The 144,179-nt window shown below is 32.9% G+C and overlaps 4 protein-coding genes and 1 long non-coding RNA gene across 6 annotated transcripts in view; 4 read left to right on the top strand and 1 right to left on the bottom strand.

Moving 5' to 3' along the window:
- The first annotated feature begins 35,537 nt into the window (after positions 1-35,537).
- Positions 35,538-39,551, top strand: LOC108771533 (uncharacterized). The gene is made up of 3 exons (XR_001940643.1): positions 35,538-35,592; positions 38,395-38,529; positions 39,288-39,551. It is a non-coding gene; the product is annotated as an uncharacterized LOC108771533 (long non-coding RNA).
- Positions 39,552-46,889: 7,338 nt separating this feature from the next.
- On the top strand, positions 46,890-82,528 carry Phlpp (PH domain leucine-rich repeat protein phosphatase). The gene is made up of 14 exons (XM_018536845.1): positions 46,890-47,099; positions 68,468-68,625; positions 68,989-69,135; positions 74,567-74,714; positions 76,587-76,712; positions 76,882-77,035; positions 77,174-77,234; positions 77,626-77,880; positions 78,175-78,384; positions 78,608-78,770; positions 79,340-79,623; positions 79,875-80,717; positions 81,138-81,378; positions 82,070-82,528. The coding sequence occupies exons 1-14, from the start codon at positions 46,890-46,892 to the stop codon at positions 82,526-82,528; spliced, it is 3,459 nt and encodes a 1,152-aa protein (XP_018392347.1).
- Positions 82,529-88,007: 5,479 nt separating this feature from the next.
- On the top strand, positions 88,008-108,866 carry LOC108771534 (glycerophosphocholine phosphodiesterase GPCPD1). 2 transcript variants are annotated; one of them, XM_018536847.1, is made up of 14 exons: positions 88,008-88,273; positions 97,383-97,498; positions 97,619-97,821; positions 99,537-99,706; positions 99,857-100,035; positions 100,239-100,376; positions 100,462-100,572; positions 102,225-102,378; positions 102,664-102,817; positions 102,993-103,218; positions 105,125-105,280; positions 105,378-105,805; positions 105,955-106,096; positions 106,436-108,866. In XM_018536847.1, exons 2-14 carry the CDS (start codon positions 97,463-97,465, stop codon positions 106,700-106,702), a joined length of 2,364 nt encoding a protein of 787 aa, XP_018392349.1. In that variant the 5' UTR covers positions 88,008-88,273; positions 97,383-97,462; the 3' UTR covers positions 106,703-108,866. The 2 variants fall into 2 exon arrangements, with proteins under 2 accessions (XP_018392349.1, XP_018392350.1); XM_018536848.1 differs by lacking the exon at positions 88,008-88,273 and adding an exon at positions 95,463-95,741.
- A 5,179-nt stretch (positions 108,867-114,045) lies between these two features.
- On the top strand, positions 114,046-126,925 carry Megf8 (multiple EGF like domains 8). Its single transcript, XM_018536832.1, has 15 exons — positions 114,046-114,250; positions 114,348-114,511; positions 114,734-115,011; positions 115,193-115,377; positions 115,465-115,777; positions 116,301-116,542; positions 116,904-117,137; positions 117,272-117,559; positions 117,801-117,938; positions 118,018-118,262; positions 118,353-118,970; positions 119,244-120,473; positions 120,845-124,778; positions 125,240-125,427; positions 125,733-126,925. The coding sequence occupies exons 1-15, from the start codon at positions 114,046-114,048 to the stop codon at positions 126,558-126,560; spliced, it is 9,090 nt and encodes a 3,029-aa protein (XP_018392334.1). The 3' UTR covers positions 126,561-126,925.
- Positions 126,926-134,771: 7,846 nt separating this feature from the next.
- The window catches only part of LOC108771523 (uncharacterized), an 11,257-nt gene continuing 1,849 nt past the window's right edge, over positions 134,772-144,179 (bottom strand). The window contains exons 2-11 of the mRNA XM_018536836.1: positions 143,564-143,661; positions 142,961-143,107; positions 142,754-142,873; positions 142,400-142,550; positions 142,036-142,165; positions 141,588-141,741; positions 140,955-141,143; positions 140,773-140,892; positions 136,278-140,359; positions 134,772-134,973 (exon numbers count right to left, since the gene is read on the bottom strand). Coding sequence (XP_018392338.1) covers positions 134,772-134,973; positions 136,278-140,359; positions 140,773-140,892; positions 140,955-141,143; positions 141,588-141,741; positions 142,036-142,165; positions 142,400-142,550; positions 142,754-142,873; positions 142,961-143,107; positions 143,564-143,661 — 5,393 coding nt within the window. The remainder of the gene's footprint in view (positions 134,974-136,277; positions 140,360-140,772; positions 140,893-140,954; positions 141,144-141,587; positions 141,742-142,035; positions 142,166-142,399; positions 142,551-142,753; positions 142,874-142,960; positions 143,108-143,563; positions 143,662-144,179) is intronic.

Genomic DNA, 144,179 nt, shown 5'->3' with positions numbered 1-144,179 from the left:
CAGATTTTTCAGCAATTCCTGTTTATTTGAAAAAGTGTAGAAAAAAATCAGGGATTAGTCTGCTTTAGAAACTTATTTTCTTTTCAATAAAAATTTTCTGATTTTTTTCACAATTCTAAAACAACAATTTCTGGAAAATTGAGACGTTCCAGGATTGAACACTCTGACAAGAGATAGAAAACTATGAAAACTATGGTATTTATAATTGATTCTTATTGGCTTTCTACAATTAAGCCATTACCTATAAGCTTTTAGTTTAAGATTAATATTACATTTGTCGTACGACAAAGTATTTAAACCCTATTGATTCTAATAAAATTTTTTTTATTACACTGACACTAAAAATGACATATCACGTTAAGTTTTTGAGAAAATTGCTAAAATAGACGTTTTTAATACTTTTGCATTAGTCATATCTCTCGCTGTAGAGATTTACTATCAGAAACATTTTATATCAAGGCAAAAGGTATTGGACAATGTATCTAAAAATAAAATTAAGAGCCCCAACGACCCTTGGGGCCGTAGTCTTCTTTTCCCCTCTATAATTACACCGTTGGCTGTATTAGCACGTTACTTAAGACGGTTTTAAAATAAGAACGAATACTGCAGCCCTAAGTTTTTTGTGTGCTACTATAAACCTTTAATAATAGAATTATCTAATCGCATTGTACGTGCATCTTTATAGTAGAAATGCGATTAGATAATTTTCTTTATGCATACGTTTATGTAATTATACAAGTTTATCTGCCGAGACTATTATCCAAATAAAATATCGACTAATATAATACGTAGGGTGTGTAATACGCGTTCTGAATTCACAAGAAATTCTAATTACGCTCACGTACTTTGTCTATTAATATTACATCCGTAATATGCGATACTCACATTAGACGTGCGAAGCATTTAGGATTTTCGAATCGCAGTCGGTAGATACGCACAATGTCGCGCCGCGCTTGACTCGCTATCGATTCGGCGTGAAATGCGTCGCGTTATCCGCGCCAATTGTTTCGTCGAAAAGCGCGTCACGCGCGTAATCGAGCGTCAGAGACGAAACAGAGCGAAGCTCTTCGATCATTATAACCGTATTAATGTATTTAATCGCGATATTAATGAGCCGTTTGTTTGCAATATAATTAAATTGCTGCTTACAGTGAATCATAATTAAATGATTACTTCTAATCGGAATGAAGTTGTCCCGTATCCGTCCATAAAAATCAATTTTAGATTAACCTTAATCATATTTTAATTTCTTGAGTGTTTTTTTTTTCCTGTAGAATGTAAACGAACAGAGAAAAAGTGATAATAAATTAATCGCACTGAAGGAATTGGTTTGTCTTCGTCAAAAATAATTCGTATTTTTTCCATGCAAACAAAAGTCGAATGTTGAGTATCTTACAATATGCCAATGAGTGTGTGTCGTAAAATAAAAAATAAATGATTTGAAGACACGCGGTAGTGTCTCAGCGTTAAACAAGCGCAGCGACACTATCGTATTTTTTTACGCGAACCGGTGAGTTGCGAGGGACTGAAATATAATTTACGATAATACTAATAATCTGAAACAATTCAGACATTAAGTTGACATATATCAATATTTATTTCTTATTGTCTTTCCTTTCTCTAGAAATAAAAATGGATAGGAAGAGAGAGGAAAAGCATGACCGTTGATATATGTCAAATTGATACCTAAAATTATAAATTTTTAATATTGTGAGTACGAAATTATTCCTTAGAATTATATTGTGTTTTTTAAAGAAAATGGAATAAATCCAATAAGAATCTATTCCAAACTGTTCCATGATACGTGCCCTGACCTAGAAGAATCTCCGAACTTTTTATTCAAGATAGCGTAAAGTTTTAAAATGGAAAAAATTCATAAAAAATAAGAATTTATAGAAAATATAAAAGTTATTGTTATTATAAATTATTATAATGTAATATGAGTCACAAATTGAAATAATTAATTGATACAATTACTGACTTCAAAAATAACCGTGTAGAGCAAGAATTGAAATTTGTATTAACTTCCAAGTGGTAAGTTAAATTTTAAATTTAATAACCATTAAAACTAAAACAAATTGATTTTGTTTGGTATTTTGAACGCAATATCGAATTTATTTTGTCAAACGAAAACAATTTGAAGAGAAATTAATTTGAAAATGCATAACCTAAATAATTAAAAAAGTTAATTAACATATACACTAATAAAATATCTCTTTATTTTAATGATATCTATTAAGAAATTAATTTATTAAAGAGGGATACTACATGCATATTGTATTACTTTTACATATACGCGCGCGCGCACATACACATTACGTTAATGAGATACTTCTTCGAAATTAAAACAAATTTTAATATGAAAACAGATATTGTAATATGAAGAACAATACGAAAATTTTATATCAATAATTTTATTAATTGCATTTTAAACTTTGCCAATAATATTTTCGACATATTTACGAATATTATACAGATATATATAGAACTCTGTAAAAAATATAATAAATGAGCATACTTAAATTTTTCAAAACAAAATGTTTAATATTTATTTTAAAAAAATTTTTAATACATTTCGTATTGTACATTTCATATTGTAATTTATTATTCATGTATTATATTATCTTGATATCATTCGAAGATCGTGCTGCATACATTACATTAATTTAGTTTTACTTTTTTAATAACAAAAATAAAATACTATAGAAACACATGAAAAATTAAAAAAGTTAATAAAAATTTTATTTGTGTATTAAATGCTGACTTTGTTGAGTTAACTTGAGTTTTTTATTCGAAACTTTTTTTTATAAAATTAATATTCATAGTTATATAAATGGTTTGAATATTTGGACCACATTGTATATGAACAATTTAGATCCAATAAATTTTGCGTTTACACAACATATTAATATATCAATTTATTATTGGTATAACTACTCGTAGTCATTAATGAGATGCGATAGCATGATTGTCGTTTATATTAATCAGCTTATTATTATATTCGATTTATTATTATTAATTATTTTCTCGTTAATTCAAATCTAAATCCATTTCTCATTGATTTGGACACAAAATAAGTTTATTATAAATCTTACTTTGGATGTCCAAGTTTAACAGAGTATTTTCATCAAAAAGTTAAAAAATAACAATCATATCTCTTTTCATGAAATCGTTGTGTCAATATCACTGCACTTTTATTAGCAGTAATAAACGCAATTAGGATCGCTTCTATTGGATTTTCTCGGATTTCATCACGATTCGCATAAAATTAAAACGTACCATGCAGCCAGCAGCGAATATACCAGGACATTCGTTCCAATTAATTTCTAACGAGCTCTTGATTGGTAACGAAACCCTCATTTCTGCACTTCCGTTCCGGCGAGATGCAAATTCACGCTGGTTGCCATAAAAACGGCTCTTATTGATCTTTAAGGATGATAGCAGTTGGTGAAAATCGAGATTGGGATTCTCCTCTTTTTTTTTTTTTTTTTTTTTTTTAATTCAAAGCTTTTATTCGCTTTGCAAGGTGACATATGGCAGATGTTTTATTAAATATTCGTGATATTGAAATTTGCGCGTACTATTGAAATATCTCTAACATATAATATAAATTATACATACATGCATCTAAAAAGCATACCTTATTATTCATATAAAGTAAAAAAAATTTATTAGTATTATTTATACATTATTATCTGAATTTGTTCCTATTGCTTAGAAATAAACTTTTTAATCAAAACGGGTTTGAAAGCAGGTAAAACAGATTTCAAATAGTATATTTGAAAAAAAGCTTCATAACATTATGAATTCATGATGTTATCACAAATCTGCTTTATTTCGCAGACTAAAATTTTATGCAATTCTGATTTTATTATGAATTACGGAACTAAAGTCACAAATAATAGTTAATATAATATTGCGATATGTTCACCGAAGACGAAATATCCGTTAATTTGAAGAATAAAGTTGAATGAAAATTCATTTTATTACATTATATTCAAAATATAACACTATTGAGTAGACTATATTATACATCATAATAAAATTAGAATAGGTAGATATCAGATATCGATAATTCTATATCACTCTAGTGATATAATATGACAAACCGCATTCAATGCATTAGATTATAAATATACGAAAATAAAACACATATAATGTCTTTTTCCAAAACTCCTGCTCTTTGGATATTTAACAGTGCACAGTGTGTTAAATTTATTTTTAGCTATCTCTTAAATAAGAATCGTCTAACAATGTGGAAAGTTCCTAGCACAATTTATTAATGATGCATTGGTTAAACATTGGCATACATTAGGAATATATTAGGCTAATATAGCGCTAATTGTTCTACTACAATAGTAGGTATATTACAAATATCGATTCAATGTCAACATACTCATTCAAAACTCTACAATATAAGATATTCAAATATTTATGACAATCTTTCTTTTACAAAATTCAAAAGTCTATCAAAATATAGTCTTTATCAAATATAAAATATCTTTATCAAATATAAAGTCTGTCTTACAAAATTCAATAGTCTATCTTTAAATTTGAAAGATTAAATACAGATAAAAGATTAAGACATACAGATTATCAAAAAACACAATCAGTCAGAAAATGATTAAGTATGTGTGATATAGATTTATTTAAAGGAAGATTCTAAAATCTTTTCCATTAATGTTGTCTCAGTAATCTAGAACAATTTGGAAATACTTCTATTATAATCTTCATAAAATAATGAATCACTCTTCTTAATACCGTGGCAGTCTTGATAAAACGATGACGAGAATGACGCAGGCCAAGCCGGTTAAGCTCAGCGTTTCAAGCGCCTTTATAATACGTACCTATATGTATTCATAGATATATCACGCAATACTCGATCTTCCGTCTCTTCATGGATAGAAATCGCATCTTCGGCAACGTGGCGTGTTTGCGCGGGGTTAGATCCGGATTACGTTCGACTCGCCGCTGTGTAAACCAAGTAGGATCGGATTAGAATGAGGCTACCCTGACAGGCATTGGACGTAACCGGCATTATACTAACGACGGGTTGATAGTTGATCTCCGCGACAGGGCATAAATGTCGATAACTCCGGCGCGAAATTACCTTCTCATTAAATCGAGATTAGCGGGATTACGGGACGCGACGTTAAACCTGACGTTAAACGAGATTTACTTGGTAAAATTTAAACAGAAAGGAACGGGCGCGTTAAATCTATTATACATATAGGTTGCGCGTGTGTCATGTAATGGGATTTTATTCCTCTAATAATTCTACCTGTCTGCATAGTATGAAAATTTGATACGAGGCTCCAGTACCGAGCTAATTAACCCTTTTAAACATAATCTCACATACATACACACACACAATGTACGTATTACCTAACGGAAATGTTCCGTTTGGCGTAACATTCCGTGCGTTAACATGAACATCTGTTGTTGTGAGATCAGTGAATTTCTCCGAATCTATACTGAAAGAGAAGATCGGCTGGTGCAGTAATTTAGATGGTAAAATGTGGCATAGCATTTATAATTAGCTGCAGCATCCAATTTTTGGTTGCGTTAGCCATCTACAATAGCTGCTACAACTAAAAATTGGCTGTTGCAGCCAATTAAAAATACTATATCCGATATTCAGTCAACCTTCTTCTTCAGTCATGAATTTAAAAAAATTGCGCTTACTTATTTATTTATATTTTTCACCTAATGGGGACTAATCGAAATATATACGTAATACGCAGTATTAAACGCATTTACGATGGTGGAAAGGATTGATCGGCGGGGTTTTCCGCGTCGTTTGACTCCGCTTGACATTTCTTTCGGATCCGGTACGATAGCTCGCTCAGGTATTCTTAAACCGGCGACATCAGCACTCTTACTATGCGCACGACGTTGTGCGTGACGGACTACGAAAGGCAATATCCTTAGAACGTTGTTGGAATTCTTAAATTCGTTTGCACCGACGCGACGCCGAGAGTGAAAAACGTATCGCCGGTACTGGACACTCTCGAACTGTATGTATTTAGTGACAGGCGACAAGTGTTACGTCGAATGCTCTTTTTATCTTGCCCGACTGTTAAGAGCGAGCACCGATCAACTTATGTATGAGAAGACATTAAAATAGCTTTCTCTTAATACAAAAAAATGTAACAAGCAATTGCAATTTTTACCACTACTTTTTCGTGTCATCTCTTAAAAAATATCTCTCATTAAAAGTATTATCTATTGTTTTTATTATCTATTGATAATCATTATTGTCAAGATCTAGAAAATGAAGATGATACCATCTATATGCAGAAATAAAATGCTGCAGAATGAACATTATCTGATAAATAATGTTACGAGTAAATTGGTGACCAATGTGTCATTCTCTTTCCGAATGAAGTTAAAATGATATATAACGCAATATCGAAAACAACGTCAACATGTCTTGCATACATATGATCGTGTTTTTGCCGAGGATTTGCGGACATTACTGTCATCGGAGATGAAAGTCTCGCATCGATATATCCAGTATATCCGACATATCCATGGATTTGTCAGCGTTTGAGCCATCCACGCGATGATTGGATTTCGAATCAAGATTATTTACTATCATGTTACAAATCAAACGGATTTGCTTCAATAGCTAACTCGCCTCAGACTCATAATTACGTAATTTTGATCAAACTTTGTACCATGTTATACAAGAGCGTTAATAATAGTTTGATAAAAGTTCAACGAAGTAAAACGAGTTTGATAAACTACGTTGAAGAAGCTAACGAAGTTTTAAAAAGAGAGAGATTGTCCTTCATTTTAATTTAATAATTAAATTCAATAATTTGCGAATTTTATTTCTTCCTTTTTTTCTTTGAGTGATTTACACCGTTCATTAAAGCCGAGGCAAATTACGTTACGCATTAAAAGCTTTTGCACGCAGGAGAATACGGCGTTATCATCGACGAACTTCCAGTTCTCGATTTACGTCTCATAATTTTCCGTTTTAATTATCATAGCGCCGACCACCATTCTTCCATTTATCCCTTTCCTTATTCTCCCTTTCGTTCCGGTCTGGAAAAGCCCGAGTCTCACTTCCGCAGGGGTTCTTAATAAAATCGGAATTGTTAAGTGGGTCGTTATAATTTGAAAGGAATTCTGAGATCGTTTTGACTGAAATTTGACATCGAAAGATACGAGAAACTGCATTTCTCTTGCATAGAGTAGCTATTTCTTGCTTTTGATGTTTCCCTTATTGCAACTATCTATATGTGTTCTTTATATTTATAAATTATATATTAATTAAATTAATATAATATTTAATTTAATTAATATATATAGTGTTTTATATATATAATTAATATATATAGTGTTTTTAATTTAAATTATTATTTATTTAAAAATGTAAAACTGTACTATGTACCTATATTTATCTTTTTTTAGCCGTGAATACTTTGACAATTCAGGAATTAATTTTTTTTAAAACAAATTCAGAGTTTGAAGATTTACTGTACATATAATAATTTTTAATTAAAATTCTTAGCTATCTAGTCACAAATTGTTATAAATTAAGCAACTCTGAATTGGCTGAAACTCGCCAATAGAAAGTGAATGATTTCTAAACGTTAATTATAAGTCATAAATATCGCGGTAGATCGAGGTCGACAAGTGACCGTCGCGAAATTCTCATTAATCGAGCGAAGCGAAGCGGCCAAAAAGGGACCGATAAATCATGAGTTCGTTAATCTAGCTGCGGAGTTTGCCAATATTTCACGAACGGTAATAGGTAAATCGGACCGAGTCGCGAAATCGAGAGATCGAGCACGACCGTCGAGGGAACCAGCCGCGATCGATTAAACATCGGTCACTATTGGTTCTCGCGCACTTGAGCGGATTACGAGGGTGATCCAAAGAAGGTCAAGTGAGATCACGAAGGAAAATCCAAGGAGCGATTAGGCGATGGCAAGACTGGATTATTCGGACCGACAGCTTTCGATTCGTGGCGATCTGAACGTCGCGTCGCAACGATTGAAATCATGTCGGCTTAACTTTGAACTAAAGCGTTACGGGGAAGATGATGTTTTCTCAATTCTGTTTCTTTATCGTTAGTAGACGTGAAATGGGATAAATGCAAGATTTGTACGACGTAATCTTGTTTACTACACGTACGCAGCGCGAAGAAGTTCTGCAATGCGGGTATTTCTAAGTGCCAAACGTGCCAAATATTTTATTTCGTGGTTTTCTATCTATAGATATAAAATATCAATGAATATCAAGAAATAATTAAATTTTAAATTAAGTGAAATTTAATAAGAAGATATCGCTTTTTTCTTTCAAAAATGACACAATTAAAAAATGTGGTTTATTATGAATGAATTAAATAAATTTTGTTCTACCCCAATCTCTCTGAGTGAACTAACTTAATAATCTTATAAAAAATCATCAAAACATCAAAAAGGGTATTTTTTAAAATTATTAAAAGATTTTTAAGAGTGGAACATAAATGATATTTGCTAATACATTAAAGATACATTCTTTTTATCAATATTATTTGATTAATCAGTTTTTTGTCATAGTGAAAAAAAATGGCCTTTTTCCTTTTCTGAGAAACAATTTTTTAACAATTGAAGTAAGGGAACGATGTATGTATAGGACTTTGGTAATGTAGTAATTCAAGTTTCACATATTGCTATTTTAATATAGCGAATTACTATTTAATAATTTGATATATTGATCCTTATCCAACAAAACATTCAGAATTGTGCATAGTTCTCACAACGACAAATGACCCAAGATGGCAGTCAACGCTATTGTGTCGCGAACAGCTTTAGGGGTGCATGTAGTCAAATCTCGGCGCAAGGCTATTTAGGCTCATCAATTTTAATTGGCTTCGTTTATAATTACGGTATGAGAGGAGTTCGCGATAAAGCTGGTACAACCGAAGACAATGAAGAAGAAGGTCGGAAGGAGAGGGTGGTATAACCTAAATAGTCCACGGGGACTGCGTTCTGAAAAGATCAGGGAAGTGAGTTCAGAACCGACATTGTTAGCTCCTCCCGTACGGTAAGACTTGATACAGATTCTCGCCACAAACAAAAGACTTCTTTCTTTATTCGCCAACGATGATATTTTTGCGGATATTCGATAACGTAATATTATATTCGCCTTTCAAAGTACGTTCGAGATATCAACCACATTTAATTGTAGAGTATTCGTATACGAATAATTTTATCGTATATTAGTAATTTGAGTATACACTAATTTACTTTTAACATAAAAAGCGGGAATATACTTTCGAGGTACATGTGATTGAAAAGATCAGATGAACTCAGTGAACATAAGCTAATTTTGTTACTACTATAAGGATTAACTTGCAAATTCTTCATTTTGTAAATCTCACGTGTGACAGAGCTTTGTTTTCATAAATCTTCCTTTTTAGTAGATCCTTGACTGTTACTGCGTACTGTAAAGGCAATAATTCTCGAGCATGTAACTGCAAGTTCGCAGCTTGTGTTACTATCTTGTGTAACAGCGATGGCTCTTGAAACTGTAACTTGGGAGCAAATTGCGAAGCCACTCACGCGTTACCAGACATACAAGCGCGTCAAATCATTTGACTGAGGCAGGCACATTTTTCGGTTACCGCATAAACACGCGAGGCGCACCCATATGACCGCTTCCTGGGCCTGAAAGGATGGGCACGCTACTTTGCCCGAGAAAGGGAGAGGAAAGAGACGCGTGGGAATAACTTCCTTTATGTCGAATTACGTTTCGGCATAACGCTCTTAAACTATTTTCGAAATGATACACACCACGTGAAACATTCCATAAATTCACTATGTTTACAATGTTTACATGATGAATTGCACTGCGTTTTTAACAGTTATCACAGAATTCTTAAACAAGAACGATCACGTTTTTATCATTAGGATTGTTATATTGTTGTTTATATTTTATGTATACAAACATCTTAATTATTTAACCGCGTGTTATAATAAGACAGTCTCTAATGATCAGTTTTATCGCGGTCTCAATTATCTCATAATTTACCAAATTTTTCATCTCTTTCCACATATAATTTTACAATTAAGATAAAGAGAGTCGGTTGAGATTAATCAATATTGATAAAACCAATCATAAATCTTTGACTAATCCTTCTCGAGAGAATTCTAGGACCTACCGTCTTCAGAATCTCGAGTAGTCGCAACTTCAAAATTTCATATTCAAGAATCGACTGGTGAACCTCGTCATCGAGATCTCCCGATGGTACCTTTGCCTCGATTGTCAGCCTTTCCCAGACATTCCCGAAATTCAATCATTCTCTCCAACTATTCGCCAAGAGCAATGTCAAGAGCGGAAGTACATCATTCCGCTGCCGTTGGTTCCCCTGACGAGGGTCTCCAGTTGGGAGAACGCCGCATCATGTTGTCCTCCTCTTTCTCTGTAAGCTACAACACGTGACGCGAACACGTGGGAAGGAGAGATCGCCGGCAAAGAGACCTTTCTCTCTCCTCCCTCCACCTGGGCACGGACTCTATCTCTCTTCTCTCTTTCCCCCTTTTTCTCTCTCTCTTTCTCTTCCGTTTCTGTCCTTCGGCAACCAACAGGTAGAAAGAGAGACAGGTGGCTTGGCGATGTATGCATGATGCCGGGTGCGATACGACAATCCTGAACTCTGGCCAGTGTCCGTGATGACTACCTCGTGAATCGACGCGTCTGTTCGATAAATGATATAGCGCCGGTTTTTTTAATTGTGTATTTTGTGAAATTAACCGAAGTCTTTATTAATATGATTCTAATTAGATTAGAGTCATTGATTATTATTAATGTTTTATGAAAAATGCGCAGTGTTTGAAATTGTAAATCTTTCAAAATATTTCACTTCTGAACTTGAACTTATATATTGTCACAGTGTTGAAATAGAATCATTGAATAATAAATAAATAAAGTGAATCGAATTGCAATTTACAGTTTGTAACGGTGTATATTAAGAAACAAAGGTGAAAAACGAGATAATTTGTTAGCTCCCGTTTTGTATGAACGAAAATAATTTCTTAATACAATTAAACATCAAAGTGAATATTATCCAAGTGATATTTTAATTTAATGTAAATGTTTGTTAAAATTTAGCATTTAATTTAGCTATTAAACAATTTCAGAAATGTAGTAAAACTTTAAATTAAAATATTTTCTCAATGATACATAAATCCTTGATTATACAAAACAGAGAAAGAGAGAGAGAGAGAGAGAGAGAGAGAGAGAGAGAGAGAGAGAAAGAGAGAGAAGTCATTATATTTTATTATATAATATACTCAATTATCTATTTTTGTTTTAATTAATCTTGAAGATAAAAGTAAATTTAAAATTCACTTTAGAAGCTACTCTTTCAAATAATTATTAATTAATTTTATTAAAAGATATTATATTCTACGGTGTGAAGAATTTGTAGGACTTAAAATATAATCTTTAAATTTTAGATTCTCAGTCTACAGAATACTAAAATATCAATCAACGTTAATCTCCATATTATCAAAATTACATTTTATTTGATTACTCCCAATGATATGAAATAACTACTTTATTTAATTCTGCTATTTCAAAAAGTAAAGTTGTGAATCACACAAATTACTAAAATAATTTATGTATATTTAGATAGAATCTCGAGGAAAACATTGCTATGCCCTCGTGATCTGTTTTCAGTCTCTCCTTTCGATAGATAATAGATGTCGATCCTGGTGTTCTATCAAATTCTGTTAGCCGGAAATATTTGTTCGATAATATTGGCAGGCGACTAGATGGAAATCATCGCGGCTACGGCTCTATTGACAAATGGTTATCTATGGTATTGTCGTTAATCATTATTCTCTCTAGTTAATATTTGTTTTCGTTAACAAGATTGGACAGTCATGGGTTTACGACTCCTATCTGTACCGGCTAATTTTCAGTCAAAACAGCAAATTAATATTGAATTTGAAGGTGAATAGCCTGAGCAGATATTAATTAAATTAATAGATATTAAATTCAATTAACTAAATGTATAAATATATAAGATAGGTGCATATATATATAAAATAAAAAATGGAAATATAATGTAATATTATTTTTATTTACTTTCTTTGTAATTTATAATGATTATACGAGATTATGATTAACGATCATTTGCCTATTTTTTGCTATAGTACGTTCAAAACGTTATGGTTCGTATAACAGCGTAAAAAAAATTACGTTACATAGGAAGCTGCCTCATTTCCATTTCTTTTCACCGTGTGTACATTCACAATTCGCTTGCTCACGTGAGTTCGCCCGTTGATCGACGGTACATCCGAGTGTCCTCCACGCCCTTGCCGCTCAAATTTATACGAAGTATAATACCGTTGACACGCCCCGGAAACTCGCATTTCGTGAGAAAGGAAGTTCGCCACCTTCTCTTCTGCTCTTTCCCCTTTCTCGCAGTATAAATTTTCTACGGCGAACACACGCGGCGATAAACTTAAGATGAATTCTTTTTCGGCTACGGGACGATAGATAAATAGAAAGCGCAGCTACGTGATTCGAAGCCACAAGTGCAACACGTATTCGCATCTTCTTTCTCGTCCTCCTGGTCGTTCCCCGCGGATTACTTTCACACGTTTCACGGTTATGTATCTCGGTGGTGTGTCTGAAAGGTAATTCTCCACTGGGATCAAATTCTCTGATCACTCACGACGTGCGCGCGACAATCAGCGACAATGTGATGCGACGTCGCGAGATCGGCTAAACGTAACGTTTCGACGAGACAGATTTATTGTGTGAGCTCTCTCTCTTGATACGGGACATGAATAACTCATCATACTTACTTAGCTACGAGACGTGTGTTTCGCGCAAGAGAAGCAGGAGTTGGATTTAGAAACTTGAGATTAAACTAAAAAATTTATAACATTTCAAGGTCTTATGTTTTAAAATTGTAAATATTATAATCGATTAATCGATGTGCACTAAAATATTGAAGAAAATGAAAATTAAATTACATCAATGGTACATTTTTAATTCTAAGATGTAAAATATTGATAAAAACAAAAATATAATAATAAAAATTAAATTCTATCAAGAAGTTTTCGAATATAAGCTATATTATTAGTCTTATTACTTTTTTTTTATTAAATCAATATATAATTATGTATAATAATCATTTAAATGTCATTTAAAATTCTAATCTGCCTAACATTTGTGTGATATTTCCATTTATGTATGTATGCATAGACACTTTAACAGATTGCATTACTAGCTATATACGTACTACGGACGGCAGTGCTGCTGAAACGAGCATCCAGGCGTGACATTTTAGGGCTTCCCCTACACACAAACACATAAAAACGACACCGATACGTAGTATCAGTATAGTCATTTACCGACGATCTGTTGCGATTCTACTTCCGTCATGTGGAAATTTTACTATTCCACAACGCATAATCGTTACCGTGCTCTCGCAAATTCCACGATGTCGCTGTCATTCGGTCATGCCAATTATTTCACGTTTTGCACATATCAAAATATTTAAAAAATTGTATTATTTATTTTTAAATTACACGCAATAGAATTTATTTACGTTCTATTGTTTGCTCTGCTAATTACTAAAATAACAATTAAAAATTGTTGAAAATATCCTATACGTTAAAAAAACGTGTTTAAAAAATATGATATTTTGTTAGAATATCACATTTATATATTATTTAATAAAACGCGAATGTTTTGTGTGTTATTTAATAAAACATTGGAAAAATAAAATAAAAATGAAATCTATAAAACGAATAGTAATATTTCGTAACATTACAAAATTTTATTTCTTTGCATAAAAAATAAATTATTTTTAAAACAATGAATATATTATTTGATGACAAGAGACAATTAAGTTTTAATAGCATGAAAATTTATCGTAGAATCAAGGATTTATAAATTATATTAAAGTCAGAGAACAATTTTATGTAATAATTAATCTAATTACATTTTTGATACAAAATATTTATTTATGACAATTTAATCACGCTATTATTTAATGCTAAATTTTATAAACAACATGCTTCATAGATTAACTGTAAATAAACCACGATTAAAATGCTAATCGCCAGTGCATCCAACAATCAAACAATTGCTCCTACGTCATCCGTAAAGCTACGAAGATCCCGCCGATTATCATCCACCAGAGGATTAAAACAACGAACCACCACAAATATTTCGAAGGATTCTCTTCCTCGTCAAGATCCCCATCAGAAACTCGGTCTTTGTGCCGCAGCTAGCAAGAACATCGACGAGGACAACACGAGAGGTAGACTACTGATAAACTGGGAGATGAACGAGAGGATCAGCTTGAGTAGCGGCTCCAGTGTCGGATTGGCGATTCGTCCCGACAGCAGAAAAGGTATCGAGTTTAGCGAGAATTGCAGAAAGGGAATGGAAAGTAAATCGAAAATCGGAGAATATTCAGAACGGAATTGCAAAGCCAAATCGTCAGCATTGTCATCAACCAAATCAACATTGGAGTTGATGAACGTGTCTGGATTCCTCTCAAATGTCGATCGAAAGCACCGTGGAAGTTCCCATTCAATCGAGATAGATACAACGGACGAGAACATCCTCAAGAGCGATTCAAAGTATGAAATCGGTATTCCCAGTCGTAGCGCTGCAACAAGAAAGCAGAGACAACAGAATACGCTCAAGAAGGACAACGCTGATACGACGAGAAGATGGACCAAGGACAAGGCCAGTGAGTCCATCTCCAAACGGCTAGAATTGATTCACGAACTTAATCAAAAGATTTTGGCGAACTATGAACGGTTTCACCAAAGATCAAGGCGTGCCAAAGATACGAAAGAGCAGATTACCAAGAATCATATCAAAGACAATATTGATCCTGAAGAACATGTTTATACGGAGATCAAAAGGAAAAACAAAATCTGTAGAACGAGCGATCGGAAGAACCAAGGTATTCTTAAGCAGGATATCTCTAACCAAGAAACTTGTAGAAAAGATTCCTCCAAGAGAGATACTTGCAGACATGCGAATACTAATAAATCAATCTTATCTAGAAGTTACTACGAAACTATCAAAGACCGACCGGAGAAGAAAGACATCTCAAGAACTACGAATAAGCCTGAACGAAGGATCGTTTGCGAGAATACGAACTTTAGTATGGCGGCTAAGGAAAATTTCTTCTACCAAGTAGACGAGAAAACGCAGCCATCGAAATATGTGAAATTGAAAAACAAGAAAGAACGATTGTCAGAAGGAAGTTCGATCTTCTATGCAAACGAAGACGTGCCTCCAAAGAAGATCGAATCAATTCAGACTCAAGATTGCTTGGAAAATTCCAGATTGTATCCTGAAAGTTGCAATCTGTATAATAACGAGCCGGAGGATGATAGTTTGAAGGAAAATGTGCAAGTTTCAAAAATCGACCGATCCGATCTGCAGAAAAATAATATTGAATCACGGACAGCGAGCGAAGACGCTGTGATAGACGAAAAAATTTTGGAGAGCAAGATTCTGGAAAACTTGGACGAGACAATCGATAAATTCGATAGCGAAAGGACGCAGCTGACGTCGGAGGATAGCACTGAAGAAAAGGACAGCTTCAGCACGGATTCTATACAGAGTGGGAGTCCCTCGAGCGTGAAAGATACGAAGGACGCCGCTAACCTCTTAGATACCTTCAATTCCTCGTGGGACTCGGGAGTCGGGGTGGATGTCGGCAATGGGAGTGGGTGGGTGAGGATACACACGGGGATCGAGAGCAGCCTCGTATATCTTACTCTGGACACCACAGCTAAGGACGTCTGCAGGGACATGCTGCTGGGAGACGACTTGTCTCTGTTTGTTCAGGTAAACGCCAGTCTCCGCAGCTGATTGTCCCGTCAACTTGCGTGCCAACATCACATTCACTTTGTTCTGCAAGAAAATGAAATATATAAAGTATAAATAAAAAGTTCTCGTGGAGAGATATATAATTTCGATGTAATCTTTTACACTATAAATACAAAAAAAAAAATAAATTAAATTTAAATTTAACACATACATATAAAGATTAAATAATAGTTTTGTGGCTCTAAGAATTAATCTAATACAAATAAAATGCCTATACGAGCCCCCCCCCCCTCGCGATTGTTAGTGCGTAAATTATATATTCATAGATGATAAGATATATTTTTTGCAAACAACTAGAATAATACTTTAACAGAACTAACTACTGCGAATGTTTTGACTCTGGATTTGAGTTCTCGTTAGTGTGAAAGTCAAGTACAGATTGAGTCTAGAGTCAAAACGTTTGTTTGGTAAATACATTCTAATTATTTACAAAAATTATATCTTATTTTTTTATGCGAATATATAATTTGTGTATTAACAGTCGCGAAGGTTTGTATTTTACTCTCGTATTGGATATACATATATAGATCATTTTCGTATCTCTGCGTTTAAGTTTTTGATATATTATTACATTATTGAAATTTAAAATTACCGGAATTAACAGTTTTAAAATGAACTCTACCTTCTCTATCTTAAGAATTTTTACTTTTAACTACTTAAGAGAAACTGACAACCTCAAAGAAAATCGAAGTAGTCCGTGTGCTGTGCGTTCCTTGTCGTGAGACAAGCATAGCGCAGTCCGGTTTCTCAAAGATAACGACGTACGCGCGAGTAATCAAAGGAGTCTAAGACTTAAATATCTGGTCGAGTCTGTGAAAGAAGTTTCGGCTGAATGAGAGTACTAAAGCCACCGAGCTGAATACCGAGTTAACTATGCTCTTGCAAGAAGAACGAGCATGCTCTATCCCGCGAACCTTCGGTAGCGAAGACAGTTAGGGGTACTTCATTATCTCATAATTATTAATTAGCTGCAAACAGTTAATTAACAATTACATTCAGCTTTATGCGAAACTAATTGTAAGCAATATCAAATATTTAGCCTCTATCAAAAATAGTAGCATTCATTTATCTTAAGTTTTAAATTAGAAAAAATAGTAGATAATTATTTTTATTAAAATGTTATTTATTAATATAAAGTTATGTAAATGTGAAAAACTTGCTAAGCTATGATTAAAATTATAATTATATTTAATTTACATCATAAATGTGATAAAGATAAAAACAATCTTATACTTTGACAATATTATTATAATTACTTGTTTTTTCGAGTGGGAAAATAAGTTGCCTTTATTAGTTTTTTACTGTCTAATAAATTATATAATTTAGTATCTTTTATGTAAAAATATTCGCATTAAAATTTTTACAAAACATTATAACAAATTAAATATTACAAAAAATGTTTATTATAAATAAAATTATATACTCTAATAGTATAAAATGTCATATTAATATGAAAACATTGAGGCTATTAAAATAATCAAAAATTTTTAAATCAGTAAAAAGATAAATTAATTTATAATTTATATTGAAGTATAAATTAATTTATGAAAATAATATACGAAATTCGAAAAGTTATTATATATGTGCGATATTTATGTTATCCTTTCATTCTCACTTAATTACATAATAATTTTGAAATTATTAATTAATTTAATTACTAAAATATACATATAGAAATATAATAATATTGGATTTGATTTGTAATACACGCGAGTGTTATTGATACGTTTTACATGTATAACTCTAAAATATCTTTCTAAATATCCGGATATCGCTTTATAAATTTTCTTCCTGCACATCATACACAACATAAATATTTGCTACTTAATCCACAATAATTCGTTTTATCTCGACGTTATTGGATGCATTGCGTTTTTACGAAATACTCGTAGATTTTTCGTCCGTATTATTCGCATGGTTGGTGGGTTGGTTGAGCCGCTTTCATGCGTGGCAAAAAGGCAGACCAACACTTCTCGTGGACTTTATCTGCGAATTCTTTCCAGCTTCTACCTTTTAAAATGTAAATTTGTCGAGACTGTACACTCTGAGTCTCAGCATATTCTAAAATATAACTATAAATTATTCCGGATACGTACAACTGATGCTGAATATTTAAGTCTTCATTTATTCGCCAAATGAATGAAAAAATCAAAAAGATGATATCGTGGTCGCTCTATTTGACAGCTGTGAAAAACGTGCTACAAAATGTTGAGCATTTCCCACTTGATAATTCTCGAGTTCATTCATATCACCCAGTACGTGAGATAGACGTAGGTCACGATCGCCACATGCGAACAGAATTTTTCTGTCGACGGAAGACAGCCCTCGAAGTTCCGTGAAAGCAATAGAGCAACCAGCGCGTTCATGAAAGAATCTTTATATTTTCAACGCGCCGGAGATATTAAAGGTTCACCGGCTGCCGGAGGAATCTACTGCTGCAGTGTCGCAATGCTTATCGATGAAGATTTCCTTCGATCCGACCGACACGTCGTTGTACCGTAAACGCATGGACTTATCGAAAAGACTAAGTGACCCAAGTCTACCAATTGTTTTTGTGTCATTGATATTGGTCACTAATATATTATAATTAATAACGAGTTCGATGACATTTTTAATGTCAAGCCCATATATAATTTATGTAGAAAATCGCTTTGGAATTTTATATAAACGGTTCTAATGCTGAGTAAATATCTCAATTCTTAGCTGTCGGTGTTCTGTTAATTAAGTCTGACCACAGGAAAATATGTAATATTACCGCGGTGAAGGCCGTAGAAATGTATGAACCAGTATTGACATGACATCCAATATTTCAAAAGTTGTTCTCTCTCTCTCCCTTCCTCCCTCCCCCCCCTTCTCTCTCTCTCTCTCTCTCTCTCTTTCTCTAGCAATAACATTGACCAATACTGACCTACATCAGTCTAACTGTTTCGCGATAATAGAACTACATGTTCCCTTAAGGCTTTGGATTACTCATTGTAGTTATATTGGATTACAACTTTATTAAGCGAGAAATTACATATAATTTCCTCTCATTGAGATGTTAACTCTCTCCCAAATGCTCTTGATATATCAGCACGTGAATATTCTAGCAAGCATTGACCTGAATATAGACATCGTAATTCCGATAGTTAACCGATAATTGATTATTATCGAAACAATATTGACTGTTAAGATGTGATTAGCATTTCTAAGTACCCATTAGGTTTGCTAACATTATAAATGTCAGCGGTTTTTTAACCATATTTTTTGAAATGTATAAAACAATGATCATGCTTAAAGCTATAAGAATAGAGTAAAAATAAACTATGAAAAGGTGGAAACTTAAAATCCAACATGCGAAACGAACCAAGCATTATTTCGGAGGATCCCGCGGGATTCGCGAAAGACTGTCGCTGCCAACGGGAGAGATCCCGTAGATCGAAACTCCGCATTCGTCCGACTGTTATTGGTCGACGAAAGAGATCGATGCGAGAGTAAAGAGGACCAATCCATGAAAACAAACGAAAGATTCTGCAGATCGTAAAATCTCTCGAGAGATGTTCCACCAGGGTCGGATTGTAAGCGAGAAATCTTTATCTCACATATCATGAATTAAAAGTAAGCGTATCATAATCAAAGTATGGCAATACAGAGCACGTAGATATATATTAAGATTTTTATTGAGATTTTTGTTAACATTTGTAATACTGGAAAAACTTAAGGTTTTCCAAGATTTCAGTCAACTATACATACTTAGATGCACTGAATATTAGATAGCACTAAATATCGATATTGTGAAAGGAATAGGGTTAAAGTATGAAAGATTTACGTGCAAAGACTGAAGATTTACGCTATTTTAGTTCTTCCTGGTCTAAGACTCAAATAATTTAAAAGTCTTCTTGCGTCGGCCCTGCTTCCTTCCCGAGAGAAACATCGTGGCGCTTTGGGAACAAACATGCACGAAGACGGACCGTACGGTAATGAATTCAACGAACGTATATTTAATGCAGGATTTAACGTCGGAAGAAAAATACTTGGTATTCTTGTCGAACGAGAGCTAACCTTCGAGTTGAAAATCATTTACCGCATATGTTTCTTCTTCCATTGTTGTATGTGGTAATACTATTATTTTTATTTATGCACTGTTATAACGGCTAATGCGCTGTATGTTTTCATAAAGAAGTAATCAACTTTGCTTATGGAAAAGATTCGTGAAATGAAATGCTAATCTTCGAAAAGACTGTCTCAACGCATCTCAACGTATCTTGACGCTCCATTAACATAACGAAGGCTAGAGGCAAAACAGCTTGGCATTTATTACGTCTCCGTAAACTGGATCTTGAGGTAATCGCACAAACTTGTCATACGTTACTATTCCGTTTCTAAATACTCGCGGAACACAGATTATTCCACATCGGGATTATGGAGTATGGCACACCGAATTAGAGTGAACTAGACGAGGAAGAGCTCATTTCCTACAATAGTAGTGTTTCGAGCTCTCGACAAGCCTGACACGTCAGTCTCATCTGTCAACTCGTATAGGAACAATGCTAGCACAGAGTCAAGAAGACTTATGCGAGAGCTGTTCAAGTTGCATCTCGGTTTGATCGCGAGACAGTTTTCCCCTCAACGAGAATCGGAACGGGATGGAATGAAATGCCACCGTAAAGTTCTACTTCTCTCTCTCTCTCTCTCTCTCTCTCTCTCTCTCTCTCTCTCTCAACTTTGTAAAAGATATTCATGATAATTAAAAAATAGAAAAACATCTTTTAAAAATTTTCTGTGATAAGAATATTAATTGAAATATATTTAACTGAAAATATCAAAATAAATTGATATAATTAAAGTTAAATAAAGACTCAAAATTTTCATTAATTTTTTTTTTTTGTTAAAAGTTGTTTGAACATTTTAAACTGAGAAAATTTATAAAATTACAGTTAATACAATTAAATTATGTTTTGAGCATATTAAAGCTAATAATACAGATTATTATTAACAAAAAAACTAAATTTTTTATTTAAATAATAAAGAATACGTATAAAGGAAATCTTATCTTTCTTATAAACCTTAAACCATTACTGAGATCTTTTAAAATCTTGTAATTGACACAAAATCCGATAATCTCTAAAAAAAATTTTCTTTATAATAAACTATGAAAAATGTACACTATTTAATTAATTTAATATAAATGGAATATTTCTAAAGAGCTAAACCATACAATTTGTTATACAATATCTAAAAATAAGATAACAAAGATGAAATAAGAAGTTTTGATGATAACGCGAATCAAGGCAGAAAACTTTAGATAATATAATAATTATTTTATGTTTCAACAAGGATACTATTGTCTTTGTATATTGTGTTTAAAAAACATCAAATTAGATTTGATAGAATCTAGCAGTATTAACTAATTGCTTTAATAATCACTCGATTTGAATCAAGATTATTCCAAAAGCATGTCAGATGAACTGCCTTTTCCGTTTCTAATATTGATGGAACTTTTTCTAGTTAACTAAAATCATGATTTATTGCTTCTATTTTGGAAATGCTCCATTTACGAGTTAGTGCACTTAACGAGTATCGCTTTACGAGCAACATTGTTTAACGATTATTGCTTTACAGCTCTCACTATTGCTTAACGAAAAAAATCTCCGGTTTTTCGCTCCTGTGGGGTATTCACCAATAAACTAAAATTCAAATTAAAAATGTCAATATAAGCCGACACTGAATGTTCATGTGTAAATCAATCCGTGTTTTTATTTGCAAATTAGATGTATATGTACGTTTTAACTCCCAAAAGGTCGAATCGTTTTTCTTCAGTAATAATTATTCCTAATACAATAAAACCATAAACAAATTAGAATACTGAGGTCTATAGACAAAAGATAATATATCGTTCTGTAGATTTAAGTTTTGTTTTTGTCTTTTATAATAATTGTATATTTTTGTTTAATTTTTAAAAATTTTTTTAAATAAATTAATTTTTTTTATTAATTTTATTTTTAATTTTTTACAAAACAAGCTTTTTTTTTAATTTTATATTTTTTTTAGGTAGACTAGCTTTTTTATTTTTATTGTTTTTATTTTAATTTTTAATAATTTTTTTATTCTAATTTTGTAATAGAATCGCTTTTTTATTCATATATCCCCGGTTGAAGGGAAATACTTCTTTTATGATATTTTGATGTCAATAAACAATAATATTTTATATACAATAGGATTTTATTAGAACCAACGTCTAAAACGTTATAGAACCAAGTTATGCTTTATGAACCAGTTACTGCTAATGCTCTCGGATATATTCATGCTTTTTTATATTTTTTTATCTTATATCTTATACAATAGTGGCATTTTTTATAGTCTTATTTGTCTTATCACTAATTATATCTTTTAAACTTGGATTAATTTCAGATCTTTAATTTTTTAATATTAAGAATTATTCAATTATTACTTAATGTTAATTCAATTTTTACGATAGACTTTAGTTACTAAATGTTAAATGATGGTCTCTCTCTTTCTCTCTCTCTCTCTCTCTTTCTCTCTCTCTCTCTCTCTCTTTCTCTTGTTTATATGTACATTTTGTATACTCGTATTCCATATTATGTATATACTTTAAATTTTTTTAATCTGCTATGTTAACATTTTTATCTATTTGAATTAATATATACACGAAAAAATTATTTTGTTGCAATTATTGATTTTTAATTTAAATTATTTTTATTTTAAGCAGTGCTTTTGTATAATTACGAAACACTTATAAGTAATATTGACCTCCTTTAGAATTTTTATTATTACCTTATAAAAACTCTATGATCTATATTTCAATTCACATAGCTCGTAAAAGTAAGGAAACGATTATTTATATTTCTAAAGAGGAATATAGTCATACGAGATATGTGATCCTATTCCTAATCCTCTTACACTTCGAAAGGATAAATAATCTGTATTACGGCTACGTATATTACGTTACTTGAAACGAAATTGTGATGGGAACGGACGAGATAGGCTGGCGAGCAATTTGTATTTTTAATTAAAATCAGTCCGGTAGTCGCGTAAATCCGAGGGAAAGCGCAGCAGGAATAAAATTGTCAATCATAACGACGCTGAGAATTGTCTTTCGTTAAGCGAACAAATTTTTACGCGCCGTTGCCTAATTTAATTAAAGGTGCTCGTTCAGGTACACATGCAGTGAACGAAGTGACAATAAATAGATTACAACAGTAAAAGCCGGACGTATTCTCACTTGAAGCAGCAAACGCATAAGAGAAATATTAAAATGTTATAACGCTTTTTTTTTTTTTAATTCAGCTCGTTTATCCTCACTCGGAAAAAGAATAAACAAACCGTCAACTAAGTAAATTATGAAAATATTATGAAGTGGTTTTTGCGTGAAAAATTCTTTAACGGCATTAAAGTTCATTTTAATCTTCCTCAATTCGAGGATCCCGTAATGGCTGGAAAGAATCGCACGAACGTATTTTGAACGTACACATTTGCTACATTTTCGCGTTGACCTATGACGAAGGTAATTCTATTTACCTATCTGTGCTCTTTTAAGAAGACCGCCTTTCCGTCGTTTTCTCATGCCTGCCGCGCTTAATTCAACACAAGGTTAAACTCACCCGATTATGTAAACGAATTTACCGGTGGGCACCTGCCAACACAACGCTATACACTTGCGACAGCAGGTGTTTGCGTTTATACATACAAGTAAAGTCAAGTAACGTATTTGACTGGTGCAACGAACAGGTGTTTAATGACGCCAATAAAGAAAATAGACAAACTGAAGATCCCTTGGCTTTGGCATATTGTCAAACTGAATTGAATAAAAGAGAAAAAGTACTGTAATATTTACGAGGCAAACGAGGAAAAATTGACCGCTCATATACGTACAGCAAAATTGAAAATTCCGGAAAAATTGGCAACATTTCACCTTGAATAAATAAAATATCTTTGTAGCTACAAAGCGAATTGATGTGATGAAACAATCTCTGAAATAAAGATTCTATTTTCGCTGTAATTTTCAATACTGTGTAGAAAGGAGATGGAAGTGTAAAAAGTAAAATCAAAATTGTTTGACGATTAATTTGTCTAAAGTAAATAGCACACAATGGCATAGTAGTTAAAAAAAATAATTTATTAGTTAAACTCATCACATAATTTAAAATAAATTCAATTTATAAAAAATAAAAATCTTATAAAAACTTTAGTACTTTATTAAAAAGATTGAAAATACAGGAAAATATTATTAACTTAATTAATACAATATAATACTCGAATATTGTAAAGCATTAATTGCAATAGTCCAATAAAGTGAGATGTTCAGTTCTCAATTAGTATGTGAACATTATAACGATACTTCATAACTCGATATGACATTTATACTATTCGATAATTGCGAGCGCAGCTGAGAATTATTTAGCTTTCCGCTGCGCTAGTCAAACGCAAAATTATTTCATACCAAACATACGATCCGATTCTAAATACTTTTTAGCGAGAAATTTCGTAGTTTAACATTTATCTCTCTCTCTAATTGAAAGATAATAAATTAATTTCCTGAATATTTGCAAATACAAATTAGAGATTTATCAAAAAACACTTAAGCAAAATTTGTAATTAGTATATCGATCAGTATATCAATTAGGTATAGTCAAAAGAAGTGTTTGTATAAATAGTGTACTTAGTTATTTCTACATTGTTTCTGAGAGAAAGAAAAAGTAATTTAGAAATATAAATCCAATTATACAAGTATATTACGAAATCAAAGTCCATATAATACAAGATCAAATTATTAATTAACTTGCATATATCTACAAATCATAACTGTAATTTTATATAAAATTAAATCTTGTAAAAGATATTACACGAAATTCTATACATATGTAAAATTTGAATTTTATATATTTTTATTCGAAACAAACTTAAATTTGTGTGCGACGCGAACTAATTTTCACGTTTTAAAATTAACGAAATCAACGCCGCAGCAAACCGACATTGCCGCATATAGGGAGCGCTTATAATGAGTTTGTTAATTACGTGTGGGTCTCCAGAGGAATAGAGGTAGCCCAGTTTCCCTTCGGATGAACAGACGGATCGATAATATCGGTTCTATCAAACCAGAATAACGACTTGTCGACATTAACGGCGATTGCAAGTCAAAAATACGCGGTCGCCAACGAGGTTTCGCACTATCTCGACATTTTAATCGCAATTCGTTATCTCTTCGATTCTTTTACAGTATGATAATCTATTATTAATCCCGAGTCTTATTAACGAGAACATAAAATAATTATGAAACTCGTTTTCACACAATATTATCTGAAAAACATTCGTAATAAAACAGTTAGTTTGTATTTCTTTTTTTTTTTTTAGTTGTTTTTGATAAATATAATATTTATGAGTATATATAAAAAATATTATAATTGTAGGCACGAAAAGAAAATAAAGTTTTCTCACTTCAATGTAGTTTTATTGTGACACACTTATCTTAACATTCAACGGTACGTTTCAAATTCGTCTACGGATCATCTTGTTCTTTTCTTAATTTCTACATGATCGCTCTTTTCTTTTTGTTTTTTATTTCAATCATCCTTGTTACTAGACGCGAAATTAATGTACGCATTTTTATTGTTAATGAAATACACTGATATACTTACTATTACTTATCTACAAAATCTCAACAAGTTAATGTTTCAATGAAATTCTTTAGAGGAAGGCTTCATTATAAAAAATTGAGAGACTTAAACAAACAATGTACTTTGCCATCACCTGAAACTCTGAGTAACTATGCCCGTGCAAAATGACTGTGTCGGTGCCGGGAGAAATGAAAGCCTGGTCGAGGGTGGCCAGCAGGGAATCAAAATGAATTTCGAGGCTGAGCTGGCCGATTCCAATTTAACTTTAATTTACGCGAGTGCTGCTGGCTGCAAGTTCATGTGAAAATTCATACCCGACTGGTCGCGAGAGGGTGACTGTCTCCCTTGTTCTCTCCAACCCTCGTTCTGGACGTTACTTACAAGCCCCTAAATCGTAACAAATGAGAATTTTACGACGTGAGGAAGTGTCCGACTCGCAGCCGCCGCCGTTAGACGGATTGATGAAATTTTTCACAGGCACTTCGCGTAAACGGCACGTTCATAATAACGTCATATGAAATATGCAGCCTGTATTTGCATACATTTTGCCATACAGTGTATTACTTCGTCTGAAAAGGATGCGTTCAGTAAGTTAGAAAACGACAAGAAGATATAGGGAAGAAATAAATTTATAACAGAAATTAATGTGTGTCTATTTAACATTAGAATTAATACATTATTTAAGTAAATTACAAGTCAACATTGAATGAGTGGATTAAAATTGATTTGCGATTGAAATAACAAACTTAATTTCACAATGACAGTGATTTAGGCGAAACTGCATATTTGAGTAAACTGACATAACTACAAAAATATAATGTCCCACGAGACTGCTTCGTAACTTACTGTAACAATCCTTTATTGCTGTAATTAAACGCCGGATATATGACATGATTAGAACGCGAATAAAAATGTTAAACTTTAATAAATACAATAGTTATTAGTGTGAATACTATATACAAAATAACTAGTATTACACAATAAATTGGATTATAAATTGACAATTTTCGACAATACTGATTCACTTTACCTTAATTTACTTTATAGAATCTTCTTTTCAATATGGGAAACAAATAATTAATTTTATGTTAAATTATTATATTTTTTTTGTAATACAAGAGTTTTAACTTTAATTACAAAATCATTTCCGATTTAATTTTGTTTTTTTTTACTATTATATTAATATACTTTGCCGTAACTGCATAATGTAATTAAAAATATATTTAAAATTGCTCTTCTCCATCTTTCTTTTTGTGATTACTCTGAATACACAATAAACAAATTAATAATTAATATAATTAAATTTGTTAAAAAATAATTTTAAAAAGTTAAAATGTTGCAATAATAATATATAAATAAGAATATTTACGATATTTTTGAAATTGATTGTTTTGACAATATTTTTGTATTTACACGTAAAATATTGTGTATATTTGGAAAAGTGAGTCGTGTGTGTGTGTGTGTATGTGTGCAATTATATGTTTTAATTAAATTAATCATAATTAACTTGTCAATATATTGCTTCAATATATAGGATGATGACTATTCTGATATATTCCATTTAAGCCCGATTGCACCAACGTTAGTTTGACTTTAAGCAAGGCTTAAAACTTTCTTTCTCTCTTTTTAAAACTGCGAGAGAGACAAAGAGAAAGAGTTTTATATAAGCCTAGCTTAAAATAACGTTGGTGCACATAACGTTAGTGGACGTTTAATAAAATGAATTATTATAAACTCTGAATTGTTATATCAGAATTTATTACTGATATGTACTTTTCCAGATATAAAACTCAGAAATAAATTTTGATTAACTGGTCTCTATGCTAGCATCCATCTCTTCTGTCAATAGAACTAATATTTTAATTAGGGTCCTTATTGGAATTTTATTTTAATTTCCAATCGAACATGCTGACCATGATTTTCTCCTTATAAGAACCTGATTATTATTATATTATAAACAGAATATATTGTATTGTTTAATACGTTGATAAAATCGCAAATTGTTTAAATTTTTATTTGAAATAAATAGCACTCTTAAATATTTTGCATGACTAATTGTCGATATTTTAACGCAATGCGAAGGTAACGTAATACGAAAACAGATAAATCTGAAACTCAAAGGAAGTAAAGAGCTTATTTCTTGGTTCAAGATCCAGACTTCAGACAGACTAGACTACCACTCAGTGGTAGCAATTAATTTATAAATCTGCGAACGTGACGAGAAAGTCGAAAATTAATGCTTGGATCGGTTGAGTGAGATGCTATGTGCAGAAATATGATTATCCGCGCGATGCAAAAGTATTCGAGTCTTTAATTACGCTCTCTTCATTAATGAAGAGTTCTCCTGTCGTGCCGAGTAAAGAGATGGCGTTTCATCTTTTCTCGCTATCTGCGGGACGTTCGCAAACGATTTCCTTTGCTTTCGAATAGCTTTCGTTTCGAATGGCTCTGAGCGTGGTTCTATGTTAAATTACAAAAGGGTAGTCAAAAAAACATCCGCGTGACTTAACGTAAAAATCAACTTCCACGCAGACACTCGCTTTCAAGTTCTATTAGTATAGATACGTGTGCAATGATGTCTGTAAGTTTATTGCAGACTCAATCCTAGATCGTGAATAAACTTAAACTCAGGAATTGAGTAAAATAATTTATCTTGTATGAATATAAGCATTATATCGAAATTGATTAATCAAAACAAAAGAATTTGTTTATTATTTGATATATTCGATACAACGCCTATTTATTCAGGGTGAATGTAAATAATTTTTATATTGATGAGTATATTCATAATTGATATTTTTATTCGATATTAACAACTTTGATTCGCTATAATTATATTGTTATCGTTATATTAATTTTATAAGTACAAACACTTGTCCAGACAAATTATGATATTATAATCGAGGAACGGTATTTAAAATAATTTATAAAATAATGAAATTAAACAATCTATAAGCTTGCATCAAAATTGCTGAGATTATTTGGAATTATCCGGGCCAGAAATTAGAAAATCTGACCCGCCGGCAATGATATATACAAGCGGTCGCATTCGCCTGCTATTTATTACGCAGCATGATTAATCTCTTTACCCCTGCGGCTAACCGGGTTATTATTTACAGGCCACTTTCCGGAATTACAATTTTTTATGGCGCATATGTCACGACTAATGTCTCCCTTTGCTCGCGAAGTGCTACGTGCCGTTTTATCTCACGAAATTAAAACCGTTTTCCAGATTACGGAATTATCGAAAGACTACACGGTGCGTTCAAATAGATGGCTTTAATGCATTTTGAATGACAGTCTTTCGTTTTATTACGAATACGATTTCTCAGAAATTCTGACGGGTACAAAATTATGCAAATTGAGTTCATGCAAATAGGTCATTAATTGGATAAGCTGATATGACATTATATTAAATAATAATTACTATTCAATAAAAGACTATAAGATTAACGTGTTATAAGATTGATATTTTGTAGAAGAAAAATAATTAGAAAAGATTAAGTACATTAATTAAGAATCAGATATCACGAATATGTAATTTTGTATCTAACAATATTTATTTCTTAAAATTTTTAATTTCTGAAAAAATGTACAAATTTTTAACTATTTTAATAAAAATTAAGATACATACTAGAGGAATAATGTATGTATATAGTATAACAATAACACAACACTGAAATATTATTTATTAAATTCATTTTAATTAATACAGAAAGTGACTAATTACATCTGTGTGCTTCAATGAAAAGAGCAAATGTAATATAATCCTTAATTAATTAAGGAGATTTTATGTGGGGATTCTCATATATTAAATATCAAAATAAATTACATTATTTGCTTTATAACTCACATTTTAATATGCAAATTTTTTTATTATTATATTTCTCGATTGACAGCGTTACATATAAGTCTGTATTAACTTTGAAACTGAAATATTATAAACGTTAAAAGTTAATATTAAGAACTCGTGTGAATTGTAGGGAAAAACATGGGTCTATTATAAAACGTATAATTTTTTAGAGAATGTCATATTTTACTACGAGTAACTGAAGTATTAGGTACTGAAAGAGGGACACAGAATTTGCAGTGAGTAAGTCGTGACGGCAAAACGATTTAGCGAAGCGGCAACTCCTGCACGAAGATCGCAGTTGCCGAAGTTCAGCCGATTGCTACCTAAAAGGGGTGTTTGACCAAAAGTACGACTTTTTCCGAGAAAGTTCACGATTGACGTGACGTTGAAAGCCCTGCTCGACGATCCGGCAGACGAGTTTTCCAGGGAGAATCCGTCGTTCTCGACGGCCGATCTGAAACTTGGAAATTGCCGGAAATTCTCAAAACGTACCGACGTTCAAAATAGAATGAAGACTTTCCGCATGAGTATTTTATGGCATCGACGAAATGGTAACGAATTCAAGACGGTGCAAATGAACATAAATAGTTGAGATAGAATCGTGTTTACGAAAACATTTTCGTCGTTTTAATATTTTAACAATCAAATGTGCAATTTTAGAATTTAACTTTTAATTTAGGCAAATATATAAAATTATCTTTTTAACAAAAATACTATCAACATTTTATTATGTCACATTATTGCGCGATATATTTGAATTACCTATTGTCATATTTGCATACATTTCGGCGATTTATATTGCATTTTCTAATAATTTCTTACTATTACTAGGAAAAGTCCTTGTGTGATATAAATTATCTTACAATTTATTTTTTATTATTTATATACAGAGCAGAAAAGAGAACATTTCTTTCTACAAGCATAAAAAGCAAAATTATTTTGATGTGTCTGATCTTCAACAAATTATGTAACATCTTTTTATATAACGTTAAGTTTTCAAGATATTTCCTACTAGTACTTTCTCAAGGATTGCATCTAAAATATATAAATATAATTAAGTTTTACATTTTATAAGAGTTGAACATAATAATTTTTTAATAAAATCAAAATCTAAAATCTTTTTCGACGTTTTTTTAATTAACATGTTTAACTTATGACTAAACAGAGATTGAATAAATTATTAAAAGCAAGGTTTAAAATGTACAACGAGTAACTTTTCTAAAAATAAATTTAACTTAAAAGCGTTTACAATAATAATTTAATTAAATTTAAATTATATTTTAACTTTGCACAATATGTTTTACGTTATTCAAGGATTAAACATCGTACACCTTTTATTTATAATATATAATAATTCAATATCTCTAAATTAAAACTAAAATCTTAACTTTTACATTTTTTATTTTATTCTTAATTTTTAATTGACAGCAATAATTGTCTGTAATTAACGAAAGATTCATTGCGAATTAATTACATACAGAATACGCTTCTGTTATCTGCTATTATCTTTACATTTCATTTTAACATCCTTCGATTTTTATTGAGCTTGGTAATTAATTCCGCGATTAAATTTTTGTTATGATTTTTAATGACATGACAATATATTTGATTTACAGAAGAAACGACTTAGTACAAAAGAAGTAAGAAAATAATGAGATCTAACTGCGTTAAAATATTTTCTTAATTAGCAGAAGTTATGAGCCTTATTTTCTAAGAGAATAACTTCAATTTTTTTAATTCATTGAAGAGCTTTTATGAAATAGCATTACAGTAAATTGTAAAATATGTTACTCACAATATTAATATCAAAATTAGATATCCTTATTAGAATTCTACTTCAATTTTATTGAAAGTTTTTATCAATTATTAAATAATCATCATTATAAAACAAAAATTGATATAAAAAAAATAATAAAATTTATATATAATTTTATCATAGCTTAATTTTCTTTTACAAATTTTGTCTGACAATGAGACTCGTATACTTTTCTTTTTATACTTTTAATATTTGTCCTTTCCGCGCAAATTTCATTCTTTCTTGAATGTGATAATGTTCTTTGTGCTTTTTGGTCGTTGTTAAAATAAACATTTCATAAATTTATATTCTAGTATGGCGGTGAACCAGGCAGAAGGTTGGCGTCTCAAGAAAAGCCGCTGGAGATTCAGGATCAATTTCTTCAAAGACTTGGTTACCAGGATGTGTTCCGACGCGCTCGTCTAGGAGTTGATCCAGAACTCAGACATCTCATCGGCTTTCACGTAGGTTAGTATAAATTATAATAATATATTTTTTACTTCGTGAGTTATTGTAAAAATCTCTTTTGCGCGCGCATATATTTTCTTTTATTTTAAACAAAATTCTTTTATTTTAAATAATTTATTTCAAACGACTTTTTAAATTTATAAGATGTTATTGGAATACTGATACCTTCTATTTTGTTATTTACGTATACTGTCTGTATATATTATTCAACTTACTTAGAAATAACTTATTCTTCTGAATTGGTTTATAAATTATATTACTATCTTATTTAAGAAAATAAGTGATAAACAATTAACTTTTCATTTATTCGTTAATTTATAATTTTATATTGATGAATAGTTATACCGAAGCTCAATTAATTCTAAAAAAACACTTTGTTGTGACGTAAAGGTGTTATTGAAGGATATACATTATATATAAGATGTGTCTTATTGTTAGTGTAGATACATCTTGTATACATCGGATCGCGAATATAAGCTTTAAAGGGAGAGATAGACATGAGTGCAATAATGGCAGAATGAGCATTTGCACTTTCTCTCAAATTTTGACAAGAAGAAACAATTAAATTATAAAAATCATTTTTATAATGAAAAATTAACTGATCAATGGTCAATTTGTGGCTCGCACGTTATTCGTAAGAAAGTTCACTAAAAATTCTCGAATATACTGGTTTTAATATAAGTATTTTAACAAGTTTTGAGTGAAGATAAACTTTTACCCTCTTTCTGACTGAAATCTTGGATACTTGAGAGAGAGAGAGAGAGAGAGAGAGAGTGTGTGTGTGTGTGTGTGTGTGTGTGTGTGTGTGTGTGTGTGATATGATTTGAGCTACCTCTTTCTAAATTAATAGCCGACAACTTTATATAGGATTGCGCAGTCTATTCTTATTATTATTATGCTACGTTTAAAACGTATAGAACTGTTGTCAGTTTCCGATGCAAAGGAAGTACGCAGAAGTAGCTAGCATAATAAAACAGTTTATTTTGAAACAGGAAAACTAACAAATGTCTCCAAGCTTATATTGACCCGATTTTCTCTGTAATCCGATTTACTTTACTCCGTTTACTCTATGTTTACACATATAATGCATCTATGTATATACGCACTTTTATTAAGTCCACGTAAATTCCAATCCCGATAATTACAAAGCGCGTCGGATTTCGTTACATCTCGACTACATTCTCGACGTGCACCATCTTCTGTAAACTAATTGCATTAGTTGAGCACTTCGTCATCTCACCCGTTTCCTCGTCACCCAGCACTCGCGAACAACTTTTGCGAGAATCGCACCTACCTAATTCCCGTCGTCTTAACCTTCATTCGCCAAGTCGTGATGATTAATTAACGAGACGCACGGTTTGGCTAATTATAAGTGGTGTGCCTATTGATTACGCGGACTCGAGTAGTTTAGCGAGATGAAGAATCGAACGTATCTATAGTGACTCGTGTTCTGAATAATTTCATAGAATATTTTTGTATACTCTATAAAATAGAGTAACTGTGGCTAAATCAGGTTAATTTCTAAAAATATCTATAAATAATATGTATGTCTAAAATTAATCTTAAAATGTCTTAAATGATGTTTCAAGATGTCTTACCTCTCAATTTTAACGTACTATCTAACAAGTATTATCAAATTTTGAATCAAATTTATCTTATAATTTATCAAACACATAGTTTCAAACACATTAGTTTTATATTATAAGCGTTATAAAAGAAGTATAATATAAAAGAGTTACTTCTCTAGCTAAAAATAAAGAACGTAATATATCTCTTCGATTTCTTTCCAAGGAAAAAAAGGAGAAACGAATTCGATGGATGGCCACGCTCTGCTGACTCTGGCTATATGATAATCGCGTCCTCCTTACAGCATCATATTACAGTTATTACGAAAGCAAAACTTTCAACCATACTCTACTTTTTCTTTTTTGTTTACCGAGTCATCCTATGACCCAGCGCGACTTTGAAGTTCGACATCGGAAACGTTCGCCTTAGGAAACGTTCGTTCCACTTAAACAAAACGTCCCGTATACGACAGTTGGCCATTGTGTCGACACGAGAGCTGTAAGTAGGTACTTTCGCGAGCGATCTCGCTATACAGGGACACACGAAACGATGGGCAAGTTCGCGCGCGTGCTACGCTAATTATAACGTTATTGCTGCTATTAATGAGCAATTTCAGGGCGCTTCTGTGCGCCGCTCGGTCGCCGGCGATATAAACTCGAAGCGCATTACGTAACTTACGTGGCGCAATTTAGCCGAGTTAATTAAGTTAAAGTGTGTTGCGCGCGGGCGAGTCGCGCGTGCATCATCGTCGTCGTCATCGCAAGGCTGTGAAGGCATTTATTCCCTCGCCTTTTCGTGATTATTTTTATCTTCTTTCGTCTTTTTTTTTTTTTGCCGGTACTTTCGCAAAACTCGCCAACGGACGATTGCTTTTAACGTCCGTAATTACGGTTTTAATGGCGAGATATATAAGGCAATTCTGCGATTTGCTCTTACAGCGTTACGGTATGCGTATTCATCTTAGAAATATAATCCGAGAGAGGTCGGAGTAACTTTCGTGCTACTCTGTTTAAGAGCTACTTGTCCGTCTTCTTAGCTGCTTTTCACGAACGAACTTTGAAAATTACCCCTCGCACTTCTACGGCTTCTGTTTACTCTCGTGTAAACTCGAAATACATAGTTTTTGTGAGTACCGGTAAACCGGCAGTGTTCACATTTCGCCGCTGGACACAACGATATTGGACACCACTGGTGATTGATATTCTGACCTGAGAGACGTCCGCACTCTGTTTTTCGTCGGACTGATACCGGGAAAACTGGCAATCGTAAACACTTTCCGCGCTTCACATTCGGACGTCCAAACGGCGTGTCAGTGTGTGTTTTTCCATATTTTTTATGTTACATATGTTTGTTGTTTATTTGATCGAGATATGCAAAATTCCAACAACCGTATTTGCAAAGATACAAATGTGCAAGGATACAGAAAACAAGACTTGTATGCTTAAAGCTATAAACGCGCACGAAATCTCGAAACGCATCAATTTCAATTTTTAACGATTGAGGTTTTTTAAATCAAAATTTTTTAAATTAATTTTTTAAATCAAAGTTTATATATATCCATGCATCATGGATGTATTCAGGGAAAAGTTTAGGGAGTTTAAACCATCTCCGAAATTTTTTATTATTTTTTTCACACTTTAACATATCTTATATATGATCGCACTAACAACAGCGAATAGCTCTCATTAGCCTTACTATTCTTGTTATTTGAAATTTTCGAGAATTTTCTTTAATTGATATTGTTAATTTTTTTATTTTTACTATGAAATATTTTTTTACTTTTTTACTCTAAATAAGTTTTTGTTGTCACAAAATATTTTTTTTCTCCGCGTTATGCGTAAGTAATTTATGGAATCTCTTTTAAAACTTTATCAGAATGTTCAATACATTAGAAAAATTTTTGCAAGATTTTCGAGAAAAACAAAATGCGTTGAAATATATTAATGAATATTTCATTCGACCAAATGAAAGCCGTCGGTCAAAATTACTGCTTATATATGATACACCGGATATTTATGTATGATACATAACTGTGCTTATATATTTATAATACATAATAGATTTGACAACTTCCCCTAAAAAAATCCTAGATACATGTCGAATAACCACGTATAATAAAAATTGTATTTATTTATATATTCAAAATCTGTTTTTGTTTATCCAATTTTACGGAACATAGGTAAATTCCTAGAATTTTTCCCAGAATTCTTTCTTTTATTCCCTATAGCTGCAAATCATCCACGTGAATATCCGAGATTTCGCCGACATTTATTTTTCATATACTCGTAGTTGTGCTTTATAAATTGGGAGATACGAAAAATTTAAATGTAGAAACTTGGAAAGATGGGCACGTACCACCTAGATGCAAAAAGATTGATGATTGGAACCGTATTTACTGTTAATAATTCAGAAACGTAAAGGTATCGAGCATCAGCTCTCGCACTTGTCTATCGTAGCTTAATATAACCTCTAGCTTATAAATTTCTTTCGTAGCACATATAAATTCTTCCATTTTATACCGTGACTGTAAATCCGGCGGTATCGCACGTTTACGTGCCGTTTGATGTTTCGTAGCACAGAATTGGGGCGGGATTACGGTGAGGTCGCGCACGTTGATGCAGGCGGGGTTGAGCGTTAAAACAGCAAATTTATCTAGCAGGCGGCATACCACTGCACCGACGCCGCCGGCGCCAGCATATTTAACCATAATAACCGCTAACGACTGAGAGTTTCCTGGCCGGAAGTGCCGGAAGTGCACGCTCGCGCCACCGCCGTCACCCTGGCAAGCGACCGCTTGCCTAGCTAAGCTAACGCGTTAAACGCCGATTATCGTGTTCCCATGCTCTTGCCTGTAATTTCCCGAAGCAACTTTCGTCCGCGAAAACAGAATTCAAGTATCGAACGCTAAATGACGAATATAATCCATTTTAGAGAGAAAATAGACTTCGGTTCTTTGCGGCTAAACTTACGATTGATTTCTCGCGATTCGAGAAGATATAAATATCTCTGAACATAAATATTAAGAGAATATCAAATATATAAAAATCTACAAACATTAGAGAGAGAGAATATATAAATTAATGTATTATAATATATATTTATTTATTTTATATTAAATATATATTATATTATATATAATATATATTAGAATAATATTAGAATATGTTTTGAGAAATGATTTAAATAAACAAAATTATATATATATATGTGTATGTGTGTGTGTATATTTCCTTTCCTAAAGTATTGTGAGGTAGGTGAAAAAGCGCTTTTTCTCAGATAGTACATATATATAATACATGCATACATAATCAAATTTCAATTTTAATTTTATTAAAAATTTTTCATCTCCAAGATTTAACTACCAAGATCCAATACTGTTTCAATTTTTCTTTAATCCCAATCGGAGTATAGTTGGTCATTTTTAATTCCAGAGGATCAGTCATGTTCTTTCTTTATTTAATAAAATAACAGAATCTATATTCGCATAATAAATCCCTTTCCCTTTGAAATTGTTGAATATTGTTCGTATCATGGCATTTTCCAGTCGCAATAAAGCTCACGCACGCTGGCTTTAATAACCGCGCACGATTTATTGGATTTTATCGCGGAGATGGTAAAGCAAAGCTCACGAGCATTTCTCGCCGTTGGCGACGTAGTCTGATATTTACACGTCCGCAAGGAAATATCAGACGCTGCCGTGGTAATAATTGCTTTTTTTCTGATAACGGAAACTTTACTTCCTTCACGTTTGTATATGCTTGGTTGCCGTGCGTCGGTCAATTTCTAAATATGTTTTTATAAAAACTTTAAAACTTTTTATTTATTGAAGCGTTTTGAAAACTCTTTTAAAATTAGTTACAGTACGTATAGAATTTTTAGAAAAATTAGACACATTAAAGGTTTCATAATATTTGCATCTTTTACATATTCAATGGATGTAGATACATAAATTTGAAATTAATTTTACTCTCGCGAGAATTTATGTAAAAACGTTATTTTCAAATACGTTAATACCAAATACTATTTGTACGATCAAACACGTTGAAAAATTGTTTAAAAAATGTGTGAAAACTATGAGCGTGATTCAACACCGGATACTTTTTACAAGTTAGCTGTGATGGTTTTACATCTCTCTTCAAAACGTTTAAAGGTCTATATTGCAATGAGTCGAAAAAATAACATTTTGATTCGCATCTCGCATATGGTCTGCAAAACTCTCTGGAAATTTGCGTTTCTGTTTGTGAACGTAACTCAATTTTCCTGCGCGCCGTTTGCCGCCGCATATGCAATGAAAAATTCCATATACCGCAGTATATCGAACAGTTTTGAATAGAATCTGCAAACTTTCTCAGAAATGATGAAGAGAGAAATATAAATATTTTATAATAAGAAATTTATGTTTTGCAATTTTTTTAAGTATCATGTATAATTATATTGACGTAATTTAATATATTCCTGCACACGACATGAAAAAAGAAAAATTTAGATAAATATCACTAGTAGCCTATTTGAAAGAATTAGATTCAATAAAGTGATATCCCATAATGCTCATCCTATTGTAATAGATGGTTGATGTCAACTTATTCCTGATAAAATTTTTCATTATATTATGTGGAAATTGAATCAGAACATTTAGAACGCGATACTGAAGTAAATATTTGCGTTGTATGCAATACGTAGAAGTCAATAAGTCAATTATAATGCTAACATATAAAATTGTTTTACGTATCTTACGGTTAAATTTTCAATTTATTTTTATTAAAGCTTTTTTCTATATGGTGTATACTATATATATTATGTATGTAAATGCTGTTTATGAATATTCTTTTTAACAACCTTATAATGTATGTATTTAATATTTTATAATTTTTATGTAATTTTTATTTTTACGAAAAAAAAATTTTCTGAGTGAAATATTTATTTATTGATATATATATAACAGTTTCTTTAGATTAAAAAGAAATATAAATATTTATGATACAGATCATAAATTTTAATAATAAAATTTATAATGTAAATGTAAATTCAGTAATGTAATTATTTTTTTAATAAATCTGCTCTCTTTTAGCATATCAGAAAATTTATGTAATCGTATCAAGACTTTAATCCTTTGATCTCAAAAAGTCACATGTGTCGCCTCTAAAGGGTTGATACCTGAATTGTTTGCACGTTGATTAAAGTCGCAGTTAGTCACCGTTTTATCTTTTTTCTTTTTTTACCAGGACCCGCATCGCCATTGCCAGCTCTAGTGGGATATACTCGCTGTGGCTATACTTTTGTATTGAAAGGGTTGGTTTTTCCTCAGTGGAAGCGACGACCTTTAGCTGTCATCGGCTCCAGACTCTTCCTTTATCCGGGTAAGTGTTTCATGATAAGTGTTTATGGATTCTGCCAATCCTCATGATAAGAAAATTCAAGACAAATGGAAGCGTGTGACCTGTCCGGCTGGCAACAAATATCTGTGATGTGGAGAAACAACTCCTAAGAATCTGTCAGAGACATTAGGAAACACCCGATAGTATCTATCTTTTCTACCCATGATTTTTCATGAAATTAGCTCTCAATATAGAAAATCTTTAAATTCCATTAAAACATCTTTTAAATGAAAAATTTATCTTCATAGTTATTCTCAGTTATTATCTTAGATTCATTTCTAAAATTGCTGTTAGTTATTGATTTAAAAATCCACAGAATTACGTTTCTTTAAACGAATTAAATTACTTTAGACACGAATTGTGTGTGTGTGTGTGTGTGTGTGTGTGTGTGTGTGTGTGTGTGTGTGTGTGTGTGTGTGAGGAAAAATTAACTTAAAATTGGAAAATTATTATTAAATGTATTATCGGAAAAATTATTTTTCTTGCAAGATTAAGGTGACTTTACTATACAGATTGATTTAAATTAACATGTGTCAATACATTGTTATTTCGTGAAATTGTCAAATAACGCTTATGTAAATAATTGCAAATTCAACGGCAATTTTTTTGAAAAGATAAAGCTACCGAGAAAGAAAATATTACGAAATCAGCCCTATATCTTCCTCTCTTCCTTCTTGCTTCTTTTCTCGACACCCAAAACATCATGATTTATCTATGTCCGTCCTTTATCCTTCTGTTAGAACGATCCTGTCACCGAACAGGATGCGTGCCGTGGATCAAGAATTTCTTCGGCCGAAAGGATTTATCGTCCTGACGTGCAATTACGTCGCCGAACATTCAGATACGCGCGTCGCTATCGCGCGAAAGAAAAATGGCATTGCTTGTAGAACAAGAACTGTATTTACAGCATGGATAAGTAATATAGCGAATTGAAATAAATGAAATATTGATTGTTATGAATAGAATACGCTCTATTCTTGCCCGTCTAATAAACCCATTTAACGAACCCGTTTAATTGGCTGAGAAATACGCATTCCAATATCGAGTTACCATCTCGAAAAAGCTTGTGTACATTTTTGTATAAGACAAAAATTGAATTGTATATTTACATACAGAACATTCTATTCTTGTTTGCTTAATAAACTTGTTTAACGAACCTGTCTAAATGACCAAGAAATATGGGTTTAAAATATTACTATCCTGTATCTCGATCAAAATATCCTGTGTGTATTTTTATACAAAATAAAAATAGAGTCGTACATTTCTGTAAATAGAACATATGCCATACTTGTTTGTTTGATAATATTCAACTACTTAACAAACTTGTTTAATTGGTCAAGAGAAATATGTTTAAAATATTACTACATCAAAATATCCAGTGTATGTACACTTTAATACAAAGATAAAAATTGAATCGTATCTTGTTAGAAATTTTAGATTATATAATATAACATTATATAATTTGCACACACATTTATCTCTACGAAGAGACCCCTGTTTTTACTCAGATATTTCTGCCAAATGACAACGAAGTAGGACGCGACTTTGCTGAACGTGACTGGAATTAAATCGTCTCCCTTGCGAAGCACTCGGACACATTCGGCATTTTCTAAGCCATAAACGTGTGCGGTGCATGAAGTCAATGACAAGATGGCCAACAACCTCTCATTACCTTCGGAACAACGATGACATTTCGTCTGGTTGTGCACGCTTATGGAATTTTGACTTCGCGATTTTATACGTTTTACTCAAATTGGCATGCATTATTCAAGCTACCGAAAAATTAGATGATCGATATTTTATGTCGGCGTATTCGTTTAGACCGTCGAAAATGAATGGAATTATTTAACGGTAAATTGGCAACGCCGCTGCCGTAAGCAACGTAGATCGCTTCATTTGTGATGCCTGATGTGTTAAAATTTTCATCACGTATTACAGAACGTTATTACTCTAAATTTGGATCTTTTTACGTATGAGATATACGTTTTTTTTCCAAAATCTTCTAATACAAGTAATAAGTGAAAATTATTTTATTTTTTTATATCTATGTATATATATATATTAATAATTTTTTGTATCTATAACATGGCATTTATTGGAACTTTTTATATTTATTTATACGCCTGGTTGTCGAAAATGATATTGGCAATATTGTTTCACTTAGCTGTACTGTTTCACCCATGTGGCTTATAACTTCAACTAGAAACTGTTATTTCATCGATATTAAAGCAATCGTGGTTGCCTTCGTGGCAAATAAGTTTGTATATAAGACACACGAAGAAAGTTAATTAGCAATCTAATACAAAAAAGATTGAAAATGAAGAGAGAAAAATCTCAAATTTTTCTTCTCTTTCATTATTATAAATTATATATCATCTTTTTCCTTTTTTCTTTATACGTGATATCAAATTCCTTAAAGAAATTTGCCACTTTAAAATATGAAATTTGTGATATAAAACTTTCAAATTAGCTTTCTTTGTAATTATAATTTGTGATTTTACATTCTAATGTAAACTGCATATTTCATTTGGAGTTTCGAAGTTTCGAGTAGCTTTTGATGTCTTTTGAACAGAAGACACTACGTAGCGAGAAATATATTTTAATTTCAAAAAAGATGCAATCAAGTTATCTTATCCAGTAGAAAAAGCAGCTCTGAAACTGTTGTAAAATTCTTCAATATAATTGATCTTATTCTTATTTCCTCGATTTAAATGTATAAATTAATCGTATTATAGAATCCTACGACAGTAGCAAAGTTGCTTTTTCTTGTGAACGCAATCACTAGCTTTTATCTCATTTATAATCAACATTTATGAATCATATTTCATTATTTGAGATGTAACACTTGGTAGGAGCCCTTGTACAGCGCTCGGCGTATATTAAATGGCGTTCCAAGGGTGACCCGAATATTACCGGACGTTCGCTGGCGGTCGGTACTTCCGATAGTCGATTTTAACGAGCGTATCCCATAAGCGCTCAACGACGCGCTAAACCCGGTCGTCCCGCGGCATCACGTCAGTTAGAGAGCCGCGCTTGTAGCCGCTCCTATGGGAGTCAGGACCTTGATTAAACTCGAGATAGCGGTAACAGGTGTTCGCCATCGCAGACCCATGCTGAATCAACAGCGAGCAACTTTCCCTTAAGAACGATCTCTCTACCACCGGACTTCCCGGTCGTTACTTCTTGGTCATCGCTCGGAGATTCGTATCCGGCAAACGTGACGAGAGGTAGACCATCGTCCTTCGGTGACACAATCTTGATCTCGACATCTGCGTACCCGGTCACGCATTCAAAAGTGTTTTCCCATATATAATACTGTTTCTCTATTAAGCTGATATCAATATATTTTCTCACCTAATAACTGCATACATGTAACTTTAAATTTTGAGTCTTGCAAATAATTATCTACATATAAAATCAGAGATTCCCAAAGTGTGAATCACAACTCATCGGTATATAATAGCTGATGAGTTGAGGATTTATGAAAAAAATTGAAAATATTAAATCACATTTCATTGTTTTGAATATTTGTATTTGCATGCGCGCGCGTCTTTTCATGACTTTGTACATGTGTGAAATTGGATTTGTAACGATGGTAGAAGTCACACACATACACACAAAACAAAATTGTGAAATAAACTACAATTACACAAGCATACAAAAAAATATTTTTTTGTATGCCTGTGTAATTGATTGGAGATGGTGCCATAATATTTTAACGCTCTGAAGTCTCTCGAGTCTAAATTGCTCCATTACGTCACAATTTTTATCGACGGAAAATAATTCTATTTTCCTATATTTTTATAGCCATTTATGGGCTGGTTTTTAATACTTTTTACTATCTCATGAATTCAAATATGTAATACAGTCATTTTTAATCTACTAGCTTGCATATTAAATGACTTTAAAAATACTTGAAAATTGATCTATTTCCATCAATAAAAAACTGTGAGGGAACGACTTGGACATTAAATTCAGAATGTCAAAATACATAAGAATATCACATGATATAATTTCCAATTTGATCAAACTTTTTTTTGTGCTTGTGTTATTAAACTTCTTAGGTCTAAAAATAAATTACATTGATGTTGACATCAAAGCTATCGTCAATAGAAAAAGGAAACATAAGCATTCTTTGCACATACATACATCATGTGTGTATATCTGAGAAATAAATATTGTATTCAATAAAGACTTATACAGTAGGAACAATGTAGTGGTATAAATAAATACTTTATTTATTCATTTCTTTAAATGTTTATTCACGCTAGATAGATTGCAGTTGTTTGTCATTTTTTAAATGTGCGTCACGATTCATGCAAGTTTGGGAATCTTTGAATTAGATTTACATTTTCAAACAATCCGAATATCTAAGAAATGCTTAGAAAATAATGTTATGAAATGTTTTAAAGATCTTTATTTTATTTTTTTGCAATCCGATAACGTTTAATTTATTGTAACAGTTACCGATTTCACGAGATTGCGCGGGGACTTTGTGTACACCCTATGCATCGCTGTTAGGAAATTGCCCACTGCTCGATACGTATCTTGCAAATGGAACCACAATCTAGCATGGACGCAGAATGGCGGATATTCCAGAAACTGACCAGCCTCACCGGCATTTACTGATTTAAGCTGCGGCTACCGTTGGTTTCAATTAGGAATTGCTTGAAATCCTACGATTCGGAAACAAATATTCGGCAATTTCTCTGGCTCCTCTTAGTGCCGTTGACCTCACGTTATGGATTATGGTTCCCCTTCCTTCTATATTTGTGGTTTAATAATCTAAAGAATTATTTAATTTCGAATGCATATTATAAAGAATTCGCATATTAGACAATTTCATGAAGTATTTACTTATTAGCTGCGAATTTTTTTATGGAGATATTTAAACATATTTAATTTAATATTTCATATTTAATATTAAACATAACAATATAATATTAAACATTTTTATATTTAATAATATTACAATTTTTATATGTTTTAATTTTTTGCTTAATATTTACCATAGAAATGTTTCTTAATATAGATTATTTTTGAAAAGTATAGTTTTATGTGGAAATGAAACTGCTTAATTTGTCTGTTTTAAGTGTTCATTCTATTCGTCCTCTATACGTAAAGTTAACAAAATACGTTAAACTTGTTAGAATCTAACTTAATGAGCTACTAGCAAGAACTTCTCGGGGCGTTTAGTTTTGGAACCAGCCCCGGAAATTAGTTGTACAGTAGCGTGGCAGTCTTATTGGGAAACGATGCCAACCGCGTGCGCCGTATCGCTTAACAACTGAAACAAAGTATTGCCAGCCTCAACTATTTTCCAACGCTTGGCACCGCAATTCGAGACCAATGGAAAAACACGGATCGTTTTCGCTCCACATTTCATGAAATAGTGTACATGAAATAGTGTAATAATCTATTATACTATATTTTTAATTCCCGCTGAAAATAGCAAAAATTATTTAAAAATTTATCGCGCTTTTACTAATCTTTACGTTAATCGAAATAAATTATTCAGATTGATGACGGTTGTTGCATTTATATATGCAGAAGATATAAGAGAAGAACATGAGAATGCATGTTTGTATGCGCTAGAGATAATAAGGATTACGTAGAGATAAGACTTGGTCCTTCAGTCTTGTATTCCAGCGAGGAAGCATTAAGGAGGAAAGATGATCTAAATATGTATTATAAAAAGGCTTTGTTGTGTAGTCATTTGTTTTAGCTATATACATATACATATACCACTATTAGTAGTAATATAAATAGTAATATATAATAATATAAATAAATAAATAATAGTTACGGTAAAACATTAAGAAAAAGAAATATTTTCATTAAGTGTAACTTGCAAAATTTATCATTTACAAATTATATATAATCTTCCCTATCAATATCTACAAATTAAAAATAACATAAAAAAGCATCTTTGTTATAGTTTTCGTATTCAACAATATTCGCCTATATTCAGAACGCGATGTTAGCATATATTTAACATAATTTACTATATTATACGTATACACTATAAAATTTCAGACATAAAAGAGCATATTTATCGATAAAAGCGCATTCTGCACACGAGCCTATATAAATAATGTAACATGTATTATTACATAATAGTTACATTGTTGAGTGCAAAATTATACAGTTAGAAAATTTGTGTTAAAGATACACTTCATGTGATCTAGACGATCTATTCAAATTTTTGTATTACCTAATTTAACAGAAGATGAATATGTTGAAAGTAACAGAAATATTATACAAAACAAAATTAACACAAAAAACGTAACACTGACACAATTTGTAAGCATACCGAGGAAGCACATTTTTCAGCAAAATTAACATTTATGATATGTTAAACTAACATTTATATCTATATTTATTTTAAAATTTATGTTTCAAAAAACACGTGTTATTTTCAAAATGTATAAAAAATCCGTGTGAAGCTGGCCCCCCAATATTAAAAAATCGATTTTTTTCTTCATGGATTCGTTTGCTCATCGTTTGCTCACGAATGCTCAGTTGGAATTTTCGTTTGCTCACCCTTAGTTCAAAAGATACAAGAAAATTAAGTATTGGTATCGAATTAAAGAATCGATTTTTTTCTTCATGCATTCGTTTACTCATCGTTTGTTCACAAATCTTTTGAACTAAGGGTGAGCAAACGAAAATTCCAATTAAGCATTCGTGAGCAAACGATGAGCAAACGAATGCATGAAGAAAAAAATCGATTTTTTAATATTGGGGGCCAGCTTCATACGGGTTATAAAAAGTACGTTATTATATTTTGACACTAAAAAATTTTAAATATCAATTAACTCTAAAGATTTAAATTACATAATCACGATATATGAAATTAATATTTAAATATCTCTTAAAAATTCAACATAAACTTAACAAGAACTTGAGTGAACCGTTTTAACACAAATACAAAATATTTTTTTACTGTGTAGATGTTATGTTACTTTTATTTGATGTCGACAGGATCATAACGTTTTATTAATTCTATTAATTTAAACGAGACCCCTTGAGATTGCTAGGAAGAATTCTCCCCTTGAGTCTAATTCTATGTTCGTACAAGCATTTGTTTGTTGATAGAGCGTCGCGCTCTCCGATATTTCATGATCTATCGCGCTTCGAATATTTTGTATCGGATCGCCGGAAGCGTCTGGTACTGTTTTTCCCGGGAGAAGGGCAAAAATTCGATAATACCCAATGGCGTTTGTATCTGCGAGAGCGTACCGGTCGGTGATGGATGTTCCCTGAAAGCCGACGCCGTGGAATGTAACTGGCCGTCATCGGAATATCAATGACCGTCCGGCATTCTCGGCGTAGCTCGACGTAATTAGACTCCGCCGTTGGTCTCCCGGGGCAAGAAATAGAGTCGTCCCGTCGCCACGTGTGCCTAAAACATGTCGAGCACGTAGAAATTCGAAATTCGAAGCGTTGAAGCTTCATGTTGATATACGCCTAATGCGTATCAATATATCTAAAGTATAATGATGTATGTTGGAAGAATAGTGCACTAGATGTATCAGAAATTATTGCTTCTGTCAACCGGCATCTACAAACGAAAAGAAACAACGGTCGCATTGATATCGTCCTGTACCGGCAATTTTTTAATCACGAGCAATTTAGTTGAGAAACTGTGTCACCCAAATTAGAATTATAAAATTTTCTTGAAATAATTGCAAATAAGATATTTGATTTACCTACATTTCTTCTATTATTATTTATGAAAATATTTTACTTTGCATTTTTCACTTCCCATGAGACGGATTAATTTTTATTTTAACTTCTCTGTATTTGTTCTCATTTTCTTTTTCTTAATTTTAATTTTGTTGCAGCTTCTCATTCGCATCCCCGCCTCACTCTGTAACATTTCTCGGTCCTAAAGTTTATTCTATTTTAATTTTATTACCATAGTACTACTTTTGCCGTATTACTTATTTCGTTGTTTATTCATATCTGTTCTTTTTTTATACTTTTTATTTATTTATATATGTTGTTAGGCCGGTATTTATAATCGGCCGGTATTTATAATCTTCATTACAAGAATGTCTTAAGTAATGTCTTAAGCTCTTAAGACGCAGCCCTCTGATTGGTTTGTGACACTTCAAGACACGGTCTCGAATATTTAGAACTGGCTGTGAATACCGGTCTTCGACGGTTTGTCTTAGAATACTATAATAAACACTGTCTATCTATCTATCCCTGTGACATTTCTCGCGCGACAGTGTTGTCGTAGCCGCGCTTATACATACTCTCAATTTATCAAAGGACTGATAAATAACGAGACAAACGCGTTTTCCCCAGCTTGTCCGGAATCACGAGCAGAATGGATGGAACTGAGCGGCGGAGGTGGCGCGGTATGCTATGCGCCGTCACGTCTGGGCAAACTCGTTTTGCGTGTCACTGGGTTTCCCAGGGTCATTCAACAGTGCCATGTGAGCCAACACCCCGAAGAGAGTCACCACCGCGAAACCAGGCATCTGTATCTGGGCTTTCATCATCCTTGGGATCGAGACCTCTGGAAAAGCTGGATCAAAAAGGTAAACGCCTCCTCACTATTCTTTCACACAAAATCGAGAAAATTTCTCGTGACGATTCGATTTGTGACGAAATACAGAAAACACCTAAGGACATCGTTTTAGAAAAGAAAATATGATTTCAAGTCAACCAGAATAATTTGAATTGAACGAAACGTATAACAATGTAACAGTTTTTCTTAGAAATAACAAATTGTTGTAGAATTATTAAAAAATACAATATTATTTATTTTATTATATTATTAAGAAACTGAAAATTAATTATATTGTTTTTATTCATAGAAAAATTAATTACATACGAAAATTATTTACATGAATCATCTTTTCTCATTTTTCAAATTTTCAAGAATATATATATATATGCATATAACGTCTATATATATATATATATATCGTCGATTTCCTTTGCTTTACGTACCAATTTAAGAGATACATTATTGCAAAAAACTCTTGATATTACATCAATTTAGGAAATTATCTGTCTTAATATGTATATTTAAAAAATCCCAATTGTTCAACTGTCTGATAAACTTTCACTACAATAAATAAATATGAAAAGCAACTCACAGTAACGCGTAACGAGACAAGAATAGGGAAATCCATTTTCTAAGAGGTGTATGTACAGTCGCAGTCGACGTTTTCGCTACAATTTCAGTCGCCTTAAAATTTAAGCTCCCACAGCCGATTCTCAAGACTTCTCTTTGGACATACATAACTCCACGAGAAAATGAACGATTCTTATGCAACGAGCTCGGACGAGACTAAATCTTATATGACATCCTGAAGATAAGCGAGATCGACGCTGACACGAGGAGTACACGAATTGATATTTAAAATGCACAAGGATATGTGTGTCTGTTAGTAAGAAAAAAAATTTATTTCCCAGAATATCTGCGTAAATTACTTTGGTTCGTGGTATCTTTATACTATAACGTATCCTGAATCCCCCAACAACCCTTTCAAAAAGGCCTTTGACGCGTGTAAATAGGTCATATGGAGGTGATATTCCGAATAGGTAATATTCCAAAGCATACCAACCATATCTGGAAAGGAATAGATGGAACGTCAATGCAGAAGCGACGAACAGAGTGCAACATGGAAATTATGCCATACAGGGAAGGCGCGGACGGCGCCCGATAATGTCGTTACACGGCGACGGACAGCGCAGTGAATTAGAATTGTGTATTGTCAACTCGCGGTCCGATGCAAATGAGGACAAACATAGGCGTTTTGATGGGCTTTAATAGAATCACCAGCTAACAAAAAGGACAACGGAAGGCTGTCCGATATATCGTATAGCCGGGCAGTCCAATATTCCACAAATATGCATCAGTTTGCTGTGAAATGTCTCTTCATCATATACATGCGCGCTATATATAAGTACACTCGTTTAATAAACGTCGTTGCAGAGAAAAAAGCAAAATATATGCAAAAGTGTTACGAAAACGTTACATAAATAACGTAATGTACCGTTTATAATCAGAGATGTTGCTTATAATTAAATGCATACAGTGAAAGAGGAAGGTTGCGCGAGTTTTTAAAGGAAAGATGTCCTGTAAAAATTTCTCTTCTATCTACGTCGCCGACTTATTTCCGGAGTTGATAAATAGACGCTTAATTTTCAATAACTTTGTAGAACAGTCGGTTTTTCAAAGAGCCTGATGATGATAGTATATGGTAAAAGCGCCAGAGTAAAATCAAAGGCAATCCCCCTTCCTTCATCTCGCGAATCCGGCGATACCGCGACCGAAAAGATCAGTGACAACGAGGGTAAGAGAGGTAGACTGCAGGATGGTCTGGGACTGAAAGAAGCAGAGGGAGACGGGTAGCAAGAGGAATCCAAAATGATGCAAACATTGGCCTAGAGGCACACCCTGAATATGAAATCACGATGAACAAACTTTAATATCCGAATGCAGACGAAGGAGAGGGATAAAAAGGTTGGAAAGAGAAGATAAGAGACGAAAGCACACATGGCTGTTTCTATAACGTTATGACCGAAACGATTGCCAACATCCGCGACATTATCAGCGATCCAGATCGATTCCCCGATATTTTCGATAGCGTAGTCGTAATGACGCAGTCAAAACTATATGTATTTTTCTACGACTTACTCATATAACTCCCCCCCCCCCCCCCCCCCTCCCTTGACATTTCAAACGAAACAACATTTAAACCTCCCAATGATTTGACTCTTTTTCGAGAATATAAAAATGTAGTAGCACATTGTAGCTAGACCAAACAATTCAGCGCGGATTTTATTTCTACGTCAGTATACGTTATTTACAGATATTTGTTAAATCTGTATGATAACTATACAATATTGGAAAACAGATATTTACAAAATCGTAGCGCAATTCAAAAGGGGTCGATGTTCTGAGCAATCACGGGAAAGTCATCCTTGAGGATAGCTTCACTTTACATCTCTTCCATTTATGCCATTGAATTCTTTTCAATTCGAATAAATGGCAATTTGCGAGAAATTTAACATATTATACGTAGAGACGCATGGTAATTCGACAAACATGAGCGAGTTTGGTAGCATTTGCAATCCTCCAAAGCGAACGTGATGCAGCCCAAAACGCGAGATCATGAATCGGATAAACACGTCACTAAATATTCAGCGATCAGTTGTACAAATACGAGATGCGGCTCGTCTCCCTCTCTCCCTTCCTCCCTCTCTCTCTCTCTCTCTCTCTCTCTCTCTCTCTCTTCTCTCTCTCTCTCTCTCTCTCTCTCTCTCTCTCTCCCCGCCCCGCGTCTCTCTCTTCCGTTTGCCTTGAATTATTCAACGCGAGTAGTATTTTGCCGCTTTTCTCCATGGCGCAAATGCATCGCCACCACCACGAACCTGCTGTTATTACATCGACTTGATGCACGGCGATCGCGTTTAATCCGTCCGTTGAATTTTCCACTAATGTGTTGTCGTGCATTGAATGATGAGCAAAATTTCCGGAATGTCAATCCAAATTTTTTACCTTTGAAAATCTTTTCTCTATTCTGTTATTTTATGTCATTGATTTTGCATACAAAATATATATATATATATATATCTCTATATATATGTATAATATATAGTTGTTTACTTTATATATAATAATTGATTTAAAAGTTACGGATTTAATGTGATTATTATACAAGTTTATTTAATCAAATAAAATTTGTTAGCATATATTCAAATTTTCTATGCATTTAATTAATAATTTTAAAGACATTCATTTATTTTACGTATTATTTTTTACAGAAACAGAAACTTATATAATTGCAGATTTATCATTTATTCATGATATTGTCATCCGTCCTTTATTTAGCATTTACTAGCGGAATTTGCTTGCGTCAAACTGAGTTATTTTCAAGCACGTACCAGATAATGAAACAATTTTCTTGAATACGACATGTCGATGACACGATCGAGTGGGCTGTGACATGTTGTAGTGGGACGTCATTATTTACTTAATAGGAATGAAACGTTTTAAACGACTCTATGACAAGTCAGTTTGGTACATCAGCTATTCGTATTTATTGTCTTGACAGTTTTGATACTCTTTATCCATTAAATCAGACAGCTTTTCAATACCGCTTTAATATTCAATTAATTAATTTTCCAATAATTAACTTCTTTATGAGAGGATATTTAAATTTATACCCTTATAAAAGATATATAGAAAAAATTAACGAAGTTAACTAGGATTCAAATTAGTGTGCTATCTCAATGACTGTTCTACTACTCACGTCATTATTCTGATCTTCTATCAGTACCTGATCGATCTTACAGTCTTACACATCTCTACATTGAATTTTTATAATTAGTGTATGCATTAATTGATTAGATCATACAGTCTTTTTACAGTATTTTAAAATACTTATTAACATCATTATTAAATTGCGATCAATTTAACTTTTAATATTTTTATTTCTGTTTATGATTGCATTTCAAATCTGACAGTAGTCGGCTCGCAGTTTATATAACTGGAAAATATAATAATTTAAAGTTTATATGAAAATATTATTAGGGTACAATATCCGATTGAAACCAAAATCTGGTCTCAACTGTATTTAATGTTTCTCACTTATTTATGTTATTCATGTAAGTTCTATATATATATACATTTACGCTTTATATACTAAATTTTTATTTACTAAATAAATAATTACTAAATCTCTGCTTATTTCTCACTATATACAAAATGCAAGGTTAATTTTAAATTAACTTAAGTTTTTACATTTTAGATTCTTAATTTTTAACTTAATTTTATTGCATTTTATTGGTAATCATTAACTTTTAATTTGACTTTTTTTAAAAGGAGACATCTTTTGCCTACAAATTGAATGCCTACAGCACCGTTTATCTACATCTCATTTGCCTATAGATCGATTGCCTACAGCTCAATTGCTTGCAATTTTACACACAAATATAAAATTAAAGTTAAATAAAAAAATAATTTGTATTTTTAAGATAGAGAATGTGTGTTTTAAAACAGAGAATAGTATTTTTAAGGCAGAGAATTGTGTTTTAAAGTAGACAATTTGTTTTAAAACAGAGAATTTGTGTTTTTAAAACAGAAAGTTTGTGTTCTGAAACAGAATTTGTATTTTTAAAAAAGAGAATAGTACATGTAGGCAAACGAGCTGTGGATAATAATGCCATTAATATTTGTAGACAATAATATACATGTAGGCAGTAATACATAATAGGTAAATGTGACATTATTTAAAAAATTTTTACTTGTGCGCAAAAACATGTAGGCAATCGAGCTGTAGACAAATGAGATATAGACGAACGATGCTGTAGACAATCAATTTGTAAACAGAGTTCTCCCGTATAATCATTGTAAACAAAAAACGAGTGATTCTTTAATGAATATGCTGTAAGGAAAAATAATTACGAAAACTTGAATATAAAACAGCCAAATTTTTCTTTTCCTTTTTGGGTTGTTTATTTCGATCTAGAGACCCTATACCAGAGCCTGGACACGAGCGCGATTGTGGCAAAATGCTACGAGAGAGAAAGATATATATATATATATACACTATCTTCGTCTATTAATTCTAACCTTAATGTAATGTATATATTTGTATATTCTCTTTCATTTAAGTTAACAGCGTAAAAAATATTAAATATTAAAAATAACAACATTAAATAAATATTTATAGTAAAAATGGGTGACTGCGCTGCTCCGTATTGTAATAATTCAGCTATCAAAGGATATACAATAAAAAGATTTCCTAAAAATCCTGAACGACGAGTTATATGGGTAAAAAATGTTAACCGAGAAAATTGGGTACCGACAAACAATTCACTTCTTTGTGAAGTTAGTTAATATTCGTTAAAAAAAATTAAAATGTTCTAAAAGTTTATGTATACATTTCTATACGAATATAAATCTATAAGGTTATTGACGTTTGAATTGGAGCGGGAGTTGCCACAAACGACGGACCAATCAAAAATTATCTCTCTCGTATCCAGACTCTGGTATAGGGTCTCTATTTCGATCAAATATTTTTAACTTTTTAATTTTGTTTTCATTAACATAACTTCTAATTTCACTAATTTCATTAACTTATATTTTAACTATGTTTAAAGAAAAATTAACTGACCTAATCTTGACAAAATGTTATAATTGTATCTATTAATATCCTTTAAAAAAAGAAATATGTGATGTCTTAATATTTAGCAAAAGATTTTATTATTATTGAAACTATTATTATTATTGATGTCTGAAGAATAGATATTGTAACATAATATAAGAATCTCATTTCGTTTTACAAAAGAGAATGTCATATTTAACGTTAAATATGCAGAATCACTTGTATTTAGAAATGTTTGCAAAAACTGAAAGCTTATGCAATAGTGAGTCTATTAAATTTGCAAAATTTAAAACGTGAAATCCGATTAATAGGGACATGTCCAAATATTCGATTGCGTTCACTCAACGACGATCGACATTCCAGTCGCGCGGGAAAATTTATCGCACTGCTCTGTTTGGTAAAAACAACAGAAAAAAATGAAAAATAAACAAATATGACTCGATATAACGGATGATACTTTCCAATCTGATTATTCGTACGAGATACGTTCCATTCGAGTTGTGTTCACACGTGCCAATAGAACGCATTGACCACGATGGAACGTTGCATCCACGTAGCCTGCATCCAATTACGTGTCAGTGTCTCATTAATTAATCGTATTCCTCATGTTCGCAGCTAGAGTGAAACATCACCCATTAGATATCTACGAAGTCAATTTTTGCTATGTATCTTAGAATTTTGATTGTTTTATTCATCGCGAATTCTTTCTTTTTATCAATCAATGATTGCCATGATTTCACGAAAATTCTCGGCCCCTTTATTTCGATCTGTCAATTTTACCTGGAAAATGTACAAAAATATTCTGTAGCGCATTTTTCGCTGCTATACAAATATAATCCTGGTTATTATTTACAACTGCAAATATTATTTTACTTCAATGCACTTGTCAGCATATTTCCGTAGGAAAATTGGTCTCTCGCAATGCATTTTACAGCAATTTTTTATTATCGTGATTTTCATTTGCACAACTAACGCATTAAATCGATCTTTATTAAAGACAATTTAATAAACAAAAATGGTTGTTGAACTTTTGTCACGCACAGAGGATTTGCAAATATTACAATTTTAGCAATTTATTTTTAACAATCATACTTTAATGTATGTATTAATATATGTAGAGAGAATAAAATGAACCCAGCATAACTTTTTTTAATAGTACAAGTATGGTTATATTAAAAATAAATTAAAAATAAAAATATTAGCTTTTTAATTATTCAAAAAAATAATTTCAACAATTTTAATTTAAAATGTAAACATGAGAAAGGAAGAAGCAAACAAATTTAATTTTAATTTATACAATTTACAATAATAAACTTCTTAACTAGTTTTATTAAAAATTATTGATTAAAATATTAAAAAATTTGTAATGTAATCAACTTTAAATAATTTGTTTTAATAATTAAACCAAAATTAATCTTCAATTTTAAGAGATTTAAAAAATATATGACGAAATATATTGAACTGTAAAAAAGAACGTATAACAAAAACTATATTTTTTTTCCTTTTATTATTTGAGAAAAAGAGATTGCATAAGAAAAAAAGTTAGATTTACTTTATAATAGTTATTTTCGAGATTAATTATTTTTTGATAGAACTATGAATATAATTATTATTAACTTATATAGCATAATAGCTATAAAAATAGAGTTCCTAGTTATAATTATTTTATTATGCAATTATAATTACAAATACCAAACGTTTTTTTCAGTACATTTTGAATTGAAATTTTTCTCTTTGCGGATTTTACTGATAACTTTTAATTATTTATTCTGTTTTGCATAATAATGTGGAGCGCAATGCTATCGTTATTGGAGATGTTATGTCGCGTAAAATTGATCTCCATCAAAATTAATTTTGGAACAAAGCGAAACTCCCTTTATCCGGAAGAAAAAGTGCACTGTTTATTATACGCGGAAAACTGTTGAGCGCATCACACGTATTCGTTTTACTTAGCGATGTGGTAGCAAAATTCAACGTATCATTAACCGAAAATTATAAGAGGCTCGGGAATGGCAGTGGATTACGAAAAATAATTGCCATACGGAACAGGTGATTAATCTCGCGGTGCCGCTTTTTACGATGTAATCGCGAATGACAACGAGGAAGATTAATTAAATGCCAACGATATGATGCGTGAAACGGTAAAGATAAATCTCATTCGGCGGCGATTTAATGACTGCTACGATGAAAGCGCAAATAATTAATTGATGCATTAAGAGATGAATAGATCACCGGTGCTCGGACAATGCCTAATGGCATTCTGTTCTTGAACGTTGATTATGCAGCGAAATGAAGAATGTAGGACTATTTAAAAATCAACATTAATTGATTCATTATTTAAAAAATTTCATAAATATTGAACGATTAGTTATTTGATGAAGCAATTAATAAAAAGAATTATAGTATTCTGATTGTTTTATAATAATAATAACTTTTGTTATAATCAAATTATATTATGGTTAATTATTAGTTATAGGAAACAACTGTATTTGTTAGAAATCCTCTGTTACTAAAATTTTAAGATAACTTTTTTTTGTACAATACCTAATATCTAAAATTATAATATTAAAAGTGTATAAGAAACACGAATTTATTCATTAATCGATGACCTGTAATTCAAGCAGAACTCAGTAATCTTGATTAATTAATTACTAGTTACCTCGATTATATTCCAATTATATCCCATAACATGTATTATCAAATATGGTGATTCAATCTTCTACGTTACATTATTATAAACGTTTTACACTATATAGAATAAGCATTAAATATATTAAATACTCTACATTTGGGCTTCGATTCATTCTATGTATGTACACGCAAATGTAGTAGGTGTACACTTTGTCGATCTCGTGTGTTTGCAAACATGAAACTAAATGAGTCTATTTGCTGCAGTGTTATTACGTGGAATTAATACTATAATTTGTATCATAGGTCGATTTTTGCCACAAATCCACTCTTAGCTGAGTGCCAAGTACGTGTTTAACTGAAATTTCACCGCAAAATTCTGCGCGTTACGTAATTCGAGCATAAATTAATTTCTCTCGCCAAACATACGTCATGACAAAATTATGAAGAATGTGTAAGCGATCTCTTTTTCCTTCACGTAAGTTGGTGCGATTTTTTACGGTCACGATCGTTAAATATAGAGAGAATGATTCACAGATTTTACCTTTGTTGTACGAAGAATTTTTATCTTCGCATAAAGTCTTACACATCTTCATGGGGATACAGAGTAAAGGAACAGAATAATGTAAGAGAGAAAAATCGGGCTCGAGGGATAAAAGCTCTGTCCTAATTTCTCACGCACCTAAAAAGAGAACTACCTTGAAGGACGATAACGGTGATCAGCCGTTTGTAAGGGATTCGAAATTATAGGGTTCACTGTTTTTAGGCATTTATCACTAGAATCTAAGGCAGGCAGCCTGAAAGATCTAAATTGACACACTTATTATTTGAGTTATCGAGTAAAATAATATTGCAAGCAATGCGTATTAATGTATCATTTACGATAGCTTGGAAATAATTTAGCTTGCGTAACAAACCAGATAAATTACTCCAAAGAAACTTTCTGAGACAGTCGTTTCCAATAAAGTAATAAATAACTGAGCTTCTACTTTTACATTTAAAAAGTAAATTTAGAGATTTAACATATGATATAAAACTTACTTTTATTTCTGGGATCGTAAAAAATAACAAATTGAAAGTGCAATCGCATTTTTTTCTACGATAATTTCGCTTATCTTCTGTTACAATTAAACGAATACGTTTCGTGCTCGATACTTGAAGCCATCTACATTTTGAAACTTATTGGGAAAGATATAAAGTTCAAATAGCTATTTCAGTCGTAAATCTTCGATTGGACCGTCGAGGTCTGCGGCTCGATCTCTTTAGAATCCACTGTAAATCGCGAAAGTTTTCCCTTAATCGCTGAAAGGCACTTCGCAAAAGTTGCTAGTTACTACACTCGCATCACTATTTTCGCCTTTCTCTGTTCCTCGTTCCTCTTGGATTGCTTCTCAATCATTCTTGAAACTGTTCAATCGCTCAGAATAAAAACCATTACATTTAGTTAAACGTCAATAAACGTACCGTTGCGATAACGCTAAAATATATAGGATATTTTGCTACCAAAAATGGATCTTTACTCATAAATATGTCAAACTTATTTTACAAAACTGTAAAATTTAAATTTGTATTGCATCTCTACTATTACATTAATAATACTGAACGTAATGTAATACTGAACGAGAACTGGGAATAAAAGAGGATATAAGTCAACTTTGCACACTAATTTAGTAGCTAAAAAACATTTGACTTTTATTATAATCATAACTTGTTAATAAAGTAATCATTCATAAACAAAACTGAAATACGAAAACTTAAAAATACATTTATATTTTTTTTTTTATTTAGACTCGAGTCAATCTTTTTTATTTGAAATTAAATTCATGAGCCGATATTCTTTCAACAAAATTCAATTTTTATCAACAATTGTAATTTTAAGAACAATTACAATTAATGTTTTATTAAATACTCTGTGCGCGATGCCGCCACTGGCACATTTTTTTATTAAAGTATCATTGTTTTCTACTGGTTTATCTTGTCCATCCTTTGCGTCTCTTCGCCCCACCCGTCCCATTTTCACCCTCAAAAGATTTTCACAAGAGTAAACCAGGAGCGGACGTGCATTCACATGAATTCCACTTGTTAGTCACAAAGGGAAAACACCGACGGCGAGCGAATTCTGTCGCCCCATCGTTTTTTTCGCCGACAAAATAATTTCCGAGGACCCTAAAGCGTCACATACTAACCGTGATCAAAGGAATTTTTATTAAAGCGGCTTATATATTAAGTTCTCACAAGGAATTTTGCTCGTTACGAGCTTTAGTCAACTTCTTTCCTTTGATTTCACAATTTTATTAGGCCTTTGGATATTTAATCGCGCACATAAGTTTTTTTCTGTAAGTCTTTAATAACTGTAATAACGTGTTTAATGCACACAATTGATTAACTAACAATATTGTTGCCTAACTTTTCATTAACCGATAACTCTCAATTGTCGTTTTAAACGATTTGTTCATTGTTAAAAGTTACCTGAAAAGGAACGTGTTTCTATCAAGTTTTACCGGATGGACATGACGGTGGAAAAACATTGTCGTAGAAACTACATCGTGCAAGTGTAGCCTCGCAAAAAGCCACAAACTTTAGTATTAGCCGCGAAGAGGGAAGACACGCGAAGGAGAGAATGAAGAGAAAACAGGACAAGTAAACAGGAGAGGCGTCTTATTCCACCTGATTTTGCAGATCCTTAATTCTAGAACGGTATAGCGCTTTTTCAGGTGGAAAAAACAGGGGCGAAAGAAAAAAGGTTCACGAGAACAGCCACCACGATAATGATGTTCTCGTTACGAGGAAAATCTCCTTCGCCCAAGTACGAAGTCCACCGTATACCGGGTGTCCGACTAATAAGATCGTGCGGTAATGACTCATTAAACGCATCGATTTCTCATCGGGAATGACGCAGGTGGCGAGGGAACCATCTTGACAGTTTTTCACGTATTACCGTGTCGATTGGGAAAAGAGAGCGACACGATCCTGTCCTGTGATCGATCGGTTTTTTCAATCAGATTTTGCAATCGTTTGAGATGCTTCGTGCTTAAGAAAGTCATAGAAATTGCAAACGAAATTGTGAAAGCATTCCACCCTTTTCTAATGCGAGGGAAAAGACTACGAAATTATAAAGTGACTTGTTGCATCAAAAGTATGCAAAAAGAAGAAGATTTGGTCCCTCTTCATTTTTATATGTCCTAATCAAACTTCACTGCTGCAATTTGCATCGACTACGCTATTATTATTTAACGCTCTTGGAAATTATATAGTGAATCCGATTAATTCCCACAAGACAAATAGCCGCATTGACTATCGCTTTTCGGTTCACTGAACGAAATTAACGCGTTTACGGCACAGATGTATAGGTTACATAGAACATATGTTTACTGAATGTCACGTTGATCCTTTGAAGCTTATCAACATGTGCTGTCGCACCAATAATTACACGTATTTATATCTTAAACATTAAACGGTTTTTTTTTGTTTTAATTAGAATAAAATTCAGCTTTTTAATACAGATGACAATGGCATGTACTCGTAATTGTAACACCAATGCAATCTTTTTATGATATTAAAATTGACTCTTAGTACACATATTGGATTATTTGTGATCTTCATGTTTTTTTTATTTTGTACTACAAGTACCTGGATAAATCTCTATCCTTTCTCTTTTTTTTTAATATATAATTTTATAAATGCTTTCTAAAGATATTAAAATATATGTAAAAATGACTTATCAATTTTTGTACACTTGTAAAAGTGATGAAAATTAACTCCGAATATGAACGATCTACATCATATGTACTTATTTAAACTTAAAGCGTAACTATATCTCCTTAAATTTGTTAAAAATCTTGTTTAACAGATAAATGTATATTCCTTCATAACTAATATAATCTGTTCTTATATATATAACATATAAAAAGAGTACATTTAATCAAACATATAAAATCATCAAATTTAATTTTGAGATTGTAACACTATCTTTTGAGAAACGAAGAAGTTAGATTGAAGAAATGCTACGTTGATATGGCAGAATCCTGTAAGAATACATAGTACGCGGATTTTGATATCTTCTCCCTATAACAATAACATTTTAAGAAATAAAAATATAAAATTAAAGAAATATCAATAATATCATAAAATAGAATATTTATAAAAATATATATAAAAATAATAAATACGTTACGGTCTGAAATTATAATAATAAACATTAATTTTCAACCAAATTAAATTAATTTTAAAATAATTAAATTAATTAAATTTAATTAAAATAATTAAATTAATTTTAAATTAATTTTAAAAATGAAATAAATCGCACATGTCAATAAAATATTTTTATTTGACAAAAAATGGAAAGCCTTTTCGTAAATTTTTCATAAATTTACAATAAATTACAAACATTACAAATTACTCTATAACAATTAAGATCTACATTTTAAACGAATAATTATCATTATTTAATAATTTATTATTTTTATTATTATAAAGAATATAAGAAAATTTTTTCTATATTTACTGTGTCACGACGCTTATCTAATTAGATACTCCGATCAGTCCACGATGTAAAAGAAGCTGGCAATCAGTGCGAGTTTTCTCTTCATTTTTTCTCGTGCAATCTTCTCACAATTTTCTTTGAATGAACGGTATCTTGTCACCTCCCTCGTATCCAATTCACCGCAAGTCCTCCATACCCGACTAATCGACCGATCGCCTAGATATCCACCCTCGTCAATTTCTCCCCCGTTCGACTCCCGTCTGCCATAGCGTTTCCGGCTTTTCCGGGACAAAAACGGACGGCACGGTACAGCCGGAATGCATTTATCGAACGCTGAAAAAGAATCCTTATCACGTTATTCAAATATCCTCCTTGCGCACGTTCGATCACGTATATCAAATATCCTTACCGTATCTCTCGCCTTGGCGTACCCCCCGTTACTCTTCGCGCAGAATTTCGAATAAAAGGCTCAACGGAGTCTCGGCACAGGTGTGAGGTAACGTATCCCCAAGACGCTTCCTATATTTCCGCGAATACTTGCTGTATTCCAAAACCCGCTCATTCTCTTTCCCTTTCTCCATGTATTCCCTTCGGTTACTCGCCCGTAAATTATCGGGCGATGCGATATCGTCTACTACGCTCTCTCACAACCCTTATCTTGCGTTCTCGCTCGCGGGGGTAGTTCTCGGGAGGGAATAAACAACGAAACTGGAGTTGGAGTTTATTAGCCGCAACAGCCAGTCATACGAGTCATGATAATGTAACGTGGTATCGGCGCAATTAGCTTTCCTACGACTATAACTGTAACTATAGGGTTCGCGCGTGATATCGCGGTATTTGTCGCATACAAAATCTAACGATCAACATATAATAATATTGTGTGTGTGTGTGTATACACATACAAAAACTATAATTATACATAGAATACCGTATAATTATATATATATAATGCTGTATTTTGTATGATACACATTGCAGAAAATAAAGTATCATATAGTGTATTATCACATTGGAACAAAAAGAATAAGTTTCTCGTCGATGCAAAAACATCGCACGTTTATTCTCGCGTGAGGACGTTATTTATACAGTTGTCTTTCGCTTTGAGTGACTCATTTGGAATGGTTAAAAGCAAACTGAGAAATTTCGCCTTAACGAACGGCGCGTGTCGCTGGTGCCCGTTCGAACAAGAGATTGGATCGACACGCTCGGTCCACCATGAAATGCAAAACCGAGGATTGACGGCATGTTGCAGCTGAAAAAAGTGACCATCAGCAAAATCGTCAAAAATATATATTCGCAACAATTTGTGCGTCGTTCCACGGTGACTTTATGAAAAATAAAAAAAATCAGCGAAATGAAAAAAGACAGATAATCACTTTATCATTTAGAATAATTTTAATGTTGATAAAAATCAACTAATTTCTTCGGCATGCATAACTTCTTCTCCAGAGTGCTTTCAAGAAATTTATTTGAAATTTATTCATCGGGCGATTGTCTTGTTGCCGATAATATCACGCAAGAGTTTTGTATAAATCGTTTGTATCATATTAACTACAGTTTCTTATTTCATGTAAAATTTTAAGCTTAGACAGACGTATTTTCAGTTCAATTAATAAATTTTGAAAGGGTACAAATTGTCGACTTGTAGTTTTTGTAATTTACTTATTTAATTGCAAAGTGTGTACTTGTAATTTACTTATTTAATTCTAAGAAGCTAAAAGACTTAATTGCATTAAGCTATATTTACTATCCACCACGGCAAAAACATTTCTGTTGATGACAGATTTTAACTACAGGTGACATCTTATTTTACACAGAAACTCTTATATAATATTAATATGTACTCTTAATTAATATTATTAAATTCTTGTATTAACTTTGAAATATTATTCAACTAGTAAAAAAATAATAAGATATTATGACGAGTCACAGTGATTAGTTTAATCGATATCTTACTGCCTGAAAATAAAACAGTTTTTACGAAATGCAGGTTGAACTTTTGTTTAACTGAAGTTTTCCTTCCTCTTGGAAAAGAAGAAGCGCGGATGTGCGCGCACCGTTATGTGCATTCCAACGGTACGGGCACGCGAAATTGATCTTCAAATTGGCCATTAGAGAAGTCTTCTGGCCGCATCGCAAAGATTGTGCGATGCGTCCCCGTAATTGAGATAGGAAAAAGGATAAACGCTGATCTCCCGCGAGGGTTCATGTCAACATTATTTTTATTTCGATTGCCGCATATCTACGATGGAAACGTAATACGTTTTGATAATGTCAAGAAAATGATGAAATTGTATCCAAGGATTTTTTCTTTAATTTTTGAATTCTGAGGTTCTCTGAATTGAGAAAATTTTTTCACTAAATACTAATACATTTCAATTTTTATAAGTACTTTAATAGCAGATATTTATTTTGACTATAATAATATTATTTTAGTTTATACGTTTGATTGTGTGCGTTTTCTATAAATAACACAATATATTTATACATATAATTTAAATTTAAAATATATATAAGGTAATATTTACTTATGATATCTTTTACATCAATTTGTAATATTTTTTCTTCTTTCGAATTTTTTTATTGAAACAATGACGTTTCACATCCTTCTCTTGAGAATTTTTTCCTCGTAACTAAATAAAGATATATCTATATAGTCAAGTTGAAATAAGGACTGTCGAGGAGGTCGAGAATTTTCACAAATGCACGTACATGTATCGTGAGTTTGTGTGTGTATTTTCCCAGCGGCTAAATGTCAATGTCAGAGCGGTGTATCTACGTGTCATCCTTTCAAATAATCTCCCGGGGCTGGAACCTGAAGTGTCTAGCAGACACAAAAATTGCGCAATGCTAAGCACCTGAGCGTGCTCTCTTCCGCTTTACGAGCTGCGGGACACGCGACAAAGTCTCCGCTCGGTTCGTCAGTGATGTGCGGGCGGTAGTCGTGAATAATGCTCCGTATCCTGCGAGCAGACGAAGACGACGAATCAACTAGACTAGTGTTTCTCGAGCGTCTTTTTCGGGATAACGTTCGGTTGAAGAATTCCGAATCTCGCAGGATGCAAGCGTACATACATAAGTATTTGAGACATTTCGCATTTAAATGGACAAGCGTTATTTCGCGATTGTGCTCAACTTCAGAAATTGATGGAATTAAGACGCACGTTGGAAAGACGATGTTCAACCTATACGCTATAGGAGGTAGTCCATAAAGTTTCCATTGAGCTCGAAAGTACGTACTTTCGCAAATTTTCAGAATATCTCTTCTTTGCGAGGGTTCAAAACGTAATTGTGGGGAATATTTAATATTTAGAATTAAATTCGATAAATCTAATTATGTGGAAATAATTTTTGTAAAATTTTTATCTTAATCTTTACGAAAAATAAATTACGCAATTCAATTTTTGTTAAGAATTTTTAATGAAAAATTAACATCAACAATTTTGATTAAAAAAAAAAAAAGCGAGTAAAACGTTGTACTGTTACGTGTTTTTATCCAAATAATAATTATCAAAATAAACATAATCACTATATCGAGCAATTAATTAAAAGTCCAAAACATGTCAAAGAAACTTTTGAAAGCGCTTTTGAACGCCGCGTTTCCCTTTAGGCATTGTCCGGGAAATTAATCGGAACATGCGTTGCGGTCAGAATTTTTAACTATCCGCGCAAACCACCGATCCGCGGTTGCCGATAATCGATGAAGCGCGATTTATCTGATTCAACAAACGTATCTGTTATTAAACAAACTAGAAACCATCCCAATCCCAGTGTTAATTTTGCAAGGATATTAAAAAAGAATTGTTGACAAAATTTGGTGACAAGGAAATCGTAAAACTTTTCCATACGCAATAATTTTATGTACGAATTCAATAATTGATGAAGAGTATTTTCTGTGTTCTCTTTCCTCTCTCTTTCAATATAAAATTGCATTGCATTAAATCATCTCTTTGCCTGCAGGTGAGTTTTTTATTTTATTTCTTCGGTTTTAATTTATAACACTCAATGCTTCTTAAATTTTCGGTTTCCAATTGTCACTGGCATGAAACTACGTTAAAAAATTTTTAATTTATATCTGAGCAGTCACTCGTCCTGTTATGCAAAATTGCAAGAGATTCTATTTTTTGAACTATTTGTATTTCGCTGTATGGCGCCAAATATGGTCGAAACGATCGAGCTTTGAAGTAAATTAAATATATCTATGTATTTTGAATCGTAATTTTGAATCGAATACAATTATATTGGTATAATAAATAAATATTATTTGTAAAAGAAATTAATTCTTTTTGACATGTGTAATAAATAATAAAATGTTATGTAATATAAATTGATTTTATAATTTAGAAACATTTAATTAAAGAGAGAGAGAAAGAGTTTGTTTCAGTTATGTTAGTGTATCATTTAAAGCCGCTTACTGTAATTCAAGCTGACTATGTGTATTATCGATCATTATGAGAATTAATGTGCCATGTTATTAAAGGCAACAATCTTAATTATCAACTTTCCCTAATCAGCTACTTTTCATCTTTAATCCTCTTGTGTTCTCCGTAATTGCCATGATCGTTCTCTCCAAACATTTGAGAAGACTTATTTAACGGTTTACATAATTCGCATGAATTTACTCCGCACGTGTCGAACGGTATACGGTGTTAGCGAATTCACGTCCGATGTGCTAACAGTACTCGTTAATTATATCTCATAATAATTCGTGCACTACGCACGTCACTGAATCTATTTCACAATTCATCGTTTTCATAGTGCCTCTGATTTCGCACATATCCTCGATTCACGCAAATTCTCAGAATTATTTATCTTCGTTACAATTCGCAAGACTTGACCCAATTTGATCGCACTTTTAAATAAAAAAAGAAAAAGGAAAAAAAACAGAAAGTTTTCAACGTTGAAAGTGTAATTCTTGCCAAAAAGGGACTCCAGCCCTCCCTTCTTCTCCTCTCTTGGTTCTCTTTCTTTCACTGCGGTTTCCTCCACCTTAGTCCTGGATTATCGCACTGCAGATTAGCAGCAACTAGCTTGATTCATCAGTATCGAAAAAGCCCAAACTCTTTCTCAGAAAAGTTACTTCCCTCGTTAGCCATCGTCAACGAGTGCAGACAGCCGGGACATAGAGCTTATTCTTTCCCTTCCTCTTCGTCTTCTCCCCTTAGTTGCTCCTTCCTATCTCGTCTCTTTACGGTGAGCTAAACGGGTCCGTTAGGAACGTCATTTGATCTCGTTTCTTTCTCGTTTTCAACTCATCGTCAACGTGTGTCAACCACCCGACTTCGCGCGACTTTTTTCATCTCCTTTTCCTCCCGTCCGTTTTCTATTTCTCTCTCGCAGCTTTTTCTTCTCTTTTTCCTACCCCTCATCCTATATTCGGATCCCAGATCGAATGGAAACTCGAGGACGATCAGTAAACTCGAAGTTACGATCGGAAAGTAGAATCGATCGATCGGGGTTCCGATGGGAAATTATCGTCAGGAAATTGGTGGAATTGAGACGCGCGATGGAAGAACAGAGTTAAATCTGGGATACTACCATGGGGGTACTACCGAAAGAAGCGTCAGAAACGTATCGCTTGAACGAATCTGATCACTTTAAACCCTGATTATGAATGCCCTGAGGATTCTTGTGAAAAAGAATCGCTTCTGAATTTTTCGAACGTTTGATTACATAAGACTGTACGTAGTACATACACGTCTAAAACGTAAATCACTTTCTCTCGGAGAATTTGACGTCGCTAGACCGGAAATTAATCATCATGTGACGATCATGCTCGCTCACGCGACTCGAGCTTTTTCCCGCGACACGATATCGCTCTCTTTTCCTCGTAATCTTATTTTCTCTTTCATCAACGGTAGTACTTCCTCTAATGATGTCCCGAAGAAAGGATTTTCAATTATGATAAACTGCATTAAATATAAATAACACAAGAAATTTTATTCTGTGAATACATAGCTTTATGAAACTGCTATAAGCTTCAAACATCTAATAAATCGAAAATAATAATTATTAATAAATAAGCACAGCTCTTAGATTAGAATGATTAAAAATGTATTAAGATAACATTAATTTTTATTTAAAAAAAAGTAAGATACATATATTATAAGAAAAAAATGTTTCAATGAAATTCATTTTTTCCACAAAATAACAAGAAGAAATAAGAGCTTCTTAAACGTCAAAACAAATCTTGCAAAAAAAATCGAGACATTTTTTTGATTATCATATTCTCTGGAATGATTTTAGAACTAAAAGTTTAATATTATTCTAATTCGAGGAAATTTCTATCTTTAAACAATGTTTCTGTGAATCAAAATTTATTTAGCTCTAATTTTTTCATTAAATATAACAATACTAAATATGTAATATGAAGTTTTTCTTTCTTTTTTTTTTATTATGGTTCGATGTGGTGCGCGACGTTCTGCTTTCTAATGACACCGGTAGCGATTTTTCCGTCATATTGTTTTAGGGAGATTTGCGCGCGATCGCGGACGAATCTAACGCCAATAAGAAAGCTATGACTGACGTCTTCATTGTTCTGTTGAAAATCCACTGCGGACAATGAGAGGCTATTCGTAGCCGAAGCAACGAGCAGAACAATACTTGTCGGCACAAATATTGCTCGTGCAGCGCTGCTACTTTACGTTGGTTTCTTACAATGAAGTTCAGCAAGGCTGAAATGCATTATAATCTTTACTCAACGATAAAGTCCAAATCGAGTCATAAAAAACGTATAAAAAGCGAACTGTGAACGCAGAATGAATTATTTCTAGTGTATATTAAAAGAGCAAATAGAAGTCAAACAATTAAATAATTTGATAAATTATAAAATATTATTTGAAAATAAATTTTATTTGTTTTTACTACAATATTATTTTATTTATATTTAAATTTTCAAAGGCTATAAATAAGAAATTTTATTTAGTTAAGTTAATTTTAATTAAATTTTTTTAATCTAGCTTTTTAATTGAATTATATTTAAATTTTATTTTTTAAAATCGATTATATCATTAATTTAAAATGTATCAATTTATTTTAGAATCTATACGAAGGATGTAAAATTATTATTAATTATTATAGATATAATATGTAGTCTTGATCACACACAAGTACAATGCACCCTTAATTTATTTGCACATTTTGGAAAATGTATTAATAATAATGAAAAAAGAGTTTTTTATATAAATATTAAAAAAATGTTTTTCAAGAATAAATATTACTTTTTAATCAAATAATAAAACTTTTTAATTTATTTTTTGTTAAATATATAATATTTAAGTCAATTTGTGAGAATACTTTATACTTTTACACACACAACATTTAATAAAAAATTACAAAATATACATCCTTTCATACATACACAAACGAAAAGTGTGTGTGACTTTACTTGAAATTCGTGATATTGTTTTATTTTATCGCGCACATCATATGCCACTCTTTCTAGATTTGCGAGTTGTTCGTATTTGTACATACACGATCCAATAATAGCGCCATGTCGATTGGGCGTTTTGTAATTTCGAATGCACAACCTTCGGAAGAACAAATCGAAGCGACGTGACAAAATTACAATGTTAAAATTCGTTTGCTTGTTTTGTTCGAACGTTTGCTCCGACGAATGCAGTACTCTCTACGTCTGATTAATAATCGCGCTGCATACCTATATTGTTAAATTATTGATTTTATTATTAAGAGCGATATCTCTATCTCTATCTTACTCTGTCCACGTCTGTAGCTACAATAACGAATCGTTTGATATGAACGAAATATTGCTTCGTAATGTAGAAAGAATCATAACGGAATGTCAATCACTGTCTGCAACCGCAGCATTAATTAAGATAATGCATTTTTGCAATTTTAAAGAATTGACGTTTGATAAAATACAATAATATAAAGAATAAAAATAATAAAGTATTAAATATTACAATACAATACATGGTATTACGATGGTAAGCGAAATTACAGTATCCGTGTGAATAAACTTTTAAACGAGCTATTACATTCTATAAAGTAAATTATGTGGCTTACACATCAAGTGATGACTACATCAAAGTGAACCGTGAATTTTAATTAAATTGCGCGCGCGCGCACACTTGATGCGAAACTTGCGTATTCACGCAAGAATATGCGACGGCTCGGAAGATGGTGCTCGTCGGAGATTTGATTGCTATCATGGAGGAGTGTGACTTTGACAGAGACGACACCATAGATACGGACTCCTTGGAGTTCGAGGTAAACATGACATACATATAGTCTTAAGGTTTATGAAAACCGCAATAATAATCTTACTGTGAGGCAATCACTTAATAATAATCCATCTGCCCAATCAGCAGACAATGGTTTAAAAATATATTTTTATATAAAATTGTGTATTTTTGTTAAAAAAAATATATATATTTTGAAAACGTTGTCTGCTAATTGGATAGCAGCGATCACACTTTCTCCATTTGCTAAAAATAAATTTGGCTTACTTGCGAAACGAAATCTTGTGATGTAATAGAATTATCTTAATAGTGCGTTACATATTTCTAAATCAAATTATATTAAGGATTTCTTTTAATAAAGAGCGGAAAGGTACTTTTATTTATATATTGGTATTAAAGTATATTTCTAATATCATTTATTTAATTTATTTTTTATTATTTATATCACATCGTTTTTTGCGTTTTTGCAGGCTACGCAGCCGTCGACATGCCCCAAACAATTAGACTTAAGCAAGGCAGGCCTTTCAAGGGTTCCCGACAGCACGATTGCTTTTCCAGCAATAGAGGAGCTCGCATTAGGATGCAATCAGTTCACTAACGTTGATAACAATCTGAAGCTTCTGCACAGGTATACTTTCTTCTGCGTCTGCATTAAGTCGCTTCAATATGGAATAATACAAAAACTTTCTTCCATTCATTTTCCACAACTTTTCATTTTCTCTGATTATTATGTGATAAAAAGAAAAGCTAAGCAATAACGTTCGACTTCAATGAGATTAACGAGAGAAAAAGCCGATAAAAAAGAAGAAAAAGGGAAATTAAATTAATCCTTGTAAAATATCGAGTAATTAGAACACGGATAGATTAACTCCTTCTTCGATAGGAGCAAAGAAAAGCGTGTGAGTGTCCGATAACACAAACGCGGCGAAACTGCAAGTAAACTTTAATTGGTAGTTAATTTGTACGTAACTCTTCATTCCTTCCCGTGTAGGTTTCCTAAACTTCATACCGTCCATCTGGAGAACAACAATCTCCACAGAATCCCAAGGGAATTGCTGGAGCTGCCAACGCTGACCTACCTTAATCTTTCAGACAACAAGATCGAGATAATTCCAGTTGACATTTGCCGACTGATCAAGTATGCCTATAATTTAATAATTTATTTATTCATCTATCTGTTCTGTTTATGACAAAGGTAGATTAGATTAATAATCCCCTTTTAAACAGAAAAGGTTTTCTCGCATGTTTATTCTTCGTTATCAGAAGAGACTGATTTTTATCAGACGTAACAATTATCTCTAAAATCTTTTTATCAATTATATGACTCGTTTTCTATTTAAATAAACTTTAATTAAATAACTATGATGCATCGTGCTTTTCATCTCTTTAAGTGTTTTATAATAAAACAAAACATGCTAGAATAATCGAACTTTTTGAAAATTCCGACTTATTAATTATTTTAAAAATTATTATTTTTTTTTAATTATTTATTCTTTAGCAATCACTGCAACGGCATATCTATTTTTTATAATAAATCGATATAGCAGGTTGTATGCATTAATATGCACGCAGCTAAATTTTCCCTCCATGCCTGATTTATGCGCGTCAACCTAGAGGAGTACAATTGATTACCAACACATTAATCACGCGAGCTATTGTCGATCAGCGCTGATAACAGGCTTGTGTGGAAAATCACGCGTGATAATAATCGAATAATGCTGTTAATTGTCTGATTTTCTGAAAAACGACGACGTTTGTTGATATTAGGAGTCGAGAAACATATAATATCGATTATAGAGAATTATATAATATTATAATACATCAAAATGGTTTTAGTCTTTTGTTCCGAAATGAAGAGCTACGTAGTGAGAAATTAAAATATTGTAAATAAGTTAAAATAATAACGAAGCAAATTATATGAGAATTTTTTGTTTCTCGCGCGCGATTTAATAAATCATTTTTTATTTATAATAATTCACAATTTATTTTTAAATTTATAATAATTTTTTTAATGTTAAAATTGTATTATCTACCAAAATATGTTTCAAAATAGATTTCTCGAAATGAGTTCTAAATAGATCCACTATTAGTAGATATATTGTTTTTTTAATTTACTAAACAAATTTTTAATTAATATCTAAGCAAAAATAGAAATAATGAAAAATGATTATAAATAGAAAAATAATTTAGTAATTAATAGTTAAATAATGGAGAATACAGTTTTCTTCTTCCTGTTAGATTTTTCGTAATTGATCTTAAAGTGTCACGATTCTTATATTTCAAGATATTTTAAAGTTTGAGGCATTATCATTAAGTTCGAGACATTATAAAGATCACACGAAACGATAAGCTTCTTATTACCGCGCAACTTTAGACAACGCACTTTAGCAAAAAATCTGATCTTGCGAGAAGGGGGGAGGCACACAATCGAGACGGAGATTACGTAAAGTTTCTCGAAAACCGCTTTCCACCGACCGGAAATGAGGATGCCGGAGGGAGGAACTACGGGGTGTGAACACGACGACGTCGCTGCACGCGCGCACATACGCATGAAAGGTAAAAGTGCTCCCCACATAGATTCGCCGTCGGTGAACTCATAAGCGAATTTATAAAATTTGGTCTTGACGATCGTCATGTAGATTACACCTCTCTGCTTTTCTCTTTCATTAGTTCCACGGTGATAATTTAGATAAATGAAGTCTCATTCATTTGGTCGTCATTAGAAGTGACATAATCGATCCCTTAGTTAATATAGTTAATATAGTTTTAGTGCATCTGTGACCCCTTTTGCTAAATTTAAATAAAAGTTCTATATGTACCTATATTCAGTAGATGATGTCTGAAACGATGATTTCATTTAAATTGATACTTCATTAAGAACCTTTATTTAAATGAATACTTCAAAGATAAAGATTTTTTTATTTTTTAAACAGAGAAGTTTTATTTTTAAACAAAGAAACTAACTATTTTGAGCAAAGAAATTAGCAAATTGCGTCTAACTTTTCATATTTCTTATATATTTAATTAAATCCAGAGACTCTTGTGCTGCCTAAATTATAACTCAAGAATATTTCCATTTTGAAATGTAAGAATTTTATTGATGTTAATTTTTTTGAATACCCCAATTTTTGCGTAATGTAGAAAATTTTACTTAATTAAGGTAATAATTAAGAAGACGAATATTATATAAAATTGTATTCTTGTTTTTCTCGAAAGAAGCCTCAACGCACCGATGCTTTCAATTATAAATCACAGCGGTGTAACGTAATATTTCTGGAAACTTACGTTCGTTTATGAGAATCTCCCGAGATCTAATTGCTCGGGATGAAGCACTCACCAAGTCCAACATAAGTTTCATAGACATTCACCTTTTCTTGGCTCGCGTGCGCCGGTTTCCACCTGAGTCTCGCCGTCTCGCGCCACTGCCTCAACGTACGACTCTTGGTGTTGCCTAACCCCGTTCTACCGCAGGAAGAGACGGCACTTTAAGGCAATTTTGCATGATTCACTTTCGATGATCGCGTCAAACGAAACGCCCAAAACGAGGCAAAAACCGAATCTGAATTTAAGATTATACGACTCGCGCGATAACACGTGCTTCCGTCGTTCCAGGTATAGTTGACCCAGTTACGAGAACAAAGGGTTTTCAGAGATAAAATATCTTACATCGAGGATCATGGAGATTTAAATCTTTATAGGTTTCTGGTATAATTAAATTCAAATTTGAACACATTCGGTGATAATAACGCAGTTAACTCGATCCTTTGTATTAAAATCACTATTTATATCGTAATAATGATTTTACCTCGGCTTTTGAACAATTTGAATATCCAAAATAGTTCTGTATAATTAAATGTACTAAATATTTTTAAAATTATATATACCGCGCGTTGAAGCAGATATAATATTCAGATAGATACAATTTGAATAGATTTCGACGGAGATGCGTATTTGTAGTACGTATCGTATATTACGTATATCCTTCAAACAGCATAATTTGGCAACGTTATTCACGTGGAATCAAGGTATCATATGTAACACGGATTTCACCGGCTTGCCGCCCATCGCTGGTGCATGTCCGGTCTAAGCCACAGCGCATTATCGCTCGGTCCCGCTTCGTACACCGGCAGACAATTTCTGTTCTGTTACATCAGAGTGGTCAGCCAACCCATTCTCGGTTTTGCCTCCCTCTTCTTCCCTCGCCACAAGACGGTATCCTCAAGAGGAATAAGTTTGCCTTTCAACCGACCTCTTTAGTCCTCGGAAGAACCGCCGCGAGTGTGGATCTCCGAATGCAAAAATCGCGCCACGAAAAACCGAGAGGATCGCTTCCGAATCGCCACCGGAAATTCTGTGGTCAGAGAGAAATTTTTTTATCCATAAATTTTTTTATTTGTAGGGACAATCGCGATTGTTTCTATTATTAAAATTTATACATGACCGTAGGATCAACGTTTAAAAATCGAATAGTTATTGTGTCGTAAAAAATCTTTTAATCTGCGAAAATTTAAATCTCACTATGCAATATATACATTTACAAGTTCGATGGTGAAAGTTCTGTATGTGTAATGTATGATTTGCAATTTGCAAAATTTGTCTCGTAAAGTGAGAATGTTGCTCACAGAGAGGATGTATTGTTGTTTACGATGAGCCAAGGTATTCCAGCACTTTGTAGCATTCGGAAAGAATGCAATATTGGGAAAAAAGTCGTCGATTCAAGGGATTTTTAACATCTACAGAGCGTCACACTTTTATATAGGTATGACATACGTTTTTATTCGACACAAACAACTCTACTAAATATAAGACATACAGCAATTAATATAATAAGATTAATCACCCCAGATATTTATGACTTTAATATTTAAATATTTCTTTACACGATACATTATTAAAATATATAACAATAAAAGAATAGAACTCGTAAAAATGAAATCTACGGAATACATCCAGAGTGTTCTTCAAACAACATTGTTTGATGATAACAATCGTATCTACCGAGCGTACTGAAGAAAGTACTTCAGGTACTTGAACACTGCCTCACTTTTGAACGAACGTGTGCGCAGTAACATCAAAAAGCAAGAAGTACCAAATTAGGTAAGAAACAATGAGTGCACGTTTTAAAATAAGGCAACAACAGCCTCGTATAGCAAAACTTTCTTATTTTTAACGACGATAGTAATATATTTATTTACGATCTGTTATAATCAACTATTTAATTTTTATATTCTTGCATCATATCTTTTTAACAATCTGTAATTATTTTCTCTGTATATGCAATTATTTTCGATGTCATTTATTGGAAACTTATTTATAGAAATATTGACAGTATTTTGTAATCGTGAACATTTGTGTTAGTTTTTTTCGAAATATTTATCATTATTTCGTTACTCTCAGATTTTATTTTCTCTTTCTTATGTATTACTAAAGATACAATGTCTTAAATTGTTTTAAAACTTTTTTTAATTAAAATTGTACTTCTTGAATTTTTAATAGTTTATATAAAACAACGTAAAAACTGTCTTAATATCTTTAAGAATCTTCTTTCAAAGCGTTTTTTAAAGGATCGATCATAACCTTACTTAATGATATTAAACAGAAAAGATGCGCGGGAAAAATAAAGCACATTATACATACTGGTTTTAACATAAAAATAAGAATTTTAATCAAGTTTTTTGTCAAATTAAAAGCGTTTACTGATAAGAACTGCTTTATGGCAAAAATCGAAAGTCTGCCTGATGACACAGATGTTTACTGCAACGAAGGTTTTCACTATAATTCGAAACTTTCTACTCAAGTGCACATCCTGTGGGCGGCTCGCTCGTTTAGGTTCACCGACTCGCGTGTCCGAAGCTTCGAAATACAATTCACAGTAGCTAAAAACTTCACTGCTACTACATCCGCAAAAACTATAATTTACGAATCAACTTTTCCAGGTATAGGTTCTTCCTCTATTAATTAATACTTTAAGAAAAAGTGGCAAAAAAGTTCAAAATAATGTTACAAACTTCGATCCTGTAAATAATGAACGAGGTGTTCTCTAATTTTACATTATATATTCAATATAATAAAATCTTTTTATCTTTATATTTTTGTCCTGTTTTAATAATTTATATGTATTTTAATACTAGATTGATTTATGTATGATTATAATATTTTACAGTACCAAAAATGGAAATGCTTTAATTAGAAAACAACAAAAAACAAAGAAAACAAACAAACAAACTTATTTAAATATGAAAAGAGTATAAAGGTTGAGCTTATAATGAGACTAATATAGTGTAGTAAGTTGTAATCCATAAGAAATTGACTCAACACAGTCGAATGTGAAGAAAATAATCGATTATGATTGGTCATCTTCTTTCAGCTTACTGCTTACTACGCAATATTACTTCCATTGTAGACAATCCATAAATAAAACACACATTAATTCAAAGTCAACTTGAACTCTTCGTTTCTTAAATGTTAATTAAGAATTGTGTTAATACTATCAATAATTTTAAATCTATATTAATTTATTCGCGATGCAATCTCTGTTTATTAAATATAACTTTACCATCGTGTTACAGTTTGAAAGAACTGATCCTTGACCGCAATGGCATCAAAGACTTACCGGACGAAGTGACACGGCTGAGAAACTTGAGGAATATTTCCCTCGTCGGAAATTTACTCAATATCGTACCATCCTTTTTCAAGATGCGAGCTCTCACTCTGACAGTAAGTTAAACTATCATAAATAATATAATAAATAGTTAATAATAAATGATTTAATGCAAAAAGAAATCCTTCAAATTAAATTGATAAGAATCATGTTAAGTTAAAAGAATGAAAAATTAATAAGTTACTTATAACAAAATTCAATAAATAGAAATAATTCTATTAAAAAAAACTTTATGTATCGTGTAATACATAAATATATAAAAATCTAGGAAAATATGTATATATATATATATCTCTCTCGAGTACATAAAGAAATTAGAAATAAACTATAAGTGTCTGAAATGTTAGATAGATTACAATGGCAATGATAAAGTGTGTGGGAGTTTCTACACTTTTACAGTAAAAGTAATATTACATACGTGAATTCTAAGCGGTTTTTATATTGATCCTCTTTATTCGACCTTGACCCTTGTAGCTTGGTCTATTCGCACGTGTCTGACATATAGACATTTTATTACTGATCATACTTGTTATTATTGATTATACATGTTATAACAAAAATATGTTTTGCTCGCAATATTATGTTGTATTTATTACGTATAAAAATATCCTCAAAAAATTTTAATGAAACATAAAACTGTAATACTTAATTTTTTAACATTAATTGATGTTGCTATTGTACTTCGTTTTAATAATGTAAGTTATACACATTCATTTACATGATTTTTAATCAATATCTTTAAAATTACAATTATCAATAACATCAAAAAAGTTTCCGCGAAAAATTTTTTGAAGATACAATTAAGATTTTTCATAATTAAGAATATTACTTACGAACTAACATAACTTCATAATTAAAATACGTACAATATGTTTATTATAATATCAGCTCATTTTCTGATGGATTTGTGAAAGAATTAAAAAAGTATATACTTTTCTAAGTTTTAGTTCCACAATTTACAGTTAATTCTTAACCAAGGTTCAACTTTAATCATCTTTTTCTTTGGAAAAGAATTGTAATGAGACGAGGAATAAGGCATGGTCCGATTCACGTTTACAACTTTTAAAAATTCACTTCAGCCTTGTTGTTTAATTGTTAAATATTAAACAAAGACAAATATAATGCTTATGAGCTGCGTTGTGAGCCGCGCGTGAGGAGCATGAATTGGACCATGGCTTGAGTTAAATCTTGATTAAGAGTTAACCACGAGTTGTTGAATGTCACTTAAATAATTTAATATTGGTTTAATTTATGACCCAGTTTTCACCGGGTACAACAAAAAATTGTTATAGACTCATCAAGTGTTCCCCTCCACGGAAATCTTTAGTAAAAGGCGAAAGATTTATTCGTGATTTGAAGAGAAACCAGAGTAACGAAGTGATGCTATAACGATCCTTATATAGATGAGCAGATCAAATTTTACTTGCAAGAAATATTCCAAGTTGAGGGCCCTCTCCTGGCCAAATTTGGAACTAACAGCGTCGTGTCCCTAATAGATAGTCCTTAACCTTAGAACGATATACTGGATTTAGCATACCTGACCTGTTTTAGAGCGTTTTTCAGCAAGGGTACAATGCAACACAGTGTAACAATCGTTACATCTTTGTTGTCAATATTAAAATTAGATAAAATTATTCAGATTATTATTATTACTTGAATGAAGGGCAAACAAATGTGTGTATATTTGTTGATAAGAAAAATACAATTAAAGAAGGAAACAGAAATTCTAGGAAATCATTTCTTTCAAAGATTAATTGTCGACAAAATTAAAGTAAAAAAGGCTTTTCATAAATAATATAAAATTATTCCAACATTGAATTTAGAGAAATAAATATATCGTAATCGAATATCTCAAATTTGTATATATTGGTTCCCAAAATTAAAAAAAATTTTTAAGATATTTTATTTATTTACATAACGATCCACAGGAAGTTCTGTCGAAGACAGATCACGGGAAGTCTTACAAGGACGAAAAAGTTAATCATAATAATTTACATAAGATCAATCTGAGAAACAATCAACTGAAAGGAAATATAATTTTGGGAAATTACGGAGTAAGTTTATATAACATTTACGAAATTTTTATTTTGTTTCAATTCTATATATTTGTTTTTTTTCTAATTCACTAATTTACAAATAAAAAATCTTTTCGAAAAAGATAAGATAAAAAAAATAATTAACATAAAAAATAACTTGATGTTTATTTCTTTTTTATGAATAAAGAATCTGACGCATCTGGACGTGAGCGAAAATAGCATTGAAAAATTGGACATTAGTGCTCTGCAAGAATTGAGAAGTGTACGCTGCGGACGAAATAATTTAACGGAATTAACCCTTTGCGGTCGAAACCTAGTATCGCTTATTGCTGGTAATAATAGTGAGTGTAGATCTTTTATATGTATTGTACAATAATGTATGTACCTTTTATTACTTAGTTAATACAATATTGAGATAAAATTGAAAAATAAAAAAGTAAGGGAATAAAATTGGAATACAAATATTTATTTTTCTACAGGATTGAAAAAATTAATCATCGAACCTGTGCCAACTAATCTGGAGCATTTGGATGTTTCCTAGTGAGTGAATGCAATATAAATTAATATACATGTTAACATCAAATCTAAAAATTTTACAAAACACTATTAAATCCTAATCTTAAAAGTTATTAATCTCGGTTTACAAGATTTTTTAAAGTTTATTTTGTATATTTCAATTTTTTTACTATTTAAAATGTACTTTTTATTTGAGCGCTTTATCCTTAAGCTAAAAACAAGAATATGTAAAATTATAGTCAGTGATCTATTTAAATATAACACTATTTAATAGCAATTATAAATATGTATTTTAGCAAATTCTTTAATATACCATTTAATATAACATACTAATAGATTTTATAATGTATTTTTTGTTATTTAATTAATTTCTATTTGATGTGAAAAATTTGTATTTTTTTTGCTTTGCTCTCAGCAATAATTTAGATGCGTTGCCGGAATGGACAACTGAATTGCCAGCATTGCGCGTCCTTTTCGCATCGCACAACGCTCTCACGGCTCTCCCAGACAGGTTGTTGTCACAACCCTCGAGACTAGAAGTTCTCCATCTGCCTCACAACCGGCTGCAAGCCCTACCACCGCCCAGGAGACCATTGAATATCGTACACTTAACTCTGCAGGGCAACATGTTGACCACGTTGCCAACCAGTTTTTTTACAAATACTGAAAAGTGAGACATTTTATATACAATTTAAATTTTGTTAATAAATATATATATATATTATCCCCATATTTCTATTTTAAAATAACAGGAACGAATAATAATAATAGTAGTAATACAGCATCTATAATAATTTTTAAAAATCATAATCACTTTATGTCAAACCTGAATTGTTATTAAATTCGAATGAAGCTGCTCTTAAATATATTTTATTTAATATAAAATTTAAAATAAAATTATAACAGTTTTTTTCGTAAATATTTTGCACTCAATATAGAGTTTGAACTTCGAACTCTTTTCCAGAATGAAAGTTTTAAACCTTTCCAACAATCGACTCTCCGAACTTCCGTATCGCGAAGAGGCCGGGAAAATTCACCAGGGATCGCACACCTTGGAGAAATTATACATCACGGCAAATTGTCTGACTGATACCGCTCTAGACGCTCTCGCAAAGTTTACGTCTTTGAGGATTCTTCATATTGCTTATAACACCTTGGATACGCTTCCAGAAAGGTGAGGCTATCATTCTTTGTTAAAGATACGGAGAAGAACAATGTTCATTTTATATCAGTTATCAAATAATATATAATGGACGCGAAATGTGAATAGATAATAAAAAAAACATCAGTAACTTATAAAAATCAGTCGTTCGAAAAGTGCGATTCTAGTGTTTATATATATGAGATATTTGAGATAGTTTTATGTTTATTTTTAAAATTGATGTAAAATCTTGCAGTTGCATAGCTGCTTGGAGTGACTTGGAAGAGTTGGTGTTGTCTGGAAATCGATTGCAGTACCTTCCTGACAACGTGGCAAATCTGCGACATTTGCGCGTGCTACGCGTACATTCTAATCGGCTATTAACATGTCCTACCTTTAGCAGAACAGCGTCCTTGAAGGTGAGGATATGAATATCAATGCATATCGAGCAATTAATTCTTTGTATTTATAAAGAGTTGACTTAAAAAGCGAAAAATTGTAGTGACCTTTCGTGATTTATTAAATATACACATGTTAATATATAATACAATCTTTATTAAATATACGTATAAAAGAAAAGAATACAAAATATATTTTATTATGGATGCATAAAAGTAAAAATCTAACAAAAATATGTAAAAACACGTAAAATTAAAAAAATTAAAAAAATTTTTTTATGACATATTTTATTATATAAGCTATAAAAAATTATTTATCTATAAATTTTTAAATTTATTATTATATTAACATTTTAGTTTTAGTATATATTTTTGTTACCATAAAATAATTTTAATATTACAGTTTTGTTATAATACTATATATAAGTGTGATACATTTTATGAAATTACAATGTTTGGAGTGTGCTCATTTTCATAAAATAGAATATATGCCAACGTAAAAATATATCTATAGAAGGACGCAAAAATATTAATAATACATGCAGTAAGATAATAAAAGCACAATAAAATAAAATATTTATTTCGTTCAGGTGTTAGATCTGGCACATAATCAATTGGACAGGGTAAATCTGGCCACACTGGTTCCATCACAACTGCAATTTCTTGATATATCCTGTAATTCCCGACTGCATGTGGACCCGCGACAGTTTCAAGATTATAGATCTCAAAGGCCAATATCTTTGGTGGATGTATCTGGACAGAACAGACCCAGTTTACCATCTCATCCGCATCAACAAGAAATTGTTGCGGCAGAAAAGAACACCGAACAACCGTGGCGATTAGGTTTTTCGGAAACTGCCGGTTCGCGCGAAAAGTAAGATTATTATTTATATTCCATTTATTTATATATTTCATTTATTATATTTCAATTATCAGGAGATGCGTAGTGTCTCCGGCCATGTTCATTTATATTTATTCTCCCAAGATTGATATAAATTATATAGAAAAAAATAGACAAAAAAAAAAAAACATTACCTTTTTATTGCAAGAAATTTATTTTTACAAAATAATATCGCAATATTATCTGCATTCTGATGAACTTGAAAACTTTATGTTTGTACACAGGCTATACATTTCCCAAGTGCGAATACCATCCTTTTGTAACGTCGAAGGTCTGTTTGGTATATTTGATGGTGGTTCCAACCAAGAAGCACCTAGCGCTCTTCAAGAAATGATTCCTCGTCTTTTGCTGGAGGAACGAACGGTCCGGGAGACGTCGAAGGAATACTTGAAATATACCCTGTTGTCGGCACACAGAGAGCTCAAGGAGAAAGGTCAAAAATACGGCGTAGACGCAACTCTGGTCCACATAGTGAAAATGTCATCACAACAGGGATATTCAAAATCCTCGATCAAATATTCTTTGAAAGTGGCTTCTACCGGGGACGCCAAAGCTGTCCTCTGTAGAGCCGCGGGTCCCTTGACCTTTGCCAAGTCTAAAAAGAACCAGACAGTTAAGAATCAACTTGGTAACGCTGCCATGTTCCCGTTGATAGTGCCCGATCCGATGTACGATGAAGTGACTCTGGAAGACGACGATGAATTTGTCATAGTTGCTAATCGAAGATTATGGGAGGTTCTAAGTGTTCAAGAGGCCGTAAGAGAGGCCAGAGCCGAGGCCAGTCCTGTCCTAGCCGCTAAAAGACTTCAGGATCTGGCGCAGGCTTACGGTGCAGAGGACAATCTGAGCATCATCGTCGTTCGGTTAGCGGGACCAAGTCCAGGCGACATGGATCAACTCATGCGTGAACTTAGGCATGCCGTTGGTAAAAACAGAAGTCAAAGTGATAGCGTGTGTCCTTGTCCTTGTTGCATGCCGCCAACGACGCACAAGCCACCAGCTGCCTGCTGTTGTCACGCGAGCGAAGGCTATTACCTTAATGGCGTGTTAAAAAATATTGTAAGCAGGTAAGGAAACACACACACAGAATATTGCTAATAAATATGATAGAAAGTAAGTTGATTAATATCATGAATTTGTCATCAAAACATATAAAATGCATAAAAGCAATATTAATGTCTTTGAACTATCTGATAATCTAATTATATAATTTTATAAAAATTGATGTGACACTTTAAATAATCATATATTTTTGTTATATAAAAATTTGTTAAAAAGTATCTATCAATATTCTACAAAATTAAAACTCGAATATTTTTCATAATTATTAGAATTATCTCTTTTATCGAAAATGTCGAGATTTATTCTTGTTACTTTTATAAAAATATATACTACAATTTTCCTAACAATTGGAAACTAATTTTATTTTTTATAAAGAATTTAAATATGTTACTATAAAATTTGTGGCATTTACTTGGCATTTGCAGATCCAATAAAGTTCACGGTGGTTCCGGAAGATACTTCAAGAATTCTAGATCGACACAAGAGAACGAAAGTCCTCCGTACAGAGACGACCGCAGTTCGCCAAGTGGACAGTCTGATCAAGCCAGTGACAGCACTTTCAAGTCTCGTCATCCATCTGGAAGGATGTGGTCTGGAAGTGCAGCTGCCAGGGCGACAAATAAAGCTCACCAGAGTGTTCTAATGCAGGAAAATGGCATGCGAAAAGTAAAATTGCGAATTTCTTTGTCAATATTATTTCGTAAAAAATATTTTCACAAACGCACACTGGCAAAGAAATGCTAAAAATTATACTTTTTACTGAGGTAGTAAATATGATAACAAAAAATTGATGACAGTTCAATTCTTTGCGCACAATGTGTTCGTAAAATATACATGCGGAAGTGTGATACGAAATAAGCAAGAATGTAAGTTATGTTTTAATATATATACTGCTAATACTGAAAATTTACAGGATAACAAAAAAAAAGTTTAGTCACAAAATTTTATATTTATTAATATCATTAGTAATGTATTTTTAGAAAAATGCAAATTCTGGAATGTTATTATAACTACATCTTATTAAATATCAAAAATATATAATAATTAACATTAAAAATTTGTTTTTTAAAATATATACATGCATATTATTAAAAGATACGTATCAAATACCAAGCTCATTTATCATCATTTTGACACCAAAATAATATCTGTAATATTATTTTGACTCTAAAATGACGGTAAATAATTACCTGGCTAATAATTTGACACATTTTGTAGCTACTTTTTTGTCACTCTGTGTAAGTCATGTTATGTAAACTATATATTTTTAATATTGGCAGTGTATCTCGGAACACAACATATTTGTAAGAGGTAAAAAATACAAAATCTTTATTATTTCAATTTTTTTGTTTCTTAGGTATCACCTTGCCTTCCTACGCAAGAGGATGCTATCTCGGAAAGATCTAGCGCCCTCAGCGAGGAGCAATTTCGTTGCTGGGAGTATATGCTTGAACAGAACACTCAGCTATTATTTGATAAGGAGTTGGACACGTTGACGAAAGCACCATTACACCGCGGCCAGTCAAGATCGACGCCGCAATTGGGGAGCAATCTACCCTTCCTGTCGAAAAGGTTCGGCAGCGCTCGATCTTTCAATCCTTCGTTATCACGACCGCCGATGGTCCGTTTCGGTAGCGGACGAAGATTGCTGAACGGTGGACCAAATGCTGCCTATTTCGGTAGCCTGCAGAGGTTAATGCCGTACAATCTTGAATACGACTTTGCTGTTATCCAAGAAAGAAATGGTATGGACTCGTTGGAGCAAGACGCCACGAGGATGCAGCAGTATTGGGGAGTTGCCACTACAGAATTGTAAATGAAAGTCTAATACAAAGATACTAATTGTAAGTACAAGATAGAAGTGCAAAAAAGCAAAATGTCTACAATACATTTAACAATGAACGAGTTTAATCGGAATTAGAGAAACGTTACACAATGTGATAACGTTTATGTAAGTCCTATCCTGAAAAAGTTGCCTCTATGTTTTAAGAAGAAATTATATTTTGCAAAAAGCACATGCAGCATTTCATTATCGTTGTCATCGTTTTAGATTGCGGAATGTAATTCATTGTACAGCTAAGTCGTTTGTTAAATCGCGATAAATTAATTTGCACTTATTTATGAACAATCCAATGTAAAGTGATTTGTCTCGGGAGGCTTGACGGCACAAGGTAATTATACCTCTGTACTCTAATTATCATTAGCTGCCGAAGTAATTGACCGAATACAATATGCCTGAGCGAAGAGTAAATCGACCATAAATGTACACAATCGCAGTAATAATATCGATCGTGTTGATAACAATGGCAAGTCTAAGATAAGCTATGGAGTTCTTCGAACCTCGTGGAAGGATAGACTACGGGATTTGTACCGTCACTTCGGTAATTCGCTCGTTTATTGCAGCTGATACGCGTACAATAAAGGGACCGCGGAAACCACTGTGCAGCCTTTACGCTACACAAAGCTTGCCTTATTTCTTTATAACGGTAGACATGCGGAAGATCTATATCTACTTTATTGCGGAACGACTTTACGGCACTGAATCACTCCGCAGAAAATGGGTCAAATAATAGAGATCGAAGAAGATCCGTTTCTGATCTTAGAGATCGGAGAATATTAAAAAATTCTTTTCTTTTACAAGACATTATCTTATATTCTTTTAATGGATTGTCCATATTTTTTTTCCAAGTTTTAACACGTTGTTACGATTTAAAACCCTTTAAAACAAGTTATTTTCATTTTGATTTAATTAAGGAACACAAATAATTTCAAAAATTATAATCCAAATTCGTATGATATGCATGTCTATTTATTCTTTTAGTGTGTCAATTTTTTCTTTGTATACATTTTTTGTTATCTTACAAATCTCAATTGTTTGTTGCTCTGTATTTTTATGTTTAGCTTGTTTAGATATCGTTGTGCTTCGTATTTTTTTCCTTATAAAGTTTAGATTGTTTACAAATAGCTTTTGTACATAATTATTACGTAATAAGTACAATTTAATATGTCTCTCTAACATTGTGACACACTTCTACGATAAACTATTGACAATGTTAAAAAACACATGATACTATTGACGCAATCGATGCGATCTCGTGTTTTCTATTACACGTAACGTGTCGATATTAGGCTTATAATATACAGGGTGTCTCTAATGAATCATATCACTATAATTCTGTGTGAAATATTATAATTGTGTTAGAGATTTATCAAAATATTAAATCGTTATTTTATAAAAATAAAAGTTATTACAGTCATATATATGTATATTATACAAAGTGGTTTTTTTAACCTGAAACTTTCAAATATCTCGAAAATTATTGGTTTTTTGGTATCTCTACCTTAATACTTTTATATGTAAAATAATTAGAGGAATCACGTTATCTAAAAAAATTACATAATTCCATTTAAAAAAGTGGAGGTGACCTTCATATCTTTTTAGCGCCCCACTTAGAAAAAAAACAACGTGACTAAAACGTGTCCCCCTCGACACCGTTCCATTTTTATTTGAAACATTTTTGTCTATTGGATTTAGTTTTCGAGATATTTGAAAGTTTCAGGTTAAAAAAACCACCCTGTATATATACATATATATAAAGAATTATAATATAGAATACTTAACTAAAAAAAACATTATTAAATATACCTTAATGTCTGTCAACTTAATATGTATCATTCTTACTTAATTATAGTGTACTAAATATATTATTATCTTATACTAAAAAAAAACAATGATTATTATATTTGACACTATACATACGTCAGTACTAATTTGATAGTACAATAGTGTCAAATTGACACAATATAGTGTCAAATTTAATTATCCTTTTAGTATAAAATAACGATATATTTAGTAGGAGCAGTGGCGACTTACATTGGGTTAAATTTGACATTATAAATTTAACAGTGATACAAAATTCTTTATTACAATTCTTTAAATGCACCAAATCTGTCATTTTATTATAAAGTTTATTGATTTAAATTTTGTATATCTAAAATCTTTCGATGATCAATAAGTTTGTAGAAACTTTTATTTGATTAAAATAATATAATAGGGTTGAGTAGAGGCACTGTATATTTGTAAGAAAGATTAAGTCGATATTACATAAGCAGTCAAAGAGCATGCTTCCGAAAGGAATTTATGTTTTCAGCCCTATAAACATGTTTGCATCATTTAAACATATTCCATTATTTCCCTTAATCGGAATTATGCTCTTCGATGAAAAAAAAAGAATCATATGAAGAAAATATTTTTTATAAATATGAAGAGATACTTTTTTATTTTTTAATATAATTGTATAATATAGAATATACCGGAAGAAAGTGTGTTCCAATAACAGATTTATATTTGTCTGAAATGCAAAAGTTCTTCAATCGTAAGGTAGATTGAGTACATTTGTATTCGTGAAGTAAACTAAAAAAACCTTTATTCTAAAAAAAATACAAGTATATATAGTGAATCATTTTGAATATAAAGAAGAAAATGTTGTTGGTACACACTTTCTCCGGGACGCCGTGTAGTAAAACTGTACCTGAGGCTGGACCAAATAAATCATGGCATGCGGCTATTGTTGTCTCTCAGAACAAATAATAACTATACATTGAAAATAGTGCATCTAAAATTTAACAAAAACGTTTGGCATTTTTATGAATTTGTAATTTTGCGTCAGAAATTTCAGATATTTATTTTGAATATTTAATACTAATACATTTTGAAGACGGAATATTGATCTTGTGACTTATTTATTTGTTTATCAAGTCTCTTACGTAATTTATTTTCTCAATCGCAAGCAAAAGTAATCGAAAACATCTTTTTTTTTCTGTTTCTAATTTTTTTCTTGTTTGTCAAGTTACAAGAAATAAATTCCGAAAGAAATTGCACAAATAAAGGTTAAAGTAAATTATTATATGTTGCAAAGAGAAGATTCTGCAATAGAATGGCATGAATTCGCTACTAATTCTAAAACACGCCATCATTCGTTACATTCTAATTTGACTTCCTGTCCATCGACGTGTCCGACACGGTATCAAATAATCGCTTCCTTCCGTGACTCCATTGCAACAGATGAATTCAACAGACAGCAATATTCTAGACATGCAGCATTTGGTTACGCTCTGTCCATCGATTAAATTCTTCGCGTTGACCTTGGGTGGCATTATCTTATTTGTAGCGTGCTATTACAACGATATCGCTTTGAATTTTTCTGTTCAAGTCACGAAAAGAAGCCAAACGGTAGGAGATTATAGAGAGAATGAGACTTTTTATTTTTATACAAATTACTCTGTAAAAATTGTAAGAATGATAAGAGAGAAAAAGAGAGAGGTGATATTACTTGATGGATTTAAAGTTTAGCTCTTTTCGTATAAAAGTTTCAAACAAAGCTTAATTAGCATAATATTTAAGGTAGAAAATTAAAATGTCAAAAAAAATTATTACAGAATTCAAAAAGAATTAGGAGGATGAATATTTTACAATATTTTTCAACACCATGAATATTTAAGTGAGAGTATAGTTTCGAATCGTATGTGAAAGAGAATAATCTTACTGATTCAGCACGTGCTTTTCCTTGGACGACTCCACCGAGAGCACGATAAGCAGTTTCTTTATCGAACTTTAGAATCTGTTATTTACTGCTATCGACAGCTATTAAATTATGCCGCCAATTTATTAATTAATTAGCAGTAACCAAGAGTTTGCGAGCATCTTGATTATAGAATAACCCATTTATCGGACTATAATATTTTCTTAAAATAAATATCTTCAATCGCATATTATAATATTAATATAATATTTCCATTTTTATTGTCACGATGAATATTCTGTTGCTTACTCTGTGTTATTAAAAATAATAAAACTATTAACAATAGAGAGAGAGAGTAATACGGCACATGTGTTAAAATGTAAAATATATCTGTTTTATATTTAATTATTTAATGTATAACTTGTTAGTAGTATAATAATAATAATAATAATAATAGTAATATAATAATAATAAGCTAATTTTTCAATTAGTTTATTAAAATGATTCTCTTGCGAGATTAAGTTTGGTCGATCATTTTATAGTCATGTACGAAAAGGAGAAAACAAGTATATATGAAGTGAGTTCATCAATCATAAATCAGAGAAAAATATTAAAATGTCCAACTAACAGTTAATAGAATAATCAGAAATAATTAGGCTCAAGGAAAGTGACTCATATCATGTCTATCACTAGTCACATTTTTATTTACAATAATCTTAAGATATCGACATGGTTTCGTAATTTCCTGAAAACATAGATACATGTAAATATATGTATAATCAAACGCGCAAGACACTATAATATCAGCGAACCCGCTATCGACATTTATCGCGAAAATGAAATGCGTAAAGAGAAGATAAATGTGACTTATTGCGGTTGAATTTTTTCTCTCGATAAGCGTCGAGCAAGCTGGAAAACAAGCATGTCGTAAATAAGCATGTCGAAGTGTACAGCTGCAAGAGTACAATAGAGCTTATCGGAATTATCGCTTTAACTGCGATCTCATCGACTCCCGGAGCCGAAACCTGAGAAAAGTGCGCGGTTACATAAGTATTTTAATGACAATATGCGATACAATCGAAGTGTACAACCCGGTATCAAGACATCATCCATAGGTAACAAGGTCTTTTTTCCGATTAGAATCATTAGAGACGTGTTCAATATATCGACGTTCACGATTCCAAGAGGGGTATCTCGATATTTTCGTAATACCGGAACTTTTTTCACGATCTCATTTGGTGTTAGTGTCGAATTATTTCTCTAAACAGCCTCGCAAAGTGGCCCTTATTTATTTCTGTGGATATAGACTATAAATATAGCGTATTGCTCACTCGACCCGACTTTGAGTCCGTTCTTTTCAGCTGCAAAAAAAGAGCTAAGTGCAAGAAATTCAGCTGAAAAACAGATCATTGATTCGGATCAGCAAATTGAGCTAATATAACATTTGTCAATTTTTATCGTACGATAAATTTTTCAAACATGTTAATTTACAGGATAAAAAGTACCTCCCTATATCTTATAATCAATCAACTTTGTCGGTAAAAATTTGTCGTTTAACAAAACGGACAAATGTAAAATATTACCCTTACAATGAGAAAACAAATTTTTGTGTTTATGTGACTTCACATTTTTGTGTATGTCAGTTCTTAACCGTATCAATGTAACGACAGGTATACTCGAAGAGGAGAGTAGGAGGGATGTCAAAAGGAAGGAATGCCAAGCGTTCGAGTGAAGCGACTGAGGAGCGAAAACTAGTAGTACTCGAGCATTCGCACGCATCGGAGCGTTACGTTTCGCGAGAACCGATTACCCGTCTTATCTTTCTTCTTTTTTGTTTCTTGCATTTATTTGCGATTCCCGGTTTGAATTCCGAACATTCTGACCGAGAGACGACCTCGTCTGATTCACATTCTCGGAAAACAGAAATAGACACCGACGCGACGGATCGAAGAGATCGGCGATGATCGATTGTCGTGTCGCAGCCCGGTGCGCAATGCAGCCTGACGGAAGATAGCACGTGCGCGGTCCGCTTTCTATAGGTGAGTGTAGAATGGAAGCTATGAAGAGATAAATTGAATGTAGAAGCTATTGGAGCGCGAGAGAAGAACAATTAGGGAATATTAAAGGAATAATTGAGATAATACAATATATTATTCTCGGAGTATCAGTATTCGGAAGATCGAGTGACAATCTTTACTGAGAGAAAAGTGTGTGTACTCTCTAAGTTTTAATAAATATTATTTCAAATAGTACTAGCCGAATATTTATTAAACCTGTAAATAAATAAATTTATTTATTTGGTACAAAAATCATTAATTTAATTTAACTATCATTTTTTTTATTTAAACATTTATTTATTTATTGTAAAAATTTATCCATCAAGTAAACATCAAGACGTAGTACTATTGAAACAAATATTTGTTAAAATTTACTTTCCTTCTCAGTGGCATATTTCTTTCTTTTCTTTTCTTGTATATATTTTTACAAAAATTATATTGAGGAAGAGGCACATAAAACCGCACAAAGAGTTTATTGCGTTTGTCATGCTTCGCTACGTCAGTACGTTTCGAACAGGTAATTTTTAACACGCTATAAATACGAGAGCGGACGAATTTCTCGTGAATTTCTGGACTTTGAACTGTCATGAGAAAATAGCCTGCAGCTGATCGTTATATAAACAACTTTCCCAAAACTATGTCATCTGACTACCATGATATAATAACATCATATTCCGAAATCCCTGGCGTGTCATCTACCTAATTACGAGATAAATGCGAATAATAGATGTCTGTGTTTGTTCTCAAATTCATCATTTAATATGACTAAAAATAACAAAAATATATTCAAGGTTTATATTATAATTCCACTAAAAGAAAATCGCTTTGGCCTTGCTCTAATATATATGAAACAAGTATAAAAATAAGTATTTAATTCTCTCATTTAATAATTATGTTTTAATTAAATATTTACCTAGATATATGTAATATTATACTTTGTAGATAGATATCTATTTATATTAATAAAATAATTGAATTCGTTTATAGATAACTTATTTAATTCAATTAACATGCCACAATGTCGGTATGATTCTATTTTAATTTTTATTAGAGAGAAAAAATTCTTATGTAATGTAATCATAAAATACGTATCACCGTTTAAAAATATAGTAAAAATTGAATAAAGAAATCGTTCTTCAGCGATAAATAAATTTAATCTTGAAAATCTCTTAAGAAAATAGAGAAATTATCGAATGATTAAAAATGTTTATAAATTCAAAATAGAATTTTAATTATGTTAACATTTTTTCTTTTTATCTAATTCATTTTTTAAATGAGATTATTTGTTTCTTTTATCCTAAGAAATAATTTGAAGAAAGCCGTGAAAAGATATTTAACTGCTACAGAATAAGGAAAATTTTGAACATAAATTCTATGTTGGTATACCTTTATGTGTTAAAATATTTTTGCTGAAAAAGAAGAGAAAGAAAGAATTCTCTGAAGCATTCTACAAAAATATGCTTGTCCAAAGGGCTTACTGTGTATCACTTTTTAGTCATCAATTTTCGTAGGGTCTGTCTCCTTGGGAGGTAGTTTTTCGAAATAGTGACTCGGACGCAATAAAATATAACACAATAAGCATTTTGAAATCGACAAAAAATGTATTTCTGAAAAGAAATTTATCTAAAGAATGTATCTTTTATCTAATAAAAGAAAAATAGCACTAGTAAAAGCTTAGGGCAAGCTAATAAAAAAATTCTCTCTACAAGTTAATAGATAGAAACTATGATAACTTCAATTCAACTTTTATTATGTATATTTTCTTTTTGTATGTACCGTCTGCAATTGTGGTATAACTCCAGATGTCATGGCAGAAAAAAAACAAATTATATCGTAAATTTATGTTTTAAGTACAAAAAGTAATCATATTAGGTAGCAAAAAGAAATACTTTTACAGATGTATATCGTAGGCCATTAAATTATAATTTTAGATTTACAAAACAAGTTTCACAAGTGATTCAAAAACAAAATAAGTTTTAACATATCAAATTATACATAAAAAAAATGCAAGGTTTAATAAATAAAAAAACTAAATATTGTAGAAAAAGTAGTAAACACATTATGATAATAGTCTAAAGATAAATATTTTAAATATTTCATATTTATGCTAAGTTTCTTCTTTCTTTCTCTTCTTTCTTTCATTAAAAAAAATTCGATGCGCGAAAAATTTCATTGGGATACCAATAGAGTGTAAAATTCTACGCAGGTCTTTAGCAATATTTTTTTGAATAAAACAAAAAGAATTGATTAAACTAATATTAAAATTAAAACCAACATTGATAAGAATGATCACGAGAAGTAAAGATTCTCTGTGGAAGTTAAGTAATCGAGAATCTAATTAAAGAACGAGCTTATAACTGCTATCTACTATTTAAAATCAGTAAATTTTTTTTATTTTGAATCGCTAGTTGTATAACATGTGTACTTTCCAAGAAGCGACACAGTACAACACAATGATCATCTCATCCTTGTTTAACATTGGCGAACAACGAAGACGTATTGATACACTGTGTCACACTGTGTCATCTGTGTCGCTTGTTGGAAGGCACTCACATAAAACATCTTGTATAACATTGTAGAATTGTCGAGGATTCTGATATGTTCACATTTAAACAATGTAAAAAATGCCGAGAAAAACATTGGCTACAATTTTTCGCCTAAATATTTATACAATAAACATATTATTGTAATATTTATCTTTACTGTAAATAACATTTACATTTTGTAAATTATATATAAAATAATATTTCGTACATGCAACAACATGCATATAATATGGTAAACGTGTAATTAACTCGGCTTTTTTAATTACGTATATCATTACGGCTATCATTGATAAGTAAAATGTTAATATCTCGAAAACATGTGATTAAATGTGTTTGTTCGTTGCATCGGGCGACGGGCTCAAAGTTACTAATATCTGACGTGTTTGTGCTATATGCATGTAACTTGTTAGTAACATTTGCGAAAAATAGATCTCGCCATGTCGTGCCCGCAATTAATCCGACACTTGACGTAAAACCGATGCGCGTAACGGTACAACGATAAATATTATTTAGACGTCAGGATAATGCGTAAATTGTGATAAATTGTTTTTGAAAGTGATCGTAATATGCTTGATCAATCGCGATGACTAGGACATATCGCTATACATCCTGCAAAAAAGTATGATGAAAATTTACAGACGTCATCAATGAATCGTTGATTATTTGAATAAAGTTAATGCTAACAGACGCGAAAATTGTGAGAGTCTCGAACAATATAATGCTTATTGTTAGTCGTAAAATTATAAGACACTTGAAACATTAATATTATATCGGTATTCGATAAGCATAATGAATATTAATTCTTTGAATATATCAATTAAAAATCAGTTTGTAATATTTTCACGTTTTCAATGTTTGGATTTTACATGATATCATAACAAAAACAAATGTATTAAAACTATAGTTCTAGTTAAAATTTTTGTGTTGCATTTTATAAATTTTTAATATAATAATGTAATGGTATTATTTCAATATTTTGCGTTAAATTAATGTGTTCACTATTTCTTAGTATTGAAATAACATAATTTATAAGTAAATAAATCAAAAACATAAAAATAATATAGTTTAAAAATGTAAATTCTAAGATAAATAAATAATAATGCATGTGTTAATTTAACATATATATATTATAAATATTAATTTTACTACGAAGAAATACGTTTCTACAATTTTCAAATTATGTTACTCGTACATATAGTGTATTTTGTGTTAACCTTTTACATAATATAGTATTTGTATTACTTTCTAATATAAGTATTCATCTCATATTAAATTAACATAAAAATTTTAGTTTAAAACACATGGAAAATGTTTTAAAAATTTATGTTAGTAAATTTTTCAACTGTGATATAATCTAAAGAATTTCACAAAGATAAAATCAGAATCTCTCCTGTATCTCAGATATTATTATATGAGAAAAAAGCTTTCCTTCGTTTTTCCTAATATTTCGATTCTTTATTTCGATATTTTTTTTTATCATAAGAAGAAAATATATCTGGATGTTTGTTGCTCTTCTGTTTGTGGAAATCTAAACTTTCTAAGTGATTTCAACGTATATTATCGGGGAATTTCAAGATAAGAGAGAGGAGGAGATTTTCCTAGATTTTCTATAGAATACCCGGGAAACGTTTCGCAGAAATGTCACATGACCTTAATGATCCTTTTTCACGCCACTTTTAGTCCCCTCGCTTGTAATTCGATACGCTCTTATCACGCAGAGACACACTATGCTACACGGCCGTCATTGGTATCTCACTCTGATTTGATGAGCGACATTTTAGTGCTCTTTCTATTCAGATCGGTAGAGCAAACCGAGCAAATCGCTCGCGTTACGCAAACTAATTCGCAACGTCACGCGCGTAAACGTTACGAGTACATCACGCATGATAAATAAAGGTTCAACGTATTCATCACGCAGATCACGCTGCTACTATTTTATTTACCTACATCGCAAATACAGGCTGGGTGGGGATTAATAGAGTTGTTACCTCTACATATGCGCACATGTAAAACTATTTTTTTTTTTTTTTTTAAGGAAAGAGATATAGTAGAACTTAAACCTATGAGCTTAAACTATTATATTTATTATAAGCATTTATTTACTTATTTTTTGAAAGTTATATAAAGAAAATTATCATACATTTTTAGCCACATCGTCTCGAATCCTTTTGTTTTATGAAAGTAAAAGTTTTCTATTATATGGAGTTTTTTTTACTTATATTTATAAGAACACCTATGAATCCCCGGACTAACGGATCCTATTATGTGTGCTATGTGTGTTTGTTTCAGTTTGTTTTATCACGCAGAGATTAGCGACTATCGACTATTAAATATAATTGATAAAAAAAATTTTAAAGATTTTTGTAAGAATAACGCAGCTTAGAAAAAATAGTTGTACGTATATATTCTAAATATAACATAATCTTTTAAACTGTTTTTCATGTTTAAGAAAAAATAAGCCCGTGCATGTTCGTTGAAACCAAACAGAAACAATTACACTTATAGTTATTATTTTTTGTTTTAACCTTACATATTTTTATCTAAAATATATTCTAAATTAAATTATAATATCCGCTCAAATGAATTTTTCAAATTAAACTTAATATACCTCCCCGGTCAAGAACAAATTTGAGCTATACTAGAGAGAGAGAGTTGTTAGAAATATAAATTTATTATAATAATAATATCGGTATATACGGAAAGTTTCGACTTCACAGAGTCCTCAACAGCCGCAACCGAATTCTTAAAAATTAATTTAATATATTGGGAAGAATATCACAAGTTGGCGTTTCGTCCCGGCTTCCACTACTGGACTCATCAGTAAGGTAACGTAGTGGAAGCCTACCTTAGACGCCTGTTTTAGTTCTTAAATCGAGATTCTATATATACAGATATGCGCGTATTTCAGCACTTGCAAGAAACTTTACGAATATCCATAGACCTCTGATGGCGAGTCGACGTAGTAATATTCTTCGCAATATTTTTAAGTAATATACGTTGAAAAGTTCCCCCAAATTGCGCGCCGAACACAGTCGGTTTTTAAAACGCAACTCTAATAATTTGAAATAACTTCCCCTTAAATATATTCTTATCTAAATACATCGTAATAATAATTTTAGTTAAACATTTCTAGGTCGAATGCTTTATATATATTGAACGAGTGCAGAAATGCTTTATTCAAAAAAAAATTTTCATGTAATTTCAGGATGCAATATTTTATTCAAATTGACAATTCATTTCGATAAAGCAAAGTTTAATTTAGTTTTAAAAAACTGGTTTTTTTTTTTTAAATTAAAATAGGATGATTTTTTAAACAAAGTTATGAGCAAAGTCAAAATGTTCTTTTTGTAGATAGCAAACGTGTCTGTCTTGTTGCTGACATCGCTTACTGAGTATGCATTACTAAATATGTATGTATTTTGCTATTATATAATTGCAGTAAATGAGTCCACATTTGTTGGCAACTTGATGCTTTCACAACATGACAATTTTGGGTAGCAACTTGACAGTAATTTACCAACAATTTTAAAATCGTTATCGTCAAAATTCGTAGTATTGCCGACATAAATATATGTAGAATCACACAATGCTGTCATACTGATAACGCAAGGTAATATTGATGCAGTTATTATTTTTTCAAGTAGCACACATCAGCACTTATATAAAGCGTTAAAAAAAGCTTCTTTAGCGTTTTGCAAACGGCGGTACTACTTGGGTTGCAATTAAATTACTGGCAATACATATATGTGTACAATAGTAATATTCAAAATCATTGAAGACAAATTTACTGTATGCGGTCGGTATTATAATTAATGCAATCATAGATTTATGCAATTTTGTTGAAACGCTTTATATTGTCTGGGTTCAATCCACGAACTAACTCATAATCAATAAAAGTCTCAAAGACATTTCTTAAAAACGATTTTGTAGAAGAAACTTTAAGCTTTTACGTTAGAAAGTCTAATACTTTTGCAAAATTTTTTAGGCATCATGATGAGTCCATAAAGTTAAAAAAATTTTATCAATTCTAATAAAACAGTAAAAGTATGTCAATTAACACATTAATCATTGATTAAGTTGATCAAGTTTTTGTTTTTTTTCATTGATAAATTACTCTTTTTTTGTTCTCTTATTATTAAATTATTCTTGAGCTCAAGCTTTATAGACGTTCTACATATACATATATAATTATGTCATATTTCAGAATTGATTTCTAACAAGTCGACTTTTAACGATGTAATGGATTCGAACTTAGGAGCTCCAGCTTTCTGATTTTGCATTTTTCGAGCTTGACCACACCAACTTATATTTTAACAATTACAAAATGCGAATCGCATGATGCGCCAAACGATAATTAATTTTTGGCGCCCAATATAGGGAATTCGTGTGGCCTCCGATTGTAGAGATTGCTTGTTCTAGGGACTTCTCGACGGTCGAATACGTTTTTCCTTTCTCGAAACAAAGTTTTCTATTGGAGCTCGAATACGCCCTTCCTACCAATCCTACTCCTATCAGCGTCCTATAGTCGCAGTCCACGATAGGTTGAAGCGGTTAAAGGTACATACGAGGGAAGCAGAAGCCGCAGACATCGCAGACGACGCAGACCCGTAGAAGCAGAAGGCTTTCGAAGCATCGCGTGTACCGTACTGTTGTCCGCCATCGCTGTGACAGTTCCATGTCAGTGCGTTGTGCGTGTGGTGCATTTGGTTTCGTGCAGGGCCAAGGTTACGATCGTGTCACGATTATGTCGAGTACCGTGAAGTATTCGGAACGACTTCGACTGCCACAGGCATTCGTTAAATAACGCGAGTCGTCGAACGGCGGCAAGCAGCGACGAGATCGCGCGAGGACAGCCGAGGATCTCCTGAAAACGGGATCGCCGAGAGTCGAAACTTTTCCACATCGTAAGTAACGCGTACGTTATAAGATTAAACGTGTTTTCCGAGCGGTATCGCGACGAGGAGAAGAGAATCGTCGCAAGACGTTCTGAGGCTGATCTCTGGAGAAGATAAAACATCCATCGAAAGAGATAAGAGTTGCTCTCGAACAGTAAAACACTGGAGTTTATACAGTGTGTCAGTCGATAATCGGAGAGGGGAGACCTTCTCTTTTTTTTTCTTCTTTCACTTCGACGGATGGACTTCCGTCCTCGATGGGTACAAAGTACAATTTTTTCTATTAGCGAAAATCTTGCAGCGAGAATTCGCTCTCTGCGAAGCTCCAAGTCCGCCGTTAGATTCCAGAAGCAATTCTATCTTCAGCCTTGAGTTTCTAAGTAATAATAAATACCTATGCCGTTGTCCGATATCACTCTCGGAGAGAGTATCCCCGAGGCGCGTATATATCTTCAGAGAGTAAAAAAACAAAAATTGTTTTTGCGAAAGAAACTGACGCACGCACACGCATACGCGCGCACGCACGGACGATATTTTCCTCGATCGTTAAATTGCCACGCTTCCGTGGAGAAAGTCGCTGGCTAAATCAATTATCGTTTTTTGTGTTCATGTTGCATCGTGCCGTTGCGTGCTGACAATATCGAGGCAGGGGGGGGAACCCGGATAAAAGAGAGAGAGAGAGATGATTGTTGCATCGCGCAAAAGATTCCACAAGGCAGCCTCATCAACGCGAAAGACTTTTTATAGTTGAGCTTTTTTTTATATCTCTCACTTTGTCTCTTTCTTTCTTTCTCTTTAGCATTCAATTACGTATCTATTTCATCTTAATTATAGACAGTACAGCTACAAGAAACAGATTTCTTAATCAATGAGATATGTTTGTTTCAAAAGTATTTGAGGGAATAAAATGAATTCGTAGTTTTATTGTTTCAGGGATATTTTGATAGTGAGAATGTTTAATCCAAAATTTTATCACAAATAATATTTTGATGTCAAGTGTGAGGTCATTTCACTTAAAAATATATAAACAACCGAAATAATCAAATGTGTGTATACTTTATCAGAACAATGGAAATAATCCATTGTTCTGTAACAATGGATTATTTCCATTGTTCTAATAAAGTATATTTTTAAGTATTTATAATGAGATTTTGTATCAATCAAATAATTTGTAGAGCATATATCACTTGATTTAAGTGAGAGACTAAAGAATAAAATGTGATAAGTAATTATCTTGATTTGCATCATAAAATGTTTATCGCTGTTTAGTTATATTAATTTACTAGATTTATCTACTATAGAAATCTTTCATGGAATATTTCTCAGACACTTTTCTAAGTATATCTTGTTTATTGTTTATTTATTGCTTATTATTGCTTATTATTGTTTAGTAAATGATTTTTTAATGAGTCTTTCAATGTACAAAATTTTGATTTTTCAATTTAACTTTTTCTGCAGAGTTTCAATTCTTATTATGTACAGAATATATTGTAAATGATTTGCATAATCATTGATATACTGTTAGAGAAGTGACAAATTATATAATAACTATTTTTTTAACTATATATGTATTGCATGTCTTGAAATATAAATAATATTGAACATAATCTTAAAAAAGCACATAGTAATATGCATTCGATATTTTTTAAGGGTGAAGTAATAAGAAGAAAATCAAACAAACTCTGTGTTAGTTTATCATCATCGAAGTGGCGGTCGCAAAAGGTTCTAACATGAGGTCTAAAAGAGACTGGATTTTTAGAGTCCAGGTAATTTTTGCTGACATTCTTTTTTTCAATACTTTTTGTAAATATTTCCAGAAATTTCCGTTTAAACAGAACAAAGATGTATATTTTTATCTGCATTTATAATTTGCTTTAAATTTAAAGGTACCTAACCTGGAGAAAAGTGAAGTAGTCTACGTGGTTGGAAATCTATCTGAGTTAGGTGCCTGGAATCACAATCAGGCCATCCTAATGCCGCAAGAACATAGCAGTCAGAGGGAGTCTCCTGTAGTGTTAGACAGTAATAGTAGTGGGGATTTCTATAGCGAAGAAGATGGAGATAATGCAGCTGATGGTATATTTGAAGAGTAAGTGTGCGTGTATATAAAGAAATATTATTTTTTTCTTAATTGTGAAAGTTTTACAAAACTTTTTCTTTCTTTTCTCCATCATTTTTCTTTTCTTTTTGTGTATAAAAATATTTATATTTTGGACATCTTATACATTATATTAATTTGTATTGAATATTATTAATAGCTTGAAAACAATTAATTTTATTCGATAATTTTATTTCTATAATTTAAAAGTAATTAAGAGGAAATATATATATATGTGTGTATAGGTATAAATGTTTATACTTAATTACATAATTGAGGAGCAGATTTTTTAAATGTGTTTTGTTCAAAAAAATTTTATTTTTTTGTTAAAGATATCGTAGTATTTAGTTGAAAGACTCATTATAAGCTACTCTGACAAGGGAACGGTTGGAACTAAGTATTACTTATCGATGCGCTTTGGATATGTGTAGAGCATTAAAAAATATTCCATCCATATTTTTTTATAGTGGTTTATCTCGAGATTTAGGGATTAAAACACTTCCTCGAAAAAAATGATTCAGAAAGTATTTTTCCGTCGTCAATTTATATACTGAAAAAAAATATAGACATTTTGAAATGTGTGTGCACCAGTGTTGAGCAGTACCTAGGTACTGTAACTAGGTACAAATTTGCGTACCTAGGAACTGTACCGAGTACTTTTTTTTCTGGTATCTATACCTATACCTAGGTATCATTTCTTGTGTACCGGTACCTATATATTTAGGTACACTTTAGTTATTTTTCAAATTCACAATTGCTTAACTGAAAACTTCATCATACAAGATTTGAGTGTGTAAATTTATTAGAATGATCTAAATTAGAATGAAAGTCTAAATGTTTATGATTTTTTAAATGTTATCATTCTAATAAATTTATTTACACATTCAGATACTGTGTTAATAAGTAACATTTTAATAATAGCGGGGTACTAAAATGTCACATTTTTATAATAAGTAAATGTGTATCTTGTTACATTCATGTATCATATGTCAATATGTACATGTCAATTCTGATAAAACTAAAATGGTTTTATAAATTAAACTTGCATAGAATATTTATGTATGTATACATAAGATATATGTATAATAATTAAATATTACGTGCAGATACATGAAATATATAGATCATATTTAACAAATAAGCTGTCGAAATTGCATTTTGTTGTCAAAATGCAATTTATCCTGAGCTTTCATGTTAAAAATAAAAGTACCTATAAGATACTTTTAAGGTACATTTAAAATACCTGTACCTGTACCTAAGTATATTATTTTTTTAGTACCTGTACCTGTACCTCGGTACATTTTTTCTAGAGTACCTGTACCTGTACCTAGGTATTGAAAATAGAGTACCTTGCACAACACTGGTGTGCACTATGTTTTTTAACTAGAGACAAGCAAAATGCATTTGTTTAACATTAGTTAGTAATGATTCACAACAATTTTGTTTAATACGTCACATTCTACTAATTAACATATTGTTATTTTCTGTAAAATGCACAATTTTCTTGTGTGTGTATTTTTTGTTTTCCTCGTTTTCTAAAAATTATAAATTTTGAACAAATTTTGAAAGTTTGCTCTTCAATTGTACTTTACAAATATTTGTTTAAAGCGTTTATTATTTTTTTTTTTTTTTCAAGTTATAAAGACGTTAATCATATTTATTATGCTTTCTATATCAAATATTATAATAATATTAATTTACTCCAGTGATGGACGAATATTCTCACAGAAGGTTTCTCTTCCCACCGACGCAAATATCGAGTTTAGATATTTTATAGCTGTTATCTGCCAATCAAACGGCACTAAAAATTCGGCCAAAACTTTGATTATTCGCAGATGGGAAACTCATATGACACCACGGTTAATTAGGAAAAATAGTATGTATTTATTGATCATACTTTTTATGACTAAAATTATAATATATGCTACGAATGTTATGTGAACAATACATCAAATAATGTTCTTAAAAATATTTTAAGGACAACAATGTATGCATTAATTAATTAAACTATCTATCTATTTTACAGCACCAAGCAATTTTAACAATGATACATTGCCAGATCCTGATAAATTTGGCTATCATAATAATTACTGCAAAATTGAACGAGGTTGGCTGACAGATGAAACTGTGATACAATTTAAACTTTTTAACAATCCTATTAAATTGTGGAAGAATCGGCTACAAAACAAAAAAGTTCATATTAAGGTATTATATTTTATTTTATTTCTGTTATTTAGTATTTCTAACACAAAGAAAATTACTTTTTAATTCTTAAAAGGAAACTGGATAAACTGTTTATCTTTAAAATAATAATAAATTTCTTAAATATATAAAACAGAGTTGCTACAATAAGGTTTCGTACAAAGTATTTTCAAAACGGATAATTGTATACTTTATTTTTATTACAGATGACACCTGTAAATCTAGTTAGGCATAATTCTTTAGAACTGCAACAATTTGGAGGCGACTGTATAGACGATAGTCTTTCTATGGATACACAAGATATTGTTGATCAACCTGCCTTTACCAGTATTACAGAAATTGCTGTAGGTGCCAATTTTTAAATATCTTACTACATTATTGTCATAAATAATGTAAGTAAAGTTAAACAATAGTTATGTATATTCCCAGGTGATGAATGATGAAGAGGCTAGATTAACGGTCCAGGAACAATTCGGCCGCCCTTACAATGAAGACGAGTTTTTATTCTTCAATGTCGCCGTTCGGTATCCTGAAACAATCGTAAGTTTTCATATAGATAGTCTCATTACAAGGCATCATACTATATACACTATTATGTGAAAAGCTGGGATTTATTGCTTGCATTGCTTGCGATTTTGATACTGTGTACACACTTTCAAATGCGATCTCTTTTATTCTTCAACTTCATGTCAGTTGTAGTTTCATGCGTCCAAAAATATTACATCTGCTTCTCCAATACGTACAATATGATATTTTAATTTTACAATGAATGATCAAATCAAAATACATTAACGTTTCCCTTTGAAATCTCTCACGCAAAATTACATACACGCACTAAAATTCTCGGGGAAACTCGTGTGCGACCCGACTGAAGAACAACAAAGTCGTTGGCACGGCAGAGCAATAAATTTCTGGTTAATGATGTGATTCACAAAATGAGCTGAGCACACTAAGAATACGCATTGACCATATCATGTGAGTTTTCAGTAGACCACGAGTAGGCTGGCCACGTCTCCTCACAACTTGTTCGAATTATTTGGTAAACGATAATTAAACTTGTCCAGCAGCTATCTCCCTCCTCGGAAATGCCAGCAGCGACGTGATCGCATGGTGTCCAGTCCCAAGGAACACGAAGACAACCTGTTCAACTTGTACAAAAGCAAGACCTCTGGTGCAAATGATGATGCTAACATGCAATCTGATGTATCGATGCTAAGCATCGTCTACCACTTTACATCTGTGTCACATGACATCACACAGAGATATGATGGTTTTGATTGTCGTTTACCTTACCAGACCCATCCTTCGGCTGGTCTCTCGTAAATCGTCTCGTGTGTTTATTTCTTTTCGAAAAATACATTAGTCGATAAATAGTTGTAAATTTCAGATAGATCGAGTCTTTCGTTTCGTTATATTTATGTCTGTTGTTTATTCGATTTACGCGAGTAGCAGCCATTCCGTAAACCCCTCAAATGCGATATCAACGCTATCACATCTCATATCCATCTGTGTGCGTCGAAAATGGTGAGATTCCCATCACTCCTATATCCTTTTAGTATACTACTAATATTTTCTAGCTCTGACCGACTTCTTCTGTACTGTACGTGTCACCGCTGTGCGGCCAATGCCAGAATCTATGCTGTCAGAATCTTCTGAATCCGAATTGCAAACGTTACTGACTTACTCTTTTTAATCTCTTTATTTCGCTCTGTCGAAATTTAACATTGAATGATCTCGACAGGTGTTGCGGAATACGCGTCACCAGGCAGTGTACAACGTTTAGCAATTATTAATCCGATTCATTGTTAGATTACCAGAAATTTGTTGCTCTTGCCTACCAACGATTCAAAATTTCTACGCCGGAAGCTTCAGGCAACTTAGTTTACGTATAATAGGATATACATATGTTGAAAGAATATTCGCGTATTAATGTAATATTTTATTACCAAACAAATTCCAAAACTATGTAAATTATCTGTTGTTGCAAACAAAGAAACAAAATTCTTACTTTAAAAGCAGAAAATTAAATTATTTTTTGCTCTTATTTGTTTGTTGTTAATTATAGAACATGATTAATATTGAAGCAAGCACGGAAAATGGATGAGCTAAAATTTATTGAAAGAATCATTGGTGTGTGTTGTTTAAAATGTTAGGGTCTTTTCAAGAAAGTATTGAGTAGACTGTTTTTTCAGGGGTACTTAGTGGACTACTACGTGTACAGCTCAAGGTGTTTTCCGGGAGAACCACCAAATCACATTGGTTTCAGCTACATCTTGCCATGTGCTTTACAACCTAGTGTTGGGCTTTTAACCGTACCAATTACTAGTACAAAACATAGACCCATTGGTAAGTAAATAAATACTAATAGCAACGAATATATAAGAATATTTTTTTTCCATTATTAAACATTGGCATCACTGTGTAATTTAAGTTTAAGAATAGAATTCTTGAATATATTGAATGCTTGGATTTTATTCTATTTAACCATAATATTTGTTGATTGTATAAAAATTTATCAGGTTATAGCGATTTAAAATTATAATTAATAAACTTATTAAGACATAATAATAATAATTGTAAACAATAATTGTATATGTATTATTTCCTCTGTAATAAAATCTTACATTACAGGCCAATTGACAGTGGAATATGTTGTTATAAAACCAATACCGGATCATCCATGGGATATGAGTATTTCATACGCGAAGCACTGGGAGCAGCGTTGGTCAGGCTTAGATGTAGGACACAGAGGACTTGGCACATCTTTCAAATTCGAAACGAAGAAGTGAGTTGATTTATATCTAAATACTATTTATCTATATCTATATATCTGTGCAATCAAAATTCTGGATTTATTTCTATATTCTATTTTATATTTATTCTATTCTATTTATAATTTTATATCAAATTTTTTTAGAATATGTGCTATATGTTCTAATTTGGAATTAAAATCTTTACAGCTGTGCTAATGTACGCGAGAACACAGTCGCATCTTTGAAGACCGCGTCATATCATGGTGCGGACATGGTTGAATTTGATGTTCAACTGTCAAAGGATCTTATACCTGTGATTTATCACGACTTTTACGTATCCATCTCGATGAAGCGTAAAAAGCAGATAGAAGCTATGGACATGCTGGAAATACCTGTGAAAGATCTTACTTTAGAACAGCTTCATCTACTGAAGGTATTTATTAATTATTACAATAACTTTTGACATTTCTTATGTCATGCATTTTTATTTCTTGCATTTTTTAATGTATTTACACTTATTTTTTTATATATTTGTATTATAACAATGTATGTCAATATTGTTAGTAGTATAATTGTTAGTAGTATAATTATTAGTAGTATAATTATAATTTATATGTTTAACAACTCATACTTTTGAACGAACACATGTATATTTTATTATATTTTATTATATCTTTTATAACACTAATTAATTTTTATAGAACACACACACACACACACACACACACACACGATTGTATGTTTAATTATATTTAGAGATTAATATTGTGCTCTTAGAACATATAATTAATTAAGCCGATGGAAGAACGTGTTAAAAAATGTATTTATCTTTTAATATTTAGAAGAAAAGTAAGTGCAATTCAGGTTTTAATTTTTAAAAAAGCTATATTGGAGAGAAAATATATTTATTATATTTTAAATTGTATACTGAACACTAACTAAAAATGTATATTGAACACTAATCATGCGATTATTGGTGATATTATTGAGAGTTCCTAACTAAAAAAATTTTATTAATTACCAATCTTCCGTTAACTTAATTAACAAATCCATTGATTGTTTATGTAATAGTAATTGAATGACAATAGGATCTTTACGAGAACGCTTTGTATCAATGTTTTGCTTCTTGTGTTAATAAAGGAAAAAGTAGATTACTCTCTTATAATAAAAGAAAAGTAGATTACTACGCAGGAGTGTGTCGTACGTAAACGTCCATCAGCTCACATACCAACATTCAGAAATGACATGCTCTTTCGTATTTGTCTATTTTTTAATATTCAACAGGATTATTGTTACCCGAAGGACTCGTTGGGTAAAGTGCTCTATTTCGTTGATAAAGCTGAGCAAAGGGTTAACAGACTGGTGAGCTTTTATACCGCTTGCGCCAACTAACTTGTCGCTCAAAATGTATAATTCGACTTGCATGCTTTTTTTTCAAAAGCTATCAAACGATCAAATCTATCAATATCTCGAATATTATTACTATCACGAGAAACTGTACTCTTTCTCAATGCGCAAATATGTTGTGCTTTTCTTAGAAGCTAAAATAGAATGTTTATTTACAAATTTATTTTTCTTCAAATATGAATTTGAATAAAAAAATTTATTATATTAACATATTTAAACAGGTTTCAGTTGATATCTGTTTACGAGATTTATGTGTCTCTTGATAGCAGAAATCTCTGGTAAACAAATTAAAACTGAGTGCCACGGTTAATTTGATATTTTCTTTACTGTCGCAAATTCTTTTCAAAAACAAAATTATTCGATGAACATTCAGTCTGATAGCTTATAGCAAGTCAAATTGGTCCAATATAAAATCATTATGCAAATGCAAAATACAGCCTAAGTAACATTCATGAATTTGCTTCTAATGTCTAGACATTCTGTATTCTTAATAAAATTGTCAATCACCAGTTTCACCCCCTACGACAATATATAAATGCTCACACTTTGAAGTAAACCTCTTTCAAAGTGCGAGGCTAGAATTTCATGACTGAGTTGGGAGATGAGAAAATATTAAGAAAATATCATATTTTAATTATTTCAAAAGTTATACCAAAACAAAAAATGTAATAAATATTGTTTCTTATACTCATTCTCCGGCAGCTCAGTTCCCCAAAATGTTTCTGGCACATCTTGTATAATTTCGTCGATCATAGCATGCAACTAACATGTCACGAACGGCACGAAATGACAAGATGTAATTGCATAACTAGTATGATTGTTTCGTCTTGCTTTGAACGTCAACGACAATATGGTCTACACTTTATTGACTCTTACGATTAAACGAATATCATACATGTACGTATATTTCACTAGAAAGATTTTTCTTTCAGGTTTATCATGTAGCCGAAGGCCGTGAAAAAAATCCAAGATTTTTTGACGAAGATTTGGAAGATCATCAACCATTCCCTACATTGCAAACTGTTCTGCAAGAACTGGAGCAGCACGTTGGATGCAATATTGAAATTAAATGGACTATGCAATTGAAGGTGAGAATAGGAGAATTCTAATAATATTATATAATGTAATACTATTCTTTTTAATAAAATAATTAATAATAAGTTAATTTTATATTTCTGTTAACAGGATGGCACATTTGAACTCAATCATCCTTTTGATCTCAACATGTATCTAGACATTATTCTGAAAGTAGTATTAGAATATGGGGGTGATCGAAAAATCGTGTTTTCTTCGTTCAATCCGGATATTTGTGCAATGATCCGTCTTAAACAAAATAAGTATCCAGTGGTATTTTTAACACAAGGTATTACATCGAAATATCCCACTTATCACGACCCAAGATGTCAAACCATCCCGATGGCCATGAGACACGCATTAGCTGCGGATATCTTAGGAATTAACGTTCATACTGAAGATATTCTTCGGGATCCGTCTCAGGTTAAGTTAGTCAAGGATACGGGATTAATTATCTTCTGTTGGGGCGACGACAACAATGATAAAGATACTATCCAATATCTGAAAAAACTCGGCTTGCATGCAGTCATATATGATAAGTAAGTAATATATGGCGAATACAAGTCCAGTTCAAAAGTCAATAATTTAATCAGATATTATTGGAGATATTGAGATAATAATTGTCTCACTCGAGAAATCTTTGTGTACATATATACATATATTTTATGTTTTGAATGTCTTTTTTCAGAATCGATGAATATAACGCAAAAGAAGTGAAGGAGAGTATATTCTTAGTGGACGCTAGAGAAAGTCAAAAAGAGCTAATAGCCTTGGCACACTGCAGCCAAACACCACAGACACAAATTTCTTCTCCTCTTAACACAGATAAAGTAATCATCTTTGAAAAGATATTAAAAGTGTAATAGTGTAACATACATAAAAATGTATAAAAAATATAGCACTTGCAAATCCTCTCTCAATAATTTAATGATTTAAAGATTTAAACAATTAACAAATATATAATTTATTTTATAAAATTTAATTAATCTAAGAATATAATATTTTTAAGAAATATTATATTTTCTTCGAAACATGCATTTCTTTCTTATCGTTACTAATATATAATTGAACCAAAATATTGAAACCGAAATGTACCCAGTACCAAATGAAATATATCCAGAAGTATAAAATTTGAAATATAAATTCGAATAATATTGATGTTTTTTTAGGATTATTACTTGAACAGACCATCAACAACTACATCCTTGAAAAACAATGTTGCTGGAGATAACATATATTCCGTACCAAACATGAAGTTGCCAATCAATTGCGAAGAGAGTATAGAGATTAATAAAATAACCAAGGATCTTAGTACCTGTGCGAATACTTTCGGTCATTCGGTAAAAACAAACGGCGTCTCTGGCGTAATGTGCGGACAACCTGCTCCTCTACCTGAGTTTTATGGAGAAGACGAGACAGCAAAGGATTGTCTTTGATGCTTTTCATTTAAAAAATCCTTTTTCTCATGGTTTTGGTGGGGAAATATTAGTAAAAGAGATTCTACACCATGCGACAGGGAGATAACTTTTTTCTAATTTACACTGTACACTGTAGTTGATAGGCCGAAATATTATTGAGGATTCGTCTGTACTTCTGAAATCTGTAATACTCTTACATGAATCGTTATGCAGATTACATATAAATAACGCAGAATCAAAACGATCAATGTTGTTCTGAAATTTGCTAAAAAAACTAACCTTTTTCATTCCAGTGAGGTCACTTTGAAAGCGTGATATGAAAATCGGAGATCCACCGATTAAAAGAAGAACACTAGCCATGTCTAACAATAATAGTAAAACATGCAGAAATACATTTTGGTAAATCCTATACCAGATTACAGAATAACATTGATATATATTATTTTAAAATATCGATATAACGTGATGTGCGAAGAACAGTTTCCGATTTACTCTTCTCACATTTTTCCAATCTATTCATTTTTGCGCATTGTACAGCGTGTGTCGGAAAAAGTATGTTGCCGGATTTTTAAAGACATTTGGAATTGATCATTCCTTAACGAGAATGATTTGGAAATATCTCTCTCTCTCCCTCCCCCCCTCTATCTCTCTCTCTTGTGTATATTATTCTATTAGTAGGTAGTTGTGATCTGATATATTTGCACTTTTCCGAAGTTTATTCGTCCATATCTGATTTTTTAATCTAAATGTTAAAAATTCAAAAATAAGTTTAGAAGAATCTAGATAAGCAAAGATTAAAACATTCTATATGTCTAAATATTGAAATCTCTGAGTATTCAAGAATTTAGGCATACCAAGATGGATCCAGGAATTCATAGATCCAATTTGTTTATCGATCTAACGATTCAACAATTCGAATGCCCAAAAAACGTGCCCAGAAAAATAGGAATCTAAATGTATTTCTTAGTTATACTTACATAGTTCGTTATTTATTTGCTAGATTATATAATCTATGTAAAAAAGAAATTGAAAATTTATTGTTCAATCCATTAGCTACCGGCATACAACTGTTTCCACGCACTCTACGTGCACTCTAGTAATTTTTAATGAGAACTTTCTCAGTATGCTAATGAATCCCCCCTGCGCAGGATATAGAAAACTTTTAACTCCCGCAAGTCCGACCGCGATGAGCCGGTGCGGGAGTTATGTTTTTAGTACAAATATCTTCAGGTATATCTTTATTTATAATCGAGAAGAAAATGATTCTCTCCCGTATCTCTTCCGCTATTGATTCGGATGATTATAACATAAATATGCGAAAAAAAGAAAAAACATACAGGACAAAAAGAGCGAGTTGCTCGTTATTCGGAGAGCAAACTAATGCCATTAGTTAATACAATTTTTTATGAATTGTCGAACGAAAAATTGCGCCGAATGCGATAGCGAGTAATCGCACCGCACCTCGAATTGCCTTTTTGACAGTTGTAACTCAAGTTTTAATGTAAGGTAAACTATTTTTCGTAGTCTAGAAAATACTTCATATTCACTTATTTATGTCATTGTTCGACGCGTAACAATTTACACGATTATTCAACCGGCGTAACCGTATGAAATAAAGAAAAATCATGAAAGGAACACGTACACATGTCGTTTTTATTTTTTTTTTGTTTTTTCACACTTTCAATACTGATAAGTCAGTGCACAGTTTTGCTCATTCTGAGTGATCTATTATATATAATAACGCTGCGAATAATTTGCAGTCTCTTCATGGTATATGCCCAACAGACAGACGCGATGTTCAGAGACTGACTGGCTCACTCGAGAAACTTACCGTACTTTGAAAACTTGGAATACTTTTTCAATGAGGATAGTTTTGGAGCGTGCAGTCTGTCTTCCGTCATTCTTAGCGCACCAAGTGCGTTCAGAAGGCATTGAACACAAGAAATATCATTCGCTTTCTAGCACACGTTCTCCTGAATGTACTATATGTTCCTTCGTGAGAAAAATAATGTTAACCCTTCAACCGATAGCTTTGTCCATCCATAACTCATGACATAAAGACGAGTCAAACTCGTACCGTCCGTTTTGACTTTTGATATCATTACTATGACTCGCGTTTTTTTTTTTCATTAGACATACGAAACACCTCGCTACAGATAAATAGGAAACTAACGCTTTGCGCTCGGAATTCTCTCGTCAGTAATAGAACGTGAAGCAGATTTTATTTAAGATACTTGATAAAAAAAAGTTGATAGAGAATGATAGAAAAATCCTATCATTTTGAATACAAAATCTGGTTCACGTAAATTCACTAATTTGAATCAAGTCTTATAGGAATAAATATGTATAAATCTTGATAAAATACGATAGAATTCATAGCTGATCAATCATGATGCCCGCGAAGTAGATGATAGAATATGATATAAACTTATATAAAATAATATACAAATTGATAGAAATTGTTCTCTATCTACTTTCTTTACCAGGGTTTTTTTATCTATCAATGCCGATTAAATTTGTCATCTTGATCTCCAGATTAACGAATAAAACTGCAATTATTGGAAATTGGGAATTGTCGCTTGTGCGACGCAATTGAAGAAAACAAATTAACTCAGGGACCTAATTAAGACAAATTACAAACGGCAGCTTTGCGTCAACTGATCTCGTGAGTCCTGGAGTACGGATTATTGGGATATATATATTAGGAATATAATAACTATTGCTATTATCATTATAAATATAATAATATTGTATTAACGTTATTTCATAATACATGGGTTACTATTTTATAATAATTTAATAATAACATCTATTATAGTGGTAACGTAATGTTATATGATTATAGTATTGTAGTAATATTGAGACGGAATGCAGACCGAAACCGAATTGACGCTCCGCAGCGCAAAGGGTTGAGCTACCGGCTGAAGGGTTGAAGGGAACGGACGTGCAATAGCACGCCGATCGTCTTCGTAAATTTTTCACGAAAAGGATAAAGTGCGTACCACAATGTGGTAGCAAAAAAGCTGTAACAGGCTAATAGAGCGATTGTATCAATCATCGAGACTCTGGCAATGTACAGTACATTTGTTGAAAGGATGCTAAGGAAATACTACATAATATGTTACTATGAGATCACATTACTGCACTATGCAGAAGTGATATTACCTGTTCTCCTTTTCCATTTTTTTTTTTTAGTCCTTCCGAAGAGGCCGAGCATTCTTTTACTTTGCGTCCAACGCAACTAGCGACTACAAATCGCGGATGTCTTTTCGCTAGGCACGCTGCACAATAACGCAATTAGATATTAATACATTTGGATAGTTGACAATGCGGAATGCTGATTAAATCGAAAAAACGCTGCAGACTTTCTTATCGACGATAATTATTTTTTATAGAAACGGCGAGTACTGTATTAATAATTAGCGTTAATAAGTGCAATGTATATGACAAAAAATGACTTGTGGAGAAATATTGAGCTTAAATAAGAGTGTCGAGTATATATTTCCGTATAAATCTATAATTTTACATACGTTAGAAGTTTATAATTGTGTCGATAACTATGAAAGTGTTCTAAATAAAAAAATCTAAACATAATGAATTTATCTTATAATTTGTATAATTATAATTTTATGTATATAATTATACAAAATATAGGATAAATTCATTATGTTCTGATTTTTTTTTTACTTTTATAATTACTGATATAATTAAGACGACAGAATCAGCTTTAGAAAAAAATGTATGCGCGCATTTATATGATCTTGCGCTAGTTTATAGAAACTTGCTGTTTCAGCTAAAAGACTTCTTTATCTTCCATCTGTTGTATATTATTGACATATCGCAGTATGTATATGTACATTACAAATGAACGATTCATTTTTTCCTATTTAAGTTATGAGCAAACTCCATACGTCAATTAGCGAACTTTAGAAGTTTTGCAAATTTTATGTGTTTTGATCTTCAAGCGGTTTTAATTAAACTCCAAGAGAGCATAGTTAAGATTTCTAACGATTGTCTATCTCCCACTTCTACTTCGTTTATGTTACACGACACAACGATCGAGAGGAATTAAAATAATTTATTCTTGCCTGAGATAATAAAACATTTGTATTATCACAAAACGTCTTTGTCAATAATTATGGATAATACTAATCTCTAATTTCCTTCCCGCACGTTTTTAGATGTATTTAAGAATTTTTTGTATTAAGAATTCTAGATTTTGAGATATTCGGTGTGTATGTGTATATTTATACATTTTACACATTTTTTAATATATCTTATAAATGTATATTTAAAATTAAATATATACAAGATGTCCCAGACTTACGGGACCACCTGGGATCACCTCTCATAAGTAGATAGAGCGAACTGAATCGAGTTAAAAAATGCCTCTATGATGTATGTTGCAATTTTTGCAATAGTTAATGAAATTAATTTCTAAAAATATCTAAATAGCACGGTCTATCACCAAATACAAGCGCGCATCTGGTGTAACTAAGGCTTAAGCCTGCAACAAAGTTTCCTGAGCTTCATTCTCAATTTGTCATGACTTATCTTGAATGATGAATTAATTCGAGGAAAATTTGTATAATATACAATATATATGTATCCTTTGCTTTCCGAGGAGGATAACACTATATTGTTAATTATTGTATGGTATTATGGGTTCTTATACAAAATAAATTACGAGTCGATCACCAAGGATATGTATCTACTCAATTCCTTGGTTCAAAATACTAATTAATACTAATTCGCTAAAAACTTATTATTACATTTAATATGTCCAATATATGTCACACTCGCATAAATAAAATATAGAAGAAAAATATATAACATAATATCATATAAATACATCATCATTATCTTATTTGTCACTTATTTGTCACATATAAGTTCATTTTTTAAGTATCAAATGACATCATGATGACGTCTTAATATGACACATCTCATTATTATAATTTTATTATGACTGTGTTTTACTTGGGAATGTGTGCGCTCATCAACTTTGCATTGCACACAATTTACAGATAGAATTAAAACTAATAATTATGTTTCATACATTTATAATATCAGAAGGTTTTATAATATCAGAAGATTATACATTTTCTTATTACGTTTTCACACAAATAATTAAGTAAGCATGAATCCACGTTCACACTATTGATATATATGAATAAAAAGTAATCGCAAAAGACATGGATTTTTATTATCTGAAATTATTAGAATGATATTTGCATTAAAGCGTTATATATTATCGATAATCTTTATCTCATACAAATATTTTTCAAACAATTTTTATCGGAAATATGTAAAAAATTGCGATATTCAAGAATTTATATTTATCAAGTACATAGTATTGAATAGGAATATTCTTGTTTTGATCGAAATAAATATAAACATACTGTTCTATTTATAAAGAAGAAATTATGAATGTTCATAAACAGAGAAACAAATTTATTTCAATTTACCTTAATCCATTCTCTTTTACTGGGCACACCTTTTATACCCTATTATTATATTATAATATAATTTTATAATATCAATTATATATATACGATATAAAAAATTACAAGCTAAAGAACTGCTGCATAATTGACGCGCCGAAGTCTGTAATAAATATCGACTCATATCGCATTATCATCGTTATTTAAATTAAGCATCCATAATGGACGCCGCGGTGCTTCCCCCTCCCTTAGGCGCGACCATAAAAAGCAATGCACATAGCGGGGCAGTCCCTACCGTTTGGCGACGTTTCGTTTCGCTGCGTTTCGCGGCGGGTTTATTTTATGTCACGGTCGCTTGCAGTCCTGGCACGTTTCGTCGCCTGTAACTTGTCGCATGTTTTTCGCCCGCGATAAGACTCAAAAGGCATTTTAATTATAAAGTTGTCACCGGAGAGCTCGGTGCTTCGTATGGTATCTTTTGGTACCATCAAGGTGCTCGTTCACACCATTCGGGCTGTTTCGGGCAGCTTACAACTTTCCCCTCCCGATGATGTTTTGATACACTCCGTTTCTCGTTTTCCCTCCCTCTATCCATCCTTTCTCCCTCCATCTCTGCCGGAGGATACCGCGCGCGAGTCCGCGACTCCGTCCCGTCGACAGCGAGGTGTGACCATTAATTCCCAGGATTTTACTCGGTTTCTGCGACTTTTCCGACTTTTTCTGAGGACAAGCGCAAGGCGAGTTCCCTTAGAGTATATTATGCTGCACTCGACGTCGCCGTCGTCCTCGTCTCGTGATAGGTGCGGAAAGTTCATGGACACGTGTGTGCGTGATATGTGTGTGCGCGCGCGCGCGCGCTATGTGTATTCACGCGACGGGTGCGTGTGCGAGAGTGTGCGTGTATGTCATTTGCTTATTTGTGCTTATTTGCAAATTGATCAGGAGCCGAGGGCCTTGCGTTCTCGCGCGATGCTGGCTCACGCTCCGGGAGATTGTCCTTCAACACGTTGCACGACGGTGTACGTTGTTGTGAATGTTTCACACGCTCACTCGTGACGTTTGTTAACAAAAAATTGTCGATCGTCTGGCGTTCCTTTGATTGTTAATAATATCCTTCGGCCGCTAATTTTGTCTTACTGTGCGATGATAAGTTTTGATACACAGAAGTGCATTAGTGACGGCACAATCTCTAAAAAAAATCTTCGGTTTGCACTTTGCATTGTGTCTTGCAAAATATGCCACTACTTGAGATTTGACATTATTTTATCGTAAAAATCTAAACAGTCTAATGTAAATTTTATCATAAATTCTAAAGTAAAAAATTATTGCTGTATTGATATGTTATGCTACATTGATATAATATTGACAATGCAATATTCAAGGACAATTATACTTTGGCTGTTTCTAACATGTGTTTGCCATTTGCGCTAAGCATACACTAATAGCATATGTCTGACACAATATTAGTGGGCATTATATGTATAGTGTGAATTTTATATTTTAGAAAAATAGTCAATGTGTCACATCTCCTTTTATTCTATAATATAATATTATATCAATATATAGCATCCATTACATGAAATACAGTAACCATTTTCAAAACTTGAGATATCTGAGACCATTGTAAAACAGTATTTAAAGTTCAGTCGTGTAATATACTGTATCCTGTAAATGTGGTAATTGTGTATGAATCTTTGTAATATACACACAGCTGTGTAAATTTGTTCTTGGGTGAATGAAGATGTTCCATATCTTGTTCTAAAAACTTCATATGACACACATGGATAAATTAATATAAATTTTTTTTTCCAGATATGACTCTCTGTAAATACACCGCATGATTGCTCAAGAAATTATTTAATACTTATGAATGATGACCTATGTGCTATTAAACGATATTGAGGTGAACACACTGTGATGGGGTGGACGACATCCACCATAACATGGATTGTAACATGGAGTTGCCTGCTGCCGGGCTTCTATTTAGCTCCACAGGCATCTCCAAAGCAGGTGCCGTGCGATAAGACGAGAAAAGTCTTCACGGAATCATGGGGAATCATCAGTGATGGGCCCATGGGCTCAAATTATACTCAAGATTCACATTGTGAATGGCTCATTAAAGGTGCAGATAAAAAAACTTATTGTGATTTTAAATATTAAAGTATAATTATAATATAGATATTCTAATTATAATATGCATATTCTATATTTTGTTGTAGCTAACCATAGTCGCCAATTTATTACATTAAGTTTTCGGACGATGGGCACAGAATGTAGTTATGACTATGTGTTTGTTTATGATGGAGATTCTTTTCGTTCACCACTTCTAGGTAGCTTCAGTGGCAAAACAGAGCCGCAGCAAGTGACATCATCATCTGGTTATGTAAGTATATTCTACAGTAATAACATTAGATAATGTATTGCAGATTTATGATTTCACAACATTGCATAGTTTACATTAATGAGCGATGTTATATGGTGTGAATTAAATATGCAAAAAATATAATTTTTATTAATAAGAGAAATTATAAAAACTAATTATAAATATAAATATATATACGTATATATAGTGCAAAATACTCTAATGTTACTATTTTTTTTACAGATGTTGATATTATTATATAGTGACACAAATTATGTCCTAGACGGTTTCCATGCAGAATTTTCGGTCACGGATTGCCCGAATAATTGTACTCATCATGGAAAATGTATTAATAATACGTGCTTCTGCGAAAATGATTGGGGAAGCAAAGATTGTTCCCGATCTCTCTGTCCAAACAATTGCAGTCAGGCGGGTATTTGCGGGGTTAAAAAATGCAAATGCAACAATGGATACTCCGGACAATCTTGTTCGTTGCACAAAACTCATCCGGAAGGAAATCGGTACATTATCCTATTCAATTACATCTTTATGCTTTTGTACTTATATTATTATTTAATGACAAAATAATAAATTTTTATATTATATATTTTGTATTAAATTTTGCATAGATTAATATGTAATATATATAGATGAGAGATATATGTATAGATAAAAAATTTTAATAATTAATTATTTGTGTAGGTGGCATTGGCTTTCGCATTCAGAAGGTGGACTGAGGCCACGCGCAGCTCATACAGCGATCTATGTTCAGGAAACAGACTCACTTTATGTTTTTGGCGGCTACGATCTCAATTATATACTCAGTGACTTAGAAGTATATAGGTTTAGCACAAGTGAATGGGAAGATGAATATGGAAATGTATTAGGTAAATTAATACACAAATTTTACGTAATTCTTTCTACTTTAAATATTAAACGTCAAAAAAAAACCTTAACATTTTTAATATTTATAGAAGGCGCCGCATCTGCCGAATATTTAGATCCTACATTGATCGCTACCGAATTACAACGCCATCCTGGTGCCAAAGAAATATACGGCCTACCAACGTCATCTTTATTCTGGAAGGTGCTTTACAGTATTAAAGATAACAATACTTTTGGCCTGCTCGACCGGAATGTTGACGGTCAACACTCACGAGAGTTTAGGAATATGCCTAAAGATAAGGAAACTGAAAAAAGCAGAAGCACTATTAGGATCGATAGGAACGGTGATCCAAGGAGAAAGCATCCCCGCAATATAAGACCGCGATATTCGCAAATGTCAAGGTAGTAAGTGACTCACTTATTAATTTAATATCTTAAAAATATCTTGGATATTCAGTACACTATACTATTGATTTTATATTTTGCTTATGTAAAGATGTAAAAATTGGTAAGATCTATACATATGTATACAAAAAGTTTGTTATATTCTATTAATTGGAATTTAATTAGAATCATAAATAAAGACTTATCAATTAATTAAAGTAATCTTTAAAACAATTTCGTTTAAATTATACCAGAAGGTTTGCGGGTTATCGCCGTGTCTTTCTTCATTATTAATGTTAACGTTTGGTGAACCGTGCCGTTCACTTCATCAGGGCGAGGGATGCGCTGATACTGCAGTATAATGAAGAAAGACACGGCGATAACTCGCAAACCTTCTGGTATAATTGAAGAAAATACCCGTGAAAGTCTCAAAAGCGTAATTTCGTTTAAAGTTTGATGTTAATTCTTTATGTACTCCCTATTTGTGTACAGTTAGAATTGAAATTATATTTTATTACATATGTGGTTGTATTTATTAAAGATATCGCAGAAACTTGGAAAACTTATACAGAGATCGTGATGCAACAGATATGCAGAACGATGATGTGAAATGGGAGGAGCAAATCGTAGCGGAATCCGCGGAGGAAAACGTTTTCACTCCAGAATTTACGAATCCAAAATTAACTACAAGTAATTCGTTGAAAGAGGAAGTTACAGAGCCAACCGTTGACGAATTACCCAAACCGAGTCCTCGATATGGTCATGCTGCGTGCAAATACCAAGGTCTGTTAACATTTAAATTATATTTTTTAGTACTAATTAATGTAAAATAAAACGAATAGTTGATAACCTTGCTTTAGAAAATATTGTTTTTACTTTAATTTTGTTTGCGTGTTTAAATTAGCATTGAAACTAGTTTGTTTTATAATATAATGATAAGTCTAAAAGTGAAAATAAAAGAAGAAATCTTTTAGTTGCATTTATTAGAAATATAGATGAGAAATAAAAAAGATTATATAAAATTACTTTAATTTACTATCATAGCATTTAAACAAACTAATGTATGATTTATAATTGTAAAATTATAAATTTTAAACTATATAATTTTTATCGGCAAAACGAAAAAAAATCTTTATATTTTTAGATGGTTTTGTGGTCTATGGAGGAAAGGTGGAAGATGGTACTCTATCGAACGAACTATGGCATTATAATGTGATAAAACGCATGTGGACGTTACGCGCTAAAAATTCTCCTTTCTATCCGCCCAGCCTCACGAGGCACACTCTAACTTTGGCAGGTGACTACATCTATCTATTCGGAGGCAGTACTGTTGATGGAGAGTTTTCGTCCAGTCTATATAAAATCAAGTTGCGCTTATGTAAGTTTAAGTTTATTTACTGTCAATTTATTAAAATAAAAAAAGCAAATCTGTGAAAGATGTCTGTTTATATAATTTTTACATATATGAAACATGTATGAAAAAATATTAACATAATTAACGATTACTTACAGCGGATCTTACGGCGATTAATGAAAGGTGGATAGAAGTACGACCTCGAGGCGGTAAGGAACTTGATGTGCGCGTCGTAGCGCATTCGACTGTATATCATCGTGCTACCAATTCCCTCCTGGTATACGGCGGTGTAGTCGCCAGCGTCGCTCGTTTCAGTAAATTATCAGATCGAATGTTCGTCTTTCAACTAGATAGAAAGGTCTGGTCCGAGATCCATTATCCGAGAGCGCACTTGCGAGAGACATATGTGCCAAGAGAACGCGCGTTCCACACATGTAATATCATAGGTAATTACTTGTTATTAAGAATAAAGTAATTTTTAGAGATAAAATACATGAATATATTATGAATATATGTATATGAATAGATATATACATTTTTTTAAATTATATGTAAAGCTTATATTTTATGTAAAAATATACACTAAAAATAATGCTAAAATAATGAATTATATATAAATTGAATATGAATTGTTTGTTTAATACTTGTAAAATACATCATTTTTTATTTTTTGTATTATTATGGCAGGAAATTATCTGGTGGTATTTGGCGGATATTCTCATAGACATAACAAAGAGGAAATCTGTTATGATAATCAGATGTATCTTTATCATCTTGGCTGTCACACTTGGGTGAGCCACGAAGTGTTAGGTTTAAACGATAAAGGTAAGGTAAATTAATTTTATTTTACATATTTACTTTTACATATATTTATATCTATTTAAATTAATTTTTTCACTTTTAGATTCTCGTTATCCTAAGCAACAAGGTGTATTCGCTCATGCGGCAGATGTGCGTAATGGAAATACCTTGTTACTCGTTGGTGGATATCATGGCAATGTAAATGCGGATCTTCTTGCATACATTTTGCCGCCTATGTTAGCACCAGGAGACGAAGATTATATCGAGCCAGAGCAAATTTGCTCGAGGCATAAAAGCCTAATGGAGTGTGCAGCAAATCCAGAATGTGGCTGGTGTTCCGCGGATGAAGTATTTTATTCATTAATCTTGTTATATAATTATAAATAGCTTTTGTTTGTATATAGATTCTGATGTATGAAATTTCTTGATATACTGCAGATATGCTATGGTCGGACGATAGGTAGCAATTGTACGACAAATCTACAAACGACGCGCTGTCCGGGAGTTTGTCCTGCTCTAGGCGATTGTCATTCTTGCTTAATACATGGTCAACCCGGTGGTGGTTGGGGTACGAATTTTCGTGGCAGGAAATCCGTCTCGAATAAACTAAATTTAGGCACGTGTACTTGGTGTGTCCAAAACGCTCGCTGTCACCACAAAGATGACAATTACGGGGTATGCGGTCTGCGGGATGACACGCCTTCACAGATACCGGGTTGGTGGGGTTCAAAAGGCACGGAAATTACCAAGGTCGAAGAGTGTCGAGAAATGGATAAAAGACCGGGTTTGACTTTCCTCAAGTACAAGCCACCAGTGAACTTCAGCCAACCCGATTCAGTCGCCATAGTGAACGCGACCACGGTTGACTTTAATGTGCCATCCATGCAAGGTGCGAAGACAGAATCGGCATTGGGTGGCGAAATGATTGCCAGGTTGACTGGCTTTCTTAGACCACCGAATTATTTTTGGGACAGCGCGGCGGAGCATCTGAAGATCTGCGTCAGTTATAATAGCGCGACGCTTCACGTGTCGCGAAACGACGATCCTGATAAGCTCGTAAGCTATTCTTACTATTTAGTTTCTTTCCTAGAGTTTATAATTGTATTGGCAAGTAAAAAAAATAAAAATTATAAAAATATTACAAGACAGTGTGAAAGTAAAAAGTGAATTTAAAATTTGAAATTATTTAAAATAATTTTATTTTTATTTATTGAGGAAAATTTGTTAATTGAAATATTTTTATCACGCGCACATGAACCAATTAAACGATTTTGATATTTTCAAGTTATGTTGAAATTTAAATATCCATAACTTTTTATTTTTACTCAGGAATTGGTCGCCAATCTAACTGCGGAGACATCACAGTGTACGCCGCCAATGACATGGCCAAATGGAGATTTTATGGAATTGCAGTCGGGTCGTTATTTATTGGACTTCGAATCGAAAAGAATGGTGACTACGAGCTACGCTTATGCGAGTAAAATGGAAATCATGCACAACAAGAAGATGGAAAATGCAAAGGTCTTTACATTCGAGTATTTGGAGCCATATCAGAACGGTTCTTGTCATCAGTATGGCAACTGTCTGCACTGTTTGACTGACTCTTCGTGCGGTTGGTGCGATATTACCAACGAATGTCTACCGCGCTCGGTTAATGAGACAGAGAGTTGCGTAAAAAACATAGAATGGGATAAGGAGCGCGGCGAGACGATTCGTGAATGGCACTATTTGACGATTACGCCTTCAGCGTGTGCTAACTGTTCCAATTACATCTCCTGCGAGTCATGTGTGAACACTAATCTGTGTGAGTGGTGGACGGAAGAGGCGAGATGCGCACGAATCGGTCGATTACCTAACGCAGTGGTAAGTCCGTACGAGTGCCCAATTCCATGCCGACAACGCTCTAACTGCACGAAGTGCCTGGATGAGCGTGGCAGATGCGTATGGTGCGAGGCTACGCGGGAGTGTTTCTCATTCTCGGTGTACACATCAGAATACCAGTTCGGTTTATGCCGGGAATGGATGGATCAAGCGGGCCTGATGGGCGTCACGTCGCGCAGCGGCTCATCACTTACTGGCAACGATCAGTGCAAGAGCTGCAGTCGGCACTCCAACTGCTCCAATTGTCTGCATTCACTCAGTTGCGGCTGGTGCTATAGCCTGGAGAATCCTATCACTGGCGTATGCGTGCAGGGCGATTTTAATCAGGCTCACGTCAATTGCAGTGCGATCATCAACGAGTATCGAAACAGCAGTCTGAACGCTGACGAATCTGGCTGGGCGTACGCACAGTGCCCGGATGTAGATGAGTGCGATCTTGGTCTGCATGACTGTCATCCAGATGCGCTTTGCACCAATACTCACGGCAGCTTTAGTTGTCAATGCAAGCGCGGTTTTAATGGCGATGGCAAAGAAAATTGTACAAAGACTTGCTATGAGAGGTGCGTTAACGGATATTGCAGCGAGGCGCCGGATTACAAGTGTGAATGCAACCTGGGCTGGACTGGACCGGATTGTCGGACCAATTGCGGCTGCTATAACCACTCCACATGCTTGCAGGTAAATAATGATTGCACATAGAAAATGAAAATTTGTTTTTATCGTTAATTCTCGAAAATCTACAAAATTGATTGGATTGTTTGAATGAGAGTAGGTGTGTGATGGATGGAGAGATAGAAGTGGCGATATGTGGAGAGAGCGAAGGAATGGTCGATTCTTCTGCTAAGGTTGACTATTTCCTAAAAGAAGGGAGGCTAGGAAATGAGTTATCATGACTACCTGATAGCCTCTCTCCCTTCTTTAACAAGAAATTTTGGGTCTCGAGGACTCGTATTCGTTTAGCGCCACAAAATACTGTGTTTTTATTACAGATTGATAATATTGCTATTAATTTTTTATATATTCAAGCGTTTTAATTTTTGGATTTTCAGGGACCAGGCATTTGCGATCAGTGTCAAGACTGGACGATCGGACGTTACTGCGAAGAATGTAAAGCAGGAAGTTATGGAAACGCGACGACACCATTAGGCTGTCGCGAATGCAATTGCAATGGGCATGGCGATGTGGAGCTCAGCGTTTGCGATCGGCAGACTGGCATGTGTTTCTGCCGTGATAACACCGAAGGCGATAAATGCCAGCGTTGCAAACGGGACTATTACGGAGATCCGCGTAACGGTGGAATGTGTTACTACGGCTGCATGTCTCGGGGTATGCTGGGCGGCGAAGGAAACGGTAAACAAGGTCTTGGTAGTCGACACTCGCAATCTTCACTTTGGGATAATTACATGGGCGACTCACCGACAAGAGAGTGTCTCTGGATTGTTGGTCCTGAGAGAGATTTCTCTTTAGATGCGACCACTCCAACAATTCAGAGCGTGATACAATTCACTATCCATGATGATATCAATGTAAGTTGCCAAGAGAACAGCGTGTATGTGTATGACGGTCTACCTGAATTCGTTTCATCTACCGGTGGTCATCAGAGCCAATTACTGGGTGTGTACTGCACAGAAAGCACCAACTATCCAGTCACGGTAGAGGCCAAATCCGGATTTCTAACAGTGCACTATAAACAACTGGACGAAGTGGAGGGTTTTAATGCGAGCTATGTGATAATGACATGCAACAACTGCCCAGGAAACCGCGAATGCCGCAATGGTAATTGTCTCTGCAAATCCAGTTACGTCGGCATTAACTGCGATGTGGAGATTTGTCCGGAAAACTGTACTGCTTCCGAGAAACACGGCATCTGTGACAAGGGTTATGGTCGTTGCGTTTGTGCGCCAGGCTATGGTGGACGCGATTGCTCTATCTCACTTAAAAACTATCAGTTAACATTCACGGAACTATTCAATTCGGAATATTTGGCTGATCATCTAGACCACTTGAGGAAAACGTTGCCACGTTTTGGACACAGCCTGGTGGCTGATCGACGCGGTAGTCTATGGATGTTTGGCGGTTATTCGCTTAGTCACGGACCTTTGAATGACATTAGACTTTTCGACACGAAAAACAATACATGGATGCCAGTGACAGTAGAATCTACCTCAGAGGCCTCCATGCCACAGGGTCGCTACTTTCACGCAGCTGAAATTGTGCACAGTAGGCAACAAATTTATGTTTATGGCGGCTTATCAATGAAGGACGAAGACGTACAAGGACTGTCGAACAATACCCTCAGTGACTTTTGGAAGTTTAGTTTGCAAAATCAACGATGGAGCCAAATTGTGGAGGATGATTTAAAGAAAGAGCCGCTGCCTCTGGCTGGTCACACATTAACCTTACGTAGAGATGGAGAGTCGGAGAGCCTGATTCTGATTGGTGGATTTAGTCCTAAATACGGATATTTAGACGTGGTTTGGGAGTTTAATCTAGAAACTGAGACTTGGGATACAGTGGACACTGTAGGGAACGGACCCGTAGGTGTTTACGGTCATTCCACGGTATATCATAGTAAGTCCGATAGTCTCTATGTCTTCGGTGGTTACACTTATGCGGTAAACAGAACGTTTATCTCGAACAGATTATATGCCTTGAATTATAAAACACGAATGTGGTCGGTACTACCACCATTTGAAGACGACTTCACCGATGGCAACAGTTTACCTCAAGCTAGATTTCTTCATTCCGCAGTTACGACGGATGAATATATGGTGATATTTGGCGGCCGGCAAAATCCTCACAACACCTCAGATTCGCTAATAGCGTACAAATACTCATGCAACCTATGGATACGTTTGATAACGAAAGACACAGAGACTATCGGCAGTCCACCACCACCAGCTTACGCTCACGCGATGACCCATGCCGATCCAGAGTCGAACGCCATTTATGTAGTTGGTGGTTTTGATGGCGGTATTAAGAGTTACGTCACATTGATTAACATACCGGAGGATCTGTGCAATCTTTGGAAGGATAAGATCACGTGCAGGAAATATTTTGGTTGCTCATTCTGCGCTGTTACTACTCTCAATGGCACCAACACTTCCTTTTGTTTCTCGAACGAAGTATCAAGTAACCGGGGTGACAAGTGTGACATCAACGTGACTCAAGCGCAACGATCAAACGGAGTATTCTGCAATTCGGATTGGATGGCGAGCAGGAAGTGCCAGACCTTCAGAACATGCACGGAATGTCTGGCGGAGTGGCCGTATTACAAAGACAACGAATCTGTTTGCAAATGGTGTACCAACTGCCCACACGGTAAGTGCATTCCATCGGACAAAGATTGCAACGATCAGACACAGGACATTAGATGCGATACATCGGTAATTAACGTGAATCAATGCGGGGAGCGACTATGTCCGGCAAGTGATTGCGAGAAGTGTTATAATCTGGATGAGTGCGTGTGGACGAGGCAGGTACTGAAAACTAACGAATTGGGAATGGAGCTGACGGGCGAGCCCGTTTACGACTGGAACTGCGTGAAGATTAACATCTTCGAACGAACTAGCATCAAGATGAGCAGCACGCAGTGCGAAAAGAGATGCTCTGAACACAAAGATTGCAAGAGTTGTCTGAAGGGTACTGGAGCCGAAGGTGGATGGAGTGAATGTAGATGGTCTACGCAATTGAATGAGTGCATCTCGCCATCGTATCAGCCACTTTACTGCGCCGGCGGTGTTTGCGGTTTGGTGTTGCGTAACGCGGATATGGATCACTGTCCGGAACCATGCTCAGTGTTCAAGCAATGCAGCATCTGTCTGAAACATTCGCATTGCGGCTGGTGCTCCTTAGACTCTGCTAATGTTACCGGTCAAGGAATATGCACAGAAGGATCACTTGAAGCGCCAGCGGATCATCCAGCGGGCGGTACCTGCGAAATGCTTTATCATCAACACTTCCCAGAAGTCGAGCCGCCAATTACCACCACATTGCATCCATATCATGTGGACTCTTCAGAAGTGCAGGACAATGTTACGATGTCGTTGCTCACTGCGATACCGAAACCAAATTTCTCATGGCATTACGTTCGCTGTCCACCGGAGAACGAGTGCGAGAACGGGCATCACACGTGCTCGCCGAAGAGCGAGAAGTGTTTTGACTTGGAGGAGGGCTTTGAGTGCAAATGCGGAGATGGATATAAGACCGAAACCACCTGGGGAAACGATTTTGGTAAGAAAATTTGCGTGCCCATGTGTACACAGGGTTGCGTGAGAGGCACATGTGTTAAGCCCGACCTGTGCCGTTGTGACTTCGGTTACGTCGGCTCAAATTGCTCTATTCAATGCCAATGCAATGGTCATAGTGATTGCGCTGGTCCAGATAAGCTCGATAACTGCACAAAATGTCACAACAACACGATGGGAAAGCAATGCGAGAAATGTTTACCATTGTACGTCGGCAATCCTGCGGATAACGGTCAATGCGTGCCCTGTCTCGAATATTGCAACGGGCATACTCGGATCTGCATCAACGACAACGTGACCGTACCCGATCCGAATTCTGTAGACAAGATGTCAATAGAGAAGCTGAGTAGACAACTAGAAGAAGGACCGGTGGCGAAAGCGAAATGCATCAACTGCGGGAACAACACAAGAGGCGACAAATGCGGCGAATGCATGACCGGCTATTTCCGAGGGACAGAAGACCTCCGAGACGTGTGTCGGCCTTGTGAGTGTCACGGCCATGGTTTCACGTGCGATCCTGTGACTGGCGAGAAGTGCAACTGTGGTAACAACACCGAGAGTGAACCGTCCTGCATCAGCGGTCCTATAAAGGGTACGAATACAGGCGGCACACCATGCTGGATGGTACAGTGCAGCAAGTGCAGAGAGAACTACGCTGGCACTCCAACAATGGGCCATCAGTGCTACAAGACTGTCACAGTCGACAATAAAATGTGTTTTGACTCGAAATTAATAGGTGAGCATGTAATTTTGTAAACAGACTGAATCTTCATATCATCATAACGATAACTAAATTAATACGTCTAATGCGCAAAAATTGTATAATATCCTGTACAATTTTTTTTATTTTTTAGTAAATTTGATAATTTTGTGATGATACATTTTTGTTTTCAAATCACTTATGTGCTGTTATTTCTTTTTAATACAAAAATAAATAATGTTAATATTAACACATACTAATCAATGTTACTTCGATTAAAAATACTGGTACTACAATTTCGACACTCACTTCAATATGTTTATACTCACCGTTTAACACTTTGGTCAAGTAATTGTTTTTCTTAAATTGCAACGTTCTGTTTTGTGGGAGCATCTTACGTATCCTTCGGTTCGTATCTTCTTTCTTCTATTATAAGCTGTTTGACAGTCTGCTATTTTCGCGCGTCTAATAGGAAACTTTACATTTCCTTATTTCAGACGAATGCAAGATGAAACCGAAGCCCCTAAACCCTGGCCAAACCGTCTTCTACATGATGCAACCGCGGTTCATGAACGTAGACATCAGAATGATAGTGGATGTCACCCAAGGTGCTTTGGATCTATTTTTGAGTCCGCGAGATGATTCCTTCGTCGTTACTTTAAATTCAACGACTGGATATCAAAAGGTACGACTTAATTTTTCCTATTCTAAATTTTTTTTTACTATTTTGTACTCTAAAGATCGTTATATTTAAAAATGGTTTATATTAAAAAAAATTTTTAATTCTTAAACGATCTATAAATTTGAATTTTTCGTCTTCATGCTAATATCAAAATCGGTATAAGCTACATTATTTTAAGCTACTTTATTAATTATTATATGAAACATAATTATGATTCTTTTCAATTTTTGCACATTTATGGTATAAATTTTACAATACTTTTCTTTATCTATCAAAAAAGATGTCTAGAATATATATTACATCCGTAGGTTGAACTAGATCACAGATTTAGATTACGGCCTGATCAGCCTTCTGACAAATTCCGGATCGTTGAATTTCACTCTCATCTTGGTGGGGCTAATGGTACTATCATGGAGCCAATTCGATGGAACACCGGACAACAGTATTTTGTGATGGAGGACTGGCTCGAGAATAATATTGCCACTTTTCTGACGATCGATAGACGAAACTCCTTTGTGATGATCCATAATCTGACAAATCGACTGGTACTGATGTTGCCACAAGACAGACACGAGTTGGGTCAGACCAAGTTTCACATAGTGTTACAAGCGATCGACCCGGTGGATTCGGAACTGTATGGTCACGCTGCCTATGGGATGATTTTTTTCCGTCAGGATCAGTTGCACATCGATCTGTTCGTCTTCTTCTCGTGCTTCTTTTCCTGCTTCTTTCTGTTCTTAGCGGCGTGCGTGATTGCGTGGAAAGCAAAGCAATCGACAGATTTACGTCGTGCCCGACGTCGACACGTCGTAGAAATGTTGCATATGGCGCAACGACCGTTTGCTACCGCGACAATACTCTATGACCGGGACGGCGGCGAGTGTAGCCCGAGCTCGCCGCAGCGTAAGGGCAGGCGAGGCAAACACGTGAGCTTTCACAGCGATGTGAGACCGGTGGCTGTCGAACCCACCGATGATGGTGTTGCAGCAGTGGCGACAGTGTTCATCAGGTTACCTGGCGGCCGCCAAGCACCCGTCAAACTAGCCCTGGGCAGTTCGCTTATACTCTTGACTAGAGTCTACCCGGTCAATAGCAGAGTGTTTTTAAGACGTAGAAACAGTCACCCGACGAACTGAACCCACGTTACAGTGGAATCTCGATCTCGACGGCTTTCGAGTTCCACATCCCGGACACAGATATTCTCGTTAAACTCTTCTCAAGCATCGATAAGAGTCACCGACGTTTGAACATTTTGCTACGAATTATAGCTGTAATAAAATTTGGATATAATGGACTTTGAATTAGTATGTAAATATGGGCAGCCTCCCTTTTTGGAACAGTTTTAACACGATAAAGATAATGGACGAGATAAACTCAGAATATAACGTGAATTTTAACTAAATATATACGTATTTTATGATCAGAACATCTTACATACCGCTTATCCATTTTATCTTTTCTATTAGAAAACTGTTCTCTTTTTATTGATCTCACATATTGATTGGCAACAAGAATAGTTGAATCTATAACAAAATGCAGACATATAAAATGAATATTAACTATAAAGTTCTATCGAATTTTATTAGATTATACGAATGTTGGATTCGTGGATCTAGAAATCATTGAAACATTTTCGAAATCATAGATAAAATCAAATAAATCTTAAAACATGTAAAAATTTGCAAATTTTTTTTTAATTTGTCTACTAAAATTCTAAGATTTTCATGCAATCAGAATTTAAAAAGAATATATATATATTTTTTTTAATTTATTGAGATTCAGGAAAAAAAATTTGAGTTCTTCTAAAAAACATATGAAACGTCTTATGACCCAATTTTAGACATTTTTTGTTATCTGGGATAACAAAAATGTGTAACGGATCTTGTATCGTAGGTCTGTAAATCGAGCAATTATTGTTTTTTTAACTAGAGATTTAATATTGTATACGTAGTTACAAGAGGATTGATATCGTAAGATTATTTAATCTAAATATAATATATTGTCGTATACCATTCCATGACGAGACTGTACGTTTGTATATATAACACACAATCTGTAAATTATATATTAATTCTTACTTTATACATTTTTGTAGAAACATTTTACGAGGCGTGGCTTCGCGTCATGGAACATTCGTGATTATTCTCGGAAAAGAAGATGAAATCGATTTTTTCGATTTGAATCGGTCGAACGAACAGTATTAGAATTGTTGATTAGAAATGGAGCTCAACGATGTGTATGTTAACAAGGTTCCTATGCCAAATTGATTAGGATGAATACGTGTTGAGCGTCCTAATATAATAATATATTATTTATTGTAAGTGGGTAAAGGAAAAAGGCGAAAAATTTTATTTGGAAAAGAAATGTACATACATAAAAATTGCGAATGCGTGTTGCTTTTATAACTAGCATTTGCGTACTGGTTGAAAGACACTTTATACTCAGTAGGTGAGTTTGTTATCAATGATAACGACTATGTATTAATCAAAACGTATAGGTAATGTAACGATATTGGCATTGACGTGCTTAATAATTATCGTCGGAGGCACAAAAATGGGATAATGCAAAGATAGTATTTTATTTAAAGTTCAAGAGCTGCGAAAGTAAAGAGTATAAAACAAAATGAGCGCTGATAAATCGAGCAAATTATGTGAATACAAAAAGATACAGAAACAAAAATTCATAAAAAATAGAATTTTGTTTTTACAAATGTTTACGAAAGATTGAATTTGTGTATGTATATACATATATATATATATATATAATATATATCTATATATGTGTGTAAAAGATATCTATGAATAAAAAGAAACTATTTAGGAAATTAAGAATTTATAAATCAATAAACGGTAAAGAAGTAGAATTAATGTTGTAACATCGAGATCTGTCAAATCGAAATTTACAATCTGAAAATAAAATTTGAGTATTTGCGATCACATATCACAAGTTTAAATCTATCTTATATAAAATATTATATCGATATTGTAATAATTGTGTGATAAATATACAGTATCTCATGCTGGATTTTTGACTTTACAAAAACAATGCTGTCTCTTTATCTCATTTATGTGTTTTGTTCGTATCCTGTACGTAGGATAACGTAATGGTGTTGAGTAGCAGAATGAGAATCTAAAGGCCTCTTTTATGTGTATGCGTTTTCTTGTTATATATCGCATAAATGAGGCACGCGTAAGTAGAGGCTTCAGTATCCTGTACGCCATCAAATGACTGAAAGAATGTACGAGTGCTCTTCGACCAGGAAATAACTTTCGTTGATTAATTGTTAAACGAACACATCGACGATACGACGCGACCAATTTGTTGAATCTCAGAGTCTTTTCTTGTCACATAAGTCTCGTCATTACGCGCAAATGAACATTTTTGCTAAGTCACAAATATCTGTCAGGTGCGCCAATCTGTTCGAAAGCGTTCCCCTCTCTCTCTCTCTCTTTCTCTCTCTCTCTCTCTCTCTCTCTTTCTCTGTATTCTGCGATATATCTGGATCCGAAAATTCACGGTCTTTATGAAAAAAACAATCTTTAAAACTAAGAATATATGAAAATTTATACATGTAAAAATACGAAATTAGAAATTTATCAATTAAGAAATGTCATGTTTTTAAAATTAAAAATTTAAGAAAACAAATATTTTCGTAAATCCACGAGTTTATAAAACTAAAGATGGATTATAAGAATTGTATAAAACTTCACATAAACAATAAATGTCTACAAAAAAATAAAATTAAGTCCATAATACATGGGACATTCATGAAATCAATAAATTTTAAGAATTCATTAATGTCTCTTTCGATTGAGACCGTGGATGTTCAATAATCTAGGATTCAGAATGCGTTAATCCTTTGATTTTCAATATCGCCTATAGATCCTTGGAAGTTACATGAACGTCGAGATTTAAAGTTCCTCCAAACTTGTGTAAATTTCAAGGACTTCGTAACCTGTATATTTTAAGGATCTCTGTTGGATCAAACAGATTGTTAAAGATAGAAAGATTAAAATTAATTTAATACAGTCCGCGCAAAGTCACAAGATATCGTTACAGTTCTCGTTTGTTCATTTGCACGCACGAGCAAACGCGCTGTCCTAAATACTCATTCGCGTGGTGCCGTGTAAGCATGTAAACTCAAACTAAATACACAGAATCAACAGTGTATGTACATTTATATAGGTTTACATTCATAGAGATATATATAACATATACGAAAAAAGTACGATTATAAATGCAAGACCGGTGAATGTATAATTTTTCGGTTGTACAAATCTGAGCGTTATTTCCAAAATATTCTATTTTGTATATTATTATTACATTGCGTCGTTGACGGTACAGAGCGATAATCTTCCAATGCCGGCATTGTGTCGCAACGCAAATCGAAGAACAAGCATGATCGAGGACGTGACACTTCGTAACGAAGGAATAGGTTGTGAAACGAAAAAAAAAAAAACAAAATAAATTATCAAGTGGCGTTTGTCGGACTTTCGGTACGAAAGTGCAATGTTATTTTATAGTTCATGCCGCGAGGAGAAACATAAGGTTGTGCAAATGATGATTAATAAATTGTATTGCGGAAGCTTTAATAAACGTATGTAAAACCGAGCTTTCATTCGAAGCTTATGATTCCTCTATAATATCTATATATTGCATTTTAGTTATTCTTGCAATCGATTCGTAAAATATACATATGTCTGCATCTTTCATCCTTTTTCGGAATAATCTCTCAGATGCGTGATTAGATTGTAAATCGTGTAATTATTATTAAATAATTGTTTAAAATAATGTTTCGAATTTAGCGGTGAAATAAAATTATAACGAGGTACAGTAGCGATTACAAATCGAAATTAAAAAAAAAAAAACAGATCAAGATTTATATTGATAATCTGCATTGTCTGATACATAAAGTCATACACAATATTATCTCAAGCTTTAAAATATATAAATTTAGTGTCAAACGTGGGATGTAAGGATCTGAAGATAAGCGAATGATGCTGAGGATAAGAAGAAAAATATCGCGTACTGCGATTATAATTAAATCATTTTTATTCTCTCATACGTCGATTCATTAAAATCTCTTAAACTCAATCTGTATCTCTCTCATATACATATATATAGAATTTCTCTTTCATATACTACATCTATTCTCAGGACATTCGTAAAACGGTACCAGTTCGGCAATAATTATTTACATATTTTAGATTACCACGTACATTTACACACGGCATCCATCCTCATACACACACGTGTACACCGAGTGTTCTAGGGACCAAATTGTTCCCAGAGCACTACTGAAAAAGAGTTTCCGTACATTTTCAACAACAAGAGACTCGCAAACAGTGTCACCGGTGTCTAAAAAAGATATTCCAAATAGATACCTCGAGTTTTAGAAAAACAGATATACACACAAATAAGCAGCTCAATCGCCGTAAGAACTATGATCTCGAATCACTCTGTCGATCGAAACCAATTTGTACCCGTTATTGTACTAATTTATAATTATATTATCTCTAACAAACGATATATACATTTTCTTTTTACACAAAATCATAAATTACAAGGATTTAACATTAAGCACCAAAATGAATTTACTTCCTCCAGATATTTTCGCGCGCCATAAGCGAGGAAAGGCTGAAGTAAACTCAGCATGGTGTTTCTTAAAAAATATCTCCGAATTCATAAAATTAAATTTTTTGAATTTTCTTGCTCTTGGCAAAAGAAAATTATTGCTCCTTCATCAAACGACTGAATTTGTCGCAGAATCGACGAGAGATTCGTTACAGACGCGAGAGTAGACAAAACCTAAATTTCGACCCTCTCCTTCCCGGTATAATCGTATTAAAATACACTTGAATGACTTGAGTAGAGAAATCGCTACAAAAATCTTGCAAGATTTATAAATTTTTTTTCTAATATTCAAACGTACGTTTTAGAGAACGACAGGGCAGAAGGGATCATCCTTCGACTTTGTACGATTAACGCTTTGTACAATTTCGGTCCGAGTTACAACGTCCGCGATCATTTCTTGACCACGGCTTTGGAGCATGGCATAGTTAGGATTAATATTTGCATTTCACTGGGAAATAAATGCGCGTGCAATTGCAATGTCATAAAATTATATATATAGTTTCTATCACGTGGGAAATTGTACATGTCGCAAAAAAAATGAAACACGCTCTAATTGCACGCGCAACATCTGATCTCTCTCGATAAAATTTTCAGTTTATCAAAATCACTGTGAGTTTAATTTGCCAGATATTTTTTTGACAACTCAAAATGTTATTTAAGACGCCAGGATATTCCAGATGGAAACATTGGCGACAAAATCTAATGGATACAATGCGACTGATTATGTTGTTTGTTCATCACCATCATCTACTTGGTCAAATACATAGAAGAATACCAAAAATTCAATGATTATTTGTTACTTATTGTCAATAGAATACATAGAAACTTGCGCTTGTAGTTCACTGTTTAACAAATTGTAAGCTGCAGAGTAAAAATGCCATAATTGCACGTGCAATTATTACTCAGCGCGAGACAGGTACAAGAATGCTTCTGGTTGTCACCATTGCAAGGGCGACGATCTTATTCTACATAACATTAGCCACTAGCAACGTGGCGAATATATATATATATATATGTATTCATATCATATACATATATATATTTATACATACATACGTATGTATGTTATATATTTACATTTGTAACGAGATTTTGTAAGAGTAAATAACCACAAAAAACGAGATATAATTTAAGATACAATAATAGAATAATTAGTATTTCGTTTTTCCAAAAATTGCGAGCTACCTAAACGCGATAACTTTGACGATATTATCGACGAAACTCGAATCTGTTTTTAATGTACGTAACGATATAAAAAAGACATGTGTATATATAATATCTAAGTATAGCGTTGCTCGATAAAAATTGCGCCAATTTCCAAACTCTGAATGTTAATAAATAAAACAAAGTAACATAAAGCAATAAAATTAATCTCTTAATAAACCTTAATCCTATACAAAAGAAGGTACAAAAGATATATCTTATTTACATAAAAACAAATATATGTGTATATGTATATACATATATATACATATATATATACCTGCCTACTGTTTAAAATAAGAAAGTCATATATATTTATATATATTAATAAGAATTTTCATCTACATTGCAGATGACTTTAAGCTATTTTCATTTCTTTATGTAAGTTATAAACGTGCAAAAAAGATAATAAATTGCTTTATATTATGTAAAAAAATAAGAACGTTTTTCTTGCCTCGTATATTGTTAGAACTTCATTTAAATAAGTCCTCTCACGAAACAGATTCGAGTCACCTTCGAAACTTATCGTCTGTGATGTAACGCGCGATCACTCAGTAACCGCAAATATTTCTCAACTGTATTCTCCTGCAATCAATACACACATTACATATCACACACTCGTACCTACAAATATACATAAGTGTACAGAACATCTCAGAGAATATGGTAACCAGTAATAGAAACCTTATCTCCTTAATAAAACTAAAAAATTCAACATAATTAAACAAAAAATTAAATCTTTTAAGTAACCTTTTAATTTTTAACATTAAATATCTTCATTGATCTCTGCAGATACAAATAAAATTTCTAATTAAAAAATAATCTTATTTTTTTTATTTACATACTTAAAAACTTGATTCGTTGCGTCTCTTTATTATCAATAATAAGTTGTACTAAATTATTATAAAAAATATTAAATATGGCTTTTAAACTATACTAAGAAATCAGCTTCAAACTTCTTTGACAACAATCTATTAATGATTCTCATATTTTCTGCGATATACTATATATGCAAGGCATTCAGGAAGTTTTTCAATTTTAATTAAGAGTGATGTATACTTAAGTAATAATTCGTTAAAGTATTTCGTTTAAGGTAATCGCCACATTTCTTAGGTCAGTGTTCCTTAAACTGTGTTCCACGAAAATCTGGAAATATATAACAGATAATTCTACATTGATTAGTATGTTAATTGCGACAAATATATATCCTTTGTTATATTTATATGTATTTCACTATAATCCATCCAACACAAATAAGATTTAATCATAAAAAGAAGGTTACACTGAAAAAGTTTATACTATTCCTTATGTTTTATATACAAGATGTTCTTCGTTCAGATGTCCTTTCACGCACACGCACACAAAGATATTCTTTTATTTATGATATAGATATTTGTTTAATGAAAATTAGCAATTTTTAACATTTCTAATCGCTATTTATTGTTGCATCAACGCTGAAATAACCATCGCTTAGTCTTCAGTCTAACTTCTAATTGAAAGGACATCGTCAATGATTGCGTAGTGGAACACTCTATAATTGTAACTTTTGCCTGCTTAAGGAAATCTTCAGAGGCTCGAGGCACGACAAAGAAAAAACTCTATCTCCTTTGGTGACCCGTGATTTGTAAGTTTAAGAAGCACTGGCGTTACATTGATCACTGCCAGCGTGTTATATCTACGCGCGGCGAGAGACAGTGTGGTGCATGTTAAGTTTACAATTTCCCAAGACAGATCGACTGTCTTCGGGACTAGAATCGATCGTCTACTGTACATTTTCTATTTCATCTTCCCCTAATTTCCAACAGTTGCGCCTCCCCGCGAAATAAAAAATAATCGACAAAAAACTAGCTATAATACATAAGACACTTATTATAGTTAAAAATTAAGTTTTCAACGCTCGTTTGTTATGTGTACTTATCTACCAAGGGTCGTCTAAAAAATTCGCGTCATAATAATTCCATATATTATTTCAACGTGCAACAACTCCAAAGATCTGTGGAATATGGATTTGCGAAAATACATTACAGATTCAAGAGTATAAAATAAAAGCTAAAGATCTATAAAGTGTGTGTGTATATATGCAAGATAGCATGGTACTATAGGACTGTTCAATGATCTCAATTCACAAAGATTCACGGTATCGAAATACCTGTACACATAAAGATACTATCAAATATCATGAAACAAAGATCATTGAAAAGAGGACATAATTATTATTGTATTATAACAATTATTAAAATAGTTTCCTAGTTCATACCCGTTAAAATTTGTAATGGCAAATGTCTTAAGTTTGTCTAGAAATTAAGAACTTCTAGACGCAAAAGCGCGGAAAGATAAAAAAAATCAATCAAGGGTCTATAATATCAAAGATTTATGGACCCAAGAATCCATAAAAAGATGTATGTAAGTAATTGTTAAGTGTCCACGAAATCAACAGTCCTTGGAGCCAAGCGTGCATCTGTTTTGCATCAACGACCTCCGAAAGAATGATAGACAGTTTCAAATAGCATTCAAATCCGCCAGTTGGCATAGCGCCGATACTTTGGCTCGAGCTGCATCATCACTTCTTTCAATTCGTCGATTTCATCATCGTTGACGTTATACTCGATTGCGTTTGTCTTGTTCCCTTTACTATCCTTTGCTTTCTTCTCTTCTTTTTTCGCTGCATTATTTCGGGCTGCAAAAAATAAAGTATTTTCTTCGTCCCATAAACTAATATTCGTGCGAATATATTATACGTATATAAGTTGTGCATTTTGCATTTTGAAAAAAAAGCTGTGTGTGCAATCAAATAGTTAAATAAAATCTTAAATAATAAAGTTAAAATTTGTAATTTAACTATTTATTATAAAATTGTAAAACTGTAATTATATCCAATTCACTTTAAAATTGTAGTATACAACGTATATTGAAGTTTTCATGATAAAGATGCAATGGCAAGGGAAACATCAAGAGGAAAATGTACACAATAAGAGGAAAATATACGTATATATAAACAAGATAACAAAAATTATAAATTATAAAACAAATGTAAAAATTAAACTTTTTTTTTAAATAATTTGTTAATAAAGCAAAGGTGTTAATATATTTATTAAAAATAGACAAAGTGTGTGTCAAAATAATTCAGCAAGGGAGCGAACAAAAAAATCGCCAACAAATTTCAAGGTAAAAGTTAAGTTGAAAGTTTTGTAGAAGTTTTGTAGAAATTTTGTAACAACGCGTGTAACGTCTTTGAAGATTTTCGAATGCTCATAATAATTTCACAAAAGAAACGAGACAATTCTACCCTTCGTCTTGTTTAATGATTATTTTCTAATATTTCGTTATATTTAATTCACGACGAGCAGAGCATTCGAAACTTTGTGAAGAGTTTTCTTCTTTAAAAACATTCCCAGCAATAGCAACAACGAAAGCTGATGCCGTGAGTTGCAAAAGCGAATAAGCAGAAAGCCAAGAAAAGTCGAAGCAGTGAAAGAAACATCCTTTCCGTCAGTCGAGTAAACCCTTAGAATGTATGGCTCTTCTACACAAATGCATAGCGTAAGTAGTCCTTTCACAAGTGTGCAATCTCTGCTGATATTGTTATTCTTGTTTCTTAACAATTTTGAGCTGAAAGACTAGTATGACGAAAAATCACTTAAGTATCAGGAAAACTCAATTTTAAGTGAAATTTATATCTGACTGTGAACTGTGTCATGGAATTGTGGTGAACCGAAGAGAATTTTTTATTGTTCTCTTAACTAAATAATTCTTTAAATCCCAAACGGGTTGTGTCTGGCTCTTTTAACATGTGACAGCATTTTGGTGAGAGCGACGTTTATAAGCATATTTTTCCCCGGTGCGAAATATTTGCCACACATTTATTCTTCTCATCTGTCGTGATTATGTTGCTGAAATTATGAGCCACGCTACACGTTGAGTGTATGGCACGCGTAACGCATTCTAGGGTTCTTGTAGGAAGTTCCGAAGAAGCTGAGAAGAAGGCACCGCCCGGTACCCGTGATCAATATACTCACCTGGTGCCATGCACGGCTACGGGAGGGTGCGAGACGTCTTCGTCGGAAACGGGCCGCGTCGTACTGACGACCGTACATTTGATGTTGTTGAGGTACGAGTGCGCGATGTCGTCGTTCATGCTGTCGTTATCTACCAGTCCTGCCTCCCTCACTAAGAAATCCGACGCGAACTCCCCATATTCGTCGTTGTCATCATCCACACCGGTGTCGTCGCGCGAGGGCCTTTTCGGGACCACGCCGACCTCCAGCGTCCGTTCGGCTGCGGGCTCTGCCCTGATGCATATCGATGAGCACTCCGACTCGATCCCGGAGTCCACGCTCTCCTGGAGGCTGCTGCGCGGCGGTGGCAATGGATGCGTATCTACTGTTCCGACGACAGCGTCGTCGATCGTCATAACGGTCTCTTCGATACCAGAATCCTGGCTGTTCCTGTGCATACTCTCGGGATTCTCAATCAAAAGCGTGTTCGTCGATGTAGTTCTCGCAGCAGACAGCTCGAAGTACGACTCCGTCACCTTGGCACCTTCATTCGGCGAGCTTCTGGACGGAACGCTCGGCGACAGCTCATCCTCAACGGATGTGCCGTCCGTGGAGATATCCGTCATGCAGAATATGAGCTCCTCTGCGTCGGACTTGTCTAGATTCGCAGACGTCTCGTACGATGGTGTGACGAGGATGGTCGGGTCGATCCGTCTGCTATCGTCGACATCTTCCGGATGTTCCTCGGCCTCGATCTCTTTAAGGATAGTTCGATGTATGTCAACATTATTTGGCATGAAAGACTGTTCCTCAAGATGCTCCCCGAGTGCCTCCCGGCTCTCAGAATTCGTCGTCATCGATTCACACGATTCTACCTTAATATTTACACTTGTACTTTTATGTTCGGCGGAAATGCGGCAAGCATCATTATCAAGGACTTCCACCAGGTTCTCCTTCTCCTCCCCTTCTTTCTTTATAGACTCGCATTGACGATCTTGGTCGACAACGCAGCACATGTTACTGGTAACTTCCTCGTTTAAGTGGTCTGAGTCAACGTCCTTCAACGACTTCGACGGCTCCTCGACGTCATCTATTGATGTCGACGACACCCAGATATCGTTCAACGACATCCCATAGTTGCCTGGTGAACATTTAATCATATCGACGTCGTCGTCCGTATTCATCGATGCTCTCGTAGTACTTACGCTATCTACGATTTTCCTATCATGCCCTATGTTACAAATCGGAAAACTATTATCACTAGTCTGATTAATACTGTCCGTGGTTGTATCACATGTCCTCGCCGTTAAGGCATCCACTTCTCCAACTGCGTAATTATGTTCTAAACACTTTGTGTCGTTATTCTCTAAAACTTTCGCTCCGTCGTATTCTAAACCCTCCAGATTGTCGCGTTTTAAGCGTTCAACATTATCACGCTTCGTATGTCCTAAATTCTGCGCGTCATCACGCTCTCCCCGATTCTCATCATTACTAATAAAATCATCGTTACACCCTGTACTGTCGGTCTTACTTAATTCTAAAGCAGAATATTCGGCTACATCCGTTAAATTTATATCTATACACACAGTGGATTTACTCGTCGGCGACGATGAGGCCGCAACATCCGGCTCGACATAGCCGCTATCTAATACTAAATTATCAACAAAATCGTCCTTTGATTGCACACTTTCAGGTAACAGTCGATCACTAAGGTCAGACTCTGTCCATTGTAACTTATCTGCGCAATGCACACTGTCCTCCTCAACACTCTTTTTATTAATATGTACAATATGTATGTCCATGAAATCTTTCTCGTCTAATCTCGCGATCCTATTGTTCTGGTCTTCCAAGTTCTCGTTGCTTCTCGCGGACATCTCCCGATTAATTAAATCGTGCTTGTTATTCGCAACTTCATCTCTTCCTTGATCTTGTACATTTTCATTGTCTTCAACAATCTGCGTATTCTCTTGATCTTCAAAACTTTCATTAGTGCTTCTGATAACTTGTTCTTCCTCTTGATCTTTTAAATCTCTCTCGGTTTTCACAACCTGATTTTTTATCTGTACAAATAAATCACTCTCATCGTCCAAAACCTGAATCTTTTCCTTAAAGATTAAATTCTTTTCATCGTCTTTGACATCATCGAATGACTTTTCCACGTCAGTCCTCCCCACTTCATTATTTTCTTGGACGAATAAATCATCCTCGTCATTTCTGACAATTTGATTCTTTTCTTTAATGGTTAAATTCCTCTCATCATTTTCGATAATCCGATTTTGCTCTTGACTACATGAATTACTTTTGTCAGTCTCTTGCCCAATCAGATTATTGCCTTCATCTCTCATAATCTGATTCTTCTTCTGATTAAACAAATCTTCTTTATCTATCCTCGTAATCTCAACTTCTGTCGATCTTTCTGAATCTTTTTCTCTAACATTCGTATCCTGATCCTCCGCTTGACTAAAAAACTTAGTATTATGCTCAATGAGACTCGCTTGAGGTTCGAGCTTGAAAGATGCGAATATATTGGTCAGACTCTGTAATTGCGATACATTTACTCTCACTGATCTGTTCCTCAACAAAGATCCAGGTTCTGAAGACCATGAGCTTTCGGTGCTGATCTTGGTTCGACCCTCCTTCAGGTACTGCTGCAACCTGTCGCCTAGTGCCATCATGCCACTTACGTTTTCCTGTAAAGAACTTCTCGTGTCCGTGGTGCTTGAAGAGTCCGAGAAGAACTGGCCAGGATGCTGAAACAAGGACAGGAGTTTCTCTAGACTGGACTTATGCCTCTGCACCGATGTGTTCGCTTGTTCCCGTGAATATGACTCTGCCATGCGAGTCGAGGACGTTCCCGAGGTAGTACTTACGGAAGACTCCAAAGCGCAAGGGGACAATCCTTCTGAAGTCGTCCGATTTACGCGCAATTTCGAGGTATCATCCGAAGATGATTTTATCAAGGCTTTATCCTCGACTATGTTAATCCTCATCGAGGCTGTATCCTCGTTTGGATATGCAGGTACTTGTAGTTCTTTTGTACTCGTATACACGATGCGCTGATCCTCGATCGTCTTAGTATCCTTATCGGGCGTCGCAATACTATCGAGATCTGTAACAACTTTACTTTGATTAGCCGCCACATCACAATGTATTTTGCGAATCGTTGTGGTATCCTCGTTTCTTTCAGATTGCAACATCGCAGTTATATCCTTCTGAACTAATTGCTCTTCTTCAACATTCTTTACATCATCGCGTTCACTTTTACACGTCTCAGTAATACTCTTATCCATCCAAAATTGCTGTTTAGCTTGGTATACATCCGATCGCTGCTCCTCTCTCGTCGTTCCTTTGTCACAACTATCTTCACTTTTGGCAATGTCTTCGTTTGGCGACATTTCTGTTGATGTCGCAACTACATTAAGCGTGTCTACGGACGCGATTATGCTATCGCTAGCGGTCTGCGTCACATGCGTGTCCATCTTGGTTGCGCTGCCGTGATCGTCGGAGTCGGCCGCGTTGATTGTGACATTAAAACCGATTGTGACCGAGCTGCCGCTGGAGGATGCGACGACTGATTTGGGCGACGAGCGGTCGGCGCCGGCCGACTCGACGACCGACACGCGGAACCGCGACGGACCGCCGCTTGTATTGGGGAAGAAAGACGGGGAAGAACCGAGGGACGGGGAGGAGCCGAGGGACGGCGGTGTGACTGGCGAAGAGGACACTGAGGAGTCGGCAGAGCGTAACGATGCTTCGGATACTCGACACACGACGAAGCGATTTCGGGATGGGCTGGGAATTGGACTGGCCACGGGAGAAGGAATGGGACTGGGAGCCGGGGAGCGCAGACGGCCTCCGCTAGTGCGCTTTGGCTCCAGCATGCGCGTCGCCGGCTCATCGGCGGCTAACATCACCGATCGCGACGGACTTGGCAGTGTCTGACAGGTAAGCGAGATCTTACGGGAACTCGCGTTCAGCAATCGATTTGAATGCCGTGGACTTTCGACATCCTCAGTGGATTCCTCTAGACGGCGTTCCTCGTTCTGATTACAATAATTGCGAATCTCCGCAGCCATTTCCCTATACTCGTGCAAAGGACCGTCCTTTACGTTTGAAAAATAAAGATAATTAAATATTAGAATTATATGTGCACATACAAAATTATTAAACGTTTTTAAACAAACTACACGAATAATGCATTTTGTTGATCAGTTCTTATAATTATTCTACAATGTGCTCTTTGTTTATTCTGTTTCTTGCCTTTTACCTCTTGGTTTTTTTTCTTTGTGATTGTTTTATCGACAATTGTATTTCTCGCTTTCCTATTTCTTCTAAAGTTCGTTAACTTTTATCTCGAGCGACAGAAAAACGGGATGAGAAGCAAAAGACAAGATGTAAAAAATAGCAAAAAGCAAAAAACGGAAAACAAAAAGCACATTGTAGAATATGCTTTAATACAAACATTATATTTACATAATTGCAAAACTTTCCGTATAAAATAAATATCAACACTCACTATTCTTATCCGAGGTTTGTCATCTAAATCAATCTGCGTAATGGTCTTATTCTTTTTCATAACATTTACGAGAGCATGCATTCCGCGCATCTGAATAATGTTATCCCGTAAATCTATTCTCTGTAAAATAAGATACGATATAGAATACAGCGAAGCATTGAGAACATAAGCAAAAACTTTACCTGTAAAACTTGATTCGTCTCAATTATTTCAGCGAGTGTGATTATTCCATCACATGTGAGTTCCGTAGATTGCATGCCTAATTGTAGGAGAACACGATTTTGCTTCAATGATTCATTAACGATGCTCAATGTCTCATCCGTTAGCATGTTTTGACCAATATTCAGAGTCTCCAAAGTTTTCGATAATGCCTAAATATAATTATTGTATAATAGGGCAAGTGTTGCATTACAAAAAAAAACAACATACATTTTATTATTTTTAACTTTTGCTAATTTGAAAGTTTCAAATTTTTTCTTTCATTTGCGATTTTTATGAACTTAATATAAAATACTACTGTAATAATTGGAAATAATTTTTTTATTCCCAATTATGTTAACATATTTACTAATAATAGTACAAATCTATGTATAAACATGTTAAAAATAATTGTTGTAATAAAATAATAGTAACATGTTTAATAATTAATGTAATAATCTTCTTAAATAAAATTAATTTGCAAAAAAAAGTATAAATTACAATATAAATTACAATTATTAATCATTTATATTTATATAAATAATAAAAATTATTATTACCGTAAAGTATGTATCATCAATCAAAATCAATATATCAAAAACTATATTCATACATACTATAATCCTTGAGAAGTAGGGTGATGATTTCTTGGTCAGACGATTATTCCATAATATCAGGATGCTAAGTCCCTTGCCAGTTTTATCCTCGTTCACTTGATTAATCAGGCCTTCCAGTATATCTCGTACTCCGTCATCCTGGACGTTATTATTACTAAGGAAAAACAATTCCAAGAACAAAAAAATATGTACTAATATCGTTACTCGCTGAAGCATAATGTATGCCTTTTATAAAAATGAAATAATTCTACAGTCTATACATAAAAATATTATTCTTATGTTCTTCTTCAATTATACATATAATTCTTATCAATTTTCGTACATTTTAAAATATTTAGAGAAATCTAAAAATTAAATAAAAAAAAATACTAATATACTTTAGATACACATTATATTTTCAAAAAAGATTTTTGGAAAAAAAATTGTCTTTAATTATCAAAATACATACCTAATATCAAGCAATTGCAACTGATTGTTCATTCTTAAGAGAGATCCAAGTTGTATAGCGTCGTATAAGTCAAGCCCATTATCGGCTAAATATAGTTCTCGTATACCACTATTTATTTTTAGGGCTGTAACTGTTAGAAAAACAAAGAGTCATAATCCCCATGTGAAACAATTATAAAGAAAACTTCTAAGTTTCATTTTAACAATACAGTATCATATTTTAATATTACAATACAATATTTATTTTTCTTGTAAAAATTACAATGATACATGTTAATAAATTGCGAACAACATAATAATATTGTAAATGTAACATAATATACAATATTCTATTGCATAAGAAAAAATTGTTACACGATAAGTACCAAGCATGATAATTGCTCTCCCCGACAATCCACAGTTTTCCAATTTAAGGACTTGTAAATGGCAAACTACCCGTAATGCACGTGTCAGAGTGTTCATGTTCTGTTCATCAAACTTTATGTCCCCTGCTTCAAACTCTTCTAAACTCTCAGTCTAAACAAATGAGAATGTATTAATTACACTTTCAGCAATTTTATTTTAAATATTGTACGTATAATATCGTAATAAAACTATCATATACAATTATATAAAATTATCTGAAATGTAAATAAAAATAACTTGAAAAACAGGTTTGACATATTTACGATTAATATAAAATTGTCTTACAAAAATTCTTTAATTGGTTACATAAGTACCTTCTTAATCATATGTGAGCATGCTTGCCAGCCGCGCACTCCGATTTCAGGGTTAGATGAAATATTTAAGTGTCTTGTGGATTCATAATATTCCATCATATCAAATAATATCACGGAACTCTGTAATAACAATTTGCTCATTAATATAGACAGTACATATTAAAAATATATTTAATAATATATATTTATTTTTTTTTAGAGAAATACCTCGTCAGTTAGAGATGTTCCTTCTAAAATAATTTTATTAAACTGTACTCTCTTCAGTATCTCCTCCAACGGTTCAATATGATCTTGATTCAAGACTTCACCTCTCAAATTCAGCTCCTCGCAACGATCTTGAGATATATCTAAATTCTATGTAACAAGAATAAGAACATGTAAAAGTGAACATCAAAACTTGTTTCCTGCAAAGTTTACTGAATGTCAAACTTTTGATTGTAAAACTTCTTCAAAAGAGCATATTCTGTGCATTATTATGATTCTATTAATTTGGTAAGAAAGTCTTACTGTATTAATAAAATACAAAAAATAAATAATAAACACACATGTACAAAATGTATAATGGTAACGAAATAATATGTAATGATATAAAATAAAAAGAACTTTCAGCTTCGCTTTCCAATTCAGAGTTTTCGTTAAATAAACAACTTTTAAATGCATAGAATTAAAGATTACTATTTTATTGTAACATATTGTTGCTCACACTTGAATTTAATAACGCTTTTAATAATAGTATACATCATAAAAAACAGCTGTATAGAATTAAATGTAACTATTGGAATGTTAAGAAAAAGTAGATGGTCGATTTACCTCGAGTTGAACTAAAACATTTTGCAAGGGTTCGGTGGCATGACGTGCGCAAGACTCCTTGTATGAAAAGATTAAGTCCTCGCGATTCACATTTTCAGCTGGGAACAATTATTAATAGTTTTACTTCTCATAACGTATATAACAACATGGATTATATCAAAAATCATATTTCAAAAGTCACGTCTTTAAAAAGCATCTCTAAAATAAATTTTTTTATCTGTATTAACAATTTCTTCATATTATATTTTAAAAACAATAGAAGATAGGTGGGAGGTGGAGATCTCTTAAAAAGGTTCTTAAAAGAAAATTTTAAAATACTTGTTAGAATAAACTGGTGTTTCTATAAATATTGATTGTGTGTTATGCATTCTTCTAATAAAGTATTTATGTGTAGGTATTCAATTAATATGTATACGTGTGTCGCAAGATATATATAATGTATAAATAAATAGAATATGAGTGCAAAGTTAAAAAAAACAGTCTGTAATATCATGGTGTATAATTATCTATTTATTTATTTTACAAGAATTATTATCGTACACAATAATTACAATGAGAAAAAAATATATACATATATTATTACAGTCATATATTGTATTGTATCAGATAAATTTTA

This window comes from Cyphomyrmex costatus, unplaced genomic scaffold (assembly GCF_001594065.2).
Source record: "Cyphomyrmex costatus isolate MS0001 unplaced genomic scaffold, Ccosl1.0 scaffold16, whole genome shotgun sequence".
Classification (NCBI taxonomy): domain Eukaryota; kingdom Metazoa; phylum Arthropoda; class Insecta; order Hymenoptera; family Formicidae; genus Cyphomyrmex; species Cyphomyrmex costatus.
The sequence above is the reverse complement of the archived record's forward strand: the minus strand, read 5'-3'. Positions and strand labels throughout refer to the sequence as shown.

Bases quoted from the DNA above. Each gene is read 5' to 3' on its own strand.
- Megf8 (XM_018536832.1), top strand. From the start codon at position 114,046: ATGGGGTGGACGACATCCACCATAACATGGATTGTAACATGGAGTTGC. The intron at 118,263-118,352 runs GTATTTTATTCA...GATATACTGCAG, and splicing joins GCTGGTGTTCCGCGGATGAA to ATATGCTATGGTCGGACGAT. The intron at 125,428-125,732 runs GTACGACTTAAT...TTACATCCGTAG, and splicing joins CAACGACTGGATATCAAAAG to GTTGAACTAGATCACAGATT.
- Phlpp (XM_018536845.1), top strand. From the start codon at position 46,890: ATGGAACTGAGCGGCGGAGGTGGCGCGGTATGCTATGCGCCGTCACGT. The intron at 68,626-68,988 runs GTATACTTTCTT...CTTCCCGTGTAG, and splicing joins AATCTGAAGCTTCTGCACAG to GTTTCCTAAACTTCATACCG. The intron at 69,136-74,566 runs GTATGCCTATAA...ATCGTGTTACAG, and splicing joins GACATTTGCCGACTGATCAA to TTTGAAAGAACTGATCCTTG.
- LOC108771534 (XM_018536847.1), top strand. From the start codon at position 97,463: ATGAGGTCTAAAAGAGACTGGATTTTTAGAGTCCAG. The intron at 97,499-97,618 runs GTAATTTTTGCT...TTAAATTTAAAG, and splicing joins ACTGGATTTTTAGAGTCCAG to GTACCTAACCTGGAGAAAAG. The intron at 100,036-100,238 runs GTATTATATTTT...TTTTTATTACAG, and splicing joins ACAAAAAAGTTCATATTAAG to ATGACACCTGTAAATCTAGT.